The sequence below is a fragment of the Haliotis rubra genome, unplaced genomic scaffold (assembly GCF_003918875.1).
Source record: "Haliotis rubra isolate DU_JTF1 unplaced genomic scaffold, ASM391887v1 Scf333, whole genome shotgun sequence".
Taxonomy (NCBI): Eukaryota; Metazoa; Mollusca; class Gastropoda; order Lepetellida; family Haliotidae; genus Haliotis; species Haliotis rubra.
Window position 1 is genome coordinate 407,363 of NW_025767006.1, and position 144,179 is coordinate 551,541.

The 144,179-nt window shown below is 40.4% G+C and overlaps 4 protein-coding genes across 4 annotated transcripts; all 4 read left to right on the forward strand.

Annotated features, from left to right (window-relative positions):
• Positions 1 to 2,967: 2,967 nt before the first annotated feature.
• On the forward strand, positions 2,968 to 39,441 carry LOC124284293 (ALX homeobox protein 1-like). The gene is made up of 4 exons (XM_046720365.1): positions 2,968 to 3,185; positions 5,527 to 5,846; positions 33,423 to 33,560; positions 38,523 to 39,441. The coding sequence occupies exons 1-4, from the start codon at positions 2,990 to 2,992 to the stop codon at positions 38,832 to 38,834; spliced, it is 966 nt and encodes a 321-aa protein (XP_046576321.1). The 5' UTR covers positions 2,968 to 2,989; the 3' UTR covers positions 38,835 to 39,441.
• A 20,962-nt stretch (positions 39,442 to 60,403) lies between these two features.
• Positions 60,404 to 80,397, forward strand: LOC124284284. Its single transcript, XM_046720355.1, is given in 12 exon segments — positions 60,404 to 61,662; positions 67,735 to 67,941; positions 68,982 to 69,151; positions 70,202 to 70,242; positions 70,245 to 70,309; positions 70,312 to 70,362; positions 74,735 to 74,883; positions 75,342 to 75,480; positions 76,659 to 76,826; positions 79,005 to 79,165; positions 79,684 to 79,909; positions 80,329 to 80,397. Coding segments are annotated over 12 exon segments (2,478 nt in total). The 5' UTR covers positions 60,404 to 60,630.
• A 17,440-nt stretch (positions 80,398 to 97,837) lies between these two features.
• LOC124284304 (lipopolysaccharide-induced tumor necrosis factor-alpha factor-like) lies at positions 97,838 to 117,284 on the forward strand. The gene is made up of 4 exons (XM_046720383.1): positions 97,838 to 97,961; positions 112,602 to 112,794; positions 115,406 to 115,571; positions 116,408 to 117,284. Exons 2-4 carry the CDS (start codon positions 112,623 to 112,625, stop codon positions 116,514 to 116,516), a joined length of 447 nt encoding a protein of 148 aa, XP_046576339.1. The 5' UTR covers positions 97,838 to 97,961; positions 112,602 to 112,622; the 3' UTR covers positions 116,517 to 117,284.
• Positions 117,285 to 135,681: 18,397 nt separating this feature from the next.
• LOC124284295 (lipopolysaccharide-induced tumor necrosis factor-alpha factor homolog) lies at positions 135,682 to 140,375 on the forward strand. The gene is made up of 3 exons (XM_046720366.1): positions 135,682 to 136,056; positions 137,130 to 137,298; positions 140,195 to 140,375. The coding sequence occupies exons 1-3, from the start codon at positions 135,852 to 135,854 to the stop codon at positions 140,298 to 140,300; spliced, it is 480 nt and encodes a 159-aa protein (XP_046576322.1). The 5' UTR covers positions 135,682 to 135,851; the 3' UTR covers positions 140,301 to 140,375.
• Positions 140,376 to 144,179: the final 3,804 nt, after the last annotated feature.

The window sequence follows — 144,179 nt, forward strand, 5'->3', positions numbered from 1 at the left end:
CATCTATATCTTGCCTCTATGACGAAAAAATATATTTTTTATTACCGATGTCAATTATTAGTTTTTGAATTAGTTTTAAAACAATATAAATATATCTACCACATTCTTCAAAACAACTTCAAGAAATTCGAAAACCAACATACAAAAAGTGTATGACCATGTATGTATCACTACCCGAGAATAGCAAAGACACATATGTACAAAGAATACATATTTACGGAGTTCCAGGAACTCTTAATGGACGTAAATCCCACTAAAACAAACCAAATAGTTTTCTGACATACTTGAAATGAGACATTCCTTTTCAAGTCCGATATATCAGGTAGAACCAAGTACATTATTTTGCACAATATAATATGATGACAACTCATTATGAATTTATGTCACACGTAGTATCTCATTATGAATTCATTTCATACGTAGTATATCTTATACAGTCCACTTTATAATGTTTCCAATTCACAAAAATATCCATAACAGTTGTATACACAATCTTCTATGTATCACATTGTGATAAATAATAAAATCCACTCAAATCCAGAAAAATCATATCACTGTTCATCGAATAATTCATAAAAAATCTTTGCAATGAGAACATATTCACAAACACATTAGTTGTACTTCAATTCCATTGATAAAAGGCAATGTCATTATGTTCAAGAACAGTAGAGACAAAGAAATACAATATATTTCCCATAACGTTATAACCCTGCCAGTAATCCATCTGTAGCCGCTGTTGCCATTTCTTTGTTGATTTTAGTTAGCCATTTGGACTTTCCTCCTGCAAAAGAACAGGATACAACTTCCATTAGTACGGCTTTTATGAAAGCGCCACATAGATTAAGGACCACACGTACTGTCCTCCTCGGCTTTTCTATGGACTTTTAAGTCTGTGACCTTTGTTTGTTTGTCCCATATTTTCCTTTAATAACTAGCTTTAGTAAGAATCGAGCGTGCATTAAACATAAGTTCAATACGTCATATATGGTTTTAAGCCGAAATGTTACAAGTCTGGAGAAAAATGTCAAATATTCTTTGAAGCTTGACGACGCGACTGTACAGTATGAATTTATTAATTCCCATTTGATGAATGCAAATTAAATTATATATGAATTGTTTCGAAAGTTTTCTAGTGTAAAATAATCTGAAGGATTGTAATTGTAATATCCGTGCTAAAATGCTACATAATCAAGTACGCACGAGAATAGGGGCGCGTACGACAAGAACATCAAACACTAAAGAAAACTGTAAACGCCGTTAACAAGATTAGAATACATAATGCAAGTAAAGAGCTATGAATAAAATCATCATCACCATAATCACATGGACAGCTTTTAAGATTCCTTTTAAAATATATTTCAAACAAATGAAAATTTTAATAAGTTGAACCAACAAAGACATATCGTTCAAATACGTTTTCGCACAACTCATTTGTGCAAACTCACAGATGAGCAAGGAATTCTGGAAATATTCTGGGAATATTGGTGAGAATCGGATCTCCTTCTCCCTACCCCCGTATCCCCCTGATGGACTCTGACATTTCTGCCGTGTTCCCCTGCGTTCTTGAGGGAGAGATCCATATTGTGAAGTGCCTATGTAAATATCACAGGTTTTACGTTATGTTTACACAGAATAACTTATGAGAATGGAAATCATGCATCATAGCCTCAACTGCTGTCTGCCTACCGTCCTCTTTGAAAGTGTGTTCTCGTCTCTGTAAAACTCTGTTAAAACATGGTTTTGAATGCGTTGATGTTATTTTTTACCCTGTATTTTATTAGTTCGCACTGTGGGTTCGTTTAGATACTAGAAAAGGTGTAGGGGTTCGTTATGTTAAAATGTTATATTTCAGAGTTCACAGGTGTACGGCTAATAATGTAAACACTTGTAAAGTGCATTGAAAGAATAAAGTTTGTGCCAGTTTATCATGATTGAAAGTAATGTTTATATACACGCGTTCACACTCTAAAAAGAAGAAATGGTGAGAAAGTAGAAATTTTAAATATTATTTTTATTACTTACGATGTTCATTAACCAAGTGGTTTTTAATAAGACCAAGCATAAATTCTCTTTTGAAAAATGGTGCCACGAAATGCTTTTAAAGTCTTCAGTGAACTCAGTGCACATTTTGCATCAGAAATAATCATTATCATAAGAGTAATATTTCCATATACATATCTCGACACGATGGCCAGCTGTTTTAATTTGATAATTCATAAGCATTCTGGTATCACAAAATATGCAGCATTGTGATGAGGAAATCACTCTATCCTGATATTGGAGACAGAGACGTTTTTGTCGGAGACGTCAGTGATTTTTTACAGATTTTCTGGAACTCATTACATCAAAGGAAATCAATGCCGCTCAGAAATTATATTTTTTGCAAGTTGTATGTGGTAGGCCTGGGGGATGTTTGTAAACTTTCCTCCGACCCATACGCGAGCAAAATAAAAATAAAATTATCCCACAGTTTCAACTTTTACAACCAGGCGTTCCTTTCTCAGGAGTATCAACAAGTTGGAGGCCTCTTCAACTCAATTTAGCCAAAGACAAAACAAGTTATTACCACCCTATTACGATAAAAGTCCCAGGCGTGTCTGTTTTCAAAACTATAAACCATGTTTTCAAAACATCTCAGATTATATGCATAGCACATTTGAAGAATAACCACCGAAAGTCATCGCATCTTTTTATCTTTCGCAGATTCCCAAAATTTCCAAAATCATCTTCAATCAGATGGGAAATGCTGCGAATCAAAACAACACAACGACCGCCCGCTGCCGGGACCTCATTCATATTCATGAGGTAGGGGGCGTGGCTCCGGAAGTGGCGGTAATATGAATGAGCGAGCAAGGGGAGGGTTCAAGCCAGCCGGGAATCTGATAGGTTTAAAGAAGGAGCTAAAACCGTACAGCGAATATTATCTTATTAAGAAACGTCCTCAACTTGGAGTAAGTTTAGCTAGTGTTGCTTGCGACGAAAACACGGAATGACTACCGCTCATAACTTGATCAAACCCGAAAAAGTGTACACTTCTTTCGGAAGCGCTATTGGTACCGACAGTGCTGAGGAGTATTTGGCCTCCTCGACCCGGTTCGTGGACACAGTACAACGTCCTAGTACGTATAACCAGCACTCTATTGACGATATACTTGGAAACAGAAGAGGCGAGGATTTAGACCGAGGTATGTGTATGGAGTTCCTTCCAGTTTGAGGGGGTCACATTGCTCTTTTCACTGTTCCACGTCATAATTAGGAAACCCTGGGACAGTATTTTTTCCGGGGTTTCCATCGCCTTCATAATTCCTGCTTGTCACAGAATGATAATTGCCCTTATTCTAACTACTACAACCCTAATTGTGTCGGAACATGAAGTTTAATCTTGTTTACATTGTTTACAAGTGCTTGCAATGTATTATTGGTATTTATTTAATGATTATGTCGATAACGAAGACCAAATCTGTCTTTTAAAGTAGAATTATATGGGAAATATACTATATTTTATATGGTGTAATATCATTTCGACACAATGTCTATGTGGTATACGTGGTTTTAACGCATACATTTGCGAATAGTGTAATGTGAATAACAAACTGCGTGCTTTTGAATTTAGTACTATGACATTTTCTGTTTTTAAATGACAATGAAATGAATATATGCATTTTTTAAATAAGACTCATTCGGATTTTGTACTTGAAAAGTTTATTAATGCAGACTCGTTCTCGTCACTATATGGCTGGACAAATGCCGATGTGACTTAAAAGCCCAACTCAACTCAACTCAACAACTTTCTAATACCAATTGCTTGTGTTTGACGTTCCGTTCTCAAGTTGTATATCGTAAATCAATTCACTAAAACAACTCATCAATATGACTTAACTATTATATAAATCAATCCAGCAAGTGATGTAATTAGTGTGTCTTGAAGTGTACAAATTAACATACTAGGACCCCGCCAGATGTGGTATGAAGGGGGGTACGACAAGGTTCTCTCCTGGGGGTCTAATTATCATGATCACTTATCAGATGAAGTGGTGTTATTGTGAAGTTATCACTCTCTAAACAGGTCATCCGACCAGCACACTGCTATTTAGGACCATTTCCAAATGCAATGACTTTCTGAACCTTGCATGATATCTTTATTGAAACAAGGCGATGAAATTTCTGAGGGAGTTTCCGATAACAACGCTGTCATCGCTTTGTGATGGGAATTTGTTTATGTCTCTATCAGCGTATCATGCTGACATTATTTGTCTAATACTAAGTAATAGGCTCTCAACAGCAAGGGTGTAGCAGCTGAATATTACACTTCCCAAAAGTAGCATTTTAAAACATACTTTAGATTTACAGACTATTATTGTAGTAATTATTTCAAGAATGGTTCTGCGGGGAAATTATATTGACAAACACATAAGCGATGTCATTCGCACACCATTTCAGAAACATAATTGATTATCTTTATCTCGGAATCATAGAACGTTATACCTCTTTTGAATTTTTTTTCTCATAGTATTGCTATCATACTTAGGCATATTAAAATAAGATTCCAAATTATAATGATGAAGTGTCCATTTACAGAGTTTAACAAAACGAGTTAGATAAGTAATTAAATAAAATGTTATGCCAGTACAGATATGGTTTCGTAGAAAGTCTTAATGAAAATATCTCAGTAAAATGAATAAAATCTATAATATTTATTTATCTCTGTGTCGTATTATATACTCAGTGGAACATCAAACTGTCAAAACAAAAAGAGTCTCTTTTATGAAAAAATAATAATATAACCAAATATAATATACTGTGTTTTTACCTGTTACATGTATCCAAACGGAATTTACTTTTTAATATGAAGAAATTACGTTCGTAGCGCTGGTATAATGGTAAACATTACTGAATTGTTAAAGAATATTGAACCAAACAATATGTGATCGGCGATCTAACAAAAATGTAAGAAACTTATAAATGTGTAGTTGATATTTACAAATAATATATATACAGCAAATTAAATATTTATTCGTGAATAATGAAATCCTGATTTCATTTAAACGATTAATAATTCGTAAGGATACAACAGAATATGTTAAAACGTTTTAGTATTGGCATATACTTTCCAAGACACGGTCACAATGCGTCAATGGTATCATTGCAACCACATCACTATGGATTGACAGTACAATGAAGTTAAATGCTAGAATTTGTATAAGAAATTTCTGGGCAAATCCCCGTTTATCAAGATTCGTTTTAACATTAAATGCTTCATAATTCTACAGGATATAAATGCATAACAACCTAATGATCTTATGCCAGAGCAATGATTTATAACCAAATAAATTATGCAAAACAGAACTGAACGGGTAAAGAAAGTCAAATAAAAAGAAAACAAAAATGTTGTCTGATATAATTTTCTTTTATGACATTGTGCTACGTTTACATTACAAATAACTAAATTATGATGCATGAAATAAACACTTAATCGGTGAAAAATGACATTATGAATAAATATTCTTTTCTTTTTTGTAATTCCAGATATGGACGATTCCGGAGACTTAACCAAGCTCCAGAACGGGGACGTGTCCAGTGTAAAAAGCGAGGGGTCCCCAGATTGTTCCAAGGACGATCTGAGCGACAATGACAAGAGTTTGGAGGATAAAGGGGGTCTGTCCAATTCTGAGGATAACCAGGACGATGGTCCGGACTCAAAGCGGAAAAAGCGACGGAACAGGACAACATTCACCAGTTTCCAGTTGGAAGAGATGGAACGTGTTTTCCAGAAGACTCATTATCCTGATGTGTACGCCCGGGAACAACTCGCTCTTCGCTGCAGCCTCACCGAGGCCAGAGTACAGGTAGGCACATTTTAAAAAAAATATGAACGAACAAAAATCATGCTTTTGAAAATGCTCTGATTTAGTCCACAAGACAGTGAAGTCAACGGTTCATTTACTGTGCTGAATTGATACTTTTGTATTATGTAAATTGAACGAGTGTAAATTTTCATGTGTACAAAGTTTGTTTTTTACAAAAATATATTCACTAAATAAAAACGGCCTGGATTGTTTAAATGGATTTTGTAAAATCGGGAGCAAATTTGCACAGGTACAAGATTGACAAACGATATGCGTTACCTGTTGAAGTCATACTAATAGTATAATATTTAATTATTGAATTTAAGTGATATAAATAAAATAACATATTGCACTTAAATATACCTTTATAAAGATGTTATCAATACGATGTCTCTTGGTTTCGGCAAAGGTGTTCCCAAATAAGGCGTTGAGATTATTGTTACAGAATGAATAATATTCATTTCAGTTGACTGAATTGTATTATGTGAATTTACATTCGATATCGGTCAGTGTTTATTATCATAAATGCAGTTTTAGTTCATTTCGACGACAAACCTTATCGTTATAACAAATATAGAATAATAATATGTTAGCATTTACATGCAAGCAAGAATATCAGCGTTTTATCATTTTTTAGAAACCTTAACAGAATACATAACAATGACAGATAATGGATGTATGTCTAAATTACTAATCTTAAAACTTAAATGAATATAGTGTAAAAAGTCTCCATTCTTTATACCTCAGCAACAAATGATGAAGATTCTTTAGCCTATACATGATGAAGATTCTTTAGCCTATATATCATATAGTAGTATAGATAGGATGCACCACTCTTCAAAATTGATACTATTTACAAAGGCTTACATGAACTTATGGCCACATGATATCATTGAAGGTATTCCACATATGTCGAATTGTTTTTGTATTTTTTTTCAAAAGGCTGTTTAATTCTTTAGTGTACTTCTGAAGAAATGCATTGGGTTTTTTTTTGTTTTAATTGTCAAACACGCCTCGCTTGTATCGAACTCCCAGAAAAAGCAAACTGAACACTGTTAGCATGATCTATTGGTAATAATACAAAGAAAGACGTTTTATATAGAATGCCTAAATGAAACAGTATTCCATCTAAGATGAGTTATAAGAATTCTGTTTCTTGCTGATATATATGATTATGTAAATTTTATCGCTTTAATTTCCCCATGCAGACGGAATGTATAAGATTCAGGTAAATACACCTGAATCGTGGCTTATATCATTGGCACCATCCTATGCAATACACGAGGTCAGGCACCAAGGATACTGTAGGCAAAGTCTACCGTCCCTACTAGCAAGTTCTTATCGCATTCCACACATCTGGTCTTTAGGTTTTTTTTACATTTGATCACCTTTTTTAATAACTTAAGACATCCAAATATACTAGAAGCGATTCTTAAACGCGCCCAAACCAACATGTCTTGTTCTGTAGAACATAGTCTAGACGTTTGAGCACCTGGTTTTAATTATCACTCACCCCCGGGCCGACAGCCCCACCCCCGCGGCGTTAACCAGGGGCTTAGAAGGGTTGCTTTCCCATAACCCATTCGTGAATCATCGGTGCTAAATAATACATTCATTATACATGTGACGGTGCTGTGTTTTTACACAAAAAACTATCTCTAGTGCTGATATCAGAACACGCGATCATTTTTCTGTTTCACACCAGTAACTGTTTAAGATTCAAATATATATTTTGCCAGTATACTTGATAGTGAAATTATGCTTATATGAATCGACAAAAGGGGCAAAAGACGCCAATAATATTAATATCAGAAGAATTTTATATAAAAATGCATTTACATATAGTGAATCCAGATATGAATCATGAATATTTACATGTGATTTTTGTAGTAAAGACGGAGCACAAAATCCCCTAAAAATACATAATATATTCATGATACCTATTTTTCTTTGTTCAGTATAACATCTTTCAATTAACTTCTGTGTGATGAAATTAATTAGAACTTACAGTAGCCGGTTTAAGGTTGAATGATAGATATTCGCAAGAGAAATATGTCGCTGAAATGTGGGTCAGACACATATATGCATGGAAATTCGTTTTTGTTTACATAAAACGTAAAAGGAATATTAGAAAGTCCCACCTAAAACAATACCTACGACGGAATCCTGATTGCAAGTGACATTGTCTCAAATCTCTTTATCCCCGAGTTTGACGTTAATTGAATTAAGATTATTATCAATGAAATTCACAACACATGTGGCCCTATCGAAATCCGCGACTTCCGCTAATTGACATTTGAGCGACAGCCTTTGTCACATCAAACAGGGGTGAAATGTACATGCGTTCCGATACCGTATAAAAGGTGAGGATTAAAAGTTGGAATATGTAAAATTATTTGTGAAAATATTGCACCTTGAGACAATGCAACAACATAACTGTATGAATAAACATATCCTGTGATTTGTGCAATGTATTTGTTCTTTAAATACCACAATTCATACTGGTAAATATGTATAAATATTTGAATGTTTGACTTTATGTGACAATTTCAACATAAATATATTTATCAGTGAAAGTAATATTTATGCAAAGTTTTATGGAAACATTTACAAATAATCTCAAAACGCTATAGATCGCATATAACATAGTCATGTATTGACAGACAAACGGCTTTCTGAGGAATAACAACCGACATTTTTATACAAATCTCATAATTTCCATCAAAGGTGATGACAATATACAAAACAGGGGAATAAATAAATACTATTTCACAAAGGTATAATACGTTCACTATGTTTCATCTTTCCATTACAACACACCGAATGTCCATGAACACAATCATCCGAAGATTCGGCTGCAAACAGTTAATAGTAGAATTCTCCTGGAGTGGTACCTGGGGGTTCTGCAACAGGTAACTATAAGTCAAGCATGATAGAAAGAATTACCTATACCTTGTCACACATGTATGTAAAACCTGTTTTACAAAAGGAAAAGAGAACAGGCGGACCATGAGAGAAAAAAGACAGATGTGGAATTTCACACTTGCAGTTTGAATTACTGTTTAAAACGTTTAAAACTTCAATAAGCATCGCACTTGCTGGAAAGTCAGGTATCTCATTACCTGCCTTAGTTACGTTTGCAAATTTATCGGTCTGACGGAGGCTTCTGTAAAGGAACTGATAGTTACAAATAACAGACGCTTCTGTGTAAAATACAAATTATATTCAACACCTAAATGCATAGTTTTGTACCTAGACAATCAGTAGTACGTAGACACTTTATGCATCGCGTAACTCAATGTTTTATCGAAATAATTCTTCACCGATCATTCTTTATGGAGAGCATCATAACAACTATAAATCTGCATGTAAAATTTTAAATTTTAAATTGAATAGGTAATCTCTTACACCGCTCTAAGATTATTCTCTTGGGGGACAAACAGCGTTTAAAGAATCAAGGTTTGAATTATATATAAAAGCATCAAGGCTATTAAAGGAATAGCTTTGTTTCTCGACATTTTTATGAACATCAGACCGACTTCTGTGCGTATTATTTAACATTATTTTCGATTGTACACGATATATGTAGACCAGATTACATATCTTATTATTATTTTTCTGAAGCATTAACTACGCATAAATAACTCGCATTATAAGAATCTTATAACCATTTCACTGTTGCGATAGTAGTGAGTATTCTATTGAAAGGGAAATTAATATCACTTGCAGACAGATCACAATTATAACGAAGAAGGAAATCTGCTGAGGGTATAGTCTTATCATGTCTCACTAATCTAATTTGTTTAGATACTGCTCCAAAATAAAGAGCCTGGAGATAGTGCCTAGTTTTGAAATACTCCTAATCGAAAACAGTTGAACCGAATACAGTATCCAAGAGGCAAACTCTTTCAAAGTTGCTGACTTTTCCAAATTAGATTAATTTGATAGTTTTATTTTCACATAAAAGATTATTGTGAAAGGCTACCGGGCGTTTTACGACATTCCGAAAGCCGGATCAAGTATCACGGAAATTGCCGAGATTCGAAACGATGGCTGTAAAGTTTTCGGGACGCTTTACATTTGATGACTCTGCGCATCTTAGGACATCCGGGCACTTCAAGCAGACGATCGCCATGTCACAGACGATTGCACCCCAAGCAGCCGTAATAACATCAATAAACGACCATACGACGTCATGCGGTTTAATTGTTTCAACGTCTGATTTGACATGTACACCTATTTAAAACACATGTTACGGTAGCAGTTGATTGAGAAACGAGCACGAACGTAAACAACGTTATGTGATTCAAAAACAGTGTCAACAGTGAACACGTTTCCATGGGTTTAAAACACGTCTGATGCTCATTCAGAAAGTGTTAATGGCTCGCTGCTGGTCAGGTAATGGTCTGTTTATAATCAAATTACTGCAATATACGTATGTCAAGGAATGACAGTTAATGTAGACAAATGCTTAGTCTCTGAATATATATAATTTTGAAAGCAACAAATAAGCCCATTTAAATTGAAAAGGAGCCCCTAGTGAGTTGAGAGATTCAGAACCTGGGGAAATCTACACTTGCTTTTGTCAGGGATTTAGCACTGCATGGAGGGTTTAGCATTAAGGAAAATAATGTGGTTCAGGGACTGTGAGACAGACTATGGTTAATGTTGAACGAACTGTTGGCTTTGAAAAACTTTAAACACTTAACTTCACCTGATACGGATTACCGAATCTCGAGGAAATGTCGTGATGTGTATGAATGACAGTCCATGTATTAATGGCAGAAAACAATCAATTACTTTGATTTGAACTTATGAAACCACTATTTCATATCCTCTTATGTCTCTATTTTTGTAAAGTTTAGGCCTAATCATGTCTTTTTTTTCTGTACACAGTATTCATAGGAAAATACTGCCAACACAGACCCCATACAACGTTAAACACTAGGAGAATGTTAATGCAGGGTATGAGTACCCTGTTGGTGAACACCTGGTGTCATCACTGATTTTCAGTGTCCATTTAGTGGTCGTTTTACTGTTACGCTCAAAAGGAACTGTTTTGATGCATAATCGAGACTGATTGTCTGGCCTTGAGGTTTGATATTTAGAGGAAGATAGAGGGTGACGGGAATATATATGACACTCCTACCACGTAAAATGAAACAGCAAGGACATATTCCAGACCTGACTACTGCATGCAGCATGAGGTACACGCTATTTAAATGAAACAGAAACGACACGCTCCCAAGCCTTAAAGGTGTAGCCATAGTGAGTGAGTTTAGTTTGACGCCGCACTCAGCAAATATCCAGCTATATGGCTGGTGTAGCCATAGAGGCTAATTATATGCATGGATAATCTACGTCTTCTATTCTCCCTGATATATGTAAAGAAACAATACATTGATAACCCTACAGCGAATAAACAGAATGGGATTTGGAGTAGTTTATGTACTAATGTTGGGGACTTGGTGTAGAATGCAACAAATAAAATGTTTGCCTATCCACCGTGTATAATGACATTTAAATAAAAGCCACAAAACCCTTTCCACACCCATAAGAAATCTCTTGCGAAGAAGTCGATTGCTTAATTCCGATTATATCATGCTTCACCGTTGGCGCCCGTCCTAAACACATGCAAAGGCTAGTCAATTGTCAACCATGAGAGGTAGAGGTTTCCCCCAGCTTCCCACAAAACAGAATTGTTCAACATCGATAACAAAACAAACAGTTGGAAGCCATGTGATGCTGTGGACCAACATCAGAATGTATCCCCCTCACATGTGTAGCCTGACAGAATTCTTAGTATAAACTAAATTTCAACATACAAGGCAACAACTACAACAAACAAAACGTTCATTTTACAAAGAAAATAACCCAAACAACTGTAATACTTTTTTTGTTCTGTGAATGGATTGTTTCTTTTATATGCCTATGTAGTATGACATAATTCTTTACCTAAACTTCTATTTTCCAACTGTGAAGGCGAGAACGACAACCCGGCAAATGTGAACATTGCTGTAGATGAATATTAGGCATATGTTTTCAAACAAGATTTCAAAAGAAGTTTGTTAAAAAGGTGAAGAATTCAAGCCAGAAAACGGACACATATTACAGCGAACAAAAAACACCCTACGGAAAAGCACACGTATAAAATGACACATTAATTCGCAGAAAAATAAACCTGTGGCTATGGATGAAAGCCTAGGACAATCGATGCCTCAGTTTTCGCCCACCAAAAAAGTCACTTAAAATCGCTTTAGTGTTAGGGAGTCTATTAACCGTTTAAAAACAGGAGGAAACTAACATTAACAAAAACAAACAGCGGCGGATCTAGTTCCACGCGGCTCGAGCTTTGTGATAAGCATCGAAAGATAAGATTCAATTAGCGTGTATAAGCGCAGCGCGGCTGGAACGCGAATTCAGTCGGATATGCAATTCTAAAAAGCTGTCTGTCAGGGTTTTTTTCTTAAGGAGGAAATCTATGGATTCCCTGATGCATTTGAAGTCATTTGAATATCTATACAAAACTAATGCTAGGAATTATCCGCTTGGAATTCAAAACTAGATATCGACCACAACTCTAATTTGTGTATATCTGGATGACTGTTCAGTGGTTAGAAGTTCTTTAAAGATGTTTTCTTTACGTTGTTTTAAAATTTGTTTGTCATTGCAGAATAGAAATATTCCACAATATCTTGAGGTGAGAAATACCTTTAAGATAAGTTGTATCAAACGTTCCTGCGAAATCGAAAACTAGATCCGAGATTAGCTCCTCCATGATGATGACCTAAGGTCAGATTATGACGGACTAGTTTCCTGAACGATGTTCACTGATAGGTTAACCGTGCTTCGGTCGAATTGAGATACGCTTTTGTCGAAATATATGAAGTTTTAGAGTGTTAGCTAATGTTCATTTATCTCAGCTTTATTATAATCATCATTACCTTGATAATCAATACAAGGGAAACCTTTTTGTGGAGGGTCACAATAAGTATGGGTAGTAAGCAGTAAACCGGGTGACGTCACTGTTGTTTTACGTATTAATACGCCACTGCGATCGATGTTAAAGCATGTACGACACAAGTTACTGCACTAATGTCTACCATGTACAATTTATCTTACAACGAGTTGTTTCAAACCGTATCTTACGAACGCAACAACTCGTTGCAGGATAAATGGTATCTGACAGACACTCTTCTACGTGTATTGTATTTTTGGAAGCGTGCTTAGTTTTTAAAAGCAAAATTTAACGTTACAACACGCCACTACAGGGACTTCAATGATAATGTTATTTGCCTTTCGATAAATTTTATTGGACGTTAATGGACATTAAACTGTGAGATAACGTAGAACAACGATTTAAAAATGAGAGTTTCTCCGGTAACAGAAACCCGCGCGTTAAAACGTCCCTTTCTCAAATTTACATTCGTGAGACATAAAATTTCAGACAAAAAGTCCGATTTTGATTGGTTCACATGAGGAATATTGACCAATAAGATCCATCCATTCTGGTATCTGCATTGGAAAGACTGGTTCCTATTAGTAGCACATGGTAGCTACATGGTGGACGGGAGAAAAACCCAGTTTACATGCCCCTGTGTTTAGGGGAATCTTTGGCTACTGACTGGAACAAGATGTTGCTAATAAGCCCTGCCAGGCTGATATTTTCGAGAGAATTCACCCAAATTTACATTGTTTGCTTTTAATCAAAAATCCTGCCGCGACCATGTTGAAACAGCGCTCGGGTCTTTACGTATGCTCTCGGTGACCTTCGGCTCTAAACAAACACGTAATAGCTTGTTTTCAGGGGAATAGTGCCCGATGACTCACGTGACAACTTATTTTCACACATGAGGAAAATATCCCATTCTTACATGCACAACTGATGGTGTTTGGCTTGTTCGGCTGTGACAATGTTAAGACGGTGGGCGGACGCGGGGTTAATACAGATTTTTAAGAAGAAAAACTGAGTAAATTGTTTTCCTGAAAGTTCTATTGTGTTAACTTTTGTTTAAAGTCTTTTTCTGTTGTTTGTAAACGAAATAACGAGCTTGATGTGTAGATTGTTTCCTCGAAACCTTCCTAAAAAGTATTTATTATTCCGAATATTTTGTCGAAACTGCCCATGAGGATTTGTATTTACATGTAATTTGATATCTTGCTTTGACAAAATGTCTTCAACCATTTGCAACTTATAGTTCAATATAGCGTTTATACGCAATTGTATTTTTTAATTCCATATCAAAATGTATTCATCTGTAAACAAACAAGCATTCAAACAGCAATGCTTCAGTGAGAGAAAAAATGCGATCATATGTTCATTTAAAATTTTTTGAACTTTGCCTTAAGCTACATCAAGAAAAAAAATTAATCGTAGAAAAAGTAACAGTATCACTTTGACAATATGAATCTGTAAATATGAACACTAACAGAGAGGAAGTTGTGTTCCATCCAAACTGTTCACTGGACAGTGAGAACTCATGCAAGCACACGATTCCATTCTAAAATAAAATGACAGAGGAATAAATCTAGTTCCCAAAGCAACATACGGTTATGATTGAACATCGCATTAAACCTGTTCAACTTAAGAAGGTACCCCGACATATTGGTGTGGCGAGCAGAAACCTTTTTACGATCTAATTTTGGTGATTTGTTCAGACATATGGCGACAATGGCTTCAAAGCACAAACAGGATCACGTGAACTTTCGATCTTTCCCTTCTAGTAATCAACCAGCTTCAAAGAAAGTTTGGTTTCATATCAAAACTGAGAACACGGGCCACGACGTCCATTTGCAGTCCTACACAGAACACTTATCTAAATTCCAAACCCCCACGAAGTCGGCCATACAGACGTATATACATATCTGAGTTGAAATGACATATCATATCCATTGCCTTAGTTTTCGGGACTACATGGGGCGCCCGAAAATTGAAATGACTCCTTTTTCTCTGTAGGACATGTTTAGTCTTGGGTGTATTTGGTTTTGGTGTAGCGTGCTATCTGTGGCTTGATACTTGTTATACAGCATGTGATGATTGTTCTCTTATTTGATAAAATAGAAGTTTGTATTAACGCTATAAAAGTCATAACTGATATCTACAGATACTGTATTGGTGATAATATACGAGGTTCTGGGGCATGGAGAATTACATACACGCACACAATCACACGATCATAATATTAGCCATTTCTGGCGCCTCTTTGATCGTACGTAAACTGAGAGAGAGAGAGAGAGAGAGAGATGTGTCGTATGATAGCGGAATACTTTTTGTAAGTTTTACTTATAATTGTCTACTTATAACTGCTTCATACCTTTGAGTTGCTGTACTAGACGGAAGCAGAAACATTAAATTTTTATAGTATGTTAGTTGTTTCAATTTGTACAAATAATTCCGATGAAATCAATCACAAATTATTATTCTTCACTATCATAGTAGACTTTAAGAACTTACCATTGCCTCGCCATCTTTCAAAGTAAATCAGTTTCTTGTTACATAATTGCATCTCATCTTGTAGACGTGTATTTATTGTACACAAGAGAGAGAGAGAGAGAGAGAGAGAGAGAGAGAGAGAGAGAGAGAGAGAGAGAGAGAGAGAGAGAGAGAGAGAGAGAGAGAGAGAGAGAGAGAGAGAGAGAGAGAGAGATGCTTCAATAGCACACTCTATCCCTAATTTGATAACACACCTTTAACAGAAATCAACCGAACAAAAATGTGCCTAGTGTTTTTTCCTATTGGTTGCCATCGTGTCATGGGCGTACAGTTTAATAAGCGGTATTTTAGTGTTACGTTTAAAGGCATATACCACGTGTTCACATTATTGTTTTCATTAATACATATTTATTCTACAACGTCAGTACAAATAACACTGTCAAATCTAGCCTATATTTTGGGGTGTTAAAATTAAAATCTAGTTTACCTCAGTGAATAGTATTTCATTCGAAATGAGAGCCATTCATTCACGGTTACTGTAAACAGAGCAACACACCGAAAACAAGACAGGAAAAAAGTATTTTCATGAAAACAAACGCTTTCCAGTTTAACGAACTCCCGTCCATAGTAAACTGGAAATAATTTAATTCCGATGCCAAAACTTGTTTCATGGAAGCTCAAATATTATTTTTTGAATTAACCTGGTGACCATGTGAGCTGGGTCAGACTTGTGACCCCACCCCTTCCCTCGACGCCCACCCCCAGGCCCACCCCCAGGCCAGATGTGGGCCATGTCTAAAGGTGGGACCACCGGCTAACTATAGTCACATGGACTTCGAACTGAGCCTGTGTTTTTCTTTAGCTGGCAGTGCGGATCGGGCCAATGTTTAACCCAGGTTCGGGATAATGAACAAACAAAGACAACCCAAGTCCAATCACTGGTCCCCCTTTTACAACGTTTAAACACATGGACACATGGGGTTCACACATGTGCACGTGGAAATCGTGTTACGGTGGTTGTAGGGCATTCGTATCGTGCCATAGATATTGTGAGATAAGTATTGAGTAGGTGGGATAGATTCAAGATGAAAAGGTTTCTTCATCAATTTGATGAGATGATCAGTCACAATAAGAAACCGTGCTTGGAGAACAACGCTTTCAGAGTGCAATGGCCTTTTGAAGCATCTCTATTTTATATCACCTCAACATTTCTAGACGTTAAGGCAAAAAAGAATATAATGGGATGAATAAGTGTGAATTTATATAATTTTTATTAACAAAGAATAGCAATCGGTGGAATAACTAGGTTTCCATTTCATGCCCATGAATGTGCTTTAAGAAAAACGTTGTAAAAAGAATGAAAGGTACATTTGTACATATATAAACACATTCAAACAACTGATTTTAGCTTAATCCACGATAAAATATTTCTTTATCGTAATTTTAACATTTCTTAAGACGTCAAAAGGTATTTCTGATTATTGAGTTATTTAATCAATATGGAATCTTAAGCATTAGCAGTTGACACTCTATGGGTCCCAACCGTTGTAAGATTTTGTGTTCGTGTGTTCCTGGTATGTTTTGGTTCAGCTTCAGAAACAACCAATTCTACGCATCCACTAAGAGTACATCAGTTCGAAAAAAGTGAATACTTTCATTACGGTTATAATTACCAATGATGTTCCTTATTTTGCCTTTTACGACCAATGGAATCTGTCCGATAATAGCCAAAATGTATGTCAAATAGGCGTGTAGCACTAGATGAAGACGTTTTCTCCAATGCAATTGAATTAACATGGGACGATACAGTATATGTCATCGCCATAGTTACATACTTCATTATAATTGCCACAAAATACTCATTTAAAACATAAATATCAAACATAAAAACCCCAACCATTTTCTCATTTTCTAACATATTTGAAACACGTTCAGCCTTTTGAAGTGATATATCGTTTTTGCCAAGAGAAACATTTAACAGTGTTCCAATAATGGATATTTTACAGTCTCTGAGAACTCCGTAGACCAACGCTAGTCCCCTAAGACGTCGAGGTTACGTACGAGTACATTAAACGTAGGAAAGAAACTTATCTGGAAATTGAATTAAATAAATTACCTTTCCTCTCGTAAAAAAGCCATATATTACTTAAAGCATGGAGGCTCTTACGAATACATTACTATTTGGGTCTTTAGGCAACCGTTTCTAAGCATATTTATATGGACAATAAGAATTCTGTTAACATATTCCTCGACGTATGTTTGATTATTGTAAAATGTACGGTTGATGTGACTTATGTCGACAGGACAGCGTCCAAGACACTGTTTATGCCAAACTGTAGTGTTATGCAAATATAAAACGTCAGCACCAGAGATTTTCTGATTATCCACTGACACAGATACCTAACAAACTCAATAGAGGGGTCACTGAAAATCTGTGATGATACCAGGTGTTCGCGAAAAGAGTAAGTAAAGTAAACATGTAGTAACCATTTCGATAATGGAGCCATGTAAACAATGGTTTAAAAAACTGAAAACAATTTCCAACTTTTCCGTTTCCTTAGGCTATGGTTGTGGTCCAAATCCTCTATTTTTAATACATTTATAAACATATTTTACAGATTAATGAACATTTTTTTAAATTACGCCAAAATGCGTGTCTAATAATGTTGCCATGGTAATTGTGTAAATCACGTTCGCTTCTATGACAACACCACCAACAGCATCAAGAACATCAGTCTGTCTTACAGTCGCTGAACCATATTATTTTCCCTACAGCCTAGCTCTCTGCAATGCTAAAGCCCTTAATGAAGCTCTGGTCTCCCTGGGCCCTTTTCAATTCAAATGGGTTTATATGTTACAATAAAATCTTATATATATTCAGAGACTAAGCGTTAGTCTAGAGCATCAGCAACAGCAGCAGCAGCATCCAAAGCTCAATGTCTGCGTCTGTCTGCAGCATGTTTCAGCAACGTGGTAACACTCTGCTCCTATCTCGCAGGCAACGGGGGACTATCACCCCGATCAGTTCTATTTAACACGGAAAGTCTAGTTAATGGTCCCAGAATACAACCCAGCCCGAATGAATGGAATACATTACAGATCCGATGCATTTTCCACAACGTATTTCCTTATATATTGTTTCCTACGCTTTCCACTTGACTATGTTTGATGTTGATTTCCAGGAGAAACAAACGCGGGGTTGGTTTTGATTTGAAGAATTTGCGTAACATATTAGCGGGGGGTGATGCACCCAGTACCATGAGGCGCAACGTTCTGTCTTCAACGTCATCGACACCGGAAGTCGAGGATAAAGGTTCATCAATTAGCACTTGTTTGTTCTTTGAATCCTTTTGTAGACACATAATATGTACACAGACGTATGTTTGTGTGTGGAGAACTTTAAACACGGAGTTAAGAGGTACATGATACAGACAGAAAGTGTTTAACGCCTCTTTGGGTAGCATTTCATCTAAATAAGGCTGTTCAATTTAATGTTTGAATAAAGACCGTATTGAACTCGTGGATTGAAATTTAATTGCATAAAAATTTACTTTAGAAACGAAAAATATTTTTTTTAGTATTTGAAGCTGAAATGTTGCTTTGTATCTGAAACGCCAATATTCCCAGGTAATTCATTTAGTGATAAAGATAATGATAATGATAGAATAGTAAAACAAATGATAATAGAAATATTCTACAAGACTTCTCTTTGACACAAGCATAAATTCATGAAAACTTTGACGTTAAGCTTCACCACAACCTATGACGGTAACGTCATCCTACTCATCTGTGAGAGTAATGTCATTTTGATGAAGTCCTGAAGCCAGTCAGCTTGCCAGTCGCCAAACATGAGTCTGAACTGCCTGGAAAAAAACATATTGCTTCGTGCTGTTTTTTGGTAGCTTTTTTTCGAGTAGTTCTCCTAATAGACTGTTTTGAAGATTGATGTCATTTTGAGCACTATTACCTTAATGCTTTATGTAGTAGAAGGGCTGAAGGGATGTGTACATCACATTTCCATGACCTGGCTGAGCAAAGTGGGCTAGAAGGATGGCTCCAGTGCGGTGTTAGGTGTTCTTTAAACCTTCTCCGGACTCTCCTAAAACCGATCTGTCCTTAAGCATTATTGCCCCAAGGACTCCATTGGACCTCGACGTTGAAACACACCCTTCTCTGTCCACGGTGGAATTAACCCTTGACAGGTCACCGTTGTAAATGTAGAAATAATAAGTGCATGACGGCCCATTACTTTTAACATCAAAGACAAAATATATATTTATCAAACTAACTCATTTGTAGAAAGCTTTTATGCTGGGACCGCATCATCTCCGTGTAAGAGCTATGTTACGTTTTGACGAATAGGTTGTGGTGGTTCGCTGTTCTCAACAGTGCTGGATGTAGCAAGAATAAATTAGATTAAGGTAGTAATTGGGCGCAATCGACGTGAAATGCAATGTTGTTTTGAGTTTGAAAATTAGATTACATCCCCCCTTGACCGCGCTGCTTCCCCTATAGCATCCTCATCTATTGCTAGCGTTCACGGGATTCCATCACTTGGGATCATAGCTGCCTTCAGGTATCGCTATCTGTCGCTCTTTGAAGATTCTGACAGCTCTGTTAACGTCTTGCTTTACCGTCTTGCCTCCAATAATAGTGGTCCAGATCAGTATTGTTTCGCTATAATAGAATTCGATCCTTTTAAGAACACCTGGTGTCATCATTTATACTTAATAATTCCTTTATATCAGTTTCAACGATATTTTGCCTTATCCATGAGGAATCTGTGCTGCTGAAGTTTCACATTTGCTTCTCGTGTCTTTTTTGTGTACACCTTTTGTAAAGGTTGAAATCGTTAATTTCCTTTCAATGTTGGTTATATCAGTCGGAGATTATTTTAAGATTATTTTCTACTTCAGTATAACATGTACGAGTATTATTTTGACAATTCTCCTAAATAAGCTTGAGCTGTGGATACGCTGAGTATGATATTTGGTGACACACATACCTTGACTAAAACATTCAGCACCCGTTTGACACCCTGGGTAGAAAAGACTATAACCGGGAGATACAATATAGTGTTTACGCGAATTATAACATTCACGGGCCAAGGTTAAACCTGACATTCGGACACATCTCAGCATTTTCCATTGTTGTTAATTGTTCGTCATATATGACCGTTCAAAAAACAGTTGACATACTGTTACGTCTCTCTTTGACAGTCGCATTGCGTCGCCATGGTAACAGTGATGAGGCAAGGAACAACGCGTGACCATGACATGGTCACTTAACGTCTATTTACAGCATTGGTCACTTAAACTCGTTAATGGCGTCTTTTAAGCTACCATATTGTATTAAATGCAGCGTCACGCCGAAGACCCGGGTTCGAATCCCCACATGGGTACATTGTGTGAAGCCCATTTCTGGTGTCCCCCGCCGTGATGTTGCTGGAATATTGCTAAAAGCGGCGTAAAACCAAACTCAGTAAGTAAGTAAGTATTAAATGCAGAGTCAAAGATTAAATCATATATACCGCGTTCACATCATATTCAGTGATTTCACAGGAATTAATACCCTACTTCATAAGTCATGAAATATAGCTTCAAATATAAAAATTACTTCTGAACTGAAATCCACCAATCTCCAAATATTTGGAAATATAACAAAATACAATCCGTCGAAATCATAAACACATAAACAAAATGTATAGCTTCAAATTAAATAATTATCACTGAACTGATATTCCATCAATCTCAAAATATCTTGAAATTTAAAAACAAAACCACAATCCGGCGAACACATTCTCAGCCCCACCAAATTACTCATAACATTAAAAGCTACACCCTAACTCCTACAGAAAGTATTACGGTGTCCGTCAGACGTTCCCCGCAAGTTATGCCTAACGCAGCTTACAGGAAGCCGATATGTTTATTTATATTGTGTTCTTAGAAGCCTCATTGCTTGTGATATTCTGTGCATCTTCTCCCCAGTCAGAGTGTAAATCCTGTTGGTTACACAGAAAACATCATACATCGCACTCTTCTGCATAATTGTCTGTGTGATGTTGTTAAAGCTGTAAGGAAAATAGTCTTGAAATATATTTTGGGGGAATAGTAGACATTTGGTGTCTTAGAAGGATAAACAACTATATGCTTAAGTAGACATCTGTGTTTATATTTGTGTTTTGAGGATGACCTTTCGGTCCAGGTTATAAAGAACCTGTACGTGAAATACTCGATAAATTAGGTGAGTTTGAGATTAGGAACTCCTAATATCGTAAACGCTTTTGTTTTAGTGACTAAGTATATTTCGTTAATATTTTTAATATATTTATCTATTTTAAAAATGTATACACTTTGTATGATTTTAAAATATCACATGCATACAATGTTATCTCCGAATATTAGCAAATAATGAACAGTCAGAAAATGTTATCAGAAAATAAATGTTTTTAAAGAAAATAAACAATAAGTATTATTAAATGAGTCACGAGAAACTAAGATCTCCGTTTGTAAATTCACATTGTTCTCCCGAAACATCCCTTTCCAGATATTTTATATGGCAGTTTCTATTTACTCAAATAATAAAATTCAAAACCGATGGAATGTAACTTTTTGCGTTAAAAAGCCTTTTACAACGAGGATGTATTTCAATTATTCGTATCTTTCTTCCATCCCTTTTCTAAATGTTTCTTAAGCGTCGACGGGACGGTGACGTTGTTTACACAAGCAACCTTTCCTTCCTGCGACCGAGGAAGTTTCTCTCCGGGGAAGAGCTCCTTTGGTACCGGCAAGCTTCATGGCACTACGTAGGGCCTTGACTTGAGCATAGGGGCCGACAGGGCCAGGGGGGTCGGGATTGGAGTAGGGAGACGTTGGGGCCCAGGGACACGTGTGTTGTGCTCCGGACGTCCGGAACAGCCTGAGACTCTACCGAAGGAAACTCCAGCCCACGTGGTTTCAACTTTGGCTTGAATGTTGGCGAATTTGGGGGTGGATGTATTCAAAACAGAGGATTCTAGAGCTGCCTGTTGATAACGATCTGAATAGTCTTCGCTGTATGATGAGGTTAATACGATGGGGTGGGGAAGAAGCACCAGAACGTGAAAGCAATTGTCTCTTTATCGTTGTTCTTGAACTGTTTATATAGATATAACAATATATTGTGCCTTTATTGTATTAGAACCTCTCAAATTACAAAACCAAATTCATCGTTGAGGGCAATCCGTTTGTTTTAATCAAAATAGTATGATGCTGGGCCTAGATTTTCGAAGCTGTCTTAGCGCTAAGATAGTCGTAAGTGCAATACATTAACATTAACTTACGACTATCTTAGCGCTAAGAGAGATTCGAAAATCTAGGCCCAGGTGAACCACTAGGTTAATGTCTTTATTCACAAAATACATAATGAATCACAAAATGCATGAAGTATATGACGTGTATGGATCACACATATGGCTAATGATAAACATATTAACTAAACCTTTACAGTTCATTACATTGTTCTTGAGTAAAACATGAAAAGAAGTCATTGGGGAGTTCTTTCTCTAAATGACATTGCTTTTGAAATAGTCAATATCACAGCTGGGGACGCCAGAAATGGGCTTTATTCATTATACCAATGCGGGGAATAGAACCCTGACCTGTGGGGTACTAGGCGAATGCTGTAACTACAAGGCTACCCCACCACCTACTTCAGCAACAGACACATACATTACCTCTGGATTTGCTCCCACACTTCTCTCACCCGATCGACGCGGTATGATTAGAATACTGTTGTGCGTTAAAGTAAACTCACGCACTCACACTTGTAGAACCATGTTTACTTGTTTCAAACAACCAAGAACACAAAGGGAGACTACTCCGTTTCATTGGCCCATTAATACACTTATAGTATTCAGAGTATCACAATAGTTGGAACACAATGGGAGGCCAGGACGACTTATCACAATCATTGTGTACTTTCATGTACAAGTTCTTACATTTTTCGTCGAAACAACTTAAAATTATTCATCTTTGTAGTGAATTCTTACGCAACATTCCAAAAGCGAACTATATTTTGATTTAATAAAGTAAACAACATCGACTTGCAAGGGTTTTCCACACTGCACATTTCGTTTCTTGTTTCAGACCCGTGTTTCTGAATGAAAACATACTTAAACAAACAAGTCATTCAAGAATTCTTATTTTCGTTCAGTGACCTTGTGCAGTTTCAACCTAATCGACATATTCTTTCGACCGTTCGCATAAGAAAGCCATTTCCTGTATAGCCAAAACCAAGATTGTGTCTCAACCACACGCGCGTCGACATAATGTTCCCATTCTTGCCGCTTTCAAACATCCGATTGGCAAACATAAAATATATATCGTTTGACTATGAATCCGCTTCTTTCATCATCTGTGACTATAATTAAGAGTAATTTAATTAAAGAACATCTATCGTTATTTTTGGATGTAATTTTGTAGCTTTTGGCGTCAAGATGGCTACCTTTTCCGAGTCTCGCCGCCTTTTCTCCGATCTCACGTGGCGTGAGCGAGATTTGTTAGGGAGTGTTCATTTTCGCTGCTGGCACTAACGCCGCTTTTTGCCAAATGGATTGTAGAACAGCAAATTATGAAACCATGGGGTAGAAGGGAACATTACATAACTCCGTGGCGTTTATAGACTCGCGATATGTACACGGATTCTGCAATGTGTGTGTTTCGCTTGCGATATGCCAAACTGTTTAAAGTCCTATGGGGGATCGTTTCTTTCTTTGATCTTCGCGATTTTTTGGCTGTTGTTGACTGTTTAGATTATCTTTAAATGATACGAGCGCATGTTCCCTGGAACCCACAACGAACACCAGGTCGTATATTACGCTTAGTGTGATGGAACAAGCCATCAAATGTGTACTAGGTTCACATGAAGTTGTACCGATAAACACACACTTCTACGATTATGAATTATTTTACTAATATCATATATTTACACAAAAAAGATCCAGCAGTAAGTTATTTTCATTTATGTACTTAATGCACAGATTAAACATTTTGAATTTGACGAGATCTCAATCAAAGAAACCAAAATATATTCCATCTATGTAATCTCATTTTGAAAACATGACATTTCCTTATAAAAACATAAAAATATATGGTTATCGTTTTAAGTGCAATTGTGTAGTTTATGAATGGCTTTCTAAATGATGTTTGATTAAAATCGCGCCAAACATAAATTAATGTTTTGAACCTATTTTTTCAAATCACATTTAGTGCAGGATGAATATGTAATCTCATCACAGCGAAGCGTCTTCATGGATTGCCGTTATTGACCATGAATAAACAAACCTATTACGAAAATAACCAGAGACAGTTCCAATCTGTGAAACAATAAATATGAATGCCTGCATCTTTGAAGACTTTATACAACACACATACACAGTGACGCTGAAGGGGTCGTTGTCGGCACGGGTACTACAGATTTGTACCCCAGGTACGTTTCGTACACAGAAACGTACCTTGGCCATAATGAGAATACAGAAACGTACCCTAGGACGATTCCATTCCCATTGTCTCGTATTCTTGACCGGAACTGTCATACTGTTGTATTAGATACATTTGATTGCGTTATGTAAGTAATGAGAATACACAGTAACGGATATTTCGCGATGCACATGAATACCCCTCGGAATCAGTTGAACAGGAACAACTACATACGGTTTCGCTTTTGGATTGCGGAATATGGACTCGTCCGCCTTTTAGGGTACCGGGTACGTTTCTGTATTTTGACTTTGTTTATGGTACATATCTGTATACAGAAAGGTACCTGGGGTACGTATCTGTAGTACCTCTGCCGACAACGATCCCTTCAGCCACAGTGACTACATTACAATGCAAAGTGTTTGAATCATTTCCAAACGTATGTTTCACATCAAAGGCTGTCAACTGTGGCAAAAGAAATTGTAGAAAATGCAATATTTCTGTTTCAAAAGCAAATATTTTCTTTGATATGAGGAGCCTATAGAAGAGGACGAATTCGCTTCAGGATGCGAATACAGTGAAAGACGCCTTGTTTCGAGTTGAGCAGACGATTTCCTGTTTCTCGCCTCGTCTAGTAGCAGACGAGATGAAACTTCAAGTGGTTGATGTAACCTTCCGCAAGACCTCTTTACAGTAAGAAGATCCCTCCTCGACTTATTACAGGGAAAGTAGTTCCACATGGCATCGGTAAATGAAGCGAAGCGAGTCTCTGTATAAGCAACTTGAAATCTCCCCACTTCAACGAATGGCTCAGGGAGAGCCTTGTTTTAATTAATTGTCCACAAGAGGACTTCGTGTTTAATTACGAAGATCAAAGGTGCGGCCGTTTTGAGAATATGACGGTTGGCGGGAAATCGGCGAAAAAAATGGCCCTATTCATAAAATATGAACAAGAAGTGGTTTTAGATCGTAAAATATGTATAAAAAATTGCTCCTGCTTCGCGGATGGTATTTTCTGACGACACGACATAGTTCTGTTCGTTGGGTGCGAGGAAATAAAATAAAACATTTTTGACATTTTTATTTCCCAGATTGGCAATGTTGATATCGAGTCTTACGTGCACTCGAAACATTCGGGATGCAAACTGCGTATTTTGAATATTCGCGAAACATTACTGAGCTCTAAACATTGTGTAAAGTTTTGCTGTTTTTGCACATAAAGTTATATAATGAAACGATGTTTTTAACAGTTTTGCGCATTTCAGTACTCAACATAGCTTTCAAACACGTGTAAAGTGAAATGAACACTTTACTTTATTTCTGCACTTTGCAGAATTGTATTGTAATGATTCATAGAACGAGGGATGGTATGTAATAACTATGCATACAAAAACCTTCTAAATGCTTGCAAGAATTTGGAGATCATCTGGTCTTCATTAAAACATTTCGAATGGAGACACAAGCAACCTTATCAGTTTCAAAGTCTGTCACGAAAATAAATGAGAATTATGATATTTTAAATTTTGTAACCGAATCTAACAGGCATTTAAATTTTGAATTCCCATCTTGGTTTAATTATGTTTTAATTTGTTACACAATACAATACTTCAAATATATCTTACAATTTTATCATATTCATTTGAATTTTCAAATACATATTTTATCATCGTAATCTTCTCCAATTCATGAAGTATTTCATCCTTTTAATTGACTATTCTGTTTACAAAATACTGCCATGTTATTTTTGTCGCATTTACTATTTTCACACCGTTTAATCGTTTCCGTTTTATTTTCCCCATATCTGTTTGTCGGTATTTACATTTAATTAGGTCTTGTTACATCTTCTGGGAAGAATATCCCTTCATTTCAATTAACGACACTGTCTCATTCAAACTCTTATCATAAAAAAGATCGGTTGGGGAAATTAACACGTAATTGATTTTCCGTATCTTTACCACTCCGGTTTATAAACATCTCGGTGTTCATTTCAGTTGTGGATTTCACTTATCGGACAAATCAAACTGTTAATAGACTGACCAGGGCGTCCTGTAGTGCGCGTGACAGAAAGGGCCATCCACGCGTCTGCCAAGGGGGTAGATAGGGACGAAATTTGATAATCTTGTTCCGCTTTCGGGCTAAATTTTCCAGTTTTTGTTGAAACCTACACGTGGTTAGTGGATGTAAATTTCATGTATGTACATAGCTGCCACTCAGACCCCCCTGGCTGATATGTTGTCACATGTGCTAAGACAGATCAGATTAGGGAGATAATCCGACTGAAATATCTCAAAATATAATTACGTTAGGACCACCAAAGTGTTAAAATCTCACATCAAGTAACACTTCACGTTTCGTCAAATTTACGTTTTTCTGTCATAAAGTTGTTTTCAATTTCTTTCTTGTACCCGCGTGAACTGTACTCATTGATGCATGAAGATACGTATTTACACCGCAAGAAAATTCGTTTTATTTTGCCACAACGTTGTAACCTCATTCGAAGATGTTAATCTATGGATAAATTTTAATTTCAACTTTAACTACTGGAATGTTTCATTAATGCACTTAAGGAGCATCGTCACTAATCACATTTCTCGATTTAATTGTTTAAGAACATTTTACACATTAGAAGTCACATTAGGTGTTATGTTATTCATGTCATATGAATCGTCATGTAAATGGTGTAGCTAATACCGGGTGTCATCGCCGTTTTTCAATGATATTTACATTCATATGGTGTTCATCCATGTTTTGTCTTTTTTTTGGCAGATTATCGAGCCTGGTTATTTTATCATTCTCTGCCACAGGCGTTTCATAAAAAAGTGAAACATTATTATTATTATTATTATACATTATTATGGTTATTATGAATATGATTATTATGAGTAGTATAAAAGAGGGACCATGTTTCAAGATGAACGCCTTTGTGATATTTGGTCTGTTGTTTTCTCGATCATATGCTTGCATCTATATCAATGCAAAGGTCATGCATTACAACACTGACATGTCCACATCATATCGGTACTCTGGACCCTTGAGATCTCACCATGCGATCCCAAGTGTGAGAATAAGAGGATTTTTAAGTTTATTAATTTTTATATGTTAAGTAACATTTGAAAAGTTAATCGATAATTTGACACGTGTCTCTGACCAAAAAGACGACTAAAACACGTATAAATGTTTCAACAGCTCCTCTGGCCAAGGGAGTTTTAGTGGCACTACTTACACTTATATATCGATGGTGTCAATGGCAGTGCTACCTGCAAGAAATGATAACTCTTTCCGCTACCTCCTGATATCATCAGTGATTGTCAGTGATCCTTTTCCGTTTCATTGCTAGTTTGCTTTTAACGCTCAATGGAATGTCTGGATAATCGAAACTGGTTAATATGTACCATCCATGTCTTTATCTATTTATTAGCCTAAAATGCATAATTATGAAAGATTCTTCACACGTGTTTCATTTTATGTTTTTTGTCTGTTATGCTGGAAATATTAACCAAGGTTGATAGATATTTCAAGATTTCTTAGTTATTTGACGGTTTCTGTATGAGAATGTTCTCTATAAAGATTAGGTACTAATCTATATTTGAATGTAAACACCTTGTGTCATTGGCTGATATAATTATGTATGCAGATGACGATTTGATGCATACTCGTAACTCATTCACTCACTCCTTTGTGAGCACTTTACAGAATAATGATTGTCCTAAATTTCTGAGTAACAAGAAGGACATATAGCCAAATAGCTATTTTTCATCTAGTCTGAATTAATAAATATTTGTAAATACATGTACAAATATTTAGCAATGCAGACTACGTGAAAAACGTATATATAAATATTATATATATTGTATATATATAAAAGATGTATGAAAATATATAATTATAGTTTATATAGAAAAATCATAAACTCATGAAAACATCAATTATGCCATATGTTCATCGATGAAAATTACATGTAATTATTAAAGAGAAGATAACGTACTTTTAGTAGATTCAAGCAATATATTTAGGGTTTTTTATTGGGATGTTTCCGAGGTATAACACTATAAATTTGTCGTAAATTAAATTTTTCGCTTTTAACCAATGATTACAATTGGGGATGAATATAAATCACTGACTGCGTTATTTTTCAGGTGTAATGTGTTTTTTACACCTCAAAGTAAACCGAGAAGTGAAATATATTATATATAATTGTGTGACCGAAGGGTGCTTTTCGCGACACCCGGTGATTTTCAGTAATCCATTTGTAAGATGTTAATCACTATTTTGTCTTTTACGCCCAATCGAATCTACGCCAGTAGATATTCGAGATCGACTATTTAATGGCGTTAGGTATAATATTAATCTGTCTCACAGTCCCTGAGTCTATTTTCCCACTGTCAAGTCCTCCGTGCAATGCTAAAGTTATAAATGAAGCAAGTCTAGATTTCCCCAGGTTCATGATTTCTCACTGGGGCTCCTTTTCAGTTTAATGGGGTTATGTGTTACTATCAAAATTATACAGACAGACAGTCTAACCTCAATTTTTACATAAAATACATATGTACAGAGTATAAAAGAATAAAAAGTGAGCCACCCAATATATACTCATGCCAATAATGGTTGTCACCCCCTCCCACCCCAACCCCCACACACCACACCCCTCCAATAAAAGAATTTGAAGGGGTGACAACCATTATTGGCATGAGTATATATATATTCAGAGAATAAGCGTTAGTCTAATATAATATGTACACATATACATATACATCAACAATCTAGTCATACAGAAAGGTGGTTTAATTAAAATAACGAATTAGGTTGTTTTAAGAAGAATATATACAAAGTACGCTCTCTATAACCCGTAACATATAAATAATGCATGTATTCTGTCGTAATAATCAGCAAGATATTGATAAATGGTTGGTTAAGAGCATCTTATACTCGAGATTGGTTCTCCAGGCATTCCCCTTCCCCCGTATCCACGTCCCACCCCTACAGCATAGACCGACTATCTATCCACCGCAGGAATTAAATGTTATAAACGCTGGCCACGTGCTTTACACCCTTCCATATACACTACACAGTCCGCACATGTAATGGTGACCTTTTAAACGGAAGACAACGCAAAGTCGGCCCGTTAGCACCTCTCTGCGTTACGGAATTAGACGGGACACGTGCAAAGCAAATAAATAGCATAAGCGCATTTATTTTAAAAGAAAACAAACGGCTGGTTAGCTGTCAATTATCGTGTTAATTTGATACCTGAGGAGGGAAATCAGTTTCACGTGTATATAGCCTTTTATCGCGTGTACTACACCACAGATAACCCGGGTAAGAGTAGACAATGATATAGGTTACTGATGTCTATAGCATGTAGATAGCTTGTTAATAGCACGACATGGAAAAGAGATGTTACTGGATGGCCCTTGATACTGCTGTATGTACGTACAAGCCCCCTTTGTTAATGTCTTGTGTGTGGCTTGTACATAACGGGAAACTGAAGACGTTGCAGGCCTGAATGGGTTTACTAGTTTAAAATGTTTCATATCCTGGAAAAGACTTTCTTTTTACGTTTAGTTGTACTATGTCAAGAGTAGAATAAAATCCATGTAAGCAGAATTTAATGAAACGATTGGCCTTCAATAAAATGGTCAAATTTATAGTAAATGACTAACTGACTGACTGACTGATTGAGTTTGGCTTTACCCCGCTTTTAGCAATATTCCAGCAACATCACGGCGGGGTCACCAGAAATGGGCTTCACATTATCGTAACTAATACATGGATGCATTAATAATTAATGTACATTTGATTGTTTGGGACACTACTTCAAAAAGAATTGGGTGGCTTAGTGGTCAGAGACTAGGTATGACATGTGCAGTTCTGGTGTACCCTGCCATGATAATGATAAAACCATAATCAACACACAATCATAAGAACTGGTACTGTTGATAATAGTTTGGACTAATGTCTAATCACAAAAATCAGGTGACGATATACAGCATATGGTTTCATCATAAACTTTAGTAAGTTAAGTAACCGTTGCTACTATTCATATGTGACACATATAGCAACAGTAGGCAACACACGCGTTAACCTCACAGGGAAGTCGATATTCATTAACACCTTGCGCATTCAATAAGCTAGTACATTTTTAACAAGTTGTGTTAAATGTGTGTACTTTCTTCGCAATTACTACATGGATAAATACCATACAATGCAACGTATTCCCTAATTTATAAATATTTGGACGCATACAAATCAGTCGCAAAATAAATAATTCTAATCGATAGGCATTAAGAAGTTGGAGAACATGAAGATATGACATCTATAAACACCAGAACCTCTAGGTTGCTGCAAGGACGTTTCGGGCAACTTATTGTCAGGTGAATGAATGGACATAGACATACACGCACCTTGTTAAGGGACAGGATGTGGTCCCGAAACGTCGTTACAATCACGACTGAAGTTTTGTGGACAAAATATCATGTCTTTATAACCATCCATGAAACCTCCTCGTATAACGTATTTCCATTGGCTTCTAAACTCATACTGCCATAATCTTATAAACAGGTGTAATAAATCAAACTTTAATTAGATGTCCATTCTTTTAAACTCTGTATATACAATATTTATGATAATTTAATGCAGGAATACGGTAAGATCCTGATCTGGGTCGGCTGTTAAAGGTACATTTGAACAATGATGAAGTTAAGTGATAAAGTGATAAAGTGTTTCATGGTCATTACTTGTACATACTACAGCTAGAGGGAAACACCACCTGCTTATGTTGGCTCTATCTATCCTGTGTATGCTTCAGTACGTTAACAACGTCTCACAGACATGGTCAGTTTGGGAAAACTGGGTACCCGACTGACCGTTAAATTTGTCTGAATACTTTCGTATTTATATTTCACTGAATAATATATTAGTTATTCCGTAGCACAGCAGTAAAACCTGTCCACTGTTAGTTAAACTTCCCACTCTAGAGTGAGCGAGTGAGTATGGTTTTACGTCCGCTTTTAACAAAGTCGTTCAAGGGAATACAAGAAATATACTTCACATATCCTCTCTTCAACTCTTCTATGAAGTTACGTTATCTAAAATTTGCAAGTTTCACGAACTGTTGCATGTGATTTAACTTAATTTCTTAAATCACAATTGAAGAAAGCTCCGTCTGAGTTGGAACCCTATGTTCGCAGGGTGGACAAATCAAATGGGTTACTGACCTCAGGTCAATTGACCACAAGTGTTGATAAGCACTGTAATAGGCTATAGCCTGTTGACTGCTCTTATGGATCTAACATGTCTGGTATGCTAGGAATTGGGAACTGTCTAGACAGATATATATCTCTCCAAGTATATAAGGAAAACAGCACTAGTCTTTACAACAAGATTTTGCGCCGGGTACTTAAATATGCATGTTATATATTGACGAAGTTTGTCCTGTAACGGGTGTTTCAAATACTAGTATCACAATGACTTATTCTAATAAGTTCTTAAAACTTCAGTTGAGTATCTTTATAAAAATAAACTGTAATATCTAGGACGTTATGCATATTTATGATTTATCGTAAAAATCTGAAAGAAAATAGATGAATTATATTTATCTGAGTAAACTAAATATCTAACTACATCTATGTACGTTTATGACAATATGCTAAAGCATACACCTACAGTTGCACATGATTTGTTAAGTGAAAAGTTGTTTGAAGAGACAATGACTCAAATTTATTAGATATGAATTTATGTTTTTCATTAATACATTTTCGAGTAATAGATAATCATAAAAATGATATATATGTAATCAAGTGGGTGGTTCATGGACACATGTTTATGATATATAATCGGAATTTTACAATAGATTTGCTCGTACCATTATAAATTAACATTTACTTACTGATGTTTTCATTAGCGTTTACGGAAACAGGAAATGTTTTAAAAGGAGAGATAAATAATGATGAATGTGTATGTTATCCAAAGCATATTATTTTCATACTTTTGTCAGCATTTACTATTAAATACTATGAAAAATTATATTTATATAATACCGATTTGATTTTCGGCCAAGAAAATCTTTAAATAGGTATCTAAATAAAATCGATTTGTTTTTCGATCATGGAAATGTTTTTGTCATTTCGCCATCACAATAATGACAAGTCGTTTCACTCTGGAAACCAAGATGTTTACTTTATATTGAAGTTTTTATTGTATCGAAAGTGAATCGGTTGTTTCCGTGTATATCATTAACGACAAAACAAATCCCTTACCAACTCAAACTAAACGTGTACACATTATGTTACACCAGGGATCATCACTGTTTGACTGTGATTCATGGACATGTGCTTGTGATATAGTTGGAATTTTGCATGAGACTTTGCGTTTAGTATTAAATTTCAAAGCTACTTTGCATTTTACGCCCGCTGGAATATATTCCGTCGGATACTCGAGACTGTGTATTCGGTGGCGTTGGCGCTATATATTTACGATTTACGGAAACGATATCTGTGATTTATGTCTAATAGCCCGTAAAACCGTTTTTTTTTTTGTCGACATGGGTGTTGCGTGTTTATCTTTCAGAAAATCAAAATTATAATTTTGCGTTCATATGACAAGATGATTTAAATGCACAGTTTTTAGGATTTTTGGATGTTTTTGTTGCTTTTATTTTCTAAATCATTTCTTAATAATTTCGTTTTGTAGGTGTGGTTCCAAAACAGGCGAGCCAAATGGCGGAAGCGAGAGAGGTTCGGTCAGTTGCAAACTATGCGGGCGATGGCGACGGCAGCTACACATGGTTACGACATGCCCCTCACACCCAGGCACGACACCTACACTCAGGTAGGTCACATGGTAGGAAACTTAACTCTCATTGGATACTGTCATTACCTCCGTTAGTCACATGTCCAGATCTGAAATACTGATTGGTTGAAAAAGAAAGAGGTGGCCATCTTTTGTTGAAGAAAAGTCTTTGCTGGAGTAAAACCGGAAGCGTGACGTGTCGTTGACAAATCTGGCGTGACTTCCGTTTGCGTTTTGTGACGGATTTGCCCTCTGACAAACTAAGGTCTTTTCAAAACTGTATATATTCGGAACAATGGTATGGTCCACGCCACATGAAAGGGTTTGCGGGTGTTACGGTAGCAGGGTACCGACTGGGCGGTGTAAAGATCCTAAGGAATGAACAGAACATATAATATACAGGAAATCCGGTTTTTAATGCTTTACCTCAGATACTCACGTTTGATTCCTCAGGTGTGTAGTCGAAACCGATTTCAGTCACTGTTAATGCGCCGTAAAACAACATTCTTTCAATTCATTGACTCGTACGGCAACAATGACGTTTAACAATCACAACGGCATTGACTCGATAGAATCAGTGACTTATATGTAAAGTTGCAGTGGTGATATTTTGAAGATGTTGCGACTACCTGCTTCAAAGCAGAGATTCCTACTTACATATACTACAGTTTCGATCCTTCTTGAAAGACCGGAATAAGAAAAAACACGTATTTTCTACTAGCCAAAAAGTTATTAGTATGTTGTAAATATATGTCATTCAATCACAAAAATCGAAAACAAAAATGTGCAAACAACAGTATTTTACACAAAAAGAAATTGATGACAATAACTCCCTGGGTTCTGAACTGGATATGCATATTTAAGTTCCGAACAAAGAAAGCACCGATATGTAATAGTGTTATTGTAAAATTATATGGAGACACAAAGCTATTAAGACAAAATTAGATTCCACATAATTAGATATCCGTTTGAAACAGGTAGGAATAGATTAAACCGCTGGGCAAAATAGTGTAACGACTTAAACTGGATCTTACTCAAAAGTTACTGTTATCAATACGTTATGAAGTTGAAATTTGTCGCCAAAACACTGCAAACCAAAGGTTCAAGTATACAAACATGTTAACTATATAAAATATCACCATCGACATTTTTTTTCATGAACTTATATATTCTTTTAGCTGACAGTTAAGAATCCAGATCGAAAACGTGTCATCGCCGCCAGCAATATCATTGCTTTTATTTAATTAATTATATGCGACAACAACGTTTACTTCATGTTCCTCTGCTAAAGTAGAGTCCGTTTTGTACGATAGTAAACCCATCATAAGTGTATGTTTATGAACCAGTATCAAAAAGTGACATTTCATGTCATGGAGCATACAAAATTCATGCAAACTTCTCAAGAATCTGAAAACTGCATACACTAAGGAGACGTTGAATAGTATCGAACTGCGCGATATAGAATATAAGTGTTCAATTACCTACACAACGTCGTGTTGGCAATAACCTCATGTGTACGGAACATGGTTGTGGAAATGTGGAAAGTCTGCCATCGCTTAATGTTGAAGCATTTTTCACATTGCAGTCATAATATACACTATCGCACGTGGATCGTGACTTAACCCGTATCAAGACACAAACCGCCAATTCTGTTCACGAAATACACACACCGCGCACCTGTCTCCCGATAGGACTTGAAGCACTTGTATAGTCAATTTCACGCCACTTATGTTCAAATGAAAGCAAACAACATCAAATGTATACTGTTTATACTCCCCGTAGCGAAGAATAATAATCAATTTCATATTAAATGAAATATGACAATTTAATTGGCAGAAATAAGCACAATATGTCAATCATCCCCTGGCGATTACCGCTCCACCTCCCAATGCAATCCAGATACCGGGTGTTTGTGTATGGCCACTAATTTGAAGCACTTGCAATGAAATATACAACCAATCGACAGCGCCTGCGCGAAATCTGTGTGCATTCCCTGCGGGCCATCATTATGATAAATGTATTGGCATTTCGGACAGATTCCACGGCTGATCTTTTAGTATTTACTGAATGTAATGTTTTACGATCAGTGGTTTTCGAAAAAGACGGCTAAACAAATATCCCGCGAAAGGACGACGCATCTCCTGAATGAAGCCACGGAAGATCATTATGCAGATCTATTTACATTTATATAAATGTTTGAAATATACCTTGACAGTATTCACGTGTACAGATACGATTGTACATTCCAAAATATTAATATGAGTATATTTTGATATTGAAATATAATACATTACTGCTTACAATGCTCACTCCTAATTGTGTGGATTTCCTAGGCTCATAGGTTGGTCGGTGCTTATGAGCTACTCATGTAAATATCAACATTATAGCTTTAATTAAACCCTTCAAAGTCTTTGATGATTATAGTCATTATAAACACGGAGCCACATTTTCAGTTCGTTTGTTAATTCCAAAACGAAAAACGAAGTTTAAGGTCAACAATAATGCATTTCACTTAAACCCTTAAGAAACAGGTGTTTCGATAATTAACTGCGTTATTACATATATTGTAAAAAACATTATCGAATTAACATTAAGGTGGCGTAGTATCCCAAAATTAAACACGGCTGGCTAAAAATATACAGGAACCAAAATGCGTCGTGCGTTTCTAAATGGACAAAGCGTGTTTGTATGTAGTTTAAAGATGCACTTAGCAATATAATAAAGGATTAGGTCAGACACCATACACATCTCAAACGGACAAAACAAGAAAATTCCAGTATATATCATAATACGTTTTAATTATAACTGTGAATAATACCACACTGAGAATAAACATTTTGAGATAAATGTGAATAGAATGCATTTGCAAATATTGGTGAATACAATGGGTTACATTGCCTTAAAATATGATACATGACTGACTGATATTGTTTATTTGCTAAATTGTGTTTGTTTTGTGTTTATGAAATTGTTATGTTATATATATTATTATATCGATTAGGTCCATGATAGTAATAACAATACTCAGAGACGGGAGTGAATACGTGGTTTAACGTTATAATATCATGCCTTACTAACAATTACTATATTATCAAAGCGATTATGTAAAAACAAAACGCATTAACAATAATCAGTACATGGTACGCTTTTAAAATATACAACGTGCCGATTAAAAAAACATGCTATATTATTAAATCGATTAAGTCGATAATATTGTAACAACAATAATCAGTGAAGGAAGTCAATGCGTTGTATACTTATAGCAATATATTATGTGCCGGGCTTTTTAAAAATTGCTATATTCAGTGTAGAAAATAGTTTTGAAATGTGATCTGTCCAAGGACTGGCTGTCAAAAAAAGTGACCAGTCCTGACTGACTGACTGACTGAGTTTGGTTTTACGCCGCTTTTAGCAATATTCCAGCAATATCACGGAGGGGGACACCAGAAATGGGCTTCACTCATTGTACCCAGACCAGTCCTGAACAAACACAGCCAGTCCCAAAAACTAAAACAATGAAAAATCAACAAATGTTGAAACGAAAACGAGAAAGAGCATGATTGCTAAGACGAAGTTCAAACCAAGTTAAGTTTATGTTTTTCAAATATTTCCCCCGACCAAAGGAGGGCCTTCTTTATCTAATAGACCCTCCTTCACAAAAATAGACTGTCAAGGACGCTGGGAAGGGCTATGTTTTATACACTGCTATATTATCAATCGATTAGGTCCGTTATTGTAACAACAAAATTCAATCACAATAATCAGTACATGGTACGCTTTTACAAATATGCAATGTGCCGATTTTTGAAAATTGCTATATTTTAAATCTATTAGTTCGGTTATGGTAAAAAATAACAATGACGGTGTTCAATTCGTGGTACACCGTTATACATTTATAACGTACATTTCTGTACAACGTGCCTCCGTATTCCATAACGTTAAGGCTGTATCACGTTGCCGTCGTGACGGACATAAGCCCTCAGGTCTGTTGTGAAACTCGATTACAATGTTAAATCGAAATGTCCTCGCCATGTAACCTAGATTTCAACAGATTTCCACATCAAAAAGCCGTGTGAAACACAAGAGAGTCTGATTGTGCCACGATGATCGCTAGATATTCGTCTAACGGCTTGATTTTCAGTCCATTGTTTTGACAACGCTAGGGAAAAGGAACTGTTGAGAACTTATACCCCTGCCCCCATCCGCTAGCCACATGGCAGCATGACCCTGGGGCAGTGGGGTGAGGGCAGAAGAGGGGGGGAGGAGTGAGGCGGACACTTTGCCCCACCGTTAGAAAACGCTCGATCACAATGCCTTGGCTCCGTGTAAAAACAAACCAAGAATTCTATCAACAATACGACTCAGTGAGAAAAATGTCAGAAAGATATGGATACAAAGCAACTAAAACTATCTGCACATTTGATATCAGAGCAAACATTGGGAGCAAAAAGGAGTTAGGGTCTTATAATGTGTGCCGACGGGTGGCAAGACCGTAGGCCTTCCGGGACAAGCCGGCGTGCAGGGATATCACCTGAATGTACCTGGGTGACTTCTGGCAGGGGGAAAAACCTGTACATAAAGGTCTTGATGTAAACTAATAATCGTAAAATACCTGACATGAAACGGATCTTCATCTTATGCACATCTCTGCATCGTATCGTGGATTTGCATCTGGAACTAACACGCTGTTTGCGACGGGAAGTAGACAAACTACGAACTTGTGAGAATTTTAAGTGCAATAGTTTGCCATTATTCTTCTCGGGGAAACACTTATTTACAGCTCCCTCGGAAACGCTCGGTTTCCCCCTCATGCATCTTTGAGAAATCAATACTCTCCTGGGAAAATTCCTTGCATAAATTGAATGCCAAAATACACATTTACACGTTACGAAAATCATCCACTTGCACGAGTCTCGGTTAAACCCACACAACTGAAACATGCTATATCATTGTTCAAAATGCCAACACGGTCCTCATGGTGCTGTTTTTTCATTTTTTCAGTTCCAACCCAACCCCTGGGCGCCTAATGGACCTCCCCAGTACCCCATGACCACCATGAACCAGATGGGCGGTAACTCTTGCATGGCGCCGCAGAGTAATCTCCCTTCTTTTATGGGACTGGCTCATCAGAATGCAATGGCGTCCCAGTGTCAAGCACAGCAAGCCCAGATGCCCTTCAACCCTGCTCAAGCCCCAGTAACCCTAGACCCTACTTTAGACACCGAACGTCGGAGTTCCAGTATTGCGGCTCTCAGACTTAAAGCGAGGGAACACAGTGTAGCATTGGGAATTCTAAGCGCTTATGGTAAATAAACCGGATCTTGGCGCAACCTGGCGCTGATTTCATACAAGAAAACTCATTGACTTTCATCCGCGGATACAAGCGGACCGAAACTGGACACCCTGGAAAATTTGTAAATAATATGTTAAGTTAATTCATACCCTCCACGACGAACATTAATTCTGTCTGGTCAGTTAGGAGCAGACAAAATGTCGGCCAAATCTGGCGCGGGGCGGATCAGACGTTCACGTGCTGGCAGACGATAATCTGAAGGTCAAGGGTGTTACGTCTGCTGCCTTATGCCCCGTGAACTCCTGAACAAGACGAAGCGGTCAGTTTTAAAAGGGTCAGTTAGTGTCTAATTATCTAGACATGTTAGTCCGGGTCAAGTTTCCGAGGAAGAAATTGTATCGTCTGTTCGTGGGGATATGAGAGCGAGGCTAAATTGACTTCCGGTGTTTCTGGAAAATGATTGACATGGAAGATGGATCGTGGTCAATTACTGTTTCACGTGCTATGACGTCAGAGTGATAGATATGTAAGTATATTCCTGCGAGGGGTATCCAAGACCAAGAACAGGTCTGGCCCAACTCGTGGGAAATGTCGGTTCTGATTTGTCGAAATAAATGTCATTTGTTGAAAAAAACTGACTGTCCTTTCCTTTTCATTGAAGACTAAGCAGTGATCCATCATGTTCTTAAGATACCTCCTACAGAGGTAAAAAGCGGGCTCTAATTCTACAAAGCCTCCCTCCAGCCTTTCATCTTTCTCGTACTTATGCCAACTTGGAATAAGTTTTATTAAAACGGAACGTACATAGTTACGTCTGTCTTTGCGAGATGATTCTATTAAGACGTGCCAGATTAAACAAACATGGCTTTTCCAAAAGGATATTTCCATCACAATCTGCGTCATCATTTCATTAAGTATAATGAGTTCTCAGTTTTAATTTTTTTTATGAAAACTTACGTCATTGTTAACTTGATGAATTGTGTACAGATACTATGAATATCACGTTGTGCAGCTGTCATAATGTGTTGCAACGAATGACGGAATGTGTTAGAATTTGGAAAGTGTTCAGCTGTGGAAACCACAAGGTTTTACAACGGGTTCCTAGGTTGTAACACCGTTTTACACTGTCTCACAATGTGTTACAGATTCTATAACAACGTGTTACATGGAATATCACAAGGTTTTACAACGGGTTCCTAGGTTGTAACACCGTTTTACACTGTCTCATAATGTGTTACAGATTCTATAACAACGTGTTACATGGAATATCACAAGGTTTTACAACGGGTACCTAGGTTGTAACACCGTTTTACACTGTCTCATAATGTGTTACAGATTCTATAACAACGTGTTACATGGAATATCACAAGGTTTTACAACGGGTACCTAGGTTGTTTTAACACTGTCTCATAATGTGTTACAGATTCTATAACAACGTGTTACATGGAATATCACAAGGTTTTACAACGGGTTCCTAGGTTGTAACACCGTTTTACACTGTCTCATAATGTGTTACAGATTCTATAACAACGTGTTACATGGAATATCACAAGGTTTTACAACGGGTTCCTAGGTTGTAACACCGTTTTATACTGTCTCATAATGTGTTACAGATTCTATAACAACGTGTTACATGGAATATCACAAGGTCTTACACTATCTCATATCAATACACTGACTATCCCAGAGTGTAACACTTATTATCGTATTGGCCTATACGCACTCACATGTTATACTGACCATCTTAATGAGTGAGTGAGTTAGTTTTACGCCTCACTCAGCAATATTCCAGCTATATGGTGGTCGTCTGTAAATAATCGAGTCTGGACCAGACAATCCAGTGATCAACATCATGAGCATCGATCTTCGCAATTGAGATGTGCTGACATGTGTCAACCAAGTCAGCAGGCCTGACCACCCGATCTCGTCAGTAGCCTCTTACGACAAGCATGGGTTACTGAAGTTCAATTCTAACCCGGATTTTCAGGACTTGTCTTAACGTGGTACACTGACTCTCAATATGTCATAGGGATCTAAGCTCTTAATATATTATTCCGTCATCTCGATATGGCTGAAATATTGCCGATGTGACGTAAAATCACTCGCTCACTCACTCTTTTATGTTTTAAGACAATTTAGCAAATGCCATCATCAGGAAAACATCTTCAGTAAAATAAATAACGCCTTGCATTGAATAATATAACGTTTTACATAAAATACAACAACGTATTGCATATATTACATCACATTACATTAATTATCACAACGTTACAAAAAATTAGACATGTTCAAATAACGAAACCACATTTAACAGTGAATGATTGTCAATGATCGGTACCAGGGCTCTCAGGTACGATCGGTGAACAGTTCAACCTGGCACCTCAAGGGACATAACTCGGGAAACAAAATTAGTCGTGTCATAATGCTGAACACATGTAATTACGGCTGCAATACGCAACGATGGAAAACTACCTCCAGATGTTTAAATACTTGTTAATTACTTCCGCCCTTCTAATCCGCAGATGCCAGCATTACACAAGGCTGTACGTTTGACCATCGGTTAGAACAGAAACAGACAGTTGTACAACCTTCACCTGGTCTTATGTGTTTCAAGTGGATAGGGGGCAGTGTGTGTGTGTATGTGTGTGTGTGTGTGTGTGTGTGTGTGTGTGTGTGTGTGTGTGCGTGCGTGCGTGCGTGTGTTAGCATGGTGGTTAAAGTGTTCGCTCGTCACGCCGAAGATCCGGGTTCGATAACCCACATGGGTACAATGTGTGAAGCCCAATACTGGTGTGATATTGCTGGAGTATGGCTAAAGGCGGCGTAAAACCATACTCACTCGATCACTCCCAATGGATAACCAGAGAGAGAGATGTAAGACGTCCGTAGGTCGGGTTCGATCCCTGTCAGCACTTTTGGAACATCTGTCATCACCACATGACATGGAAGGTGGGGTAGCCTTGTGGTTACAGCGTTCGCTGTTTCGCTCGTCGTGTTCGAGTCCCCTCATGGGTACACTGTTGTAAGCCCATTTCTGGTGTCCCCACGCCGTGATATTTCTGTTATATTTCTCAAAGCGGCATAAAATCATACTCACTCACTCAACACACGATATTGGATAACAATGTACCAAAGAATTGAATTTACCAAAAGCATTTTTAGATATCTTTGGATCTATCGTGTAAAACACAAATGCATGTTGAGGATACTGACATAAGACTCATTCACCCATAGACAATACCTTATCGCTCACATTGTGATTTGTAGTGGTTAGAGCGTCCGCCCGGAGAGCGGAAGGTCGCGGGTTCGATCTCCGACCGCGTCATACCAAAAGACGTTAAAATATGGTACTTGTTGGTCCCTGCCTGGCGCTCGGCATTAATGGGTACAAGGACTGGTCGGCTCGGAGTCAGTATACTGTATCTGAGTGGGGTATTCGTGCTTCACTGCGGCATGGTATCTCAGTGGGCTAGCACTATAAAACCAGCTTCAGTCTGGGCTAGTACAAGCAGCCGCACATACACACGCATGCACGTCGTCATATGAGCGAAATATTCTCAAGCACGACGTTAAACCCAATTTCACCTCACCTCACATTGTGATTGTCATGAAGTAACCATTCCCTGATCATGAGTTATCTCCCTTTGACCACTAATCTACTGTGCTGCCTCCACCACAACGGTCATCTCGGACAACATTTTCATGAATCCATACTGGAAGTTTCTTGAAGATTGTTTTCATTCAAAATTAGCTCTTCTGCTAGAGAGGTCGGAAGTGTATTTTGGAAGGCCAAGTGAGTCTAACGGGTGCATTATTATATTTAGAGCTCTTACCACGTGAACATAATTCCTACATATTTTGCGATTTAAATGCACAGTAAATGCAGTAGAAGTTAATAAGAACGTGGAACTCTTCATATGTGTTCGTGGAGACTGGCATGATGCACGTGCAAACTGACAGATGTGCTGTATGTTGGACATGATACCATGAACTGACGTAATCACGTGATATGGTCTTCAGGTTGGCCACGTGGTGATCGTGCAAGATGTATCTAATCTGGTAGTGTTTGCAGATACAATACGTCCAAAACAGTTTTGAGGCAACAGCGTTATCTTCGTTGGATTACGGTTTTGTTTATAATTTATTTTCTATTATCTTTGATCAATTTCTATTTTGATTTTAATCAATAACCACTCAAAATACGAAGTTATTAAGTGTAATGTAAATTAACCTTATACGCCCAAACCCTTTCCACAGTCACGAGATATCCATTGTACAGTTTCGACTATTTCAAAGATCATTCTTAGGGACCGTTCATAATTTATGGCTAGGTGGGGCGATGATGAGTTTTATGGAGAAACGTGTACAATGTGAATGACCCACCCTAAAAATTTGTGTACATAGTAATTGACCTCCCCCTCCGCCAGTCATGTACAAAATCAATGACGCCCCCTTCTCTCCCTTAATTTTTATGGTATAATATTTTCATATTTTATGTACAAAATTGCTGCCACCCCACCCTATTTTTTCCAACCTCAACCAGCAAGAGAGCGGTAGGGCGGAAAAAAGAAATTAAAAAAAAAGAAAAACAGTTTTTTTCAGTAATTGTGTAACTTGTTTCAAGAAACTTTAACATTTAGATCACTTTGAAATATCAATTAATTAAGATCAGATCGATAAACTTCGTGGATAACAATTTCTTTTATTTCGTAAGTGCGACGTTTCGTTACAGATTCTTGTACCGTTGTCAAGCATAAAGTGTTTCTATATTGTACTTCCCAACTTCTAAAATGCCACTCCAAGAAGTTAGATCAGGTCACTTTGGTTCGGAGACAATATTTTCATAAATTTTGATGAAGAAAGATCAAACTGACCTGTTTTTTTTATGAGTGTGAAAAGGTAAGAGGTTATCTTTCATGACACAAGGCATACATTTCCACAGCGACAAGAAAACTTTATTCACGTCGGAATGAAATTCAGGTCGGGAGATGTGAAACGCAAAAAATACGGAGAGTCTATATATGTGTTCACGAACCACTATCACATAATAACGATGTGTTTTTCAGTGCTAACAAACTCTGTGTTTTTTTTCATTCTAAATCCACGTCTCCACTATCGCAATCAGTGTCTACATTACAACCTTCACCTTCAACCATCACATTAAAACAAGATACCCAACACATAACTGCATAAACACGGATATTATTTACTTTTTTATCATTATTTGGTGGTGAAATACTTATCTGCATTTGTATGAAAATATGAAATCTATATCTCACTCGAGCGAAATAATGAGATACAAATATAGCTTTATGCCGAACTACTTCCTGTCTGATTGAAGATTGCAGGGGGAATTGTAAAGAGCAATACATGATAGATACAACAGTTGTATTTCACGTGCAGGAAACGTGTGACCCAGTTGCCTCAGGTGTGGCAATTCGCCGTACCGAGTTGCTCCCCTTGGGCACGCCAGAAACCGAAGATCGTGAGTTCGAATCCCGCCTCGACCCGATTACGTGTCTAGGTTTGTCAGCGCCATATTCGTGAGCGTGGGGTTCACCGAAGTGCCAAATGTTGAAGATCTGCATCACTTTGAATTTTCTTCCCACTTTAAGTTGACACGCTGACATCCTCCTTCGGTGTATCTTATGTTACAATTCCAGTATTCGGGGCGGTTGTTTAGCTTAGTGGTTAAAGCGTTAGCTCGTCACGCCGAAGAACAGGCCTCGATTCCCTACATGATACAATGCGTGAAGCCCATTTCTGGTGTCCCCCTTCGTGATATTGCTGGCATATTGCTAAAAGCGGCGTAAAACCAAACTAACTCATTCACATTTTAATTTATAATGAATGCATGTTTTAACGTACGGCAACTATGATAAAAAATTAAGCGCTTGTTTGTAACGCCGTGAACGATTATAATAATTCTCTACATATTCGAGGTGTTCCGCTTTGAGTTTTGAATGTGTTCATGACGTCGCTTCAGTTATACAAGGCACGGAGGGATGAAGTGATTTTAGGAAACAACGGATTCGACCTAGAGTCAGCGGATCCTTGCAAAGCAAAGCGCACTAACTTGCGGCGTCACAGTACACTTCACAGAGAGAGACATACAGACAGTCACAGAGAGAATCCCCTATCCCGTTAGTAGCAATGGTTGCTGAACAGAAATTGGTAATGAAAACCTTCAATAAAACGAAAAGGTGTACGTATGTCTCCGTCGAAAAATAATTCGTGATATAATTGAGAGTGGAAGATAATTGTTTTACAGCTATCGTTAGGATTAATCATGAAACAACACTTCCAGTATAAATTAGAATTAAATATACATTTTCATTGGTCCATTCACGTCTCACTGACAGTATTAATCATTTATTACATGTCCTCATAGCTTTTGAAAAATCTGTTATCAGTGACTGTATGATGTGTAGGGCCCGATGTATCAAACCTGCATTATTTAAATTTGAATTGAATTTGATAGTTTCAGACTACTGAAAACTGTTGTTTGAGAAAATACTTAAACATAAAGTTGTTTTGATTTGAAATTTTATTTTATGTTATCAATGTAGGATTGTAACAGGGCATACAGCTGATTCGAAGTAGAGTTAGTGTTATTATATAGAAAACATACATAAGTTGTATTACGTATGTATTTTCGGTAATGAAATATTTATCATAATTATCCGCTATTTGTTAAAGATAAAAGGCAGATATTAGGATGATCTATTCTTTAAATAGGTTTCAAATAAAACTAAGCTGCGCAGCAAAAGAAAGTACTCACCCACAGGGGGTAAAAATGAAACGAAAACGATAATTTGACATTTGGTTATAATTGCTATATTTTGGAATAGTCTTCAAGTTTGTGAATTCTTTTGCCCCGCATGCGGTTTATAATTAACTATAACTGAATGCATACATCTTGGATACAGTAGATAGAAACGTTTCATTGGTCAGATATTTCTATTTCACGAGAACGTTAGGTTTCACGAGAGTACATTCAATGAAATACCACGAGTGGCCCCACAAGTTTCTTATACGAAGCATGTGTGGTCTCAACGGTCTCACTCTCTCGCCTGTCTGGGGTTGCCAAGGACAACACTAAGGATATATTTATATATATATATTTGACCAGGATATATATACAACAGCAGTTGGTTGCTTTTGAACAAGTATATTTGTGTAAGTATATATTACCAGCTCGACTAATTTCCTTGTGTAATTATGTCTGACATTACAGTTATATTCATCATATCTAGTATACGAAATTACATCTCACTGCAGAATTGTTAACACACTTTTTGATACAATAGAATATCAATATGCCTTTATTTTTTGTCGCATTCTAGCTAACAATTATCAATAAATTATAATTCATAATTTATCAATAAAATTATTAATTAATTTCAAATATGTTAGCACGAACCACACATGTCCCTTTGACCAAAACGTAAATCTGCCGTGGACTATTACTTGCTACTTAATATCTAGAGGATGTTATTTTGGAAATGAATGCTAGACACTTCAGAAGGGTTATATGAATTAACGGTGGTTTGAATTGCTGGTTTTAAGCAATAACTTGGTGAGTATAATGTCCAAAACCGACTCTTAAAACCCACATTTACACCGACATTAAGCAGACAACTTATTACTTATCCTTTCATTTATCGGAAATCTCTGATTCTTGGACTATGATGTCCCGTGTAACTGTTATTTTATTACCTAAGAATTTCGAATACATTTCTAACATCTCTAATAATTATTCTTAAGTTGTTATAAATTGGATTTATTCGTGTAATGTATTATCTGGCATAGTATTGCTCATTTAAAATAGTCTTTAGCAACTTAATATGAACACAAATATTTTAATGCCATAATATGATGAATATTTTTATTGATTTATTTACGTAAAATGTTTATTTAACTAAACATATATGTACGTAATTACTGTACAATCCCTGAAGTAAACAGATGTTGTTTCTCATGATTCATACCAGGGCGCTGTTCCTATCCCTGTGGGATCCGTGTTAGAAGAAGCCCCTACCACTCTGTAACTGGTTGTCCGTGGTTACAATAACGGAACCAATGGTCAAACTCGGTGACCACGTTCATCGCATAGGGCGCGTTCGTATATCTACAGGCCATGACTTGAACGGCGTGTATATTTGTAAAATATGACATTAAAATAAAATATATCTAGTTAGGAAAATACACCTTGACATAGTTGTAATATTGGGGACTTCCGAGTATTCTTCTGACAGTCGCTGAGGGCAGTTTTGTTTTCAATATAAAATGTTTGTCCGTCTCTAAGATACATTCATAGGTTTTGACAGAGGTAACTTAACAAATGTGAATATTTCGCTTCGCTATATTAGAACCACAGTTGTGGACTGTATCAACATGAACTCCCCTCGTACCACGAGTTATGGTGATTGTCATTATCAGCTTTAAAGATATGAACATAAGGAATTTTCCGTGTTTCATCTTCTTTTTAATGTTTGGTACAACGTTTCAGGGCTTGTTCTGGCCCCATCATCAGGTAGAACATATGTTCGTCAAATAGCATCTTCTAAAATGCCAATCAAACATTTAAGGATATATTTCATAGATTATTTTCTTGCCTACATTGTACATACCAAATCTGAATCGTGAGATTTTCCAGTTGGTAGCTTGGCTTAACGTGCAGTTGTTATAAGTTTTGGTTTATGTAAGAGAATGGTTTAGTAATGTTAACTATACTTTTCATTTTTCACAGATTTATTCTTTTGCTTTTAGTAAGGAATCCTGCCTATAGTCGATAAACTGCACAAGTCACTACATGTAAATAATTATAAGGATGTGTGTCATTGCGAAAGAACACAGAAGTGACACTCGTACAGATATGCAAAATATAAAGCGGTAGCTTTTAAAAATCAGTTAGTCGGTATCAACATTTGTTATAAAAACAAACATTTTTGTTCATTATAAAATCATATTCTCTCTCTCTCTCTCTCTCTCTCTCTCTCTCTCTCTCTCTCTCTCTCTCTCTCTCTCTCTCTCTCTCTCTGTGTACAATAAATACAGGTCTACGAGATGAGATGCAATTATGTAACAAGAAACTGATTTACTTTGAAAGATGGCGAGGCAATGGTAAGTTCTTAAAGTCTACTATGATAGTGAAGAGTAGTGAAGAAGAATAATTTCGGAATTATTTGTAAAAATTCAAACAACTAACACATACTATGAAAATTTAATGTTTCTGCTTCCGTCTAGTACAGCAACTCAAAGGTAAGAAGCAGTTATAAGTAGACAATTATAAGTAAAACTTACAAAAAGTATTCCGCTATCATACGACAAATCATGTCTTCGACGGGCATTGGAAGGTGACATACATGAGGGAGAGAAATTACGAATATCAACTTCTTTACTATAAGAATCTTCCCTCGTCACGTTTGGACTTTCGTTATTTGATCATTACATTTGTATGTTCTCACGTGCACATTTATAAGCTCTCTGCATTGTAGAATTCTTTCACCTGATGGAGGAGTCAGTATATAACTCCGAAACGGTGTACTCCTCTAGAAGCTGGAATCCTCTTAAATTCTCTCAATTGGAAGAATCTTCGTCAATAGCAGAATCCATTGTCCGAATCGTACAATCGACTACATTACGTCCACACGATTATGAATCACTATCAAACAGTAATGATTCTAGATGTAATATATATTTACATTTCATAAAATAAAACATACTTCACTAATTATATTAAAAATAAAACGTTACTGGGCAGGGACAGGGACTCAAGGCATAATTTTCACAAAAGAATATAGTCGTACAAGCGACATGTGGGCGTATATCAGTGGCACATGGAGACAATGTTGGTATGTCACAGACAACATAATCATAAGCGTGTATCTTGTAATCCTTTATTTATCGACAATTCAACATTACTTTAGAATATATTTTCACCTTGTAGACCCGCATGGACTACAGGCCATACATCATAAACTGTCGGCGTGGTCGTCGACGGCATACCGGGACATAATGCTACACTTAACGTGAACGGTCGGTGTACTGAAGAGAGATGAATGTGTTTACTACTTATCTGATTGAACCCGCGGCGGGCTGTTTTCGCCATTGCTAACACACAATACTACAAAATAGTTCTGAGACCTGCCAAGTCACATAGTAACATCGTTTGTTCGTGAACCGTCAACTACCAACCTACAAAATGGCCGACGACATTAAGCGTGCAGCTCATTCACGGTGGGTTAAAAGCGCCCCTGTATCTACCCATGAATTGGGCATTACTTCTCATTGTTGTATGTACGACCGGGAAATAAAATGAACACCTTACGACTTCCTTTCACTGAAAGATTGAGAGCATGAATGATTTTATCGACGTGTCCGTATCACTACAAACGGTGTTTGTCGGCCTTGAAGAGAAAGATATAGCCGAGAGTGTTCGAGGTGAGGTCGACTTTCATTCTGTAGACATGTTCTACTGTGTACCGTGTGATACAAGTGTGTGCTGTGGGACTTGAACTCCACCTAACATCATCTTGTGTGTGGATTCTGATACTGGTGAATGGAATTTGGATCGACATGAGGTAAGAAAGACTCAGGAAGAAAGACTTCTTGTTCATTCCAAGTGAAAGTTGTCACACGTACATACTGTTATTTGGTCAGTTCTTTATCCAAACACAATAGTAAGGTATTCAGTACACTACGGTTATGTCGAAGTCAGAGGAACCATGGGGGCGGTGGGGTAGCCGAGTGGTTACAGCGTTCGCTCGTCACGCCGAAGGCACGGGCTCGATTCGCCACATGTGTACAATGTGTGAAGCCCATTTCTGGTGTCCTCCGCAGTGATATTGCTGGAATATTGCTAAAAGTAAAACTGAACTCACTCACTCACCCACTCAGAGGGACCATGAAATTTAGTTCGTTATAACCGTAGTTCGTTATACACATTTCTCCTAAAATACTTTACGTTTCCTGTTCCCAAAACTGTTCGTTATATCCGTAGTTCGTTATACACATTTCTCCCAAAATACCATACGTTTCCTGCGCCCAAAACGGTTCGTTATATCCGTAGTTCGTTATACACATTTCTCCTAAAAATACTATACGTTTCCTGTGCCCAAAACTGTTCGTTATAACCGTAGTTCGTTATACACATTTCTCCTCAAATACTTTACGTTTCCTGTGCCCAAAACTGTTCGTTATATCCGTAGTTCGTTATACACATTTCTCCTCAAAATACTATACGTTTCCTGTGCCCCAAACTGTTATAACCGTTAGTTCGTTATACACATTTCTCCTCAAAATACTATACGTTTCCTGTGCCCAAAACTGTTCGTTATATCCGTAGTTCGTTATACACATTTCTTCTAAAATACTATACGTTTATGTGCCCCAAACTGTTCGTTATATTCGTTAGTTCGTTATAAGCGTGTTCGTTAGAAACGTGGTTTACTTTATAGTGTAATGATCAGCGCTAGAGATGATCGTTAGCAACTGAAGTAAACCATTTTAACAAAATGATATGTTTTAGATATGTCTTATTATGTCATTTTGTGATTAAACCGTACGATAATTACTTGTAGTGTAGTACATCTATGTATTTACACGTTCATTAATAATCACACAATTCTCACGACTTTTCGATATTACCCAAGGTAGGTAACTCCAGTATACTCAGCGTAAGTTCAGCATGGTTTTATGTACATGCAGGTTCTGTTTCAGTCCTTTCTTCACCAATATTTGTATTCTGGTCTCGCTATAGTATCATGCTTTACGTAAAGATGTCATTTTTGGCCTCAGTTGTTCCTCGTAGCTATTACATTTTAGTTCTATACCCATGACAGGCTGGGGCGAATAGGCCCATTTATAGCCCACGATAGCCCCTAAACCCAGTCACAGGGCATGGATGAGAAGTCTTGAAAACGAAAGTAAACAAAGCGCCAGTAAAATATGTGATCTAACTGGAGCTGTGGTATCCGTCCAAAGAAACCCGAAACAAATAAACCAAAACAAATCCTTCAAACATAAACAACTCATTTCTGTTCACAAGAAATGTATATGAAGTTTATAATTGTTAAAATTGTTTCAAACATATTTTAAACCAAATATATGGTACTGATATAATCAAATCAGTTGTGCAGCGAGCGTTCTGCCCGGCATGGCTAATACGACTAATGTAATGTTCCACCTGACATGAAATTGATTATGTTAATTCATAAAAGCATTATACCCGCGATAGCTTCGTCTAGGCGTAAATATGGCCATTAAACAACAAGTTATGTATCGATTTTCCATAAAAATATAAATTGTCATCGGTAGAAACTAATCTGTTTCGATCACATAGCGAGCGTAAAAATCAAAGAAGTGATAAAAATTTGTAAATGGATCACGTTATCTTGGCGATATTCAATTAAGTCGAAACAGATTTATTAACATAAAACACACTAATGTGTTGACACCACACTGACAGTACGCGTAAATAAATCGACACCTTTGTCTCCTGAGAAATCAACACTAAACCACACTGCAGGTACCTCTTTATGCATGTATATGTTATCTGAAACTTTAAAGTCGACTTATAAAACGTCGAGCGGGTAATATAAGGTATAACGCGAGTGGTTGTTTATACCGTCGACCACTGGCCTGGTATATCTCCAGCTGTTTGACTGCAATACAGCCCACTCACTAGCAATGAAACGCCTAAAATGAAATAGAAACCATTGAATAATCCGTCAATATACACTGCTGTGCAGATACAAACCGTGTTTACAACATACATCCCCCTGTAATAGATATCACTCCGCTAGGCAATATACACTTGTCTATATACACCGACACTAGGCTATACAAACCAATACAAACCGTGTTCATTTCAAAATATGTACCTCTCCTGACGCATAAGTATTTCAACAGTTTTTGAGTGTATTCAATTTTGTTATGCAGACGTTTCGGGGAAAATGCATCTTGTGCTGCACAGAGTGCCTTTCTGTAAACAGCTCAATATGTCTAAGAGTTTTTGAGTGAGTGAGCATGATTTTACGTCACTTTATTGAGTTTGTGAGTGAGTACAGTTTTACGCCGCCTTTAGCAATATTTTAGAATTATCAACCCAGGGGACACCAGAAATGGTCTTCCCACAATGTACCCATGTCGGGAATCGAACCCGGGTCTTCGGCGTGACGTTAGACTGTAAATTTAGCGTATTATTGGCAAACGTACTGTCACAATTATTGTTTATCCCCCGTCATGATACAGTGCTGGATTATTGCTAAAAACGGCGTAAAACTCACTCTCTCACTGTTTATCCCTCTGTTTATCATTACTAACATCACGACAAATACTACTTATGCCACACTTTTCTGTTTTTGTATCGTCCTCGTTTTACCTTCGTCGCCTGCTGTTCATGCAATGCTGCCCTGCACCACCCCGTCAGGTCATTAATTGAAAATATACGTGGGAGGTGGTGCTAATACTGTGGATTGGCAGGATAACATTTACGGGTAATATTAAATTACCAGAGAGGCACCCCTGTAGCTAATCATACGGTAAACCCCACTTGCAGAAAGTATGGAATCCCACCAGGAAAATCGTCGCATTACCGCTTTGTCGTGTATTTGAACGCTTTTAAATCTTAGCTACAATGCGACAAATGGCCAAAATGTTGCGTTTGGTTAATTTTGATACTTTAACTTGTTTATATAACGGCGACAACGCGACGATGTTCTTTCTAAGATTCCATAGCATAGCGAGTTGTTGCCATACAACGTACAGCAAGAGCTAATAGAGGCGATGGTATGAACACATTTAATACCAAAATGCTTTGGTACACACGTGTCGCAGTGTTATATTAAAACATGATTGACAACGTAAACTAAAACAAGACAAGTCCACGACAAGTGTGAAATTGAAATCTTCTTTATAGCAACAGATGCGACGTTTCGGTGTAGATGCTAACATCGTTATGAAGCAAGCGATTCACCACATTATGCACAAGGAGAATATATACATGAAATATGCTTGAGTTTATACAATTAAGGAGGCTGAAGTGCACGTTGCTGATAGTTGTTGTGATTGTACATATTATAGATTATATCAGCAATGTATCACTCTACATACCAACCTCCTGGGTGCCGTTGTACAGAACAACTTTAGCGGTAAGGTGATCGTAAGTCCCATACCTAAACACAGACGTACGATAAACGTCGCGCTAAGATGATCGTAAGTCCCATACCTAAACACAGACATACGACAGACAACGCGAAGGTGATCGTAAGTCCCATACCTAAACAAAGACTTACGACAGATTTATTTCTCTTGGACATGCCAGTTTCTAAATGACACTTAGAGAAGTTTCCTGTTCTCGCTGCCCCCAGGCACCATCTATTTCTGTATCTATGACAACAGAAGTTTGTGCGAGCCATAAACGAAACACAAATTAGTCATCCTGTCGTGTCTCATATTTTCTTCGTGTTTTACGTCAATTATTGTGTATATTTTTCAAAGTAGTTTCTAATAAATAATTTCAAACAGGGTGCAAAAATATCTCCAAACTCCTTTACTAAATTTCTCCTTTCGAAAAAGAACTTGTGAAAGACGTCATTGTAAAAAACAAAATTACTTTGACGGGTGCGTTATCTGAAACGTTTTGTGAAACATTTTGACAGAGACGATCCCGCCTTTAACGAATAGGTCTGTCCGGATCCGCCGTCATGATCGGTGACATACCTGCGTACACTAGTAAGGACACACAGCCACCCCTTAACGCAAGCAATCAACGGGCACACCTCCCCAACCCTTACACAGTAGATAATACATATTTGCACACAATTCATCTCTCTTCATAACCCTCCTGAAAACCCTACCCTTCAGTCTCGCTGTAATTTGTCTCCCCCGTGTGACCTTTGTCAATTTCAGCTCCATTTACCATTTCAAGTGGCATTCCTTAGTGAACGGAACACACCCCAATATCACAACGCATTGACGTCGGTAATACAAGATAATCTGTAGAGCCTGCTGATTGATCTTATGGGGGATATTGCAGTTATCATACTCAATATAGAATTCAATACGATAAGGGGCAGCCGGAGAACGGTATGTGAATGCACAACTTTGTCGTATTAGATCGCACGTTTTCCTCGCACCTGTCAACAGTTGTATATTGCCCGTGGTGGACACGTGGTGTAGTGACAGCTGTGTTGAGCTTGTGTATTCGGTAAGATGACAACCATGTCGGTTTCACTTTGTGACACGTTACTGGTGTAATTGACGTTATGAAGCGATGCTAATATCGGTGAGTGGCATATTCATTGTTTGTATACTGATATTGTCATGTTTTGTTTTGTTTGTTGTTTTACGCCGCACTCAGCACTATTCCAGCTATATGGCGGTGGTCTGTACATAATCGAGTCTGGACCAGACAATTCAGTGATCAACAGTATGAGCATCGATCTACGCTATTCCACCCATATGGCGGCGGTCTGTGAATACTCGTGTCTGGACCAGACAATCCAGTGATCAACAGCATTCATGAGCATCAATCTTGGGATACGATGACATGTGTCAACCAAGTCAGTGTGCCTGACCACCCGATCCTGTTAGTCGCCTCTTACGACAAGCATGGGTTACTGAAGATCAATTCTAACCCGGACCTTCACGGGTGTTATTGTCATGAGTGAGTGAGTTCGGTTTGACGACGGTCTGAACAGTATTCAAGATAAATCAATTTCGTGTCAGTTGTAAGTGGGAGGAAGCCCTTTTGATGCATAGCTTAGACGTTTACTACTTGGGTGAAACCCCTCAGCATATGTATGGTGCTTACAACCATAGAAACATAAAAGAGGGGAACCAGATTCAAACCCCCCGATCATAGGTATATGTGGAACCCAAGGGACGCAACTCTGCGTAGCGAAATACGGCGCCTTTGGGAGCTATTGTATGTATGTGTATGTTCATGTATTTTAATATATTCTTGGAAACAAATAAGGGAACACATGAAAGTACAAGTGTTCCTATATTCTTTTCCAGGTTTCTTCACAAGGTGTGTATTGCACTGTGGGTGAAATTCTGGAAATATATAAAGGAAAACTTGTACTTGCATGTGTTCCCTTATTCGTTTCCATGAGTATATACATGTGTATATTGTTTCATAAAAGAATAAATAACATAAAATTAACGTAGAACTTCTCTCAGTGGCATTTAGAAGTTGTTATGATGAAATGAGTGAGTGAGTAAGTTTAGTTTTACGCCGCACTCAGCAATATTCCAGCTAAATGGCGGCGGTCTGTAAATAATCGAGTCTGGACCAGACGATCCAGTGATCAACAGCATGAGCATCGATCTGCGCAATTGGGAACCGAGGACATGTGTCAACCAAGTCAGCGAGCCTGACCACCCGATCCCGTTAGTCGCCTCTTACGACAAGCATGGGTTACTGAAGGTTCATTCCTAACCCGGATCTTAACGGGTTGTCATGATGAAGAGGTTGTATAGATTGCAATAAAGAAATTGTCTGTCCATAAAACCTGTTCCACTTAAAAATTGACGTGAGATGTGCATTTGCATGGAGTGCTGGTTTTTCATAAAGACAACATACATGTGTGTTAAAGGGAGAAATGGATAGAGACGATGGAATTTGGTGTGATTACCCTCAAACTACTCCAAGTCAAGTCCAAGTTTTCTGTGACTACCATGGTTTCACTGGAAGTAGCTGGTATTTTATTGGAATATGTGATAACGTGGGATTATACCGTTATGAAATGCAAATGCTGGTACTGTGAGAAGAGAACTCTCATAAACCAATTCTTGAATCCCTCACGACCGATGAAGATCACAGCACAGAACTGATCTTCAGTAACCCATGCTTGTCGTGTGAGGCGACTAACGGGATTGGGTGGTCAGGCTCGCTGACTTCGTTGACACATTTCATCGTATCCCAATAGCGTAGATCAATGATAATGCTGTTGATCACTGGATTGTCTGGTCCAGACTCGATAATTTACAGACCGCCGCCATATAGCTGGAATATTGCTGAGTGCGGCGTGAAACTAAACTCACTCATTCACTGAATCCCTCGAACACTGTTTAAAGTCGAGCATTCCAGATGCACGACAGCGTTCTGTCATATCGAGGCTGGTTCAGACTATACAGTGGTTATCTGCTGGTCCAGTGATTGATATCATGAGCATCTAAATGTCTCAAAATGACCATCCGATCCCGTTAGTCGTACTCTAAAGTCAGCGAGCCTGACCATCCGATCCCGTTAGTCGCGCTTTAAAGTCAGCGAGCCTGACCATCCGATCCCGTTAGTCGCGCTTTAAAGACAGCGAGCCTGACCATCCGATCCCGTTAGTCGCGCTTTAAAGTCAGCGAGCCTGACCATCCGATCCCGTTAGTCGCACTTTAAAGACAGCGAGCCTGACCATCCGATCCCGTTAGTCGCGCTCTAAAGTCATCGAATCTGCTCATCCGATCCCGTTAGTCGCGCTTTAAAGTAAGCGAGCCTGACCATCCGATCCGTTAGTCGCACTTTAAAGACAGCGAGCCTGACCATCCGATCCCGTTAGTCGCGCTCTAAAGTCAGCGAGCCTGACCATCCGATCCCGTTAGTCGCACTTTAAAGACAGCGAGCCTGACCATCCGATCCCGTTAGTCGCGCTTTAAAGTCAGCGAGCCTGACCATCCGATCCCGTTAGTCGCGCTTTAAAGTAAGCGAGCCTGACCATCCGATCCCGTTAGTCGCACTTTAAAGACAGCGAGATCTGACCATCCGATCCCGTTAGTCGCGCTTTAAAGTCAGCGAGCCTGACCATCCGATCCCGTTAGTCGCGCTTTAAAGTCAGCGAGCCTGACCATCCGATCCCGTTAGTCGCACTCTAAAGTCATCGAATCTGCTCATCCGATCCCGTTAGTCGCACTCTAAAAGACAGCGAGCCTGACCATCCGATCCCGTTAGTCGCATTCTAAAAGTCAGCGAGTCTGCCCATCCGATCCCGTTAGTCGCACTCTAAAAGTCAACGAGTCTGCTCATTCGATCCCGTTAGTCGCACTCTAAAAGACAGCGAATCTGCTCATCCGATCCCGTTAGTCGCGCTTTAAAGTCAGCGAGCCTGACCATCCGATCCCGTTAGTCGCGCTTTAAAGTCAGCGAGGCTGACCATCCGATCCCGTTAGTCGCACTCTAAAAGACAGCGAGTCTGACCATCCGATCCCGTTAGTCGCACTCTAAAAGACAGCGAGCCTGACCATCCGATCCCGTTAGTCGCACTCTCAAAGTCAACGAGTCTGCCCATTCGATCCCGTTAGTCGCGCTTTAAAGTCAGCGAGCCTGACCATCCGATCCCGTTAGTCGCACTTTAAAGACAGCGAGCCTGACCATCCGATCCCGTTAGTCGCGCTTTAAAGTCAGCGAGCCTGACCATCCGATCCCGTTAGTCGCGCTCTAAAGTCATCGAATCTGCTCATCCGATCCCGTTAGTCGCACTCTAAAAGACAGCGAGCCTGACCATCCGATCCCGTTAGTCGCACTCTAAAAGTCAGCGAGTCTGCCCATCCGATCCCGTTAGTCGCACTCTAAAAGTCAACGAGTCTGCTCATTCGATCCCGTTAGTCGCACTCTAAAAGACAGCGAATCTGCTCATCCGATCCCGTTAGTCGCGTTTAAAGTCAGCGAGCCTGACCATCCGATCCCGTTAGTCGCACTTTAAAGACAGTGAGCCTGACCATCCGATCCCGTTAGTCGCGCTTTAAAGTCAGCGAGCCTGACCATCCGATCCCGTTGGTCGGGCTCTGCCCATCCGATCCCGTTAAAAGACAGCGAGCCTGGACCATCCGATCCCGTTAGTCGCACTCTATCCGATCCCGTTAGTCGCGCTTTAAAGTCAGCGAGGCTGACCATCCGATCCCGTTGGTCGGGCTCTAAAAGACAGGGAGCCTGACCATCCGATCCCGTTAGTCGCACTCTAAAAGTCAGCGAGTCTGCCCATCCGATCCCGTTAGTCGCACTCTAAAAGTCAACGAGTCTGCTCATTCGATCCCGTTAGTCGCACTCTAAAAGACAGCGAATCTGCTCATCCGATCCCGTTAGTCGCACTCTAAAAGTCAATGAGTCTGACCATCCGATCCCGTTAGTCGCACTCTAAAGTCATCGAATCTGCTCATCCGATCCCGTTAGACGCACTCTAAAAGACAGCGAGCCTGACCATCCGATCCCGTTAGTCGCACTCTAAAAGTCAGCGAGTCTGCCCATCCGATCCCGTTAGTCGCACTGTAAAAGTCAACGAGTCTGCTCATTCGATCCCGTTAGTCGCACTCTAAAAGACAGCGAATCTGCTCATCCGATCCCGTTAGTCGCACTCTAAAAGTCAACGAGTCTGACCATCCGATCCCGTTAATCGCACTCTAAAGTCAGCGAATCTGCTCATCCGATCCCGTTAGTCGCACTCTAAAAGTCAACGAGTCTGACCATCCGATCCCGTTAGTCGCACTCTAAAAGTCAGCGAACCTGCTCATCCGACCCCGTTAGTCGCTCTGGCATTGTAATGGCATTATACAACGCCAATTGTGAAAATACTGAACAAAAAACAGTCACGGCCATATTGGGGATATTTTAAGAAATGTTATACTCAGTTTTCGCTCGCAAATACGCCCTATATAAGTCATGATCCCCTTTTTGTCCAGTGTACATACGTGTGTACCAGAGGAAGAAGATACTATCTTACCATCCATAACAAACTCTCAGAGATATGTACTGTGATGGCTTTCCATGAATACATGCTATTAAAACTTTATACCAACATCCTTTGAGATAATTTGACAAAAATAGACCAGATTCGGCGCGGTTTTGAGTAGCTCACATAAGATCATTGACAGCTTTTAAACACACATATATATATATGTGAAATGAGGTCCAATTGAGTATTAATACAGTTTCCTTTTAGTTTGTAATAAATGTGAGTTATGTAAATCTTGCTGTTGAGACCGCCCATAACGAAGTCAGGTAATATTGCATCATTATTTAATAATACGACAATGTACAGGTATCTTTTGTCAACATCGTTTCATCCGGTACACAGCTTCTTTCGCTTTATCTCTGATTAAAAAGAGCGATTGGATGATGACCCGGTGCTAAGCTAAATTATACATAAAGATACACTATTACAGTTCTTGTATAACCACACACACCATCTTTTACTGTTTTAAGTGAGTGAGTTTGGTTTACGCCGCCTTTAGCAATATTTCAGCAAAATCACGGCGGGGGACACCAGAAATGGGCTTCACACTTTGTTCCTGTGTTCCGGGGAATCGAACCCGGGTATTCTGTGTGATGTAACTAACGCTGTAACCACTAGGACACACACACACACACACACACACACACACACACACACACACACACACACACACACACACACACACACACACACACACACACACACACACACACACACACACACCCCACACACATGTTTAGTGACACACACAACAATTCGCTTTTACTAATAACGCATTGGTAGCTTAGTAATTTAATTAGGCGTATGTCCACAGAAAAAGAAATGGTGATCGTAATCCAGGTCACACAAAGCGATTGTTTCGTCATTGTTGGTTTGTTTGTTGTTTAACGCCGCACTCAGCAATATTCCAGCTATATGGTGGTGGTCTGTAGATAATCGAGTCTGGACTAGACAATCCAGTGAGTCACAATCAAAACACTTTCTAAATATTACGCTGTTTTTAGGAAACATTTTACCAAAGCATCAGGTGAGTACTTTCTTTTGTACGTCAGTTTATGACAAACATCTTTTCGAAAGCTGTTGTGTTTTTAACGACGAAACACGTATATGGACTACTGTAAACTAGCTATATTCACTGAGTCTCTCAGTCATGTGTGGCCCAAGGGTGGTGGAGTCGTCCAAGGCCCGTGTTCGATTCCCCTACACGGGCACAATCTCATATCTGATCCTCCACCGTGATATCGATGGAAATAAATACAACCGGCGAAAAAACACTCTCACTCAAACTCATAACCAGTTTTGGGACACGACTGGAAAATCGTGTAAGGGCCTGCGATTCGCTGTACAGATTTACATGCCCCCAAAACGATGGTCATGGGTTCGAATCCCGGGCGACCCGACTATGTTTCTAGGTTTGTCAGCACCAGACCCGATAGTTTCATCAATGTGGCAAACCTCAAAGACATTAGCAGGACTACTGCTCAAAGCGCTGTAAAACCAAACTCACCAACTCCATGTTGACCCCATACCCGATCACGATACCCCATACGACTACATTTGTAAGACATTGAACTGGAATCGATTCTTCGATTTTGTACGACCAGGTATGGCCGTGTCTTTACAAATATGTATCCTTTCAATACCAGATTCATTAAAACAGCTAGAATCGATCTGTCGTCTTATAACTACCAAATTGCCTTTCGTATGACATAAGATCCTTACAGTGACAATAAATATTGAATAAGTCTAGAACCATTGACAATGCCAGTACACAGTCATGCTTCATTGAACACGCACTGTTGGGAGCTTGTATTCAGTCCTTTGAGTAACCAACATACTTTTCTCTTGACGACGTGAAGACGGCCGTCGTCTACATCGGAGATAATCTAATCATGACATATGCTGTTTATATTTCAGTCATTGGGTCGTCTACTACATAAAGGATTCTTAACTGGCTGATAAATAACCATGCGCCTCCATGCAAGTTCGATTTCACGTCAACACCCTACTCTATATTGACAGAGATATCTATTTAATGTCTCCAACAAAAGATTAAAGCTAGCAGCGAACGTATACATTCAATAACATGGATAATTCATTGACGGCGGTTCGGCAACAAAGAGTGCCATCGGGCTTGACAAACGACACGGCGGTGGGGAGAAGCTCAGGGGACAGGAACGCTGCGGACGAGGGTGGTGGATCTAGGGACAGAATACCAGTGGCTCCTTACCGAGAAGGGTCGGAACAAGGTTACGGTGCCAAGAGGAATGACGTAATTGTTGAAGAAGACGAACCAGAGTCAAAAGAGAACTCGCGTCCATGTAGTGCCGATATCCGTGGTTTAGAAAAAGCAAGAGCGGTGAGTCGTAGCGCTGTGAAACCCAAACCCGTCGTCGACGATGACGTAACGACTGAGACCGACAACGCTATCGCAACTGCCGAGGCTCTCACTGAGCTTATCGAAGAACGCCTTCGAAACATCCGAGGTAATTCTGATATCGGACACAGAAGACCGTTGTCTGGAACCAAGTCTCACAGTAGACCTTCAAGTGGCAACTGTCAAACTGGCCCTCCTTTAAATGGTGAAGGTAAAAGTAACAGACCTTGGAGTGGACACAGGTTACGTCAGTTAAGTGGGTCACCGGACAGCAACAGGAACAAACCGGGACGTCCGTTAAGCGGAACCAAACCCCGACCTCAGAGCGGAACACCAACCTCCCGGCCATCTAGTGCTGTAGACAGTCCGGGTCGGGGGTTGAAAGGTAGGGAGGCTCGTCTTAATGCTCAAAATGTAACAAAGCCTGTTGGAAACTACATTAATTCCCGTCCATCGAGTGGAGTTCACAATCAAGCCCCGATTACTGCTATCTTACATACGGGTCCCAGACCATCGTTCAGGTCCTTCTATCAGGTATCCGACACGGTCTCCAGGATACGGAAATGGAGCCAGGCTAAATACCGGCGTCGCCAGGCCTTGGATTCAAGAGGGTCCTCAGAATCCAGAAGAAGCAAGCGTTCCACTGACTCGCGGAGATCTCGGCACAGCAACCGGCGCCATCAGGACATGGCTGATGCTATTGACAATGCTGAGGAGTCGGAGGCGGCTGCCAAGAGAAGGGTGAGTATTGTAGCGAGAATGTGACCATGCTTTAACGGTACCATACAGAATGTGGGCGGTGGGTAGGTTCGTGGTTAAAGCGTTCGCTCGTCAACCCGGAAACCCGCGTTCGATTCATCATATGTACAAAATGTGAAGCCCATTTCTGGTGTCTTCTGTCGTGATATTGCCGGAATATAGCTGAAAGTGGCGTAAACTTAACTCACTCACTCACTCGGAATCCCGGAGACCTGTCTACCATTTTTGTTTGACGCTACTTATATAGCGCCATGCGACAGTGTGACGTTATTCATAAATAGAAAAATACTCCGCTTGCATTTATATGATTAAAATTGATAAATCTTAAAATTGAATATCAAACATTTCATAAACATCGAAAAATTGACATACAAATATTACGCCATCGGGGACACATTTTAACAAATGTCCAACCATCAATGGAAGCATAAAGTCACCATTTCCTTACGATAGCACTTGCTCCCTGTTACTTAGGAAGGAGTAACTTTAGTTTTTCGCCGCTTTTAGCAATATTAGAGCAATATTCCGGCGGGGGACACCAGAAATGTACAAAGAAAGGAGCTCGTTCACATTTAAAATGGGAGAATCGATTCGGTTTGCTGTGTTCTCGTTTGGTTTACTCGGCTTGGGGAGGATCATCAAAATTTGGTTTTGCACGTGTGTGTCCAACTACTAGACCCAGCACCGTTTCGTATAATTGAATCCGGGGTAGAATAGGTCTTCAGCAACCCATTCTTGTCATAAAAGGCGACTATGCTTGTCGTAAAAGGCGACTAACGGGATCGGGTGGTCAGGCTCGCTGACTTGGTTGACACATGTCCTCGGTTCCCAATTGCGCAGATCGATGCTCATGCTGTTGATCACTGGATTGTCTGGTCCAGACTCGATTATTTACAGACCGCCGCCATATAGCTGGAATATTGCTGAGTGCGGCGTAAAACTAAACTCACTCACTCACTCCGTATAATTGACAGGTTGGTTTATGCTGCAGTCAGTGACGTCAACCCCTTATGTACTCATATTCAATCTCCATTCTTTTGCAAGTTGGTAGACAAATAGTGCGGGACAAATAACCCTGCATGAGTTGATAGCATGAGCATCGTCCATCAATATAACGACCATTGACACCGAAAACTAGGTTTCTCGATCCAAACTGTTTCCATGTTGGGAAATCATCATGGCACTTCAACCCCATTATCCTATTGCTGAGAATGTTTTAAACTGTTGTAAATAATATATAGTTTCATCATGACCAATATCAGCATCTCACCTGACACAATATAACACAGTCCATATCTGTGTTATGACCTGGGTCCCGGAGTACAAAACATCCTTAGCGTGACCAGTCTTAGTTGATCTCCCATACCTTAACAATAACTTGCGACAGTCTTAGTGCTAAGGTTGCTCTGTATAACGGCACCCTGAGAGGCTGTGTCACAGACACTCAGCTGTGGCTAAGAGTGAGTTAGTGAATATGATTTTACGCAATAGCAATATTGCAACAATATCATGGCGGGGGACACCAGAAATAGGCTTCATACATTGTACCCTTGTGGGGACTGGAACCCAGGCCTTCGGTGGATCGAGCGAACGCGTTAACCATTAGGCTACCCCACCGCCCATCTGTGACTAAGAAAACAGAAATGGAGACTGCTGTGTGTCTAGCACTAGGACAGCTTCTGTTGCTAAACAGAGCGCTGCATACCTGCCTGCTCGTCACGCCCATTAACTGCTGCACATGTAATTCTTCCAGATTGAGAAACAACAAACACTGCAATACCTGCTTGGGGCTTGTCATTATGTTCATTTCATTACGTAAGTTTGCCTGCCTCGTGTACACCATCAATCATTGTTATCTCTGATCGACACTAATACGCACTAATCAATAAGTCACTTACAACAATGGGACAAACCATAATGCATGTTTGCTTAGATTAACACGGGGGCGGTGGGGTAGCCTTTGTGCTAATAGCGTTCACTTGTCACGCTAAAGACCTGGGTCCATACATTGGTACTTTGTGTGAAGTCGACAGGTTTTTGTGATTAAAGTGCGTTTATTATGAATATATATCTTTTTAAAGTCACGATATGGCTGACATATTGCCGATGTGATTATAAATCTTAACTCATTCACTCACTTTGCGTGAAGCCTATTTCTGCATGAAGTGTATACGGATCCAATGACAGGGTAAATTGTTTTTGCTTCAGGGAATTAATCAAAACGCATTACAAGTATTCCGTGACCCGTGAAGATCCGGGTTAGAATCCGGGTACACCATGCTTGTCGTAAGAGGCGACTAACGGGATCGGGGGGTTAGGCTCACTGACTTGGTTGACACATGTCATCGTATCCCAATTGCGTAGATCGATGCTCATGCTGTTCATCACTGGATTGTCTGGTCCAGACTCGATAGTTTACAGACCGTCGCCATATTGCTGGTATAGTGCCGAGTGCGGCGTAAAACTAAACTCACACACTCACTCACTTGTATTAGTACTATCACTGTATATACGTATGACGATTGTATGGCGGATTGAGCAGGATACCCACCTTGGCGGAAACGACAGACTGACTGACTGAGTTTTGGTTTTACGCCGCTTTTAGCAATATTCCAGCAACATCACGGCGGGGGACACCAGAAATGGGCTTCACACATTGTACCCATGTGGGGATTCGAACCCGGGTCTTCGGCGTGACGAGCCAACGCTTTAACCACTAGGCCACCCCACCTTGCGGGAACGGGTATCGTGTATTTGATAGGGATCCAGCAATGTATATTTATCATATATCATAAGGTATATGGGATTTGCTATAATGTTGTAAAGGGGTATGACGCTGTTTAATAGACGTCCCTTGGTGTAACTATCAGGTACGGATTACAGGGGTTAACTGACCTGGGTGGCGAGCAAGTGTGTGGAAAACAAAAGGATTTGTTCGCGGGGTTTATCGTGCCATTTACAACGTTGTCAGTAATACCTGCCAAGACAGATTACATTGTTGTCGTACAGAGGATGAACTGTACTGACACCGACACTATCCCAGACTAAGAGAAATCAATAATATATCACTGACGATATCGATCTTACGACGTCCGGCAATTAAATATATATTCCAGTGTCACGTTTCACAAAGTCCTTTTGCACAAACACTGTTGTTTGCTACAACTGAATCATAATTATCATAATTATGATAATGCTGACAAGATTATCGACCTTTACATATGAAAGTTGTATGAGAAAAGATCTTAAAACCATTGATAGCTCTACTGCCAATCAATATGTTCCGCTATGATGAACGTATGATACCAGAAAGTTAGAAAACACCTGTACGTGTCATTTCTATCAACATCTTGATCTCTGTCCTCCTATAATTAATAACAATAAAGAGGCATTTGATTATGAATCGTTTAGTAACCAGTGCCAAATGTAACATGTTACATGTGGTATTACATTTTCTCAGTAAAGCACAGAGTCTAGTACTTTTGAGGTTGAGTTCTATTCGAGATTCGAACTCACACCTAATCCCCGCACACCAAATTAACGATCTATTCCACTCTTTTCAGGTTTTCACATTAAATCTCTGTTTTCATGAGAAAAAGTAATCTTAAATAACATATATTAAAGAAACATAATTATGAAATAGCAAACAACTATGACTGCCTTGTTTGCTATAGTTTGGTGTGTGTGTCCGGGGTGGGGTGGGGGTGGGGTAGGATAGCGGGGGTCTATTTAAAGTAAGTGAAGGTTGGTATTCTATAACCAACGTAATCCTTCGTCTCATACAGAAAGTGAATGGTATTAACCAGTGTACCTATACATCAATGAATCGATTTCCACTTTGTGTGGCTTCACTGGACTATGAACCTTCATTGACTGAAGGTCAATCGGTTTGAACGGCGGTGCTTGTGGCAGTGTTCACGCAATGTTTGACCCCCAGTGTATGACGATTCGTACTGGGTAGAAGTCACATAGCGAAAGCCAGCTCCTATTGAAACTATAGATTACCTGGCGTTAGATATAAAAGCTGCACATTGTAATACGTTCCGACACTGGTAATATCAGGTGGAATCGTGACACGTGTAGGGGCTCGGTGCACAAATGTTAGAAAGGGAAACACTGGTTTTAAGTGAAACAATGTGCTCGCTGGTCGTGAGAGGGTCGGGTTCGAATCTCTCATGGGTATAACTAGCTTTCGTGATTCTTCTTCGTTATTCAACCGAATTTAAATTTGCTATGTTCAATTTCATTTACCATCACATAATGAGTAAGAATAGCAAACAACGGTTACAACGTTAACTTCTGTAAGAAGTATGGAAGTACAGTATAGACAAACCTTATGGATAACAACTTCTTTATTTCGTGAGTGCGACGTTCCGATACAGATGGGGCGGTGGGATAGCCTAGTGGTTAAAGCGTTGGCTCGCCATGCCAAAGACCCGGGTTCGAATCCCCACATGGGTACAATGTGTGAAGCCCATTTCTGGTGTCCCCCGCCGTGATGTTGCTGGAATATTGCTAAAAGCGGCATAAAACCAAACTCAGTCAGTCAGTCAGTCCGATACAGATTCTTGTACCGTTGTCACGCAGGATCACTGGAGCATTCCTCATTGACAACGGAACAAGACTGTGTATCGAAACGTCGCACTCACGAAATACAGAAGTTGTTATCCATAAAGATTGTCTATATTAGGGCTGTGCATTGGCAAATACATTGTATTGCAATATATTGCGATTCGGGTACCCATATTGCGATAAACTGGTACCTTAAGTGTTTGACAGTGAGTGACACTAATTGTACATATCAATCCTATTTTCTGTATTATAAATCCCTAAACATATACTCATGCCAATAATGGTTGTCACACCCTTCAATTTTTTTAATTTGAGAGGGTGGGTGTGTGAGGTGTGTGTGGGGTTGGGGTGGGGAAGGGGATGACAACCATTATTGGCATGAGTATATATTGTTATGGTTCTGATAACAACAATCTCCAAATCAGGTTGAATAGTCATGGATTCTGTTTTCTTGTTTATACAATTCATAATGTTAGTCTATGCCGTTTTGTCAGTGTATAACGAAGAAAAACTTTTGTTGTCAATTACAGTATGTGTTCATTTTAATTTAAACCACAAAGATAAGCACAAATATATGTTCTTTACCCAATATACCGGTTCTCAGAATAAAATATTGCAATACGTATCGTTTGAAAGCGTATTGCGATAAACCTGTATACGGGTAATACCGTTCAGCCCTATAGTCTATATCAAACGGTTATAACGAACTCAAATGTATGGAATCCTGTGGGACATTGTCGCGCTTTGGTTAATTTTGCCTATTTTGCTTGTTTTTTGAGAGGGCGACAACGCGACAATGTCCCTTCTCGGATTCCATACAAACGGACCACTAATATTAACTCATTATTAGCATTTCGACTGAAAAAGACCAATTCGTTTTAAGCGTGTTCGTTGTAAGGGGGCGGTGGGGTAGCCTAATGGTTTAAGCGTTGGCTCGTCACGCCGAAGACCCGGGTTCGAATCCCCACATGGGCACAAAGTGTGAAGCCCATTTCTGGTGTCCCCCCGCCGTGATGTTGCTGGAATATTGCTAAAAGTGGCGTAAAACCAAACTCAGTCAGTCAGTTCGTTATAAGGTAGTTTACAGAACAGCCGGCACAGCTTCTATCTATACCAAGACAGGTAACACTAAAACTGTGTGTATCGATTCTTTCGGGGAACCAAACACAAATAATGTGGCATAAACAAACACTACGTCATTGCTCCTCTAACCATGACTTGTCTCAACAACAGAGGCTGAGATGTTTTAATTGTTTTGTAGAAATGTTAGAAATTAAGTCACACACCGTTGTGTCGAACCTTGAAGTGTCGAACTCACGGTTATCTCGAAGTTAAGCTTAGCTCCTGATTATATTTAATTTAGTCATCATTTTGCGGTTATGTCGAACCTCGGATGACTCGAAGTATCTACGTAGGTGCCGAACACTTCGACACAAATGCGTTTGACTGTAATGACCTACATTGTCTGCGTCCCTGTTTCAGCGGACAAGAACCTTCGCATGGTACTCCCGTGTCATCAAGGCCGTGGTCAAGCTATGCCTGGATATGCAAAAGCTCTCGATGCAGAAAACGGAACAGACGCCCATCTCCGAGATGTACTACATCAACATCAGCGGCCCCAGCGCCGGCAACGATGACCCAACGCAACAACTGTTCTTTGACAAGTCCTGGTTTTCGAGGAAGAGAGCGGTGCGCAAACAAATATTAATCTCTATCTTTTCACAATCCTTGCACGAAGTAAATGTACAGGAGAACGTTTGAAATGTGAGGGGCAGTAGGTAACGGGGTCATCTGACAGTTACTGGGGAGAGGTATTCGGCGGTATGAAGGAGGTATTGGGGGGATAATGGAACAGTAATGGTGGCGTTGAGGTAAGGACAGGGAGCTGTTGTATAAAGCAACCTTAGATCTGCGTCTGTCGTAAGGCTTGCTTGCTTGTTTAACGCCGCACTCAGCAATATTTTAGCCATATGGGGGCGGTCTGTAAGTAATCGAATCTTGACCAGTTATCAACAGCATGAGCATCGATCTACATAACATGTGATGACATGTGTCAACCCAGTCAGCGAGCCTGACCACCCGATCCCGTTAGTCACCTCTTACGACAAGCATGGATTACGGAAGACCAATACTAACCCAGATCTTCACGGGTCTGTCGTAAGGAATTAGATCACCTTAACGCTAAGATTTTTTTGTACAACGGCACCTAGAGCAGTATTGCCCAGCACGTTGAGGTATTGGTGCAATATCGGAGCAAATATGTAGCGATATGGGGGAAAGGGTAGAACTGTTTCAGATGGGTGGGGAGGGCAGTTTTTAAAAGTATTTTTGTCAAAGAAAGCTTCCTGCAGTGTATGAAAGAACATTTGACAACGGAAACTTGCCATGGGTATTATATTACAAAGCGATGATTATACTTCCAGTGTATTGGTTCAGGATATACTATTCAAATATATCTTGCAATTTAACGAAAACGTTTCCGATCTCATTCTTTATTGACTTTGCCTCTACTGCAAAGGATGTAGTGTGTGTGTACGAATATTTCTAATTTACTTTGGTTGTTTTATCAAATCAGTATGAATGTGTTTAAGGGAAGGTGCGACTTTCCTTTTTGTTTAGAGTCGGTTTCAATTAATCGCCATACGTTTGTTAATTTATTAAAAATCAGTATGAACATTCTCTGAGAATTTGTGCCAGTATTTACTTTATATCTTGCTTACAATGTTCAGACATCCCGAGTGCCTCTTTGGGCCCAGGCAGTCACAATCAAACACCCCAACTTCCGCACGGAAGAGGAAGTTCAGAGGTTACATACGCTTCTACTGAACATGCGCAGTTTCAAGGAAAAGTTCACAGAGGACATGCGCCTGAAGATGTGCAAGGTCATCCGGTACACTCAGTAAGTTCACTTTTGTATTATGGTACTTGTGTTTAAACGACGACACATCACATTTACGGCTAACCTTCCTAAGGTTCTGAATTTCAAACTGCACAAGTAAACCAAATATCACCTTACTTTTACAAGGAGGAAACGTAGGTCGTGTTGAACAAAGTTCTGTATAACGAACGCGTGGGACAGATGCTGAAAATATTCCCAGCAACCTTGTTGGAAGGAGGATCGAATTTTTAGAATTGTTAATTATTAATATGTGACACCATACCACAGCAACGTCCATTGATAGCCGGGCTGGATGCCACCTTGTACTTAACCAAGGATCCGTAAAAGATCCGAGTTAGAAATTGTGCTCAGCAACCCATGCTTGTCGTAAGAGGCGACTAATGGGATCGGGTGGTCAGGCTCGCTGACCTGGTTGACACAGGTCATCGTATCCCATTTGCATAGGTCGATGCTCATGAAGTTTATCACTGTATTGTCTGGTCCAGATTTCATTATTAACACACCGCCGTCGTATTACTGGAATATTGCTGGGTACGGCGTTACACCACACACAAACAAACAAATATAACCATCGCTCGATTATACAATGGCGGAGGTGCAGTAGAGGTATAAAGCATTCACCCATTTGCTCACATCCAGTCTGAATGCCTTCGTGGTGTAGTGGATAAAGCGTTTGCCCGGGGCGTTTGAGAAGGCCGGTGGTTTGATTCTCGGGAGTGTCATACCCAAGCAAAAGAAGTTAAAGCATAATGCTTGGAATCCACTATTAAAACGCGTGTGGCAGTATACTGTGTCTGAGTGGGTTATCCATGTAATAACTGTATGGTATTTCAGGAGATAACACCATATTAGTTGGGACAAACACACGCACGCACGCACGCACGCACACACACACAAACAAAAAACCCAAAACAAAAATAAAACACCAAAAAAACCTCCAAAACAAACAAACAAGCACACACGCACGCACGTACGTACGCACATATACTTGCACAGACAGACACCCACAAATAAACAATTTACTCATCAACAATATCTGGCCTCCTCCAGGTGCGATGCGGGCCGGGTGATACTGAGACAGGGCCACTACGGACAAGACTTTACTTCATCTTCACCGGGTCCGTGTTTATCCAGATCGACTTGGAGGACCCTACACCGGCACTGTCACCACCACCACCGAGAACGTCATCAGGAACGGGGAATCCTTTGGGGTAAGGCCTCTCGATGTGATTTTGAATTCTTTTAAGACCACATGATGTGATTTGGGGCTTAGGAACGGGGAAATCCTTTAGGTGAGAATGGGAAATCCTTTTGAGGGTGAGACCACATGATGTGATTGATGCTTAGAAACGGGAAATCCTTTAGGTTAGAATGGGAAATCAGATTTCTGAAAGGCATTATAGAAATGTACGGTTTGTAGGTCCCTCATTACTGTTATCACGAGTTCAGCTAAACGTCCATGGCTGTTCATAAGTAAAAGCGAAATTCAAAATATCATAGCTCACAAACGTAATGGCCCACTTCACACATTGATGCATAAACATGACGATATTGAAACATAATGAATCGCACATAAAATGATGAACAAACAGGACAACGCACCACATAATGGTATACAAACAAAATGAAAATCAGAAAATTAATGATTTACGAAACATAATAGTGGACAAACCAACAAAGCATTCATTGATGTTGCAGTCGCTGTTTAAAACACTTGTCCCAGTCTGCGACGTTCATCAATGCACAGGCACACCTAAGGCAAAAGCCTCGCATCAAAGTATATATTTTACGCTTGATAACAGGGATGGACACACAATGTCATTTAGAAAGAGGTCAAATGTTACACATGTTACATTTGGGATTACACTTTCTCAGTAAAGTACAGATTCTAGTACTTTTGTTGGGTTGAGTCCCATCCGGGATTCGAACCCATATCCTCAGCGTCAGGCACCTACTCGCCAGCACACACAGTCAGCCGCCTTACCCGCTCAGCCACCACGGCTTCCTGATAACAGGGGATCTCCATTATCTGATAACACTTGATAACAGGGAGTCCCCACTATCTGATAACACTTGATAACAGGGAGTCTCCACTATCTGATAACACTTGATAAAACAATCACTCTCGGCCACTCTCCTCCAACCCAAACCAACAAATTAATCCCTAATCTATGGGAGATAAGCATGGCATGATTAAATCACCGTATTGATAAGTTACAAATCAGATTAAATCGTTACCACATGCCGCATCACTCTCCCCAGGGAATAAATGTTTGGTTCCAATCCCATAATTCCCCGTTCTCCAGCTTCTTCCGGTGTGCACAGGTCAACTGTTCTTGTATGTCACGAACTTAGGTAACACCTATGTGTTGTAGGTTATTAAAGATTCATTGCCTCATCTCATTTGTGTTTGGATACCATAGTACTTCTAAAAAACGCAGTATAAACAAAGCGTTGGCTTCCATGATCGCTTGAATTAGGTTGGTATAAATAGAACGTGTAAATGAAATAAATATTTTATGATTCAACAATCACTGTTCCTTGTGCTTAAAGAAGGAAGAACCAATCCGTAGTGAACGATAATTGTATCCGAATCTTCTTTTCCGTATTGATGCAGATTATGGACAAGGTAAGTCTACATTTGGAGACATATTTTTGTTTAATATAATGATATTGCTTCGGAGAGTCGTTGGCAAGTAGTATTAATCAACACTATCGAAGATAAACACACTACTCACTGACAAACGTTAATATTTTATGAATGTCCACCTCGTCTACGATTAAACATTCTAAAATGCGTCTAATGAAATATGTTTTTTGTTAATTCTAGTACAGTCTATACAAACCCAAGTTTCACAACATTTAAAAAATTACAGAACACCTTTATTGGATATGCATCCTCACAAATATACTACATACCCAACAACCATCTTCAATCATGAATTACTAACGCCTTCTTGAAGTACTCAAAGGTCGGACAGAAAGTTTTAGGGGAACTACGACCATATCAATTTACACAGATAGATATCATTAATTACGTCCTTCACGTAACACATGGTCCGGAAATATAAGGTGATTAAGATTTGGGAGATATCTCATATTACCCGTGGCATCAGATCAGCGTTCTAGTTGCAGCAATGGAGATCATATATGGCGTGCTTGATACCTTACCTTGTAAACATGGGTCTTTGTTTAGGGAGCATATATGTCAAAGGTAGGTTTAATTACAGGAATATTTGTACTTGTTTGTTTCTTCTGTTTATTTGTTTAGTGGTGGTTTCTGTGTCATAGGTTAGAATGACTGACATAATACAAGTGATTTCTCTGATATGTCAGTCATCACATTATATCGAAGTCCACATAGGGACTTCGTCCTTATTAGGAATTTGAACATATTCTAGGAACGGGATTTTTTATCTTGAATATACCCTTATAAACTGTTTATCTTGCAAATACAACTTCTTTATTAAAAGAGTACAATATCATACTATTCTTTCAAAACACTCAGAAGAAGGGAAAATATGTAATCAATACATCTTCATATTCAATTTTTGAGAATATTGGTTCCTACTTCGTTAATGCCTTCATATGGAATATGTATATTAATATGTATATGGGCATGCGACCGTCATTCGTAATAAGGATTTGATGATGATGATGATCATGATCATGATAATGATGATGATGATGATGATGACGATGATGAATAGTCTCCTTTTTTTATCCCGTTATCATATTTTCAATATTTACCAAGAGGGATAAATTAATTTACTCTAAGAATTATTAAAATTGTCATGTATTTAAAATTTTAACTCGTAAGATTCACTAAGAATAATAAGTGTAGATTAAATCATCAGTTAAACAGAATTATACACGGATGGATTGGATGCGTTTGAAGAAATATTGTGAAGAATAAAAACATGAAATAGTTATTATATTTACCGGGAAGATTTTGGAAGTTTATCTATTTTCACATTTCAAACAGAAGAGTTAGAAATGAATTTTAGAGAACATTTGTGGAAAAACCTATCCCATTGGGAATGTGTTCGTTTCGTAGTTTATGATAAATTCAAGAGTTATCTGTCTTAAATGTAAGATTACATCCTGACCTATTTTTGAGCTGGCAGTTCAAAGAATTATTTATCAGCGCATAAACATTTGAGATGAAATTTTTTGATTATTTTCAAATAATTTTATCTCACTTTTCTGCCATTTTATTTCAACAAGTTCAAAGAGATGTTTGTCAGTGATAAAACATTTGAGATAAAGATAGCTGTCATTTTCAATTGATATAATCTTACGTATTCGTTATGTGTATGTGTATGAGATCAAAAAGCTGTTTATCAATTTAAAATGTTGATTATTTAATTTCAGTTTTAAAGCCCCCAAAACTTTTTTGATTTTTGATTAGAAATTACCGATGACTCTTGTAGTATCCCGTAGTAGAATACTTTACTTAAGCATTCGACTTACGGTAGTCGTAAAGCTAATTAAGATAGCTTTGTGGCAACGGCACCAGTGCAGTCAAAGGTTCATGAGACGTACATATATCATCATGAATTTTATGAATGGCTTCATTTATGCAACGTTTACAATCTACTACAGCTTGTTCAGCTTGACCTGATCAAGTGAAAACTAATGAATTACATGACCGTGTCACAGCTGGTTGGGTCTATTATTGTGAAGGGGTGCACCTTTGTCAGATGATTGGTGTAAACGAGTGGACTGATTGTTGTGCCCATGTTGAAATTTGGAAAGCGATTACTGGGACAGAAATATTGCAGTTGAACATGAAATAGAAAAAGTGATAATTGAACTGGGTGTAGAGAGTGATAGCGAGAGTGAATCGGATTGTGAAAGTAACTGACGTCTGTAAGTTGTAAAGTTAGCAAACCAAACTAGATAGCATATGACTGTATAAACAATTCAATTAAAACATGACATGATTGGGTTTTTTTCAGAAGTGTTGTTTTCCGGGACAAGTTCTGTAACGAATCAATGTATGCATACTTCGCACGAACGCAACATTAATAACTTTCTCTGCACCCCTATTTAATGAAGATAACCCGATCTGCCGTTTGTGCCATTGTTTTAAAGTTGTTCATTAATTCAATTCGAAAAAAATGACGTTTATATTGTTGTAACAAAAACGTTTGACGATATCGATTGTCAGATTGTGGGTGAGGTTTGATGGAGATCTTATCTACTGTATTTATTGTCAAGAATGGCTGAAATCATCTAAATGTATGATTGACAACTTCGAAGTTACCAATAAAATAACAAAGTAGAATGATTGACGGGTACTAGAGCAAGACATGATTGACCCTTTTTGATGACACGCAGTATCATGGCTGATTTTCAGTGAATAATTAATATAACTGTCTTCCATCTTTTTCCTGTTTTCCCAATGGAATCTGTTTGGGCCGATAATCGATATTATACTGGTATGACTGACTGACTGAGTTTACTTTTACGCCGCTTTTAGCAATATTCCAGCAATATCACGGCGGGGGACACCAGAAATGGGCTTAAATATATACTGGTATAAACGTTTTGAGATAACCTGTGTGATTCTGTACCCAGGAAATCGCTCTGATGGGGACGGGGAGAGGTCGGCTCTGTGTGATCTGTCGGGAGCCGACGGAGTTGTTCCAGATTGACAAGACAACCTTCATGGATGTGTGTCCAGGTATTTTCAAGGTGGAGCTGTCAGAGAAAATGGCATTCGCAAAGTAAGCATCGTTATCACTCTACTGTGAAATATAATTATTTTCTTATCAGGTCAAAACATGTTCACTAAATAATTTGATAATCAAATAATGTACTAATGATTCTGCATACCAAATGGCGCTGACAAACATTGTCATATATTTTGTGAGGTCATTATCTGTGATGACGTCACAGAATATATGGGGTCAAATATATCTATATATATCCGTCTATAGGGGCCTGAAATGTGACATGTTAATTCAAATTCCATAAATTTGAAATAAATATACAATTTAAAAGCATAAGCAACAAAATCCCGATGATTATTTGGTAAAGCGATTCTCGAGAAAAGTATTCTATTTGTTGCATAAATTAAAAAGCCGTTTATAACAACCTGTATATATCTGAAATTACTCGGAAAAATAACACAAGTATTGAACCACTAACTTATATCTGTCAACACTTGTTTTCTCCCCTTTAGGAGGTTCCCCATCTTCAATGGTTGGGACCATGAGCAGTTTGAGAACCTGTGCTTCAACTCCCAGGTGCTCTATATTCCCCACGGCCGCACCATTGAGCAGGACTGGTCAAAGGCCAACTACGTGTACTTCGTCATGACCGTAAGTAGATCTGTGACGCCATCCTCGGCAACCACGACATCGTTGGTTGCAGTGTCATGGCCCGAGCTCAATGTATTGGCTGAACCGTATCATATATCCATATAGGGATCTCAGTGCTTGGACTATCGTAGTTCTATGCATGGGTAACGCTGCAAATATAAACAACCGTTGTCTTATATTTTCAATGTCATTTATGTAATATGATTGATACTGAGAGCATGGTCGTCCCCACATGGGTACAATGTGTTAAGCCCAGTTCCACCGCCGTAATAATACTAGAATGTTGCTAAAATCGGCTTAAAATCCAACTCACTCGCTCACTCACTCTTAGTCACTGCTCCTTGTCTTTGCCACTGGGTATAACAGTCAGTCTCAAATTTCCTGAACCACATTATTTCACTACTGTCTAGCCCTCCCTGCAATGCAAAAGCCCTAAAAGAAGCAAGTCTAGATTACCCAAAGGTTCAGGTTCTAAATCTCCTGTCTCACTCGGGCTCTTTTTCAGTTTGAAAGGAGATATTTCTATCAGGGTGATATATATTCAGAGACTAAGCATCAGACTAGGAGCATCGGTTTGCCAGTCTTGTAAGGCACCGCAGTTCGCTATGCATAGTTGTGTCCATTCAGCCTGTAAGGAACCTGTAATTTTTGGTTGAAATCTATTTTTTGCGCAAAATATTTTTCTAGGTTTTTAAAATACCCGTATTCGTTGGTTTCACCCAAGTGGTCATCGTCTGAGACCTGCTCCACTTCGGACTTTCTTCCAACATCGAGCTGATACCATGTGATATTCCTGGAATATTGATCAAAGCAGCATAAAACCCAACTCATTCACTCACTCTTTGGCCCCAGTTACTTATATTTGATCGGCGTGTTATCAGGTTGTATGTATATTCTTCTGTTTCCCAAGGGGCGGTGACATATCCCGGTGGTTAAAGTGTCTGTTCGTCACGCTACTGACCCGGGTTCGATTCCCCACATGGGTACACTGTAATAAGCCCATATCTTGTGTCTCCCGCCGTGATATTACTGGAATATTGCTAAAAGCGGCGTAAAACACAATTCACTTACTCTGTTTCCCATCTCCTGCCCATACTGAGCTTTCATTCCCTCGTGAAATAATAATGTTTTCTTATCTTAATTCTCGACAATAAGTGGATTGTTTGTTGTGTATCTAGGGCCGGGTTTCGCTGCTGAAGCGGTTCAGTGTCAGCGACATGCTGGACCTCACGGCCAAGGGCATGATGGACAAAGAGCTGCACTACCGCAAGCCGGAGAATGAGGAGGTTGGAGGAGGCAAGAAGAAACAGGCCTGTGTAGGCTGCATCAGAGAGGGAGAAAGCACGGTGAGGGTGGGGATGGGGAGGCAAGAAGAAACAGGTCTGTGTAGGCTGCATCAGGGAGGGAGAAAGCACGGTGAGGATGGGGGTGGGGAGGCAAGAAGAAACAGGCCTGTGTAGAGGCTGCATCAGGGGGGAGGAGAAAGCACGGTGAGGGTGGGGATGGGGAGGCAAGAAGAAACAGGCCTGTGTAGGCTGCATCAGGGAGGGAGAAAGCACGGTGAGGGTGGGGATGGGGAGGCAAGAAGAAACAGGCCTGTGTAGGCTGCATCAGGGAGGGAGAAAGCACGGTGAGGGTTGGGATGGGGAGGCAAGAAGAAACAGGTCTGTGGGAGGCTGCACCAGGGAGGAAAAGCACGGTGAGGGGGTGGGGATGGGAGGCAAGAAGAAACAGGCCTGTGTGTGGCTGCTTCAGGTAGGGAGAAAGCACGGTGAGGGGAGGGGGATGGGGAGGCAAGAAGAAACAGGCCTGTGTAGGCTGCATCAGGGAGGAAGAAAGCACGGTGAGGGTGGGGATGGGGAGGCAAGAAGAAACAGGCCTGTGTAGGCTGCTTCCAGGTAGGGGAGAAAGCACGGTGAGGGTGGGGATGGGGGAGGCAAGAAGAAACAGGCCTGTGTAGTGGCTGCTTCCAGGTAGGGGAGAAAGCACGGTGAGGGTGGGGATGGGGAGGCAAGAAGAAACAGGCCTGTGTAGGCTGCATCAAAGAGGGAGAAAGCACGGTGAGGGTGGGGATGGGGAGGCAAGAAGAAACAGGTCTGTGTTGGCTGCTTCAGGTAGGGAGAAAGCACGGTGAGGGTGGGGATGGGGAGGCAAGAAGAAACAGGCCTGTGTAGGCTGCATCAAAGAGGGAGAAAGCACTGTGAAGGTGGGGATGGGGAGGCAAGAAGAAACAGGTCTGTGTTGGCTGCATCAAAGAGGGAGAAAGCACGGTGAGGGTGGGGATGGGGAGGCAAGAAGAAACAGGCCTGTGTAGGCTGCATCAGGGACGGAGAAAGCACGGTGAGGGTGGGGATGGGGAGGCAAGAAGAAACAGGCCTGTGTAGGCTGCATCAGGGAGGAAAAAGCACGGTTAGGGTGGGGATGGGGAGGCAAGAAGAAACAGGCCTGTGTAGGCTGCATCAGAGAGGAAGAAAGCACGGTTAGGGTAGGGAAGGGGAGGCAAGAAGAAATAGGCCTGTGTAGGCTGCATCAGGGAGGGAGAAAGCACGGTGAGGGTTGGGATGGGGAGGCAAGAAGAAACAGGCCTGTGTAGGCTGCATCAGGGAGTGAGAAATCACGGTGAGGGTGGGGATGGGGAGACAAGAATTCCTGGTCGGGGTAACCTAGAACTAACCATTTTTTCTAGGTTTCAATTGACCTCACTTTGAAATATAACCTCTGGATTCTGGGATAAGGACGTAGGGGTCGAGAATGGTCAATGGAAGGGGATTGTCTGGAGTGGTATGTTCAGGGGATATACATGTAGTTTGGGGAGGTGATGGTCGGGGAAGGGATGGGATGGGGGCGATCAGAAAGTGGGTTTGAGGGATGGTTCCCAGGCTGGATGGCCATCAGGAGGGTGATGATTCAGGACTATGGGTATATGCACATGTCTAACACATTGTTGCCGGGATGGGCCACAGGCCTTGGTGTCGTTGATTAGATATTTCCAAATCTGTTAATATTACGAATGTCAGGAATGCACTCCAAAGAGCTGCTTTCAAACACGCCCCGATCTGGTACGGGTCCTATATCGCCCATTTGCGCCCAGTTGGTTTCAAAGTGGTGAGTCGACTGCTATTTGTCTATCACCAAGGCTTCTCTTCAGAAACAGCGACACAAGGCTGGTGGTATTGCACCTAGTATCTGGCCTTGTGTAGGATATAGGATGTAGCGATATTTTGTGATGTCTGAGACCGTGAAGATCCAGGTCAGAATTGATCTTCAGCAATATATGCTTGTCGTAAGAGGCGACTAACGGGATCGGATGCTCAGACTCGCTGACATGGTTGACACATGTCACCGTATCCCAATTGCGTAGATCGATGCTCGTTCTGTGAATCACTGGATTATCTGGTCCAGACTCGATTATTTACAGACCGCCGCCATATAGCTGGAATATAACTGAGTGGGAACTATGTAAGCAACGACACATGAGCCTGTGGGATAAGTCAGTACATAAAGCCATATGGTCGTCGTTGTAGGACCTGCGTCTGCTGTCGCTGGAGCCTTCCTCTTCCATCGCCTCCATCACACTGTTGAGTGAAGGTGTAAAGCTGCTCAGGGTTGCTGTTAGGACGTTCAAGAGGATGTGTCCTCGGAGACAGGTTGAGGACTACCTGAAAAAGGACTACACGCCCATAGAGTGAGTGTGCTTCCATGAACAGGATTAATAACAGCTGAAGGTGGAGTGAGTGAGTATGGTCTTACGCCGCTTTTAGCAATATTCCAGCAACGGCTGGGGAACACCAGAAATGGACTTCACACTTTGTACCCACGTGGGGAATGGTACACGGGTCTTAACTTTAACTGAGCTACCTTTGCCCCATGCTGAAGGTGGAACAAAACATTCAAATGGAAATACTGAACTAAACTCACTCACTCACGAATTGATACATATACGTCCACCTCTATTTTCTGAAGGTTATTAGCCCTATGGATAAAGTGCTTGCACGTTTCGATTCCTTAGACGAATACAGTGTGTGAACCCAGCACTGGTGTTTTCCGACGTGATAATGCTAGAATATTTTAAGAACGTCATAAAACCATACTCTGTCACCGTATCTCCTTGGGATGCTGTATTCAGCCAGATTATAATGTTTAATATTTTAACATAGCCTTGCTGGTATGTTTGAACCCAAATCACTCACTCTATTGTTGCAGTATCCCATCGAACTCCGAGATCTGCGAGAAGGTCTTCAAGGATACCATCTGGACGTCGTACAAGAAGAGCGTGGTGCGGACGGTGGAGTTGGAACAGTCGGGGTTTGCCATCGCCCACCTCCCCGCCACGGTGAAGGGGACAAGTGGGTGGGCTCGGTGGCCTGGATTTGATGACGAGGCTGAGGAGAAGACAGGGCGCCTTACCTATAAGACCACCAGATCATACGTAAGTAGAGAGCGACTTTTTGTGCTAGAAACGAGTATATCTCTATTTCACGTCGTGTCAACTAAATGTAAAACAGTAAAGCAGGTCGCACGGAACTCCTTTCACGAAGCAACCTTGTGAAGACCCATTTCTGATGTCCCCTGCCATAATATTGCTGGGATATTGCTAAATGTGACGTAAAACCAAACTCACTCACTCAGTCACTATAACCTGGACAGATTGTGCAAGCAAATAACACAGGCAGACAATGTATCATGATGTTTCTAAACATACATTTATACATGTTTAAAAACAACAACTAAATTCTTACCTCTGAGATCTTCTCTGTCTATGAAACTCGTAGCTCAAAAGGACCGATCTCGTCATGCCTTCGCCATCTTATATATTCCTCGCGACTAATTTCAAAAGATTATCCCCAGTATGACAGCCTCAAACGCACGGTCTGCGAGTACCTGCTCTGCAGTGTGACAGATACTGGGCGGAATTAACAGAAATATTCTTGTCCAAGATATTTTTATGGATTAATATTCTTGTTGATTTCCGGCTCGTCCACGGATTGTAACTCGGCCCCCGTAAACGACGGTTATTTTTCCATCGTCGTATTGTCTGTATCTTAATACGCCACGCCGACGCAAGGAAATGATTGGAGCTTGTAGTTTGGCAAGCATGACAAATCTTAACGGACGCTCGTGCAAGTGACATATTAATGGAAATCTTCCTACACAAAAACTGGAGTCTTGCCGATAACTGGACACAACTAATCACATATAAATATTTTGTTTCGGAAAAGCAGGAAATGTGCATGTAATAATTATCTGGGATAATAATATTTTGGTTAATTGAAACATTTTTCGAGACGCAATTTTCATACATTCAACAACAACAAAATAAAACGCCTTCTGCATTTGTAAGTAAGGGTAAACAACTCTTCGGATACCAATAACTTGTTTGTTTCATTTGGTGAAGTTTTTATGTACAGTCTTACACGTTATTAAGCTGGAGTTCCCATGTACTTATATTCTAATGAGGCGCGGGGGCGGTGGGGTAGCCTAATGGTTAAAGCGTTCGCTCGTCACGCCGAAGAAACGGGTTCGATTCCCCACATGGGTACAATGTGTGAAGCCCATTTCTGGTGTCCCCCGCCGTGATATTGCTGGAATATTGCTAAAAGCGGCGTAAAGCCATACTCACTCACTCACTCACTAATGGGCCGCGAATTAGCAACAACAGGTAGTAGACAACAAATATTGTTCTCCACATGTCAGCCATATGTTGTACCCCTCATGAAACAAGTCGTATGACTCTTCGAAATGATCCACAAATATTCACGGACGCCCATTCAGTTCACAATAGGTGCGCTTCAATGAAATAGAATAATATAATTTTGATGAAACATCGTGGCTACTAGCAGGAGGGCTCGCTGATTGGCTGACACATGTCATCGTATCCCAGTTGCGCAGATCGATAGTCATGATGTCAATCACTGGATTGTCTGGTCCAGATTCAATTATTTACAGACCACCGCCATATAGCTGGAATATTGCTGAGTGCGGCGTAAAACAACAAACAAACACATCCTAACAGCAAGAATATCGAGAGACAGTAATATCCCCACAATGGTGGTATTTTCCCCACTTACTTATCCAATAGGATTCCGCCACGGAATCAGGAAGTGGGCAAGGACAAAAGTCGGCCATGTTCAAAATACCTGCACAGAACAATAAAACTTATTTTAATATAGTGTCATATATTTTAATCGGTGAGAAGTGAAATTAAAATATTCTATAAAATATACAATGTCGACCAAATGGCGTATGAGACAGTCAAAACGCCACTTACATATATATGAAACATAAATGTAATCACAGCAGAGAGGTGATATGTACAACATCAACTGACGCTGTACTAATATAATAGGTACATCTAGACTGGTGAAGGAAGGACATCCAGATATTAATTATATATAGTAAACTGTTAGGAACATGAGACTAAAAAGTCTTCGCGAGAACATTTGACAAAGTAATTGACTAAGGCTTTGTCTCATAATATATGTAATGTTGTAGAATCAAACAATTCCTTTTAAATTGAAAAGGAGCCCAAGTGAGATGGGAGATTTAGAAGAACCTGGAGAAAACTAGACTTGCATCATCTAGGGCTTTATCATTGCAGAAAGGGCTGGGTGGAAAGGGGAAATTATTAGTGTTGGGAATTGGTTAAAAGCTCATAATTGATGATTGGTTCATTACAACCGATCAATCATCGAAAATAATTGGTTAGCGTCAGTTATGAAATTTGTTAATGCACAAAAAATAAGGAAAAAAATCATGTAGTTATTTTGGGGGTTTGGGCAAAATTTCACATCTTTAAAGGATGACTAGTATGTTAGGAACATAAATCTCTTGGTGTCTTTAAGATGAATTCAATCATGACTTGGAACGCTTGTAGTGCTTATGAAATGTAACAGACAAAACCAACCTTGTGAAAAATATTGTTGATGAAAACAAATGTTCCAGAATTGTTTGTGTTCGATTATGAGAAAACATGATGGATTGCTTGGTCGTTTAGTCACTGCGACCAATCTTCGATTATTTCAATTAATCGGATCACCACTAGAAATAATTCGGTTGAGGGACTGTTATACGGATTATGCATGCATATGTGTCCGTGGATGCTTGTACATAGTCCGGACTGACGTAGGGTTCGTGATGCTGGCACACTGAGGTCCCGTGCTGCGGTACAACATGTTTACCCTGCTCCGAGTGTATTGACACGCATTGGTTAATCCTTGCTTTACCCCATCAATGCCAAGCGCCAGGAAACCAGTACCATATTTTAACATCTATGATGCAACTAGGGATCGAACCCTCGATCTTCAGGTCTTCGGGCATACACTATCCACTAGGCCACGAAGAGGGACCCAGTCTGCTGAGGCGCCCTCTTCGGGCATACACTATCCACTAGGCCACGAAGAGGGACCCAGTCTCCTGAGGCGCCCTCTTCGGGCATACACTATCCACTAGGCCACGAAGAGGGACCTAGTCTCTTGAGGCGCCCTATTACATAGTTCACATGTAGATGGGATTGGATTGCTTTGTAGAAAGAACTTGTTTCGAGACAATATATGGACACAATATTTGTCTCCGGGTGGACGATAACTGATACAGTGATGGTGGACAGTGTCCCAGATGTTCATGACTTGATGATTATCTTGTTTCAAAAACTCACATTTATCGGTCATGAAGATATTCCAGTTGCAAGCGTATTTCACCACGGCTAGCCTTAATTATATAGGTATTGAAAATACATAACGGTCCGGAATATGCCCAGTGGACCTTAGACTAACGCTTAGTGTCTGAATATATATATAATGTTGGGTTTATCCTCACTGTGCAGGCAGCCTGTAGGGGATTAGAATTAGTGATGTTGTTATAAGGAAAGGGATCGTCTCATGAACTAAACTCATGGCCTACTGGGGCGTATCTGAGCCAATTACTATGTGTAGGCACAAAGTTTAGAATGCATGCATACCCTACCCCACCCCCCACACCCACCCAACAAAAGTTTTAAATATGCATGATAAAAACGCGATTTAATTTCCCGAACGTTCTACAACAAAGGTAGAAAAATAAGATTTAGTAAGAATTAGATAGATGTTAAAGAAAGTATGATTGTGTATATACTTTTTAAGTGTTCCTTTTTCATGATATGCATATTTATTTCTAATAACTGGCAGGATTGTACCTTATATTGCCATATTTTGCTTAAAGGAATTCCTTCCAATTACAACACCTATGCATGTCGAATTTCAATAATTAATCTATCAAATCCATCCAGTGTCAAGCGTGAAATCAAGAAGACACAGAAATGCGAAGTCGACATTGCGTTTACTCTAAATAGATAAAAATGGCTGTGAATGACGATGTTTTATCTCCAAACCGATCAGCTGATGTGCAAACGGAGTCGAGGTCATGTACAAATAAGAGCATGAAAAATGTTTTTTTATACTAATGGTGAAATATTAATAGATTTACTAAAATTAGAGATAATATGTATGCACACAACCATAGCTCATAGACGTACAGGGCCTGCATGAGGCCTTTTAACCTGAGTAGATGAGAAACAACGCTTGTAAACGTCAGACTGATATCAACTCACCAATTATCCATGTTCAATTAATGTCACTGAATAAAACTCAGGTTGTTAACAGCTATATATAACACAGGGAAATGTATAGTCGCTATCATTCATTCATTTTGACATTCATTCATTCATTGTTGACCCAACCCCAAATACCCACCCCAAACTCCCAACCCATTAAAACCATTACTTCCAGCCCCAACCCCACCCCACCCAACCCACCCAAACAACCCCGCTCCAAAACTGCACACACCCCCAACCCCACTCCCTCCTACATCCTCCTCCTACACACACACACACACCCCCACACACACACACACACACCCTCATTCACTGCATCACCAAAACCCCGGTCACTCCAACCTAAAAAATCCACTACACCTGTCCCTCAAAAAAACCTCACACTCACCCCACAAAAAATAAACCACAACCTAAACCTCATCATAGAATTCATCACTGCAGCAATACTTATGCAAAATCCAACAGCTGAAAAACTACACAATATTGCACGCAAACACAAAATATACCACAAAAGTCTAGCCAGTCTCATCATCGCAGTAAAATCCCTATCATAAACAACCCACCACTAAAGCTACCCTAGCACCTAAACCGCCCATTCAAAATTTCTGCCCCATCCATGGCTTTTTATAATATTCTATTCCAAATTACCGCAGTCATGGCTCTGATGCAATGGAACTGCAACGGCCTCCGAGCAAACGGGCATGAGCTTAAGGCACTCATCGCCCAAAACAAAATCTCGCCCCAAATAATTTTCTTCCAAGAGACAAAATTATCACCAAAATTTGCCTTCAAAATCCCAGGCTACATTTATATCAGGAAAGACAGACCTCGGCCAATAAACCTCCCAGGACCCCCAGCTGGGGGCCTGGGGATATTTATTTCAAACAAACTTAACTATTCAGAAATTGACATTCCAACCACTAATCTAGAAGTCCTGGCTATAAAAAACAACAATAAATAATAAATTATTAACATTCATAAATATCTACAGAAGACCCTCTATTAAACTTATACCCCAAGATTTAGACAATATAGCAAAATTCTTAACGCCCAACACCTTTATCCTCGGAGACCTAAACTCTCACCATCCATTATGGGGCACAAAACCCTATACTGACAATAACGGCTTACTTCTACCTAACTGGCTAGACGACCACAACCTCATCACACTAAATGATAACCAACCTACCAGATACCCTCTCTCCCACGTCCAATCACCCACAGCAATAGACCTAACAATCACCACCCCTACATATACAAAATCTTGCCTATGGGAGGTACACTCAGACACCTGGGGCAGTGACCACTGCCCCATAAAAATTACCATATCTACACTACTTGCACCAGAACCACAAACAAATCCCCATACTACCCCCACCCCCAGCACAGAAATCAAATACAATGTACACAAAGCAGACTGGAATAAATTCACTAAACTATGCAATCAAGGTGACCCATCCAACATTATAAACACTGACACAGAAACCTTTAACACACAGCTTACCAACACCATCATTGATATAACAAATACATGCATACCCACGTTTCGGACCACTCAAGCACAGAAAACAGTCCCATGGTGGAACCAAGACATTATCAATGCCAGAAAGGCACGAAAAAAGGCCCTCAATAAATCAAAGAGGGACCGTTCAAAATTACATTTGGCTAAAAAAACTCAGAAACAACACAAAACAACTAATCAAGGCAGCAAAAAAGGAACACTGGAGAAAATTTTGCTCGACCCTGAGGCTAAACCAACACAACTCTAGAAAAATGTGGAAAAAATTTAGAGCTATTCAGGGAAATTCCAAATCTATAATTCAACCAAACCTTCCGAACCTCCCCACAAAATAAGAAAAAGCTAATACAGTTGCTGCCCACTTTTCGAACACTAGTAGCTCCACCAACTACACAGCAAACTTCCAAAACATCATTAAAAACCAACCACCCTACTCACCTGAACCACCCCACTCACACCTACCCATAAACAAAAACATAAACATACACGAACTTAAGGCAGCTCTTAAACATAAAAAAACAGCCCCAGCCCCTGGTCCAGATAACATTACATACACCATACTCAACAAACTTCCACCAAACATGCTAAACTTAACACTTACACTATTTAACCATATCTGGACCACAGGAAACATACCATCTTCATGGAAAACAGCTAAGGTGGTGCCAATCCTAAAGCCAGGGAAACCCATTAACTCCCCAGATTCATTTCGACCTATTTCCCTCACTTCACACTTATGTAAAACACTAGAGTCTATAGTAAATAATAGGCTAAAACATCAAATCCAAACCCACAACTTAATTAAGCAGGACCAGAGTGGCTTCACTCCAAATAGGCAAACTTTAGATCACATTTTACATTTGGAACACGATATAAAGGTAGCACAAGCACAAAAACAATACACGCTGGCCATTTTTATTGACTTTAGCAAAGCTTTCGACATGATCTGGCACAACGGCCTAATCCAAAAACTACAAGAAAATGCCATACACGGGCGTATTTTAAATTTCATACAGGCATTCCTCAAAAATAGACAAATAATAGTCAAATCTCACAACACTGTCTCGGATCCTTTTCCACTAGAAAATGGAACCCCCCAGGGGAGCATAATTTCCCCAACACTTTTCAACTTTATGATTAACGACATATTTCCGGACAAGTGGCCAGAAATTTCTACTGCAAAATTCGCTGATGACATTTCCTTTTGGACATCATCCACCTCAGGAAACCAAGCCACAATCAAAACTCAAAGAATGCTAAATCACATCCAAAACTGGGCCCATAAATGGGGGTTCCACATTAACGTTAAAAAAACCGTGGGCATCTTATTCAAAAAGCAAAGAATGCAAAATTATACACCCAAACTCCATCTTAATAACCAAGAAATCAAGTTCGAAAAAGAGGCAAAATTCTTAGTGTAACTTTTGACCAACACATGACATGGACTCCCCACATTAATAGTCTGGTCAACTCATGCAAAAAAGATCTAAATCTCATGCGAGCTATCAGTGGTACAAACTGGGGAGCCAACAAACAAACACTTATTAATATATACAAAACTCTTATACAATCTAGACTGGACTATGCTGCTCCGGTCCTTCACTCCATCTCCCCATCCAACCTTCAAAAACTCAATTCTATACAGTACAAAGCCCTTAAGCAAGCCCTAGGCACTAGGACTGGCACCTCCCACAACACTCTTCTCCTACTCACAGGCATCCCTTCAATCAAAACACGAATAAATCAAACTGCACTCAATTACTGGGCTGGGGCCCAACACAACCCAATATACAAACTTATCTCAACTAAATACACCAACACTAAAAAATCCACTATTAAAAAATTTAAAAACAACCCAAACAAAGCCCCCCTACTCACTCACCTCAACAGTCTGCTTCACTCACAACACCTAAACACCATCCAGCACACACCTCCCATAACAAGCTACATTCATGACAAACCTCCAGCCTCTACAGATACCACCCTAGTAGAAACACTCCAAAATCTCCCTAAAACCACCGACACTCAAACCAAAACAAACCTCATCCATTCCCACATCAACCTAAATTACCCCAACCACACCCAAATATATACAGACGCTTCAGTCGGTACAAATAAACGCATAGGCATAGGCATCCATGTACAACAAACACCCCTCTTAACAACAAACCCCCACTATAAAAACCACACAAACATCAACACAGCAGAATTAACAGCAATCCTAACTGCATTACACCTCATCCCCACTATGCCCCACACCAACCTCTTAATACTCACAGATTCCCTCAGCGCCGTCAAACAACTCCAACATAAGCACTCAAAATCACGTAACGACCTAATACACAACATAATTATACAGATTCACTCACTGCAACAATTAAATAAAAACATAACATTAATGTGGATACCAGCTCACACTCACAACCAAGGTAATAATACAGCAGACATAGCAGCCAAACGAGCCACCACACAAAACTCTCCAGCCATACAATTCCACACATCCAAAACTGAAATAAAACAACTCATCAAATCTCACATAATAAACCAAAACTACCAACACAACCTCAACACAAACAAATCCACCTGGGTCAAAGCCATCATAACCAAACCTATCACCAAAACCCTCACCTACTCAAACAACAAACACATGGACACACTCATCACTAGACTAATTACTGGCAAAACAAACTTAAACCACGCATTATTTAAACAAAACAGACACCCAGATGGACTATGTACACAATGCAAACAACCAGAAACAATTGAACATATATTTACACACTGCCACCTGCAACAAACAAACATCACACAACTACACAGCAGTATACCAGCTAAATATCACAATAATATACATCTACTTTTTAATCCCCTCAACCCGTCAACTATCTTCCACGCCATAGCCACCTTCCTTCAAAACTCCAACCTAATCAATAAAATTTAGAACTTCCCAAACAATCCCCACCACACTTGTTGTTGTTGTGTTTGGTGCTTTTGAGGTCGCCTTCGCCGGTTGGCATGTCGGCAGACCTATCCCTCCTTGGGATGCGTGGGGTACACACCACACTACCTCTCAATAGCTTATATATTTAGACCAGGCTTCAAAACCTCATTTATCCATACTATTACTTTATCACCAACATAAGCCTACTCATTTAGACCTGGGAAACAAATTTCACTTATCCATAGTTGTCTTATTTTTGCTAAAACGTCCGCGCCCTCTCTCAGCCAATCAGTAACCTCTAAAATGTAAATAAACCCAGCACAAGCCCTCGTGTACAAAGGTCACGGCCTCCCTACCAAGCCAGCTCACCCACAGCCTTACAACCACTGCCACGGCCTTTGCCTTATCGTCTCCTTCACCACCCAACCCCCCCGTTACAAACCCGTTTTTCTTTCTTTATTAGGTCCCCTATTATTAAATAGTACAGCTTAACTGTACCACCATAATTTAACCCCCAACATGCTATACATTTACTTTATACCCACCCCCAACCCCAACCCTCACCCCCCTCACCCCCACCCCCAACCTTTATCTATCACATAGTTATTCCAGCTCCTCTTATTATTAACAACTGCTTTATTTTTCTCTCTCTCTTTATAATTTCGGCTTTTTATTTTATTTATATTATATTTTAACTATTTTATCCTAAAACTAATTAAGCTTAATCCCCCATAATTTACATTTTTTGGGGTATGGTGGTTTATCCCTATTACTACATTATTAATTAATTATATATCAACCCCACCTACCCCGTCGGCGACATTGGCTATGCTAAAAGCCGACGTTAAACTCTAAATTTCGTTCGTTCGTTCGTAGTCTCTATCATTCATCACCATGGCTAATGTACAAGTAAATCTAGAGTTCATTCCTAATACGCAAGGTGATCGTAACCTTGTCTATCAAGGTTATAAGTTCAGAATACGGAAGAGACGCAACACCAGTGTGCATTGGAGATGTTGCAAGGCAGGCTGACGACAAGATTGCCATTTTCACCACAACCTCCAACCTAAAACACCTTTCCAGAGCCAACACCTTCTACTGTGACGGCACCTTCAGTGTAAGCCCTAGTATTTACTGCTGTACACGATCCATGCCATGGTCAACAACAACAACACCTACCATAGATTGTATACTTTACAAAATAAGTACTGTTATGTCATCTATGGAAAAATAACAGTTTTAACTTTGTGTCACAGGTTTATACTGATAAGGTGCCCTAGTAATCCCTTTGTTATGCTATTTGACATGCCTGATTGCTTCAGTAATTATGAACAAAAGGAGCCCGCACTATGAGGAGGCCCCTAATTTTGATAGTAACAAACAAGCCCATTTAAATTGAAAAGGAGCCCCGGGCAGACCAGAGATAACCTGAGGAAATCTGGACTTGCTTTATTTAGGACTTAAGCACTGCAGATAGGGCTTGGCAGTGGGGAAATAATGTGGTTCTGGGACTGTGAGACAGACTAAGTGGACCCGGGTGGAGCTGGAAGACAGGTGCGAAATGACGAAAACAGCGTCTGTCCTATGTTCGTTATGGTTGGTTAGCTCCGACCCACTGACCCGTACGTGGTGGAGGCAAGGTTTGGATATTACAAGAAACCTGATCGCGGGGTAGCACTCTGTCATCACCTGCGGCTATTTATAGCGTTGTTCCTCACACTGGGGTCAGGAGCACTCCCGTTGAACACCAATACATAGACTTGCACAAGTCTCTAAGAGTAAGAAGTAATAATTAATAGTATAAATGATAATTTCTAAATATATATATAGACAACAGACTGGCGTGTACTGTCCGCTTATCTAGACTTGCCTCTTTAAAGGAAAGATTTACTATGCATCCATAGGCTTAGCACTCAGTACAGCCCTAGAACAAGACGTTTGACAGCCTGTATCACAGTCCCCGAACCACATTATCTTCCTGTCCGACCCACCACTCCCTGTAATGCTGAAGTCATAATGAAGCAAGTCTAGATTTCCTCAAGTTCTGAATCTCCCTCCTCACTGGGGCTCCTTTTTTTAATTTAAAGGAATTGTTTGTATCAACGTTTTATTGTATACCCATGTAAACGTAGGATAGTAATACAGGGGTGCAATACGGATGACGTCATCAAATTCCGTATTGCACCCCAGATTCCGTATTGAACCCCTGCCGGTTCTACATTGCTACGCTATGATTTGTTTTATTAAGTAACAGATTAATGCAAGAAAAGAGGGTATACGATAAATATAGAACGCCATACTAGTGCATTTGGATGTTTTGTATTCAACTCGAAGATGTCATGGGAGCAGAGAAACAACTCGTTCTTCGAATTTGTTGTTTCTCTTCTCCCATGACATCTTTTCGTTCACCCGTGAAGGTCCGGGTTAGAATGAACCTTCAGTAACCCATGCTTGTAAGAGGCGACTAACGGGATCGGGTGGTCAGGCTCGCTGACTTGGTTGACACATTTCATCGGTTCCCAATTGCGCAGATCGATGCTCATGCTGTTGATCACTGGATTGTCTAGTCAAGATTCGATTATTTACAGACCGCCGCCATATAGCTGGAATATTGCTGAGTGTGGCGTAAAACTAAACTTACTCACTCACTCATACAGTATGTGCGGTTGTCATCCCTTTCAACAATATATGACATTGAATGTTTGAACAGTTTGCTTCATTTGTAAAACTGAACTCACTCACTCACTCTTCTCGTTCAACACAAAACATCCAAATGCACTAGTATGACGTTCTACATGTATTATAGTATTACGAATACAGAGACTACGCGTTAGTCTTAACGTTTCAATGCAGTAATTGATATACCGCTATCTCTCCTACATATGTAATGTTTCACGATCAAGATGTTCGTGATTAATAAAACACAGCCTGCACTGTAAATGGTACGGTGGCCGACAGACGGCGATAGCAAAAGAAATATGAAAGAATTTCGGTATTTTGTACATGGCTTTCTCGTCTCGTGGTAGCGCTTTCTCGCAACCATAACTGAAGGCGAGAAAACGATCGCTATGTCCATTTCCGAAAACTATAAAATGGTGATTTTTGTTTGAGAAAAAATAATGAGTTCATTCAGTTGTCATAATAGCTATTTGTTTTAATATTACAACCTCTGTTGTAACTTAGGCTAGATATTTGACGGTCGCTTCGTCTGAGACCTTATTTCGCTCTCGGAAATTTTATAGGTGATATTAAAGATTGAATAAGTGCATCCAATGAAATCTTATTAAACTTAATTGAAATTGAAAAAACAAACAAACAGCGTATGTCATCAACAGTCCCCAATAGCATATACCATGTACAGCATAGACTACTCCAAAGACGTTAAGAACACCAGATTCTTTCATATTTCTAAAGTTGATCTTTTATGCCACTAAAGGCGGTTATATGGAAAATATACATTTGACAAACACAAGCTTTTACTATGTCTACTAGAGCGGATGAAAATAAAAAAATAGTTAAAAAATACGAAGAGCGAACGTTGAGGAATTGGTTATTGTTGATGAAATTGATACCCTGCCTTCTAAAGTAATGTGAATGAGGGTAAAATTTACCCCATCTGTTGAATAAATCTAGCACAACATATTGCTTCTTTGAGTGGTATTTTAGAAGTTGGGAAGTACAAGATAGAACAAACTTAATGGATAAAAACTTCTTTTATTCGTGAGGGCGACGTTTCCTACAGATTCTTGTACCGTTGTCAAGCAGGAATAACAGTTTGTTCTATATTGCACAATATATTGGGTGTAGTACAATATACTACGTATACCACATGTATCCGTCATCCATTCATCAGCGCGTTTATTTATTTATCTATTTTATTTATTTATTTATTTTCATAATTCATTCATTCATTCATTTTTGTACTTTGTACTCTCATGGTTTCCTAGAGAAATGTTGGGATGTATATTTTGCTATTGTTAACGGCTTTTATGATGTTCTGGGCCTGTTCTACTAATTTCCCTTTTCCCTTTGAAGAGGCCCGTGGTTTAGATAATAGCATAGTGACTGCAGATAGCCTTCAGCAATTGACTTTCAAAGCATCTGGCAATTGTACAGCACCCATTCATTTGGAGGAGAATACCGGTTGCTACTCGGACAAAACTAATTACTGTGGAGGAAACATCAGGGCAACTGTTGGTGATCCCAGGTCAAAACCAATCTGGAAAATTTCCTCTCGACTACAGGGTCGAACCTGCCGGGGGATTAAGCATAACAATGACGGGAGTAGTACGTCTCCCTGTACAGTCAAGGGATATCAATAGCATAGCCCAGTGGTTCTAGCCTTTGTTTGTTGAGCCTCATAAGTCTTTTCGAATCCCTATACACGTTTATTATGTACCCGGCACTATATTGCTCGAATTGAAGAATTGAATTTCTTAAATTCTTGAAATGATGTTTGTTGTGTAAAACTGCCCAAAATACCTTCAGCAGACACGTCAAGTTGTGAGACGCCTCGACTAACGCTTAGTCTATAAATATACGTAATTTTGATATTAACAAAGAATTCTATTCCATTTGAAAAGGAGCCCCAATAAGATGGGAGATTCAGAACCTGTATACGTCTAAATTTGCTTCATTTAGAGCTTTAGTATTGCAGAAAGGGCTGGACGGAAGGGAGATGGAGATATTGTAGTTACGTCTTAAGTTTAAGTAAAACATGTCTTAAAAGAAGAATATAATCTCAGCTTATTACCTCCCTTTCTGGACGGACCTTGTGGTTGTAAAATAATGAGGTTCAGGGACTGTGAGACTATGAGAGGCCCCGCACCCTGAGTAAACACATCCCGTGTCCCGAATAAATACGCACGTTAGAAACACATTTGAAGAAACGCCCAATGTTCTCAAGAAGAAGAAGAAGAGGATGATGACGATGATGATGTTATATTTTATCACTATTTATCTTCTATAAGTGGCTTGTACGGACATTGCAATTGGCACTTTAACCGTTCGGTTACATCAGTTATATCGATGTATTTATCATCTAATGTGCTGTTCACTGTAGACTACCCTTTTGATGTATTTGTTATATACTGTGCTGTCCACTTTAACCACTAGACTACCCTTAAGAAATCAGAAACCAATCAACTAATTTACAAACAGGAATATAATCAGTTAAAAAATACCTATGAAACATACAATATTATATATTTACAGATGGATCCAAGGATGGTGGCGCAGTTGCTAGTGCCACTGTCATTGGATCCAGAACAGTTTCTTCTAGATTGAAAAAACAACAGCTCCATCTTTACAACCGAAGCAAACGCCATTTATATGCTCTTAAGTATATCAATAAACAATCTAAATATAAACAATACATATTTTTTCAGGTTCTCTTTCTTGTCTTTAGACCATTATCAATATATCATATAAACATACACTTTTAATTGACTAGCAAGATGATCTGGCTACTGGCCAATATTACATCGCCTTTTGTTGGTTGCCCAGCCATGTTGGAATCACTGGTAACTCAGTGGCCGATTCTGCTGCAAAGGCCGCTCTCAACAAATCTGTGACACCACTTCTGATACCTTACAGTGACTATAAACCTGTTATAAGAAGTTACATCCGGGATCTTATGCAGAAGAAGTGGGACACCCAAGTAGGCATCAATAGATTACATGCAATAAAACCAACTGTCGGTTACACCTACTTAACTTATCAGTCCAGATTTGAAGAGGTCATTCTAAGACGATGCCGTATTGGACATTCTCGATACACCCATGAGTATTTCTTAAAGGTGGGGATCCTTCGTTTTGCATTCCTTGTGATGAAAGAATCGCGGTCAAGCATGTCCTGCTTGACTGTATTGATTTTTCCATCACAAGGAATAAGTATTTCAATGTAAAAACGATGAAGGAACTTTCTATTAATGTATATTGAGTTTTTAAAAGAAATTGAATTAATTGATAAAATGTATTGTAATTAGAATATGAATTTTTAATTTGTGAGAATGAATGGATGACTTTGACTGTATGTGGCATTACCTTCAAAGGGGGTTGAAGTAGCGTAAAATTATTGTCCCCCTGAGAAGGTATGTAAGTCCCATTTCATTCAAAGTTTTTTTCATACCACGTGTTCTTAATCGTGGAATATGTGTTACTTTAATGTACGACGTCGTCTAATTTTGACTACAATCGCCATGCAGGTAGCAAAGGTACTGTAAGTCCCCATGGTCCCTAGTATGGTGATCTACCATCAGTTGTTGGTGATCAATAGCCTGTTTCTATATTGTATTGTCTTTCATAGTTAAGATGTTTTAGATTGTCATACTAGTTTTACATTTATACTGATATTCTAGTTATTTTACTGTTCTTGGCCGACAGGTTTATAACTTACCATGATTTATTATGACATAACTTGCTTTTAGTCACGAAATGGCTGAAATATTGCCGATGTGACTTAAAATCTTAACTCACTCACTCACTAACCATTTGACTACCGTTTCGATGCATTTGTTATATACTGTTCGATGTATATGTTGTATAATGTGCTGTACACCTTAATCACACGACTGACCCGTGAAGATCCTGGTTAGAATATTGATCTTCAGTAACGAATGCTTGTCGTAAGAGACGACTAACGGGATCGGGTGGTCAGGCTCGCTGACTTGGTTGACACATGTCATCGGTTCCCAATTCCGTAGATCGATGCTCATGCTGCTGATAACTAGACTGTCTGGTCAAGACTCGATTATTTACAGACCGCCGACATACAGCTGGAATATTGCTGGGTGTGGCGTAAAACTAAACTCACTCACTTAATCACTAGATTACCATTTCGATGTATATGTGATTTAATGTGTTGTGTTCTACACAAATATGAACCACTAGTGTACCCTTTCTTTGTATTTGTTTAATAATGGGTTATGCATAAAAAGTCGTTTTCGGACGTTGTAATTTTATAATATGACCGTCATTCTACCTAAAGATCACATCTAAGGGGGGAACCCTTAGATTTGAACAAAGCATGAAAACAGATATGAACACTTTGCTAAATCCTCATGAGAAACGATTTTGATGCTAGCTGTAACGTCAGATATTACACGTCTAGATAACAGGTAGAAGTATCACACCTGTCGGTCTCTTGTGGACCCGTCGACCTCGTTAATGACGTAACTAATTATCAGCTGAGATGACCGTCGGTTCAACCAGAGGCTGACTTCCATTCTGCCTACAGCCCCAATCTGCCTACTGAACTAAAACAATGTGATACGAAAGGATGCTCAAAAGGCGCACGTGAGTGTCGTGTCAAAATTGTTGTCTGACTCCACAATCAGCAATATTCTGGCTAGTAACTACATGGCGTCGGTCTGGATATAATCGAGCATAAACCAGACAATCCAGTGATTGCAACTGGGATACGATAACATGTGACATTGAGCGCCCGATCCCTATATGTCGCGGGTTGTTAGAGACCAATTATTCTAACGCGGATCTTCTGGTGGTCGCGTCAAACAATCCGGCTGAATTACTGACATGTGCTGTTGTTCTGACATAGTTGAGTCGTTCTCGTCGGGTAACGCCAAACACGTAACACGCTGTTATTCATGTAGTAAGAGTTTCAATCCGAGACTAAGTTACAATCGGATGCATTGTTAATTCAAATCAGGGTCACTGTGCCCACTGTCTGTTTACTTGAGCTAAACACGAGTGCTCATCATTCACTAGTAAATGAGCCCAACACAGCTGGTGTTTACCTAGTCTTTCTCACGGTCCCTGAACCACATTATTTTCCCTACTGCCTAGCCCTCCCTAATGCTTAGGTTATAAATGAAGCAAGTCTAGATTTCCCCAGTTTCAGGATTTCTCACTGGGGCTCCTTTTCAATTCAAATGGGTTTATTTGTTACTATCAAAATTATATATATTCAGAGACTAAGCGTTAGTCTAGTGTTTGGCCATAGAGATATGTCCCCGGGCTACTGCCGACAAGCTGTTAGTGCTGGGACACGGTGTGATATTTATAAGCCGTGACGTTAGAAGCAGAGAGTTGAGTTAACGTGGATTATATTTAGCAGTGTTTCATGTCTAGATTACGTATGCAGCCAGATTGTTGCGTAATTCCTTAGAAACAACAAACCTTAATTGGGCGTTTTGCCAACAATTTCTGGTGTGTTTAACTCAGATCCAGTTGGTACAACCGTACCCTTCCTTAAATAAGGCAAGTACCGTTGAGTCGAAGTTGCCTGCGTAAATACTTCAAGTTAAACTATGTTCGACACAACTGACAAATAAATGAATAAAAAAGGAAATTGCGTTCTTTCGAGACAAACGTGAGTTCGACACAACACTGTTTGACAGTAACTGGGCCATCAATTGACTAACATCTGCACTATCCTTGTATTGCTGGGGACCATATATACAACGCGATACTGACATAAACAAAGCGGTCTTTCAAAATGGCGTGACGTTGATGTTTTACCCGTTTTACAACAACTTGCTCGTATTTTTACATAAAATGATTTTACCTTTTGTTTAGCTCAAACATCTAGTAACATTTAGAGCTCCGGCGTTATTGACTGTACATATAGCCTTGTACATCGTTTGAAAACTTTTTTGAAAGGGACCGTACATAATTTATGGCTAGGGTGAGTGATGATGATATTTATGGAGAAGCATGTACAATGTGAATGACCCCCAATTTATGTGCAAAATAAGTGCCCCCGCCTGCATGTCATGTTCAAAATCAATGACCCCTTCCCATAATTTCTAGCATAATTTTAAACATAATTTTATGCACAAAGCTGCTGCGCCCCCATAGTACGTGTGTACGAAATTGCTGCCCCCCAGTACGTGTGTACGAAATTGCTGATACCCCACCCCCACCCCAGAACAAAATGGGTCACTTCCCCCTATCCATAAATTATGAACGATCCCTAAGTATAGTAACATTTCATATTTTATGGGGTTTTAATATCTCTCATAAATCGCTCCGAGATTGGTCGTTTGTATTAATTGTATCATATTTTATCTACTATTTGTACAGTTTTTATAAGAGTGAGATGTAAATAAAGATGTAAATTCTGTCCATCTGTCTGTCTGTGAGTGAGACAAGCTGGATTGAACAGCATTTCAGATATATCACGGTATGTCAGCTTATAGTGAGAGGAAAGATTGTACCAGTCGCTGTATAGTTGTTGGTTTTGTTATGCTGAAACTCGTCATTAAAAAACAACAACAAAAAATCAAGAAAGGCGTTTGACACGCCCCCCGTTTATCCAGTTTCCGAGCAGGTTGCTGCTTTGGTCTACGTCATCACTTCATACGCTGACATTGCTCAACCTTTTGCACACGGCCCTCGTCTCTCAAGCGAATTCGCGGAAGACACAGCCTCCCAGTCGCTCTCATTGGATCTAAGCTCAACTTGATTATCCAGGTAAGCTAAACTTGTCGAGACTTTTAAACAAGTTGATAGTTCAAACGAAAACAAATAATTTGTCATTAACATTTCGTATATCGCGAAAACTCACCGTCGGGCTGACATATATTTTGTACAAAACCCACTCAGCGCAGCCCACAGATTCTTCCCATATACCGTGAACCCGTTATAACACGGGATGTAAACAACACGGGGAATAGGTCTTCCGCGCGCGGTCAAACTGTAACTTACTGTTGTTTAGCTGTATCTAGGCAAATCATCTTAGCGAGACGTCACTTTCCGTCATTATCTAAATTTGTCCATCTCAGGTATACACGACTGTAATTCACTTGGGCGAGGTTGTTAAACATGGCGAACATGCTCGTCCTGATAGATACATTATACCGTCTCTGTTGTGAGATATAGGACAAGGATGTTTGTTCCCTACCTATTTACTTTATACAGACAAACTGACAGATTTTTCCATACGTATGTTGCATTATTAATTGTCATCGAATTTGGTTGAGTTTTACAACGAGCATATAAATTTTATTGTTATAAGTGATAATTAATGTAGTTTAGTACAGATTTGTTATGTTAGTATAATATATTGGCATCTTAACTGATTTATATCCATCAATGAACACATAAATAACTGTTGACTTGTGTATCGGGTGTATAAATTAAATCTACATCTCCTTCTTGTTCTGGTTTGCTTTTCAAAACTTGCGATATGTCACTAATTTATTTGTTAGTAAGTGTTTGACTCTAAACCTGTTACTTTGGTGAGCGTAGCCATAACGCCAAACAGCCGAGATATATTGAGCCCTGGTTCGTCATTGCGACCAAAAATAGCTGTCGCTTCACGTCATGTCAACATTAAATCTAGACCAATTTGTCTCCGATAGTGCATGCCAACTAGAGACCATATACCGGTATATGGTCTCTGATGCCAACAAAATTAATTGAATCTAAAAAAAACCTGTATTATCAGATTCGTTTTGGATCCACACGTCATAAAATCTTAATATAAGCCAGTTTACGAAAATCCACCACAAACCACTCACCCCTGACCCCTGACCCCAGAACAAGGATTAATGTAAAATCTGTGCCTGTCGTTAACAGTAGTAGTAGTAGTATCCCTGACTCAATCAATCAATCAAAACGTTATAAGTGTTACCCCTGGCAGGTTTAAGATTGTGGAACAATGTTACTAGTCTGTGATATTTCCAATAGCATAAAATGATATACAATATTTGTAAAACTGTGTCCGTTTTCTCCATCTTAATATATTTACTCATTGTCCCAGTATCAAGACTTGAACCACCAGTTTAAAAAAATAAGTGTCACGTAGTTTTATTAAAGTGTTATCGTCGAGAAACTGTCACTCTCATATCATATAATGCTAATTTTCGCTGAAGGCGATGTTAGTATACTCTGTTAAACAGCTAGAAGACTTCCTGAATGTAATGGGTTTTCTCCTCAATATGAAAGACCTTTGTGTTGAGTTGTAAACACTATCGAACAAATGCTTATGTAAGTTTCAACCGTGACGCGTGTCATACTTGGCTGGTTCTCAAAAAACGCCTTCAAACAACACACAATAGAGACACTTGCAAGGACCTTTCAATGGCGAATTGAAAAGACTTCGAGTGTTGGAAAGCGGCCAAGAACACGAAATCATTAAACATCCTTTAATACTCCTATTTTCCCCGTGTCTAGACGCTATGTCGAACTACACACGCACTGCTTGTAGAGAGGTCTTACAGAGCAAGTAGGTGTTGAGTTCGTAGGTTTTGAGGGCGGTTGGGTAGCCCAGTGGTTATAGCGTTGGCCCGTCACGCCGAAGACCCGTGTTCGTTTCACCACACGGGTACAATGTGTGAAGCCCTGATATTGCTGGAATATTTCTAAAAGCGATGTAAAACAATACTCACTCACTCATAGGTGTTGAGTATGACAGTTCTCTCACCGTCTGATATATGACATACCCGTGTTGCGAAGGTCGTCGTCAGCGCGACATTAGAGTTTAGACGCCGTAGCAATATTGAGGGGACACCAGAAATGGGCTTAACACATTGTGCATGTGGGAATCGAACCGGGTCTTCGGCGTGACGAGAAGCTTTAAAACTTAGGACATTTAGAGTGTAATTTATTCGTTACACTGCATAGCACTGCATACCAGTGTAACGAATAATACTGAGCCTAAGTTTACTTAGACTGGGTTTAAAGACGCCTAGTGAGTTTACGCCGTTTAGTGAAGGAGTGAATATAGAAATACTAAACTATGTCCCATGTAATACCATATTTATGAAACGAGTGAATAAGATACCAATACCATTCACGAGTTTCATAAATATGGTATTACACCGTATTTATTACTCACCCAACATTAGCAAAATAATATCGAGCAAAGTACTTCTTTCCTAAGAATTCAGCGAGTGTGATGACTCTCAGCTTTCCGCGGGTCAAGCAAGGTCTAATACTATTGTGACAGAGGTATTAGCATTGTGACGTCATAACTGTAAACCACTTTGACGTCATACGTACGGCATCACGCGATGTTATTACACAATGTGTAATAACATAGTAAAATTATTAAACAGTGATAATAAATAGTCTTACGCCACTTTTAGCAATGTTCCAACAGTATCACGGCGGGGGCAACCAGAAATGCACACATAATACCCGCGTGGGGAATCGAACTTGGGTCTTCGGCGTGACTGGGCTACTCCACCGCCTCCGTGAAAGCAGGTAATGCAGGTCTCAAACGTTCATCACTTTGGTGAAATCCAAGATAACGGTTATGACAGGTGGGGCGTGGTCCTGTGGGTAGAGCTCAGGTCACAAATCAGCTGAAGTTGAGCAACGTTGGGCGCGGAGGGCAGGATATCTAGCCTGGAAAAGGCGCGTTATAAATATTCTCATTATTATTAAACCTGGAAATATAAATCGGGCGAACCGGGTTTCCAATCCACAATCCTGGGATTCTGATGTGACCAAGGGCCGCAACTCTGTATTTCTTTTTCATAATGAAAATAAACTCCACACAGGAAATTATATTATTCCCCTATTGTCGTGATTGATTTGTTTGGATGACAATGAGCAATTGATTACAGTAATCTGTGGTGTGGCATCACCCACCCAAAGGTTGTTATTAACACGGTACTTGGCAACGCCAGTGATTACTAATTACGTTATTTTGTAACTCGTCGAAGTGATGTTGATATGCAATGGACCAGTACAGGTTTCAATTACATCACTGAAAGCCTGCAGAGTGAAGCAGTTATCACTGTTTTGTCGTGTCAACCGAATCTGACCAAATGCACTAAAATGCAATCAATAACACAAGTAGGTTCCATTGTTACAATATTCATGTTGAACATCTGCGACCTCCATCATTCCGAACATTTGTTCGACATTAAGCTGATACTCTGTGATATAACTGAAATACTATTCAGTGTTCAAACCGAACTCGTCCCGTGAAGGTCCGGGTTAGAATTAATCTACAGTAACCCATGCTTGTCGTAAGAGGCGACTAACGGTATCGGGTGGTCAGGCTCACTGACTTTGTTGACACATGTCATCGTATCTTAATTGCGTAGATCGATGTTCATGATGTTGATCACTGGATTGTCTGGTCCAGACTCGATTATTTACAGACCGCCGCCATATAGCTGGAATATTGCTGAGTGCGCCGTAGAACTAAACTCACTAACTCAAACCAAACTCACTTCCCCATTTCAGTAGTACAAGCGAGTGAATAAAGGCGGACGTCGCTTTTAGCAACATCCCCGCGTGGGTGAGTGAGTGGGTGAGTGAGGGTTTACGCCACTTTTATCAATAATCCATTAATATCACGGGGACACCTGAAATGGGCTTCACACATTGTACCCATGTGGGAAATCGAACCCGGGTCTTCGGCGTGACGAGCAAACTCTTTAACCACTAAGCTTCCCCACCAGTTTGACCAGCACCCCATTCGGGCAGGGAGAAAACAAGGCTTCTCAAGTTGTATCCAATATTATATATTTGGGCTCGAACCCAGTACCGCTGGTCACTTGTCGCAATACTATAGTACGGAGACTGCCTTACTGCAAGTGACGAATGAGCTTCGTTGTGCGAACGTCTAACAGTACGGACTTGAAGGTCATGCCCTTCAATGGGTGACGTCTTATCTGTCTGACCTCTTCAGCAAGGCATCGCCATGTATTACGATAAGCTTCAGAAGCTTTCAGCAAGCTGTGTATGATGGCTTTAAGATCCTCTGTTTAATGCTCCCTCCTAGCTACATCCTGGTTATGTTCGTAAGCACCGTGCCCATGCTCATAGCACCGTGCCCCATCCTCGATAATCTCCAGGGTATATCTCCACTATAGTGGAGAGTGATCGTAACGTATACCCTGGAGATTATCGAGGATGACCGTGCCCATGCTCATAGGTTTCACCAAAGCTCCAAAAGCTGCTTCTCTTCAGGATTTCCTTCCACAATAGTGAGTGAGTTTAGTCTTACGTCGCTTTTAGCAGTATTCCAGCAAAATCACGTCGGGGGACACCAGAAATGGGCTTCGCACGTTGTACCCATGTAGGGAATCGAACCCTGGGCCTTCGGCGTGACGAGCTAACACTTCAAGAGCTATAATAGGCAAGCCCACCGTCCCCATTCCACAAGCCGGCGCGCAATGTAACTATTTGTAGTCCTTGAACCGCATTTTTCGCCTTCCACCCCGTCCTTTCTGCAATGCTAAAGACCTCCATGAAGCATGTCTAGATTTCAACAGGTTCAGGAATCTCCCATCTCATTGGGGCTCCTTGTCAATTTAAATGGATGTATTTTATACTATCAAAATAGATCTATTCAGAGACTAAGCGTTAGTCTTGGCATCTGACAGCTTGACGTGTTTACTGGTGGTAGTGTTCATGCTGTTGATCACTGGAATATTGCTGAGTGCGGTGTGGAGAAACCAACCAACCGACTGAGGTGTATTTACAGTGCTGAATATTTACAGAAAGCATCATTTCAGGATTTTAAGTATCTCGATTCTTCAATTCGAGTCGCGTTCATCAATAACTGAATACTTTCTGTTATTGTTCCGTAAATATATATCTCCATTCTCATTGGGGTTACTTTTCAACTTAAAGTGATTTTTTTATCAATATAAATATATTCATATTCAGAGACTAAGCGTTAGTCCAGGATGCAAGTTGACGAGTTTTTAAAACGTCGTGAGACTGAATATATGAAGTAGACATTTGGTACCGGACACATACATAATCGAGTTAGAATTGAATGGGGCATTATGTATGTGCAGAGGCATGGCCCTATCATGTGTTGTGAATCCACATCAAACTTCCTGATTATATTCCCTAAAGCGGGACAGCGCGAAGTTCCGGGTTGTAATTGTCACATAGCTTGAATACTATACTAGTCACATAAAGAAACTGTGCATTGTCAAAATATTATCCCAGTTGATAAGTACGATAACAATGTCAAAGGTTCATATAAACTTTAATGGAGGGATCATGAGACCATAACAAGTCGGGAGAATTTCAATTGAAAAGTCAATCACAATGACGTCACGAGTCCACAAGCGGGACAGGGGTCAAACGACCATGTCACAAGCTCAATAACGGGTATTGAGAACAACAGTGCATCGATGACGCATAGAGCCTGTCAAACGTGCAAGGAAGGCTTGTGGGATGTCACGCCAGATTCTCTCAAGTTCTGTTGCAAGGTCAAGGACGTTATCTGGCGGATGAGGAAGACGGCGTAGACGTCGATCCATCTCGTCCCAAACATGCTCTATCGGGGAGAGATCCGGTGAATTTGCAGGCCAAGGCAGTAAGTCAACGTTGTGGTGTTGCAAGAAATCCATAGCAACCCTTGCCGTATGAGGGCGGGCATTGTCCTGTTGGAATGTTAACTCAGGGCCATGACGTTGCAGAAAAGGAATTGCCACAGGTCGAAGAATCTGATCCCTGTAGCCCACACCAGTTAAGTTGCCCTGAACAATCACCAAAGGAGTTCTTTGGCGTGCTGTTATTGCACCCCAAATCATCACGGAACCACCACCAAAGCGATTCCTCTCCAAGACACAGGCCTGTGGCTAACGTTCTCCCACGCGTCTATAGGCACGTTGACGTCCATCACTATGGGAAATGTTAAACCTGGACTCATCTGTAAAAACAACATTTCTCCACCAAAACAAAGGTCTGCGGGCATGATTTCGGCACCACATTCGGCGAGCTTGTCGATGACGTTGTGTTGGGATAGGCCGTATGGCGGGACGTCGTGGTCTGATCCCGTGATGACGTAAACGTTGTCGAACTGTGTTGGGGTGGATACGGCGAAGTCCTGGGATGGTTCGGGCAGTCATCACTGCAGTCTTAAACCTGTGGCGAAGATGGGTCACCCTTATCCATATGTCCTGTCTTGGCGTTGTTACACGTGGACGTCCAGAACGTGGCGTCTCACCAGTGCAGAAATGATGTTCCGGTGGCAGTGGAAATGTGCAGCCTCTTGTCGTTGAGACATTCCCCCACGGACCATCCCAATGGCCTCATGACGTGCTATGGCATGCTATGCGTTTCAATAACCGTTTAATTTTTTTAACGATCGCAAGGGCACTTTCCAAAGTGACAATATTGTGTGGCATTCATTTGCTCTAATTCTCTTTCCCGGAATGCACGTGCAACAACGTATTGCACGTCTCAAGGACGAACCCACTGACGTCACGGAACGTGGCACGTGCATGCATGTTGGATACATGTCACTAATCTCTGAGTTCAAATCCTTATGTGTCTACACAGGTTTGATAAATTTAGATTTTACATTTTTGTATGCACAGTTTCTTTATGTGCCTAGTATACGTCAAACACCCAACAAAATAAACACTGTAGTAGTTTTCGTCGTTGTGCTAAACGTTGATCATAAGGAGTGACGGTAATGTAGCGTTAAGATCGCTTTCGGGTACCTGGGTTCCGTTCCACAAACAGTGAGTAAGTGTAGTTTTACGCCGCTTTTAACAATATTCAAGCAATATCATCGCGGGGGACACCAGAAATGAGCTTCACACATTGTGCGTATGTGGCCAATCGAACCCGGGCCTTCGGCGTGACGAGCGCACGCTTTAACCAATCGGCTACACCGACGCCTCCTCCAAGAGATAGTAGAACTAAGATTGCGGTAGCGGTAACAATGTTTGTGGAACACCTGCGAAGATCCGGTTTAGAAATGATCTACAGCAACCCATGCTTGTAAGAGGCGACTAACGGGATCGGGTGGTCAGACTCGCTGACTTGGTTGACACATGTCATCGTGTCGCAGTTGCGTAGAACGGTACTCATGCTGTTGATCCCTGGATTGTCTGGTTCAGATTCGATTATATAAAATTCGCCTCCATATAGCTGGAATATTGCTAAGTGCGGCGTTAAACAACAAACAAACATGACTGGCATTGTGTCCAACGGAGAGAATCATTGAACTCGCTCATTGTACTTTCGAAGTCTATATTTATCTGTAGCCACCCTTGGCGTGGAAGGAAAATCATAGGTTATTAATGTGATGAAGTCAATTGCTGATCTATGACTGTAGTTTTCAAATCCGCAGAAACAGTCAACGGCGAACGTCACTGATTGCAGACCGCGAGCGGTTTCACCTACGCTGAGTTCTTGCGCTGTAATCAGATATTTGGAAAAAGTCACGCTACGCTATTTCACAAACCTACATCCAGCTGAGATCTGCGTCACTGCAATTTGCCACGGAAATGATGTCATTAAATACTCAGGTTTCATAGTCACGCTATTCTGCAAACACAATCGCCAAAACAGAATGTATTCATGAACAACAAATGAACACTGTGCCCTGTCGCAATCGCCCAAACGCAGCCCTCTATGGTGTGGCCATCATGCTGATATTTATTATCTTGGTTGCCGTGCGATATTGACGAATATCATTGACTCTAACACGACAGGATAGGCTGGACATAGAGACCGGTGTAGGGAAACAGACGTATTTATGGATTAATTAATTATAGATTTATTGGGTCAGTTACCAGTTTACTTCGCTACCAAGGTAGTGTGGCCTGACAATACCTGTTACGTGACGTGCCGCTTTTCGACGTCACCTGACTGTGATCTGGTATTGATTGTCGGGTAAGGGTTGATATATCTTTTATAACTTTAGTCCATCCAATTCTTTGGGGGCAAAGCATATTAATGGGTTAGTCTATGTAACGTTTTGTTTTTAAATTAATATTTATTAAAATATAATCGTAGATTTTTTTTAACAATAATCAAGTGATGATATAATTTTGTGAAAGGCTCTAAATTCTGACCCGGCAATATGTGTTCATGGTGGCGATGGGGGTAGCCTAATGGTTAAAGCGTTAACTCGTCACCCAGGAGACCGGGTTCGAATACCCACATGCGTACGTCTACCATATTTGAAGCAATTTCTGGGTTTCATGAAAAAAACCGCTTGATCTTTCTTCATCCACATTTTATGCAAATAACATTTCGGAAAGCGACTCGATATTACTCGAAAGTAACTTAAAGACTATTACCAAGTGGTCTAAAAAAATACATTTCATAAAAGTAAGTTCTCCTATAAGTGAAAAACAAAATTCTTTTATGTATATTTTCGGCTACCCGTTCCATTGCTGGTTGTAAATGACAACCACTTACAAAAAAACATGGCCATTGACTTGATGCTTGTCTGTTCTCACGAGATACTTAAACACTTACAAAATACTTTCAAGCGGAAAGAGTGTCCACAAGCCAATATGATGGTGTGTGTGTGTGTGTGTGTGTGTGTGTGTGTGTGTGTGTGTGTGTGTGTGTGTGTGTGTGTGTGTGTGTGTGTGTGTGTGTGTGTGTGTGTGTGTGTGTGTGTGTGTGTGTGTGTGTGTGTGTGTGTTAAAACCAGTCTTTTGACATGGGCTGGTCTACCGCCTTGACTCACGAAGATGCTTTGAATGATGCTACTTGATGTATTTTATTGCGTATCCAAAACAGTGAAATAGGGAGTAATTGAGTGAGTTTAGTTTTACGCCGCACTCGGCAATATTCCAGCTATATGGCGGCGGTCTGTAAATAATCGAGCCTGGACCAGACCAGCAAAGTCAGCGAGCCTGACCACCCGATCCCGTTAGTCGCCTCTTGCAACAAGCATGGGTTACTGAAGATCTTCTAACCCGGATCTGAAACAAAATATACGAGGCTCGATACCGGTTTATGAATATATTAATAGCATCACGCGATTGACGTGAATTACGATCGATCGCCCGGTTGTTCCATTAATGGCTGAGGTTAAAGATGTGTGAAAATACATGTTGCCTAACAGTATAATATTGACAAACTATATGGATAACAACTTGACGGCGACGGCGACGTTTCGATACAGTTTGTAGTACCGTTGTCAAGCAAGAAGCCTAATTGTATAATAATTGTAGTTGTGAAACACCCTCAGTAATCGTTCCTGGTACAATGGTTTTATGTTTACAAATCTCCATTCTAGGCGAAAGAAACGTTTGCTTCAGGAAGACAAACACTTACACCGATTGTGTAGTTAACATGTGTACAATACATGCACTTTCTGACGTCACCAGCCGCACTTTTGTTTAGTGCTTCTCATCTCCAACCTCAACCAAATAAACAAGAATGTTTTGATCGCTTGGTATTTGTGTTTAGGTTTATTTATGATGTAGATTAAATAACTTTGTTTCGGGAAACATTTTTTGTAAATATATATGAAGACTGATCAAGCTCACTTGAGTGTGGCAGTGCACGAGTGTTCTTTTTTATCACATCAGTGCAGCGTCGAAAAATTCAGATAAGAAAACATTTTATTATTTCACGAGGAAATGAAAAATTCAGGACCTGAAGGAGATGGGCAATAGATAAAATGCAGACAGTCGAAATCCTTTACCTACGGAGTTGTCTCCCCTGGATAGTTTTCTCGTTATATCTATAAGTATCTTGATCTTAAGTTTAAATAAATGATGCATTATAGTTCTTACTGAAACAAAATATTCTCGTGCGTTTATGAAATGCCAGTAAGCAGTGGGTACTATTGCCTGCAATGGATATTATATATCTTGTCGGACCTAAATAACGTGCCACACACTGGTGCGCCGATCCCAGGCTTAAGTGTTGGCAGGCTACCGTTACGCATGGCCATAGATACTGCTGACATTCACAGACTGCGCCCAACCTTAAAACATGCAACTTTTACCTGGTTAGATGTATTAAATTACGTCCAGGTATTCGCACTGACTTCTTGCCCAGAAAAGGCGTCGTGAATCGACGTCTAGGGCCCGTAAGTAGGTCACGGCACGCGAGACCTTAGTACTTCCGGTGAAAAGCAACGTTTCATACAATTTCATATGGTCTCAAGGTTGTCAGTTGACAGTAAGGAACCGATAATCCTTGCAGGAATAACAAGTTTCCGATCTAACCACTCCCAAATTAGCCAACTATTACGACTGTCAGCTGCTTTGACATCCAAGCATGGTTGTACACTTGGTCCTGTCTAGTAAAGTCATATTTGGCGGTCGCGCAATTTGGAACCAGAAACTGGTTCTTGAATATACCTTGTCATCGGAAATCTGGTATTTCGCAAGGTCGCGCGCGCAAAGGCAGCCGAGAACCTGCTCAGTACCTGAAGCATCGCCTCGTGAGACTTACAGGCCCTATTCACGCCATCAGCATCCGCACTCGCTGGACTTATCAGTACCTATACCCTTCATCTCCGTGAGGGGCGTTGGGGTAGCCTAGTGGTTAAAGCGTTGGCTCGTCATGCCGAAGCCCCAGGTTCGATTCTCCACATGGGTACCATGCCATTTTCTAGACGAGCGCATATGGACAAAGCAATGGGTATAACTATATATTTTGTTGCGAATCACAGAATCACACATGTATCTTTATTCATTTGATACATGTTAACAAACATTGTTGAGTCGTTATAATTAATAAACAGATACTTTATTCATACTCTTTTTGTTTTGGAAAATCCGGGTGAGAATTTATATTCAGCAACGAGCGTCTAACGGGATCGGGTGGTCAGGCTCGCTGACCTGGTTGACACTTGTCATCGTACCCCAGTTGCTTGGATCGATGCTCATGCTGTTGATCACTGGATTGTCTTGTCCAGACTTGATTATTTACAGACTGCCGTCATATAGCTGGAATATTGCTGAGTGCGGCGTTAAACAACAAACAGAGTTTTTTTCAAAAATAAACTAAATAAATATTGAATTTCAGCATGTTCATAAATCTATCCCATCTGAATTACACTCCTCAGTAATGTAATACACGTTCTTATCCTTTGTTGCCGATGGAATGCGACAGAAAGTTGTGCATATGTGTCCATTTGTAGTTTTCGACAATAAAACATGTTGCAAAATATTCATCGTGTCATCAATCAGTTGACACGAATTTAGACCCTATTAACCATCATGTATTATTCACATGCCTTTTAACTTGTCTGGATACATGGTACTTTAGGGAAGAGACCTTAACGTACATTACACGTAGTAATCAAACACATGGGTAATTGGTTGTTATTCACGTGATGTTATTAATATTAACCGTTTGCTCGTTACGCCGAAGTTCCGGGTTCGATTCCCCACATTGGTACAATGTGTGGAACCATTTCTGGTGTCCCTCGCCGTGATATTGGTGGAATATTGCTTAAAGCGGCGTAAAACCCAACTCACTCACGCACTCACTTATTAATATTTACCGTTTTGGTTCACAGTGAAATACATCAAACATCTTCGGGATGCATTATCAAAGTCTTTGTCAAAGTCCTGTTTTACATGACTTTTATATTGGTAAGTGGACACTTTTGGCGCGGAAAGATGTTTTCCCAAGTGTTATATTAAGAGAACAGACGGACACCAAGTCAGTGACAACAATCAGGTTTTTTCCGTCTGCTACGCGACCCATGCTTTATATGTATATCATGTAAAACATCAACCAGACAGAGAGCAGCTTGGCGAAAAAGAAAACACAAAAATGTTCTATAATTACTGTGTAAGTTATTTTATAAAATGATAAAATGATAAAATTCGGATTACTTGGAGGGAGTTCTTCAATTGATTTACAATGTAGATCAAGTCGCTTGGCTTCTAGAACAGTTTTTAATAAATGTAAATAGAAAAAAAGGACAAGATCAGTTTTATTTGATTGTGCAGGGTTAAGAGAATACTTATATACCTTTTTCATCACATCAGCGCCCACAATTGCCCGGGAAAATTGAGAAAAGCAAACTGCTTATTGTTTTAAATAGAACCCGTGAAGGTCCGGGTTAGAATATTGGCCTTCAGTAACCCATGCTTGTCGTAAGAGGCGACTAACGGGATCGGGTGGTCAGACTTGCTGGCTTGGTTGACACATGTCATCGGTTCCCAATTGCGCAGATCGATGCTCATGTTGTTGATCCCTGGATTGTCTGGTCCAGACTCGATTATTTACAGACCGCCGCCATATAGCTGGAATATATGCGGCGTGAAACTAAACTCACTCACTCACTCAATTCAAATAGAAGTTCAGTGCGGCAGGAGTTGGGAAACACAGAAGAATATACATACAGCCTGATACAAATCCGTTCAAATATACACATGTTTGTAAAACATGGATCAAATGGATCAAAGTTAATGTGTAAGATTTAGGTTTATGCGTTTAGCAATATTCCAGCAATATCACGGCAGGGGACCTCAGATTCCCATGTGCGAATCGAATCCGGGCCTTCGGCGTGACGAGCGAACGCTTCAACGTAGGCTACCCATCCGCCCTTGTGAGCCAAGCAGTGAGCCTATGTCAGAAAACCATTTTATTCTTTCTGTTGTTCTTGGATGAACAAACACGCGGCGACTGTCTGCTAAACGCTATAAATAAAACAAAGATCGTGTATGGTGGCCTAGCAACCACGACAATGGGAATATATGCATGCATAAATACACCATCTGTATATTCCCAAGTACACGCCATTTAGAATGGACTGGAAGTGGGATCAATACGCCTTTAATAATATACGCGAGCTATCGAACGTTTTGAACGTCTTGTGTATCTGGATCCGTGTGTAGTTCCTGGTTATGTGTACTTTCTTGGGCTGACAACATGTTTACAGTAGTTGTTATGAACAGCTGGTTACTATTAGTGAGTGACTTGGGTTTAGAGACGTTTTGTTTGGTGATCCCGTTATATCACGTCATGTCGCCTTAATGTGGGAGAGGGCGGTGGGGTAGCCTAGTGGTTAAAGCGTTGGTTCGTCACGCCGAAGACCCGGGTTCGATTCCTCATATGGGCACAATGTGTGAAGCCCATTTCTGGTGTCCCCTGCCGTGATATTGCTGGAATATTGCTAAAAGCGGCGTAAAACTAAACTCAGTCAGTCAGTAATGTTGGAGAAAAACCCACGCTGATGGACCTCTGAGAGTGAATGTGTGAGTGAATGGATGAGTGAGTGAGGTTTTACGCCGCCTTTAGCAATATTCCAGCAACATCACCAGAAATGGACTGGTCTCAGAGTGAGTGTGTGAGTGAATGTATGAGTGAGTGAGTAAGGTTTTACGCCGCATTTTGCAGTATTCCAGCAACATCACCAGAAATGGCCTTCACACGTTGTACCCATGTGGGAATCGAACCCGGGTCTTCGGCGTGACAAGCTACGGCGTTAACCACTAGGCTACCCCACGACAAGCAGAAGCAGATTATGTATATATAGAGATTCCAATTGTCGAATTGTGTTGATACATTATGTCATAATAAAAGTCACTTGTGTGAGATACTCTGTGGCGTTAAACTGAACAGGAAAATTCACGCATCTGTCTTCAAATCAATACTCTGGAACCTATCAGATGACGTACCAGTAAATGCTATATTTACAATCAAGTCAATTTTCCATTAATATGACGTACCAGTAAATGCTATATTTACAATCAAGTCAATTTTCCATTAATATGACGTACCAGTAAATGCTATATTTACAATCAAGTCAATTTTCCATTAATATGACGTACCAGTAAATGCTATATTTACAATCAAGTCAATTTTCCATTAATATGACGTACCAGTAAATGCTATATTTACAATCAAGTCAATTTTCCATTAATATGACGGCGGGGGACACCAGAAATGGGCTTCACACATTGTACCAGAGATGCCAACCCATACGATTTTATCGTCTTCGTTACGAGAAATCAACACAAAATACGCGACTACGTTAGCACTAAAAACATACGATTTTTTTGGAAAATATATATTAAATTAAATTATCAAATAGCACACGTACCATACACAATAAATTTCAACCACATTCTACAATCAGTATCAAGCTATATGTGGATACTTTCTACTGACTTAGATGAGGACAATGTTAATGACAAGTTCTTAGAATATCTATATTTATTAGTTAGTTAAACTAATTTTGGCCCCAAAATACTAATTTTTGCATCAGGTTTTGGCCAAAATACTTACTGGCCTAAATTAGGGTTGGCATCTCTGATTGTACCCATGTGGGGATTCGAACGCGGGTCTACGGCGTGACGAGCAAACGCTTTAAAGGAGAATACTAGCCATTTGCAATAACCCCACCGCCCCAGTAACGCGTTTAAGTCCACGATAGACCATATTAAATATATTCCTTTTTTTCAGCTGCCAACACTGTAAGCAAGAATGTCGAACAAATCTCCAGAAGGACCACCTCCAGCCTACCCTGCTCAACCTGGCTACGCCCCAGCTCAACCTGGGTACGCCCCTACTCAACCTGGCTACGGCGCCCCACCTGGGTACGGCGCCCCACCTGGGTACAACGCCCCACCCCCGGGATATGGCCAGACAAGCACCAGTGAGTACACGAATAGTTTCCTTGTTTGTATTGCGAGATCGGTGCTGTATGACTTTGAATATATAACATACCATATAGATACACGCATTGATGTCAGTTAAGGAGAGAGTGTGGTATATGACTTTATATACACTTTCTCAGTAAAGTACAGATTCTAGTAGATTGGGGGTCGAGTCCCATCTGGGATGTAGTACAGAAGTGATGGCTTGAGGGATGCACTACTCAGCTGTATGAAGATTAATCCTACATTCCACAATACCTTAAGTGTTTCGTATGAAATTGCATATATACTGAGCAAAACCTATGGAACGTGACAATTTCTGTAACGAAGACTGAGCGCACCACTTCATAAAAATAACCCTAAAAGAGTTCGTGATCCTTAACTTTGTTCAGTATCTAAACAGTATTAGGTTACTCTTACCAAACGTTAAGGAGTAAGACATATAAATAGCCTGTCATGTATATTGCACTGTATATGCATGCACTGTCATGTATATTACCCGTGAAGATCCGGGTTAGAATTGATCTCCAGTAATCCATGCTTGTCGTAAGACTAATGGGATCGGGTGGTCTGGCTCGCTGACTAGGTTGATATGTCATCGTATCCAAATTGCGTAGATCGATGCTGATGCAGTTGATCACTGGATTGTCTGGTCCAGACTCGATTGTTTACAGACCACAGCCATATAGCTGGAATATTGCTAAAACTAAACTCACTCATGTATATTACACTGAGATATAACTCTGTATATATACACTGTCATATTACACTATATATATAACACTGATATAAACCGTCGCTGCAATGAGATATAACACTGTATAACATATATGTACACTGTCATGTATATTACAGATATAACACTGTATATGTACACTGTCATGTATATTACACTGAAATATAACACTGTATATGTACACTGTAACATACACTGTCATATATACACTGAGAACGTCTGTATATAACACTGTATATATACACTGAAATATACACTAACACTGTATATTACACTGAGATATAACACTGTATATACACTGTCATGTATATTACACTGAGATATAACACTGTATATATACACTGTCATGTATATTACACTGAGATATAACACTGTATATATACACTGTCACTGTATATTACACTGAAATATAATTACACTGAGATATATATATACACTGTCATGTATATTACACTGAGATATAACACTGTATATACACTGTCATGTATATACACTGAGATATAACATATAACACTGTATATATAACACATCACACTGTCATGTATATTACACTGAGATATACACTGATGTACACTGTATAACACTGAGATATAACACTGTATATATACACTGTCATGTATATTACACTGAGATATAACACTGTATATATACACTGTCATGTATATTACACTGAGATATAACACTGTATATGTACACTGTCATGTATATTACACTGAGATATAACACTGTATATATACACTGTCATGTATATTACACTGAGATATAACACTGTATATGTACACTGTCATGTATATTACACTGAGATATAACGCTGTATATGTACTGTATATATAACACTGTCATGTCATGTATATTACACTGAGATATACACTGTATATACATGTATATTACACTGAGATATAACACTGTATATGTACACTGTCATGTATATTACACTGAGATATAACACTGTATATATACACTGTCATGTATATTACACTGTCATGTATATTACACTGAGATATAACACTGTATATATACACTGTCATGTATATTACACTGAGATATAACACTGTATATGTACACTGTCATGTATATTACACTGAGATATAACACTGTATATATACACTGTCATGTATATTATATACACTGTATATATACACTGTCATGTATATATGTACACTGTCATGTATATTACACTGAGATATAACACTGTATATATACACTGTCATGTATATTACACTGAGATATAACACTGTATATGTACACTGTCATGTATATTACACTGAGATATAACACTGTATATATACACTGTCATGTATATTACACTGAGATATAACACTGTATATATACACTGTCATGTATATTACACTGAGATATAACACTGTATATACACTGTCATGTATATTACACTGAGATATAACACTGTATATTACACTGAGATATAACACTGTATATGTACACTGTCATGTATATTACACTGAGATATAACACTGTATATATACACTGTCATGTATATTACACTGAGATATAACACTGTATATATACACTGTCATGTATATTACACTGAGATATAACACTGTATATATACACTGTCATGTATATTACACTGAGATATAACACTGTATATGTACACTGTCATGTATATTACACTGAAATATAACACTGTATATGTACACTGTCATGTATATTACACTGAAATATAACATATAACACTGTCATGTATATTACATACACTGTCATGTATATTACACTGAGATATAACACTGTATATGTACACTGTCATGTATATTACACTGAAATATAACACTGTATATATACACTGTCATGTATATTACACTGAAATATAACACTGTATATGTACACTGTCATGTATATTAAACTCTTCTCCCCAGCCGTGGTGATGGCCCAACCATCAACAGTGGTGCTTCATCCAGCTAGACTTGGCGAGTCTCCCGCCCAGATGCAATGCCCTCGATGTAACGCTCAGATCGTAACATCAACCTACTACGAAACCGGATCTCTCACGTGGCTAGCTGCTGGAATCATCTGCATTGTGGGGTAAGTCTTTTGTATCATCCTCGGTCGTCCAGGGAAGATGGTAAAAGGGGACCCACTGTGGAAACTGACAACACAATTTCCAAGCCTGTTAAACCCGTTTCCAAGTTTAGGCTGAATCAGTGTAGTAATTTAGTCACTATCATACAATACAACTGTTACAAACTGTCATGGTTTGACGTAAGAATCTGATGTACTGAACAGTCATTACTTGATGTAACAACCAATCTGATGTAACGAACTGTCATGGCTTGATGTAACAAACAATCGGATGTAACGAACAGTCATGGCTTGATGTAACAAACAGTCTGATGTAACGAACTGTCATGGCTTGATGTAACAAACAATCGGATGTAACGAACAGTCATGGCTTGATGTAACAAACAGTCTGATGTAACGAACTGTCATGGCTTGATGTAACAAACAATCGAATGTAACGAGCTGTCATGGCTTGATGTAACAAACAATCGAATGTAACGAACAGTCATGGCTTGATGTAACAAACAATGGGATCAAAGGAACAGTCATGGCTTGATGTAACAAACAGTCTGATGTAACGAACAGTCATGGCTTGATGTAACAGTCTGATGTACCGAACATTCGGTTATGATGAACCCTTGGATGTAGCGCGAAAGACGTTCATATTATTGTTAGTTATCTCTGATGTGATGGGGTAGCGTAATGGTTAAGGCGTCCGCTCGTCACGCTGAAGACCCGGGTTGGATTCCCTACATGTGCACAATGTGTGAAGCCCATTTCTGATGTCCCGTGGTATTGCTGGAATATTGCTAGCGGCGTAAAACCTTACTCACTCACTCTTGTTATTTCTTCCTTTCCAGATGCTGGCTCGGATGTTGCCTCATCCCATTCTGCATCGATGGCACCAAAGACGTCGTCCACCAGTGTCCAAACTGCAAGAGCCAGGTTGGAGCATACAGGCGATTGTAAACCAACGGATATACCGCTACCCAGACTTCTCGATACCACTGAATGTGCCTCAGTCAACTTGCTGCTTTTTAGGAAGAGGGACCACTGCACGACCACGAACCAACGCCCATGGATTGATTCGCTGCTGAAGCCATGCAGTCATATAACCATTTCAAAACAAAGAAGATATCTACCTTTTCCAGTTTCTTAAACGGGTGGTATATTCACACCACCAATCTTGGTAATTGCGGGTCATTAATGAGTTTTGTAATTATCATGCATGTAGATCTGATTTATACACCGTGAGGGCTTCGTGTTGTTTCACCTACGCCCTGAAAATGAATTTCAAATGTATATTCAGAAGCATGTAAATATGACTCTGAAAGTACGCCTCATGAAACAACGTCTTGTTCTTTATATACTAGTTTTAATACACTGAAAGTTATCTGTGATATAGAAACACAGTTTATGTGTTAGGCCTTTTTTCACTGACGGTTTGCAGATTTTTTGCAAATACTGAAAACGGACATTGTGACGTAATGTTTCAGAAAATACTCACTGATTTGCTTTTAAAAGTTTACAAAGTTGATGGTTATAAAAATATATAGATCATACTTTTAATTTGATTTCACTTTTTATTCTTATGTTTTGTGTGTAATGCAATATACTCTTGATATGTTGATAAACTTGATATTTTGGGGAATTATCGTGTATCGTTCAGTGTGGCTAGAACATAGTGTCATTAAATGTTTCAAAAGCACGATGGACCTTTTAAGAAGCCTGAAATATTATATAGGGAATATAAGTCCTCATTCTTCACCAGAACAAATATTCAAATATATCCCAGGATCCCTAACGTTTAGTTGAGTATATTATCAAACATATGCACTATATGGAGTGGACGATCAAAAATCCACAAATGTCAAATGCGGCACTTGAGACGATATTGCTCCAGAGACTTGGTAAATATTGTAATTTGTCTTTAATGGTGATTTTACAGAACGCAACGATGAACGATGTTAACATTAGTGGCTGTCGGCTTTTACGTTCTTCTTGTGTCCATCTTGAACACTTTCTGAAAACAAATTTATCCTGATTTCGTTAGTTGGTTTTTCATTAGCATTACCCTTACGGACCCTAGAACGCCCCAGGAGCGTCTACAGGACATGTCTTTTGTTGTAGCGTGAAGTAACAAAACCAGTTTTGCATTCAAATCTCTGCTACGCTGGTCGATTGTTTCGAATATATTATAGTAGATCTTTATGTATCACTATCAAATATTGATACACTTAGGTTTTGCCAACATGTATCAAACATTCCGCTATTTATGCAGGGGATTTGACCTGGAAATCGTCTCTGTCATGTGGATCATGGCTCACCCTTCCACATTTGACCTTTATCTTTCTGGGCACCATCAAGATGTCAATCGATATTGCCGACATTTTGCTGGTCTATCCAACTACATAATATTATCGACGGTCAACTGAAAGGCATCGTCGTCTTCAAATCATTTTCCGGAGCTTTGGCGCTGTAGGGTGACCTTGACCTCACGCATGTTGGTCCTGTGCCGTGCTAAATACATGTACATGCAAGTATAAATAGATCTGACTCGCACGTTTACCGTCACTGACGCTTCAGCTATTTTCACCTAACATTTCCTTTGTCTCTTTCACTGTTTTCCTTATACACTAATCACGTAGTGTCTTATTGATATTATCAAAACATGATCCTTGCATAATTTGGTTCCCATTAATATTATTGTGTTTTGTGTATTAATAATATGTTTGTAAGTGTTTGTTTTATGACTGTTTTAACGAATATACTTGTTTTTTGCAATCACACACATCAAGCCACGCCAGTACGTAATTTTTTACTCTTACCTACTTCGGAATACTGGAAAACAGCTATATTATGAGACTAATATACAAGTGAAGATTGGAGTATATTATACATGTATATATGAGTGGATATTTTGATTATGACGTATTATATTTGTCCTGATTATATACGTACAGTCTTTAACGTACGTTTTACGTACAGCATATAAATAATTTCAACAAACCTAAGGCGTCAGTTCTAGAGCAAACCTGAAGAATTTGGGCCAGTGGATTTTGTCATTTGGGTTTCGTGTGGTACAGATATACCCTGATAGTGTATTGATACTAACGGGCATCGCTGGTCTACGAGGGCAGGGCACCGGAAGTGGCTGTGTAGAGTTGCGCCCCTTGGGCATGACACGAACAGTTTGGTTTCGAATTCCAGTTCGCCCATTCTGTTTCTAGTTCTGTCAGCACTGTACCCGGGTTCATGGGTTTCGGTACAGCGTCTGTAACCTGTATCACTTCAGGGTTTCATCTCACATATAGATAACTGGACTACTGTACAAAGTGTCGTTAAACCCAACTCACAAAACCAATGCACTAGATAAACACCTGGCGATTCACACAAACGTCATGGCTTTGAGTTAAACATTAAATATCCGTTCGCTTTGTACACTGGCCTATTCGTTAAACTGGTAATTTACATGTGCTCCAGACAGATGAATAGTAGTTTGACCACACAAATACGATCTGTTGTAAAAACACTCGGGTTTTGTCTCCCGCATTGTTCTCGTAACTGTACCCTCATTCTTACAAATTTCAGTGTTGAATTTTAGAACTCTGCTAAACTTTTTTAAATCCAAAATATGATTTTAAGAAACATAGTTTTGTACTTTCCAAAACAAATTTTCTTGTGTTGTGACCATACTTCAAGTGAAAGATGTGATAAATCTATCATAAGGGGTTGTGTTGAACAGTATGTACATGTGTATCCATATAGATATATTTCTGCTGGAATTGTTTGGTATGTTTACTGTCTTGAACTTCCGTGGCTGTTACATATATGTACAACAATGTGTACAAATCGTTACATTTCACAATAAATGACTTAATCAAATCAAAGTGTTTTATCTATTGATATCAACACTCGAGTATAATTCCATTCGCAGAATTCCATAGAGTCAGGGTCGTGAGTGGTGCAGTCGTCTAAGTGAGTGATGGAGTTTGGTTTTACGCCGCTTTTAGCAATATTCAGCAATATCACGACTGGGGACACCAGAAATGGGCTGCACACATCTGACCCATGTAAGGAATCGAACCCGGGCCTTCGGCGTGACGAGCGAACGCTTTTAGCACTGGGCTAACGAACCGCCCGCGCCACAAGCAGATGAACAGATATGTGTTCCTTAGTCGGCAGGAGTCGATGGGCTGGCCTAGTTGTTAAAGCGTTCGCTCGTCACACCGAAGACCTGGGTTCGATTACCCCTTATGGGTACAATGTATGAAGCCCATTTTGCTGTGAATATATACTACCCATCAAAAGTTTAGACTCACTTAAAGCACTCACTATATGTTATGTATATGTATGTGGTCACATCGAAGATGAATTTCTCCACCAACTTGGGGGAACCAACTGAAAACCTTATGCAGATGAATTGCACAAGGATGATGCTTCAAATTGCGAAAGGCATGAGCAAATGTCGTGCATGTGAACAGATTCGTTTTGGTGTAAAGTTTTGTTAAGAATTCGCCAATTTTCACAGATTTTAATCATTTACTGAACTCATGACAATAATCTTTTCAATGTTACGAATATGTTTTACAATACACCAGTTCATAACTAAACAGTACCTTTAAACAGTATGGAATATTTTGCAAAAAAGCTAGTTTAGAACAGTGGACAAGTAAGTGGCTACATTTACACTAGTGAGTCTAAACTTTTGATGGGTAGTATATTTGTAGGTTTGTCAGCCCCATAGACGTGGTCGTGGGTCTTAATCGGATTCAATCTATTGAACAGGTAAACTGAATATTGGGACGCTTTAAGGCTAATGCAAAATTACAGTTTAATCGTATTCACACAAAGCAAACGTAAGTTCTGAAAACGATGTTATTGTGTACTAAAGATATATTAAGCCAGCTTCGTTTAATTTGTTGACTTTGAGGACGAGGGTTTGAAGAGTTACCTCCCTCTATACATTCAACTGACGTGAAAATATACTACCCATCAAAAGTTGAGACTTATTTCAAGCACTCAAAACACACACACACACGTATGGTATATAGATATATGGTTACATTGAAGACGAATTTCGCCACTTGGAGGAACCAACTGCAACCCTTATGCATTTGAATTGCACGAGGACCATGCATCAAATTGCTGAAAAGTATGTGCAAATATCGTGCATGTGAACAGATGCGTTTTGATGTAAAGTTGTGAACAGATGCGTTTTGATGTAAAGTTTTGTTAAGAATTCGTCATGACAATAAGCTTTTCAACGTTACGAATTTGTTTTGCAATACATCATTTGATGCGAAAACAGTACCTTTAAACAGTATAGAAAATTTTGAAAAATCTAGTTTAGAAAACAGTTGACTGAAGTAAATGGCTACATTTACACTAGTGAGTGTAAACTTTTCATGTGTAGAATAAATTATATGCTCGTTGTTATCCCACGTTGCAATTACAGGAACCGAGTGTATTTGGCAGGCATACACACAATATTAGTTGTGAATTAACTTAGTGTGTAGTGAACGAAGTGTTATCAGGCACGATGTATCAGCTTTTACATTTAATTCAAAGTACACATCGGTTATTTAACGAACTCAAAGGGACCAGCTGCGTGTAATGTGGCCACAATGACGATGAGACCATCAAGAGTTACTTCCCCTGTTCAAGACACCTACACAGTAATTTCCTGTTTTGAGTGAGTGAGTGAGTTTAGTTTTACGCCGCACTCAGCAACATTCCAGCTACATGGCGGCGGTCTGTAAATAACCGAGTCTGGACCAGACAATCCAGTGAGCAACATTATGAGCATCGATCTACGCAATTGGGAACCGATGACATGTGTCAACCAAGTCAGCGAGCCTGACCACCCGATCCCGTCAGTCGCCTCTTACGACAAGCATGGGTTACTAAAGATCAATTCTAACAGGGACCTTCACGGGTATTTTTGACTGTTTATGCATGGTGGATGTTGGCACCATTATCCAACCATATTGATAATAACATTTGCTAAATAAGGGTAGGAGAAGCATGGCGGCGTCAGCATTTGTACCCCGTTATTGAGAATGAGTGCTTACCTCACTGTCCTGTCCTTGCGGTACCAGCCATATGTGCATGCAGGTAGACAGGTGAGAGGGAGAGTATGTTACCGTCCTGCCTCGTAGTACCAGCCATATGTGGATGCAGGTATACAGGTGAGGGGGGAAGTATGTTACCGTCCTCTCCTCGTAGTACCAGCCATATGTGCATGCAGGTAGACAGGTGAGAGGGAGAGTATGTGACCGTCCTGTCCTCGTAGTACCAGCCACATGTGCATGGAGGTAAACAGGTGAGAGGGAGAGTATGTTACCCCCCTTTCCTCGCAGTACAAACCATATGTGCATGCAGGTAGACAGGTGAGAGGGAGAGTATGTTTCCGTCCTGTCCTCGCAGTACCAGCCATATGTACATGCAGGTAGACAGGTGAGAGGGAGAGTATGTTACCGTCCTGTCCTCGCAGTACGAGCCATATGTGCATGCAGGTAGACAGGTGAGAGAGAGAGTATGTTACCGTCCTGTCCTCGCAGTACAAGCCACATGTGCATGCAAGTAGACATGTGAGAGGGAGAGTATGTTACCGTCCTGTCCTCGTAGTACCAGCCATATGTGCATGCAGGTAGACAGGTGAGAGGGAGAGTATGTTACCGTCCTGTCCTCGCAGTACAAGCCATATGTGCATGCAGGTAGACAGGGGAGAGGGAGAGTATGTTTCCGTCCTGTCCTCGCAGTACGAGCCATATGTACATGCAGGTAGACAGGTGAGAGGGAGAGTATGTTACCGTCCTGTCCTCGCAGTACAAGCCACATGTGCATGCAGGTAGACAGGGTGAGGAGGAGAGTATGTTACCGTCCTCTCCTCGCAGTACGAGCCATATGTGCATGCAGGTAGACAGGTGAGAGAGAGTATGTTACCGTCCTGTCCTCGCAGTACCAGCCACATGTGCATGCAAGTAGACATGTGAGAGGGAGAGTATGTTACCGTCCTGTCCTCGTAGTACCAGCCATATGTGCATGCAGGTAGACAGGTGAGAGGGAGAGTATGTTACCGTCCTATCCTCGTAGTACAAACCATATGTGCATGCAGGTAGACAGGGGAGAGGGAGAGTTTGTTACCGTCCTGTCCTCGCAGTACCAGCCATATGTACATGCAGGTAGACAGGTGAGAAGGAGAGTATGTTACCGTCCTGTCCTCGCAGTACGAGCCATATGTACATGCAGGTAGACAGGGGAGAGGGAAAGTATGTTACCGTCCTGTCCTCGTAGTACCAGCGATATGTACATGCAGGTAGACAGGTGAGAGGGAGAGTATGTTACCGTCCTATCCTCGTAGTACCAGCCATATGTGCATGCAGGTAGACAGGGGAGAGGGAGAGTGTGTTACCCTCCTGTCCTCGCAGTACCAACCATATGTACATGCAGGTAGACATGTGAGAGGGGGAGTATGTTACCGTCCTGTCCTCGCAGTACCAGCCATATGTGCATGCAGGTAGACAGGTGAGAGGGAGAGTATGTTACCCTCCTGTCCTCGTAGTTCCAGCCATATGTGCATGCAGGTAGACAGGTGAGAGGGAGGGTATGTTACCGTCCTGTCCTTGCGGTACCAGCCATATGTGCATGCAGGTAGACAGGTGAGAGGGAGAGTATCTTACCGTCATGTCCTCGCAGTACCAGCCATATGTACATGCAGGTAGACAGGTGAGGAGGGAGATTATGTTACCGTCCTATCCTCGTAGTACAAACCATATGTACATGCAGGTAGACAGGTGAGAGGGAGAGTATGTTACCGTCCTGTCCTCGTAGTACCAGCGATATGTGCATGCAGGTAGACAGGGGAGAGGGAGGGTATGTTACCGTCCTGTCCTCGTAGTACCAGCCACATGTACATGCAGGTAGACAGGTGAGAGGGAGGGTATGTTACCGTCCTGTCCTCGCAGTACCAGCCATATGTGCATGCAGGTAGACAGGTGAGAAGGAGAGTATGTTACCGTCCTGTCCTCGCAGTACAAGCCATATGTGCATGCAGGTAGACAGGTGAGAGGGAGAGTATGTTTCCGTCCTGTCCTCGCAGTACGAGCCATATGTGCATGCAGGTAGACAGGTGAGAGGGAGAGTATGTTACCGTCCTGTCCTCGCAGTACGAGAAATATGTGCATGCAGGTAGACAGGTGAGAGAGAGAGTATGTTACCGTCCTGTCCTCGCAGTACAAGCCACATGTGCATGCAAGTAGACATGTGAGAGGGAGAGTATGTTACCGTCCTGTCCTCGTAGTACCAGCCATATGTGCATGCAGGTAGACAGGTGAGGAGGAGAGTATGTTACCGTCCTGTCCTCGCAGTACAAGCCATATGTGCATGCAGGTAGACAGGGGAGAGGGAGAGTATGTTTCCGTCCTGTCCTCGCAGTACGAGCCATATGTACATGCAGGTAGACAGGTGAGAGGGAGAGTATGTTACCGTCCTGTCCTCGCAGTACAAGCCACATGTGCATGCAGGTAGACAGGTGAGAGGGAGAGTATGTTACCGTCCTCTCCTCGCAGTACGAGCCACATGTGCATGCAGGTAGACAGGTGAGAGAGTATGTTACCGTCCTGTCCTCGCAGTACGAGCCATATGTGCATGCAAGTAGACATGTGAGAGGGAGAGTATGTTACCGTCCTGTCCTCGTAGTACCAGCCATATGTGCATGCAGGTAGACAGGTGAGAGGGAGAGTATGTTACCGTCCTATCCTCGTAGTACAAACCATATGTGCATGCAGGTAGACAGGGGAGAGGGAGCGTTTGTTACCGTCCTGTCCTCGCAGTACCAGCCAAATGTGCATGCAGGTAGACAGGTGAGAAGGAGAGTATGTTACCGTCCTGTCCTCGCAGTACAAGCCACATGTGCATGCAAGTAGACATGTGAGAGGGAGAGTATGTTACCGTCCTGTCCTCGTAGTACCAGCCATATGTGCATGCAGGTAGACAGGTGAGAGGGAGAGTATGTTACCGTCCTGTCCTCGCAGTACAAGCCATATGTGCATGCAGGTAGACAGGAGAGGGAGAGTATGTTTCCGTCCTGTCCTCGCAGTACGAGCCATATGTACATGCAGGTAGACAGGTGAGAGGGAGAGTATGTTACCGTCCTGTCCTCGCAGTACAAGCCACATGTGCATGCAGGTAGACAGGTGAGAGGGAGAGTATGTTACCGTCCTCTCCTCGCAGTACGAGCCATATGTGCATGCAGGTAGACAGGTGAGAGAGAGAGTATGTTACCGTCCTGTCCTCGCAGTACCAGCCACATGTGCATGCAAGTAGACATGTGAGAGGGAGAGTATGTTACCGTCCTGTCCTCGTAGTACCAGCCATATGTGCATGCAGGTAGACAGGTGAGAGGGAGAGTATGTTACCGTCCTATCCTCGTAGTACAAACCATATGTGCATGCAGGTAGACAGGGGAGAGGGAGAGTTTGTTACCGTCCTGTCCTCGCAGTACCAGCCATATGTGCATGCAGGTAGACAGGTGAGAAGGAGAGTATGTTACCGTCCTGTCCTCGCAGTACAAGCCATATGTGCATGCAGGTAGACAGGTGAGAGGGAGAGTATGTTTCCGTCCTGTCCTCGCAGTACGAGCCATATGTACATGCAGGTAGACAGGTGAGAGGGAGTATGTTACCGTCCTGTCCTCGCAGTACCGAGCCATATGTGCATGCAGGTAGACAGGTGAGAGAGAGAGTATGTTACCGTCCTGTCCTCGTAGTACAAAGCCACATGTGCATGCAAGTAGACATGTGAGAGGGAGAGTATGTTACCGTCCTGTCCTCGTAGTACCAGCCATATGTGCATGCAGGTAGACAGGTGAGAGGGAGAGTATGTTACCGTCCTGTCCTCGCAGTACAAACCATATGTGCATGCAGGTAGACAGGGGAGAGGGAGAGTATGTTTCCGTCCTGTCCTCGCAGTACGAGCCATATGTACATGCAGGTAGACAGGTGAGAGGGAGAGTATGTTACCGTCCTGTCCTCGCAGTACAAGCCACATGTGCATGCAGGTAGACAGGTGAGAGGGAGAGTATGTTACCGTCCTCTCCTCGCAGTACGAGCCATATGTGCATGCAGGTAGACAGGTGAGAGAGAGAGTATGTTACCGTCCTGTCCTCGCAGTACCAGCCACATGTGCATGCAAGTAGACATGTGAGAGGGAGAGTATGTTACCGTCCTGTCCTCGTAGTACCAGCGATATGTGCATGCAGGTAGACAGGTGAGAGGGAGAGTATGTTACCGTCCTATCCTCGTAGTACAAACCATATGTGCATGCAGGTAGACAGGGGAGAGGGAGAGTTTGTTACCGTCCTGTCCTCGCAGTACCAGCCATATGTACATGCAGGTAGACAGGTGAGAAGGAGAGTATGTTACCGTCCTGTCCTCGTAGTACCAGCCATATGTGCATGCAGGTAGACAGGGGAGAGGGAGAGTGTGTTACCCTCCTGTCCTCGCAGTACCAACCATATGTACATGCAGGTAGACATGTGAGAGGGAGTATGTTACCGTCCTGTCCTCGTAGTACAAGCCATATGTGCATGCAGGTAGACAGGTGAGAGGGAGAGTATGTTACCCTCCTGTCCTCGTAGTTCCAGCCATATGTGCATGCAGGTAGACAGGTGAGAGGGAGGGTATGTTACCGTCCTGTCCTTGCGGTACCAGCCATATGTGCATGCAGGTAGACAGGTGAGAGGAGAGTATGTTACCGTCATGTCCTCGCAGTACCAGCCATATGTACATGCAGGTAGACAGGTGAGAGGAGATTATGTTACCGTCCTATCCTCGTAGTACAAACCATATGTACATGCAGGTAGACAGGTGAGAGGGAGAGTATGTTACCGTCCTGTCCTCGTAGTACCAGCGATATGTGCATGCAGGTAGACAGGGGAGAGGGAGGGTATGTTACCGTCCTGTCCTCGTAGTACCAGCCACATGTACATGCAGGTAGACAGGTGAGAGGAGAGTATGTTATCGTCCTGTCCTCGCAGTACCAACCACATGTACATGCAGGTAGACAGGTGAGAGGGAGAGTATGTTACCGTCCTATCCTCGTAGTACAAACCATATGTGCATGCAGGTAGACAGGGGAGAGGGAGAGTTTGTTACCGTCCTGTCCTCGCAGTACCAGCCATATGTGCATGCAGGTAGACAGGGGAGAGGGAGAGTTTGTTACCGTCCTGTCCTCGCAGTACCAGCCATATGTACATGCAGGTAGACAGGTGAGAAGGAGAGTATGTTACCGTCCTGTCCTCGTAGTACCAGCCATATGTGCATGCAGGTAGACAGGGGAGAGGGAGAGTGTGTTACCCTCCTGTCCTCGCAGTACCAACCATATGTACATGCAGGTAGACATGTGAGAGGGGAGTATGTTACCGTCCTGTCCTCGTAGTACAAGCCATATGTGCATGCAGGTAGACAGGTGAGAGGGAGAGTATGTTACCCTCCTGTCCTCGTAGTTCCAGCCATATGTGCATGCAGGTAGACAGGTGAGAGGGAGGGTATGTTACCGTCCTGTCCTTGCGGTACCAGCCATATGTGCATGCAGGTAGACAGGTGAGAGGGAGAGTATGTTACCGTCATGTCCTCGCAGTACCAGCCATATGTACATGCAGGTAGACAGGTGAGAGGGAGATTATGTTACCGTCCTATCCTCGTAGTACAAACCATATGTACATGCAGGTAGACAGGTGAGAGGGAGAGTATGTTACCGTCCTGTCCTCGTAGTACCAGCGATATGTGCATGCAGGTAGACAGGGGAGAGGGAGGGTATGTTACCGTCCTGTCCTCGTAGTACCAGCCACATGTACATGCAGGTAGACAGGTGAGAGGGAGAGTATGTTATCGTCCTGTCCTCGCAGTACCAACCACATGTACATGCAGGTAGACAGGTGAGAGGGAGAGTATGTTACCGTCCTATCCTCGTAGTACAAACCATATGTGCATGCAGGTAGACAGGGGAGAGGGAGAGTTTGTTACCGTCCTGTCCTCGCAGTACCAGCCATATGTGCATGCAGGTAGACAGGTGAGAAGGAGAGTATGTTACCGTCCTGTCCTCGCAGTACAAGCCATATGTGCATGCAGGTAGACAGGTGAGAGGGAGAGTATGTTTCCGTCCTGTCCTCGCAGTACGAGCCATATGTACATGCAGGTAGACAGGTGAGAGGGAGAGTATGTTACCGTCCTGTCCTCGCAGTACGAGCCATATGTGCATGCAGGTAGACAGGTGAGAGAGAGAGAGTATGTTACCGTCCTGTCCTCGCAGTACAAGCCACATGTGCATGCAAGTAGACATGTGAGAGGGAGAGTATGTTACCGTCCTGTCCTCGTAGTACCAGCCATATGTGCATGCAGGTAGACAGGTGAGAGGGAGAGTATGTTACCGTCCTGTCCTCGCAGTACAAGCCATATGTGCATGCAGGTAGACAGGGGAGAGGGAGAGTATGTTACCGTCCTGTCCTCGCAGTACGAGCCATATGTACATGCAGGTAGACAGGTGAGAGGGAGAGTATGTTACCGTCCTGTCCTCGCAGTACAAGCCACATGTGCATGCAGGTAGACAGGTGAGAGGGAGAGTATGTTACCGTCCTCTCCTCGCAGTACGAGCCATATGTGCATGCAGGTAGACAGGTGAGAGAGAGAGAGTATGTTACCGTCCTGTCCTCGCAGAGTACCAGCCACATGTGCATGCAAGTAGACATGTGAGAGGGAGAGTATGTTACCGTCCTGTCCTCGTAGTACCAGCGATATGTGCATGCAGGTAGACAGGTGAGAGGGAGAGTATGTTACCGTCCTATCCTCGTAGTACAAACCATATGTGCATGCAGGTAGACAGGGGAGAGGGAGAGTTTGTTACCGTCCTGTCCTCGCAGTACCAGCCATATGTACATGCAGGTAGACAGGTGAGAAGGAGAGTATGTTACCGTCCTGTCCTCGTAGTACCAGCCATATGTGCATGCAGGTAGACAGGGGAGAGGGAGAGTGTGTTACCCTCCTGTCCTCGCAGTACCAACCATATGTACATGCAGGTAGACATGTGAGAGGGGGAGTATGTTACCGTCCTGTCCTCGTAGTACAAGCCATATGTGCATGCAGGTAGACAGGTGAGAGGGAGAGTATGTTACCCTCCTGTCCTCGTAGTTCCAGCCATATGTGCATGCAGGTAGACAGGTGAGAGGGAGGGTATGTTACCGTCCTGTCCTTGCGGTACCAGCCATATGTGCATGCAGGTAGACAGGTGAGAGGGAGAGTATCTTACCGTCATGTCCTCGCAGTACCAGCCATATGTACATGCAGGTAGACAGGTGAGAGGGAGATTATGTTACCGTCCTATCCTCGTAGTACAAACCATATGTACATGCAGGTAGACAGGTGAGAGGGAGAGTATGTTACCGTCCTGTCCTCGTAGTACCAGCGATATGTGCATGCAGGTAGACAGGGGAGAGGGAGGGTATGTTACCGTCCTGTCCTCGTAGTACCAGCCACATGTACATGCAGGTAGACAGGTGAGAGGGAGAGTATGTTATCGTCCTGTCCTCGCAGTACCAACCACATGTACATGCAGGTAGACAGGTGAGAGGGAGAGTATCTTACCGTCATGTCCTCGCAGTACCAGCCATATGTACATGCAGGTAGACAGGTGAGAGGGAGACTATGTTACCGTCCTCTTCTCGTAGTACAAACCATATGTACATGCAGGTAGACAGGTGAGAGGGAGAGTATCTTACCGTCATGTCCTCGCAGTACTAACCACATGTACATGCAGGTAGACAGGTGAGAGGGAGACTATGTTACACCTTTTCCAATTTGTTGTCAGTATTTACACATGCAAGCCTAAACCCAACATTCATTTTCTACCTTCATTTTGGAATAATACCCTGAAGTAGGCAATCAATCGGCCAGTGTGGAAACAGTGTCGCAATGTCAAGCTACCAACTGTTGCTAGGGCGTTGAGCGGAGCTTTGTCTGAAAGAATCCATGAAGAGAATAATGCTGGTGAATGACTTTCAATGGACACCGGAACGGATATTAGAGGTTCGAGCACAGCTGACAGACAGATACCAGTCTCCTAGGCTAGCTTGTATGGTGTAGACTGGTTCCCAAGTCCGTGGTCTGTTTCACTACCGACGCCCCAGTTTGATGGTATCAGGTATGTTGAACTGATTTTTACCAAGCATGTGGTTATAGGTTAGAATGTACGCGTTAAAGGGTGACTCTCCGTTCAGTGTGGGCGTTTCGCTCTGACGGTTGTGTATATATCATATTGTGTGACTCAAGTTGAACACATGACATGCCTGATATTACAAAAAATACGCATGAGCTTGTTGCCCTTTAATTCCACAGTTTTAAAAAGCGTTTCATCCTTGTATGTCCTTCTATTTCTCGCAATGCTTAAGATCCCACACATTGTGGGGTAGCCAAGTGGGGTAGCCCAGTGGTCAAAGCGTTCTGCACATTGGTGGAATGAAGTGCATTTCCGTGATATTGAAGGAATATTGAAAAAGCGGGGTAAAACCATACTCACTCACTCACTATACACATTGATCTGTCGACCTTTATGTGTATCGGTTAAGGGAGATGTACTGATTCATTTGCGGGCATGGAACTACTGACATTTTTACAGCATTGTTATCAATTTATTTTTAAATTTACTATCGAGTGGTTTCGGTAGCCTAGAGGTTAAAGATGTCGCTCGATACGCCGAAGTCTCGGGTTCGATTTCCGACATAGGTACAATGTGTGAATCCCACTTCTGATGTCCTCCGCTGTGATATTGCTGGAATATTGCTAAAAGCGGCGTACATCCTGACTCACTCATATGAGTTGCAATACGAGGCAATGTAATTGGGAACATGATCTATATGGCTCTAGTAATAGTAGCAACAGTAGCATCAAGTAACGTGTAGTTACAGCAGGAGGAACAGACCTTATAGTGGACATAGTGGTAGCAATAGTATCACGTAACGTGTAGTTACAGCAGGAGGAACAGACCTTATAGTGGACATAGTGGCAGCAATAGTATCACGTAACGTGTAGTTACAACAGGAGGAACAGACCTTATAGTGGACACAGTGGTAGCAATAGTATCACGTAACGTGTGTAGTTACAGCAGGAGGAACAGACCTTATAGTGGACATAGTGGTAGCAATAGTATCACGTAACGTGTAGTTACAGCAGGAGGAACAGACCTTATAGTGGACATAGTGGTAGCAATAGTATCACGTAACGTGTAGTTACAGCAGGAGGAACAGACCTTATAGTGGACATAGTGGTAGCAATAGTATCACGTAACGTGTAGTTACAGCAGGAGGAACAGACCTTATAGTGGACATAGTGGTAGCAATAGTATCACGTAACGTGTAGTTACAGCAGGAGGAACAGACCTTATAGTGGACATAGTGGTAGCAATAGTATCACGTAACGTGTAGTTACAGCAGGAGGAACAGACCTTATAGTGGACATAGTGGTAGCAATAGTATCACGTAACGTGTAGTTACAGCAGGAGGAACAGACCTTATAGTGGACATAGTGGTAGCAATAGTATCACGTAACGTGTAGTTACAGCAGGAGGAACAGACCTTATAGTGGACATAGTGGTAGCAATAGTATCACGTAACGTGTAGTTACAGCAGGAGGAACAGACCTTATAGTGGACATAGTGGTAGCAATAGTATCACGTAACGTGTAGTTACAGCAGGAGGAACAGACCTTATAGTGGACATAGTGGCAGCAATAGTATCACGTAACGTGTAGTTACAACAGGAGGAACAGACCTTATAGTGGACATAGTGGTAGCAATAGTATCACGTAACGTGTAGTTACAGCAGGAGGAACAGACCTTATAGTGGACATAGTGGTAGCAATAGTATCACGTAACGTGTAGTTACAGCAGGAGGAACAGACCTTATAGTGGACATAGTGGTAGCAATAGTATCACGTAACGTGTAGTTACAGCAGGAGGAACAGACCTTATAGTGGACATAGTGGTAGCAATAGTATCACGTAACGTGTAGTTACAACAGGAGGAACAGACCTTATAGTGGACATAGTGGTAGCAATAGTATCACGTAACGTGTAGTTACAACAGGAGGAACAGACCTTATAGTGGACATAGTGGTAGCAATAGTATCACGTAACGTGTAGTTACAGCAGGAGGAACAGACCTTATAGTGGACATAGTGGTAGCAATAGTATCACGTAACGTGTAGTTACAGCAGGAGGAACAGACCTTATAGTGGACATAGTGGTAGCAATAGTATCACGTAACGTGTAGTTACAGCAGGAGGAACAGACCTTATAGTGGACATAGTGGTAGCAATAGTATCACGTAACGTGTAGTTACAGCAGGAGGAACAGACCTTATAGTGGACATAGTGGTAGCAATAGTATCACGTAACGTGTAGTTACAGCAGGAGGAACAGACCTTATAGTGGACATAGTGGTAGCAATAGTATCACGTAACGTGTAGTTACAGCAGGAGGAACAGACCTTATAGTGGACATAGTGGTAGCAATAGTATCACGTAACGTGTAGTTACAACAGGAGGAACAGACCTTATAGTGGACATAGTGGTAGCAATAGTATCACGTAACGTGTAGTTACAACAGGAGGAACAGACCTTATAGTGGACATAGTGGTAGCAATAGTATCACGTAACGTGTAGTTACAACAGGAGGAACAGACCTTATAGTGGACATAGTGGTAGCAATAGTATCGCGTAACGTGTAGTTACAACAGGAGGAACAGACCTTATAGTGGACATAGTGGTAGCAATAGTATCACGTAACGTGTAGTTACAGCAGGAGGAACAGACCTTATAGTGGACATAGTGGTAGCAATAGTATCACGTAACGTGTAGTTACAGCAGGAGGAACAGACCTTATAGTGGACATAGTGGTAGCAATAGTATCACGTAACGTGTAGTTACAGCAGGAGGAACAGACCTTATAGTGGACATAGTGGTAGCAATAGTATCACGTAACGTGTAGTTACAGCAGGAGGAACAGACCTTATAGTGGACATAGTGGTAGCAATAGTATCACGTAACGTGTAGTTACAACAGGAGGAACAGACCTTATAGTGGACATAGTGGTAGCAATAGTATCACGTAACGTGTAGTTACAGCAGGAGGAACAGACCTTATAGTGGACATAGTGGTAGCAATAGTATCACGTAACGTGTAGTTACAGCAGGAGGAACAGACCTTATAGTGGACATAGTGGTAGCAATAGTATCACGTAACGTGTAGTTACAGCAGGAGGAACAGACCTTATAGTGGACATAGTGGTAGCAATAGTATCACGTAACGTGTAGTTACAGCAGGAGGAACAGACCTTATAGTGGACATAGTGGTAGCAATAGTATCACGTAACGTGTAGTTACAGCAGGAGGAACAGACCTTATAGTGGACATAGTGGTAGCAATAGTATCACGTAACGTGTAGTTACAGCAGGAGGAACAGACCTTATAGTGGACATAGTGGTAGCAATAGTATCACGTAACGTGTAGTTACAGCAGGAGGAACAGACCTTATAGTGGACATAGTGGTAGCAATAGTATCACGTAACGTGTAGTTACGGCAGGAGGAACAGACCTTATAGTGGACATAGTGGTAGCAATAGTATCACGTAACGTGTAGTTACAGCAGGAGGAACAGACCTTATAGTGGACATAGTGGTAGCAATAGTATCACGTAACGTGTAGTTACAGCAGGAGGAACAGACCTTATAGTGGACATAGTGGTAGCAATAGTATCACGTAACGTGTAGTTACAGCAGGAGGAACAGACCTTATAGTGGACATAGTGGTAGCAATAGTATCACGTAACGTGTAGTTACAGCAGGAGGAACAGACATAGTGGTAGCAATAGTATCACGTAACGTGTAGTTACAGCAGGAGGAACAGACCTTATAGTGGACATAGTGGTAGCAATAGTATCACGTAACGTGTAGTTACAGCAGGAGGAACAGACCTTATAGTGGACATAGTGGTAGCAATAGTATCACGTAACGTGTAGTTACAGCAGGAGGAACAGACCTTATAGTGGACATAGTGGTAGCAATAGTATCACGTAACGTGTAGTTACAGCAGGAGGAACAGACCTTATAGTGGACATAGTGGTAGCAATAGTATCACGTAACGTGTAGTTACAACAGGAGGAACAGACCTTATAGTGGACATAGTGGTAGCAATAGTATCACGTAACGTGTAGTTACAGCAGGAGGAACAGACCTTATAGTGGACATAGTGGTAGCAATAGCATCACGTAACGTGTAGTTACAACAGGAGGAACAGACCTAATAGTGGACATAGTGGTAGCAATAGCATCACGTAACGTGTTGTTACAACAGGAAGAACAGACCCTATAGTGGACACAGTGGTAGCAATAGTATCACGTAACGTGTAGTTACAGCAGGAGGAACAGACCTTATAGTGGACATAGTGGTAGCAATAGTATCATGTAACGTGTAGTTACAGCAGGAGGAACAGACCTTATAGTGGACATAGTGGTAGCAATAGTATCACGTAACGTGTAGTTACAGCAGGAGGAACAGACCTTATAGTGGACATAGTGGTAGCAATAGTATCACGTAACGTGTAGTTACAACAGGAGGAACAGACCTTATAGTGGACATAGTGGTAGCAATAGTATCACGTAACGTGTAGTTACAACAGGAGGAACAGACCTTATAGTGGACATAGTGGTAGCAATAGTATCACGTAACGTGTAGTTACAACAGGAGGAACAGACCTTATAGTGGACATAGTGGTAGCAATAGTATCACGTAACGTGTAGTTACAACAGGAGGAACAGACCTATTAGTGGACATAGTGGTAGCAATAGTATCACGTAACGTGTAGTTACAGCAGGAGGAACAGACCTTATAGTGGACATAGTGGTAGCAATAGTATCACGTAACGTGTAGTTACAACAGGAGGAACAGACCTTATAGTGGACATAGTGGTAGCAATAGTATCACGTAACGTGTAGTTGTACAGGAGGTTACAGCAGGAGGAACAGACCTTAGTTAGTGGACCTTATAGTGGACATAGCAATAGCAATAGTATCATGTAACGTGTAGTTACAGCAGGAGGAACAGACCTTATAGTGGACATAGTGGTAGCAATAGTATCACGTAACGTGTAGTTACAGCAGGAGGAACAGACCTTATAGTGGACATAGTGGTAGCAATAGTATCACGTAACGTGTAGTTACAGCAGGAGGAACAGACCTTATAGTGGACATAGTGGCAGCAATAGTATCACGTAACGTGTAGTTACAGCAGGAGGAACAGACCTTATAGTGGACATAGTGGTAGCAATAGTATCACGTAACGTGTAGTTACAGCAGGAGGAACAGACCTTATAGTGGACATAGTGGTAGCAATAGTATCACGTAACGTGTAGTTACAGCAGGAGGAACAGACCTTATAGTGGACATAGTGGCAGCAATAGTATCATGTAACGTGTAGTTACAGCAGGAGGAACAGACCTTATAGTGGACATAGTGGTAGCAATAGTATCACGTAACGTGTAGTTACAGCAGGAGGAACAGACCTTATAGTGGACATAGTGGCAGCAATAGTATCACGTAACGTGTAGTTACAGCAGGAGGAACAGACCTTATAGTGGACATAGTGGTAGCAATAGTATCACGTAACGTGTAGTTACAGCAGGAGGAACAGACCTTATAGTGGACATAGTGGTAGCAATAGTATCACGTAACGTGTAGTTACAACAGGAGGAACAGACCTTATAGTGGACATAGTGGTAGCGCTAGTATTAGACATGAGTGTAACTATAGTGGTAATAGCTATAGCGGCAGTTACAGCTGATTTAATAACTAAGTATATATAATTCCAGTAGAAACAAAGGTATTGTGCATAATTGTAATGAAAGGAGAAGAAGCAGTTATAGAAGTAGTGGTGGTAGTAGTGGTAGTAGCAGTAGTAGCGGAAGAAGAGTGTCAGTGAGTGAGTGAGTTTAGTTTTACGCTGCTTTTAGCAATATCCCAGCAATATCACGGCGGGGGACACCAGAAGCGGGCTTCACACATTGTGCCCATGTTGGGAATCGAACCCGGGTCTTCGGCGTGATGAGTGAAAGCTTTAACCACTTGGCTATCCCACCGCCCCAGGAGAAGAAGAAGAAGAAGATGAAGAAGAATTTATTGTATGGATTACACTGGACTACACAATTATAGGATAGATAATTCTTTTGATTCACTTGACAGGTAACGACGTTTTAAACAAACATGGCGTCAGGCATGGCCTACGGAGATCCCGCCAACCCATCTCAAGCATCCTACGGGGCTCCAGTGTCTTACGGAAATCCCACAAATCCATCTCAAGCAACCTACGGGGCTCCAATGACCTACGGAAATCCCGCCAACCCACCTCCAGCTGGTCACAACTCTGTACATCCCTCTCAGGCAGGGGGTTTCATCCCTATGATGCCAGGTAAGTAATTAGCCCAACTGTATATAGTCACACGGCCACTGTGGGTTTGGTATGAGTAGATGGAAAAGTGGGCGGCAAAAGTCTTTCCACATCCATAAGAAACCTCCACTAAAAGACGGATCGATTTGCAATTCCGATCATGAGCAGGTGTTTTTGAATCACTACCAAAAAGTGAAGACACCAGGTGTTCGCGAAAGGAAAATGCGAATCCAATATCCATCTGCATTATGCTTTTGAAATAGTTTATCAGCTTTGGGTCTTGATAACAATGTTTTCATGGAGATTACTATATTTCGATTGTCACTTAGTGTCATTTAAAACCCTTAAGTCCAATACTGTTCCCCAGCTGATATAGAAGAAAATACCTTGTAACCTACATGTAATGTTGGAACAAAATACAAATGATGAAGATCTCAGATGCTCGTGAAAATCCACAAGCCACAATAACCTGGTCCAAATTAGTATTGCAACATATGATCATATATTGGATTGTCCGACGGAGACGTATTTTGGCATGCTTTCATCAATATTAAAACTGAGATCCAGTGATCTGAAAAACTGGAATACTTGATTATGCGCTTGTCCAATGCTTTGATAAATACAAACTTGGATACGTTTACGAAAAATATCGATGAAGGGAAAGTTTATGATGGGGACACTGCCGTTAAGGAATTATCATCATAATAATTATCACTGACTCTTTCTCTGTTATCTGATTATGATTTCGGCGCCGACATGTTGGTGTTCTCTGGCAGTGAATAGTGGGAGGGTGGAGATGGAATTGTTAGATTTATTAAAAACAAAATTTGTTAAAATTTGAAAAAAAGTGTATTTGTGATTACACGACCAGTCTTCGTTTTCAAACGGTATATCCTAAGACATGCCGGATGGTGTAACCCATACTTCCATCCAAAAGTATTAAATGATCCGTACGTAATCACTGTTGCAATACACTGACCACTGTTCTTCAGGATTTGATGCTTGAAAACGGTATAAGAATCTATACCGAAACGTCGCCATTGTGAAATAAAGAAGTTGATCATCTATAAAGTTTTGTCATCTCTGTTCTCCAGGTATTTTGATGACTAATGACAACCCCCCTAAGCCGCTGTGCCTGATGCGGATGGGTGAGGCGCCGGTGTCGATGCGGTGCTACTACTGCCACACCGACGTCATGACGTCTACAAGATACAAGTTTGGCATGTGCACCTGTCTGTGTATGCTTTTAATTTTCATGCTTGGGTAAGGCCTGTTTTTATCCAGTACTCGTAGATACTTAGGTAAGGCCTGTTTTTATCCAGTACTCATAGGCCTGCCTGTTTTTTTATCAGTACTGGGTAAGGCCTGTACTCATACATACTTGGTAAGGACTTTTATCAATACTCGTAGCTACTTGGGTAAGGCCTTTTTATCAATGTAGATACTTGGGTGGAGCCTTTTATAGTACTCGTAGATACTTGGGTAAGGCCTTTCTATCAATACCCGTAGATACTTGGGTAAGGCCTGTTTTATCAAAACTCGTAGCTACTTGGGTAAGGCTTGTTTTTATCAGTAATCGTAGCTACTTGGGTAAGGCCTTTTTTATCAATACTCGTAGATACTTGGGTAAGGCCTTTTTTATCAATACTCGTAGCTACTTGGGTAAGGCCTTTTTTATCAATACTCGTAGCTACTTAGGGAAGGCTTGTTTTTATCAGTAATCGTAGCTACTTGGGTAAGGCCTTTTTTATCAATACCCGTAGATACTTGGGTAAGGCCTTTTTATAAGTACTCGTAGATACTTGGGTAAGGCCTTTCTATCAATACCCGTAGATACTTGGGTAAGGCCTGTTTTATCAATACTCGTAGCTACTTGGGTAAGGCTTGTTTTTATCAGTAATCGTAGATACTTGGGTAAGGCCTGTTTTATCCAGTACTCGTAGCTACTTGGGTAAGGCCTTTTTATTAGTACTCGTAGATACTTGGGTAAGACTTTTTTTTATCAATACTCGTAGCTACTTGGGTAAGGCCTTTTTTATCAATACTCGTAGCTACTTGGGTAAGGCTTGTTTTTATCAGTAATCGTAGATACTTGGGTAAGGCCTTTTTTATCAATACCCGTAGATACTTGGGTAAGGCCTTTTTTATCAATAATCGTAGATACTTGGGTAAGGCCTTTTAGATCAATACTCGTAGATACTTGGGTAAGGCTTGCTTTTATCTTTTATCGTAGATCCTTGGGTAAGGCCTGTTTTATCCAGTACTCGTAGATACTTGGGTAAGGCCTTTTTATTAGTACTCGTAGATACTTGGGTAAGGCCTTTTTATTAGTAATCTTAGATACTTGGGTAAAGCCTTTTTATTAGTACTCTTAGATACTTGGGTAAAGCCTTTTTATTAGTAATCTTAGATACTTGGGTAAGGCCTTTTTATTAGTACTCGTAGATACTTGGGTAAAGCCTTTTTATTAGTATTCTTAGATACTTGGGTAAAGCCTTTTTATTAGTATTCTTAGATACTTGGGTAAAGCCTTTTTATTAGTAATCTTATATACTTGGGTAGAGCCTTTTTATTAGTAATCTTAGACACTTGGGTAAAGCCTTTTTATTAGTAATCTTAGATACTTGTGTAAAACCTTTTCATTAGTAATCTTAGATACTTGGGTGAAGCCTTTTTATTGGTACTCGTAGATACTTGGGTAAAGCATTTTTATTAGTAATCTTAGATACTTGGGTAAAGCCTTTTTATTAGTAATCTTAGATACTTGGGTAAAACCTTTTCATTAGTAATCTTAGATACTTGGGTGAAGCCTTTTTATTGGTACTCGTAGATACTTGGGTAAAGCATTTTTATTAGTAATCTTAGATACTTGGGTAAAGCCTTTTTATTAGTACTCTTAGATACTTTGGTAAAGCCTTTTTATTAGTAATCGTAGATACTTGGGTAAAGCCTTTTTATCAGTAATCTTATATACTTGGGTAAGGCCTTTTTATTAGTAATCGTAGATACTTGGGTAAAGCCTTTTTATCAGTAATCTTATATACTTGGGTAAGGCTTTTTTTTATCAATACCCGTAGCTACTTGGGTAAGGCCTTTTATCAGTAATCTTAGATACTTGTATAAGGGTGACCTTATCAATGCTTGCAGATTCTTCTGTAAGACCGCATTAATTACGACTTGTATATGCTGGAGTTCGGCTCATTTTTCGATGCTCGTGGATACATGGGTAAGGGCGCATTTATCATGCTTGCTAAAGGCTGATTTTACCAGTCCTCGTGTATACTCATTGGTGCTTACCATCCATCATACCAAGCGACGGTAGAAGATGGTACTTGTTGTTTCCCTGCCTGACGCTCAATATAAGAACGCTGATCCACAACAATCGGTTATTATGACAAGCTTGCCATACTAGCCTCGTTCCAGAAAGCGATCGTAGCGCTGCGAATGTCGTAAGTCTTTGTTAAACTATATGGAGTTACGACTATATGGCAAAGTCTATGTTAAACTATATGGAGTTACGATCGTCTCAGCGCTGCGAATGTCGTAAGTCTATGTTAAACTATATGGATTTACGATCGTCTCAGCGCTGCGAATGTCGTAAGTCTATGTTAAACTATATGGAGTTACGATCGTCTCAGCGCTGCGAATGTCGTAAGTCTATGTTAAACTATATGGAGTTACGATTCGTAAGTCTATGTTAAACTATATGGAGCTACGATCGTCTCAGCGCTGCGAATGTCGTAAGTCTATGTTAAACTATATGGAGTTACGATCATCTCAGCGCTGCGAATGTCGTAAGTCTATGTTAAACTATATGGAGTTACGATCGTCTCAGCGCTGCGAATGTCGTAAGTCTATGTTAAACTATATGGAGTTACGATCGTCTCAGCGCTGCGAATGTCGTAAGTCTATGTTAAACTATATGGAGTTACGATCGTCTCAGCGCTGCGAATGTCGTAAGTCTATGTTAAACTATATGGATTTACGATCGTCTGTGGGTTACGATCATTTTGTGAAACGGGGCCATGGATACACATTCTGCCCATTAATTCCAATAATGTTTCTACGGCGTTTTTGCTGGTGATGTGACGACTTAGCCGAAAATGAGGAACCGCGAACTTGTCGTGCGTACTTAATCAAATTATTTCCATATTTTCAGCGGCATTTTGGGTTGTTTCCTGATTCCGCTGTGGATCAACAAAACCAAAGACGTCATCCACACGTGTCCTAATTGCAAGAACCAGATCGGATGTCACCGGAAGTAGTCAGTCAGCGAAGTGGATTAACTTTACCCAAGATGGAGTATACCCACATCACCTAATTGTCCTGCCTAACCTTCTCCACATCACCTAATTAGCAGAGAGCCCAGAACGCCTAATGTCTGTAACTACTGAACCGTGGCGTCTTACTGGAGCAGGCTAAGTTCCCAAGTGGGGGTGTCCTTCTCCCCGTTCTCCATTAATTCAGCCTTACCAAAACTGCTACCTTTTTGTTGAATATTTTAACGCTGTACTTGAGACTGGAATTTTGCCTGAAGCATGGCTTACTGGTACTATTAAATCTATTTATAAGAAAACAGGAAATCCTATGGACCCGGCTTCATAGATAGATAACTAGTAACGATATATTACTAAACAAAACAAAACAACAAATAACTGTCTGGCTAAGTCATATTAAACATATCCTCTGTAAGTGCTGATTGCCTGATGTTTTCAACAACCCTCATGTTTACTTAAATTCATGTATCATTTCAAATGTTGAATCAATTTTAAAAGACCCCATTTTACAATCATGGACTAGCGACATGCAAAATTCCTTTAAAGGAATATATTATTAAGTTCTGAAGCGCTCTCCAAATTTGAACAATACCTACTTCTCTCAGATGATATTTCTAAACCGATCCTAAAATTTAGAAATGCAACCATAAACTTCCCATAGAAACTGGGAGATGGCAAAATACCCAAAAGAACACAGATTTTGTAACTTATGTGATTCACATTTGACTGGAGAGGAGTTTCACTATTTGTTTAAATGTAATTATTTTGCGGACATACGTAAATCGTTGTTTAAAGAACCTTATAGTTCCTGACCAAATTTGTCAAAGTTCCGTCAACTTTTTTCAAGTAAAATATGTACCCTTAAAAATGTCTCCAGGTTCATTAAGATTGTTTGTAAACACTTTAATTGATGTATCATTTAGTCATGTTGTTGTACATTTTGTATGTACTCCTTTGTTATACGCATGTACCTCCGATGGTGGTGTATTTTGAGTAATTAACTTGTGATGATGTATATACACGTATAACATGTATTAACTTATCACTGAGCATGTCATACATACATGTATGTATAATAAAATGTTAATTTATCAACTAAATATATAAAATATATATAAGATATATAAAATATATTCATTAATTCTATCACTGAGTTTTGTCATTCTTTTACTCCACATGGTTGCTAAACCCCCTCTGATGACAATATATGGACTCTCCCATACCCACTTGGTACCCACTTCACCTAATCCTGATTAATCAACCAGGCATGACATACCCACATCACCTAATTGATTTTCCGTACCTAACGGGTAAACATTAGTTGAAGTGGGAGGACACCGCCAAAATATTGACGCACCTCTTACCTTAAACAGAGGCGTAACTCCTTAAAGGAAGGCATAACTCTACGCCGAGATAGTGACGTAACTCTGACGAGATATGGGGTGTTATTCCTACACCAAAATAACAGTGTACCTGTTCGGCCGGACAGTGACGTAATCTGCATAGAAATTGGGCATTATACTACCCCGAAATAGAGGGGTAACTGTACCCCGAGATAAGTGTGGAGCTCTACCAAGATAAGGGGCGTTATTCTACCCCGAAGAACCAGTGTAAAAGATTGTGACGTAACTGTTGCAAGATATGGGATATTATACTACCCCGAAATGACAGTGTAACAGATGGTGACGTAACTATGAAATGGGGTATTATACTACCCCGAGATAGAGGGGTAACTCTACCCCGATATTGGTGTGGAGCTCTACCAAGATATGGCCTGGGGTGTTATTCTACCCCGAAATAACGGTGTACCTGTTCGGAGAGACAGTTACGTAATCTGCGAAGAGGTGAGGTGAGGTGAAATTGGGTTTTACGTCGTGCTTGAGAATATTTCGCTCATATGACGACGTGCATGCGTATGTGCGGCTGCTTGTACTAGCCAAGACTTAAGCTGGTTTTATAGTGCTAGCCCACTGAGATACCATGCCAATCAATACCTGATCAATATTCTAACCCGGACCTTCACGGGTTACTGAAGATCAATATTCTAACCCGGACCTTCACGGGTGGAGACAAGCATGGGTTACTGAAGATCAATATTCTAACCCGGACCTTCATGGGTTACTGAAGATCAGATCAATATTCTAACCCGGACCTTCACGGGTTACTGAAGATCAATATTCTAACCAGAACCTTCACGGGTTACTGAAGATCAATATTCTAACCCGGACATTCACGGGTTCCAGACTGCATGAATGATAACATCACATAATTGTATAACCAAGCCCGGGGATAGTAAACCTGTGTTATAAAGATGTATTGTTTTTATATTGTGGAAGTGTATTTTCCATTAAGTGATCAAAATCCGTCTGATGCATCGACATGTCTGTGTCTTCATAGCATTGCCTATTATATGAAATGGACAAGGATCTAACGACATATTAAAATCAATGCATTGATTGTGATTTCTCAGTAGTTCTACGGCAAGATTGTAATGATATGTTCGAGGCGAGTAATGATATTTACAATGGCCTAGTGAGGTCTTAAGAAGGAGTTGATTTGGTGTATTTTTCGCATTTACAGGGAATCGCATTCACGTGTGTGTGCGACTGCTTATTCTCACTTATGCTGGTTTGTGCGCACTTGCCTACATTAACATGGGTACTCACTCCTATACGAACCAGTCCTTGTTTTATTTCCTTTATGCTGAGTACCAGGCAGGGTGACAACACGTACCATTTGTTAACCTACTTTGCGATGCTGCGATCGGGATCCGAACACCGACCTTGAGCTCTCTGGGTAGACATCAATGCATACTTACCTATATAGTATAGAAATGCTGTACAAAATCAGCATTTCTCCTGTCACCGACGATCCATAGGGGTTAATGGCAGCAAATATCGGACCCAGAAACCTGTGCTTGTCGTAAGAGGTCATTGTATGGATCAGTGTGTTGATTCTGTCAGGGGAAGTTTTGTTGATTGCAAGTCTTAACAATATGGTATCCAAGTCGATTCTCATGTTTTAGGGGCGATGGGGTAGCCTAGTGGTTAAAGTGTTCGCTCGTCACGCCGAAAACTCGTGTTTGATTCCCCACAAGGGCACAGTTTGTGAAGCCCATTTGTGGTGTCTCCCGCCGTGATATTGCTTGAATATTGCTAAAACGGCGTAAACCAGAACTCACTCAATCACTCTCGTGTTTTCCAACAGTGAATATTCTAGGTCAGACTCAACTGTTATCACATTGCCGTCAAAAGCTGGAATAATGAGTCTAAATCAGGAATTGCATAGCCCATCAGTTTTGTCATTTGAAAATGTCTTCCACGTGTGTACCATAAAAACGCTTGCAAGGTTTACTGTGGCCTTGGATATTATTACCCTGTTCAAACAGTTTTGAATTGTTTGACGCTCTTTGAAATTTTCGTAGAAAGACCATGCTCGATTGAACCTCATGTTATACGTCGACACAAAATTCAGGAGCTGTTGCGGTATTGTTCGACATAAAAGGAAAGTTGATTGTTGGTAAGTTCATACTTCGTGGCAGTTGTGGTAACATCATTTCGTCACCCTGAATGGTAATGCATACAAACTGAAATACAGATGACGTGATGTCACTGGTATCTTGGTCTCCAACCAAAGTGGTTAAATCAGTGAAAGGGACAGGAATTGTCCCTCGATACCCATACTGCGGTACAGTGAACACAACCACGTTTTCTTTGGGTATTGTCAACGCCGTGGTATTAAATACATATCAGAGGGGTTGACGTACACCGTCCATGAACTGATCTTGAACAATTCCTGACCTTTTATTTACAAATACAAGTATTGCCACACGCGTGAGTCCTATGTGTACCGGACTCTCAATGTATG

Excerpts from the sequence above, each read along its gene's own strand:
- LOC124284295 (XM_046720366.1), top strand. The coding sequence starts at position 135,852 with ATGGCGTCAGGCATGGCCTACGGAGATCCCGCCAACCCATCTCAAGCA. Across the intron at positions 136,057-137,129 it reads TTTCATCCCTATGATGCCAG|GTATTTTGATGACTAATGAC; the intron begins GTAAGTAATTAG and ends TCTGTTCTCCAG. Across the intron at positions 137,299-140,194 it reads CTTTTAATTTTCATGCTTGG|CGGCATTTTGGGTTGTTTCC; the intron begins GTAAGGCCTGTT and ends CCATATTTTCAG.
- LOC124284304 (XM_046720383.1), top strand. The coding sequence starts at position 112,623 with ATGTCGAACAAATCTCCAGAAGGACCACCTCCAGCCTACCCTGCTCAA. Across the intron at positions 112,795-115,405 it reads ATATGGCCAGACAAGCACCA|CCGTGGTGATGGCCCAACCA; the intron begins GTGAGTACACGA and ends TCTTCTCCCCAG. Across the intron at positions 115,572-116,407 it reads GGAATCATCTGCATTGTGGG|ATGCTGGCTCGGATGTTGCC; the intron begins GTAAGTCTTTTG and ends CTTCCTTTCCAG.
- LOC124284293 (XM_046720365.1), top strand. The coding sequence starts at position 2,990 with ATGACTACCGCTCATAACTTGATCAAACCCGAAAAAGTGTACACTTCT. Across the intron at positions 5,847-33,422 it reads TCACCGAGGCCAGAGTACAG|GTGTGGTTCCAAAACAGGCG; the intron begins GTAGGCACATTT and ends TTCGTTTTGTAG. Across the intron at positions 33,561-38,522 it reads GGCACGACACCTACACTCAG|TTCCAACCCAACCCCTGGGC; the intron begins GTAGGTCACATG and ends TCATTTTTTCAG.